Source organism: Phasianus colchicus, chromosome 4, assembly GCF_987193195.1.
Source record: "Phasianus colchicus chromosome 4, bPhaCol1.hap1.1, whole genome shotgun sequence".
Lineage (NCBI taxonomy): Eukaryota > Metazoa > Chordata > Aves > Galliformes > Phasianidae > Phasianus > Phasianus colchicus.
Genome location: NC_143439.1, coordinates 13,601,873 through 13,746,051, shown reverse-complemented (window position 1 = coordinate 13,746,051; position 144,179 = coordinate 13,601,873). Strand labels below are relative to the sequence as shown.

Here is a 144,179-nt window from a genome sequence, read left to right as displayed (position 1 = left end):
GAAATCAACTAGGCAGCTAAAGTCAGTAAATTGCTGAAGCAGTTGATAAATGCAGGTAGTTATTTAGGCATCTTATTACAGATCCATCTCTAAGCAATGCAAAGAGCCTTCAGTCATCAATTACTTTCTCACAGGAAATAGATCTATGAATGCGTAAGACTATATTGCACTTTCAATCACAGTGACACAGAAGGAGGATTTTGTGTCTGGGTATCCCTGTACCCAGGATGGCCTCCATCAGACAAGTACTTGTCCCTAGTGAATGGTCAGGGCTATGCAGATGAGTTACATCTTGGGAGTGCAGTCAGGAGTGCAGCTAGGTAAACGTGGGCTTGGTGGTGGTGCTATGCCCTGCTCATTGTGTGAAATAATAATTGAGAAACCTCTGCCATGTGAGAGTGAGACCTGGGAGCATTTTTTTTTCTCGCTAGAGATGTATAAATATATATAACTAGACATAAATCCAAATGTAAGGTCTTGTATCTGGGTCAAGGCAACACCCACTACTAATAGAAGCTAGGGGTTGAAAGGATTGAGTGCAGCCCTAACTGAAAAGGACCTAGGGATACTGGTGGATGGGAAGTTGCATGTGAGCCAGCCATGTGCCCTTGCAGCCAACTGGGCTGCATCCAAAACAACATGGCCAGCAGGTCAAGGAAGGTGATCCTGACCCTCTGTTCTGTGCTGGTGGGGGCCTCACTTGGAGTACTGCATCCAAATGTGGTGTCCTCAGAGTAGGAGAGACTTGGATCTGTTGGAACATGTCCAGAGGAGGCCCAGAGAAATGATCCAAGGGCAGGAACACCCCTCCTACAAGGACTGGTTGAGAGAGCTGGGGCTGTTCAGCCTGGAGAAGAGAAGGCTCCAGGGAGACCTGAGAGCAGCCTTTCACTATGTAAAGGGAGGCTGTAAGAAAGAAGGGGACAGACTCTTCTATCACAACAGACCCTGTTAAAAACAAAGAGAAATGCTTTCAAGCTTAAAGTGGAAAATTTAGGTTAGATATAAGGAAAAGAACTTTTACATTGAGGCTGGTGAGGCACTGGAACAGGTTGCCCAGTGATGTGGTGGATGCTCCATCCCTGGAGACTTTCAAGGACAGGCTGGATCAGGGCCTGGGCAACCTGATCTAGCTGTACTGTCCCTGCTCATTGCAGAGAAGTTGGACTAGATGGCCTTTAAAGGTCCTTTCCAACTCTAAGGATTCTGTGATTCTATGTTCTATGATATTAAGTCTTTAGCTTTAAACAAAGGGACTTTTATGGCAAGGTGTGGAGTTCCAGTGGGAAAACTCATACTGGTTATGTTATGTTATTATGGAACTCATTACTATCATGCTGGTCTAAAATAGTTTTTCTAGATATCTTTTTCCAGTCCTTTGTTATTAATCAAAGTATTTTCAAGAGACAGAAAATAGAAGTTATTTTAATCACGAATTGGATCTGGATATGCTCTTCTGGTTTGCAGAAGATTACATTTAGAATAGCTTTTGTCTGCTTGTTCATTATCTCTGTGTTGTTCATGAGTGAATATTCATGGATAATTTCTTTTCAAATATTTACTGGGTTGTCTGTTTTCATATGTTAAGTCTTCATATGAAATAAGCAAGATAATTTTGAGAAAACATTTTAATTAGAGCCTTACAGGCTATAAATATTTCAGTATTTAATAAAATAGTACTGCAAGATGTAAATGATTAAATGGAAAATATTCTAAATATTTTAAATGGCATAACATGAGATTATGCATGTTTCATACCTCCAAATGGGAAAAAAATCTTGTTATATTTCATTACATTTCTTTTGTTTCTTAATGACTGAAACTTTTTTTTTTTAATTCTTTACTGTGATGCTGTACAAAACAGTCTTTTGAAAGCTGAGTATAAGGGTTAAGCTTTTGGGAAAGGAAGTAAGTTGTTTTACACTTTTATCTTCAGCTTATGGTTTCATGATCTACTGAATGATGCAGTGTTTTTTATTATCTGAAAAGATCATAAAGAAATTCATACATAATAAACAAGCTGATAAAGAGAAACATCAGGATCAAGTAATATGACTTGGTAGTGTTTTGAATATACTTGAAGTCCTGTTGTACCTCACCTTACCAAAAAGTTGAAGAATGACTAAAAAAAAAAAAGTTGTTTAAAATCCTGAATGCTTTCTATTAATGTGTCTAATGAAAATGGCAAATGAAAAGAAAAAATATGGTTAATACAAAGCAGTTGAAAAGCGTATGTTTTCCTTCAGTACTGTCAGAAGGTTTGTGTTTCAAGAACTATACTATTTTCACAGTTTATTTACATCTGCACTCAATTTTTTTGGGGTGCTTTTCTTTCTGAACCACGAAGCTCAATATGTATTACCATGCTGTGAGAATTTCTTCAAAACGGAGTATTTGCATTTTGGCAGTCTGGGAGGAGAGTCACATGTTTACAATAAGTACAAAGCTGTTTGCTATTCTTTTTCATCGCTGAAAACATGGCAGACTGCATAAATAGTTTTGATATTTTTTTCCATGCAAGTCTTGTGTGGAACCAAACTGCAGACCCTGCTTTGAAGCAAAGACAATGATGAGAGAGCATAGATTTCCAGTTAAAAATCAGAAGATGAAGCAAATGGCTACAGAAATAAAGGTTGATAATAGAAATGTTGATTATGCAAAGTAAGAAAAAAAATTGACTAGGTTTCTTATCATTACTCATATTCTTAAGAATTTGGTTTTAATTTTTTGCTGCTGAAACTGAGATCCATCAATTACTTTCTATTCTTTTGTTGAGTTTTTCTGCTTTTTTAAAATATTTAAGAAATTCAATGGACCACTAGCTTGCAATATAAACAAGCAAATAAAAAAAAATCCTGAAATGAAAAACTCAAACCAAACTCTGTTTGTTTTCCCTGGTGAGCATTCTAAGGTAATGTGAGACTATTTCCCCATGGAATAGAAATATACGTGCTGCAGTTATATTTTGATAATACAGCTGCACAGCTGATGTTCAGGTGTTATTTGCTGCCTTTATTCTCATCTTGTATGCAAGATGACAGAAGAACTAAATAATATAGATTTTTTGACACCATGTGTGATTTCTCAAGTGGTATTTTGACATTACCTTCTATAAATATAAGTAGCAGTTAATTTAGGAATGGCTTTACTACTAGGAATTGTGAAATAAATAACTTCATTCACTAGCTGAGAACTAGGAAAACCAAGTAAAATGGGAACTGATTTCTAGTTTTAAGACCAAAACAAGTTTTTGCTTAACTCAAAGGTAACTCATACAGTTAACATCTAGTAAATATTGCAGAGGTAGTAGGTTTAAAGTTAGTGTGAGTATAGAAGGAGATGGAGTATATATTTTTTTATTTGTTCCTTAGTAGACATTGCCAGAATAGTTGAAGACGAAAGAATAGACATCTCTGTCCTTCACTGCATTTTTATCTGGGGGAAAAAGGGGAAGTAGTTATTACAAAGAACAGCTGCTAAATCCCAGCACTTCATCTCAGGGCAGCTCAGACTACTTAGAAGTAAACAGTATTATACAGAGAAAGTAAGACCATCGTAGTGATATTACATCATAAGACAGATGGCAGTGCTTACCTGCACCTGACTTGGACAGATGAGCAATATTTCTTTTGAAATTTTGTGTTCCTTTAGATAAAGATGTCTGAAAGTTTGGTTATGAATAACTTTTGTTGTTGTTGTTACTGTAAAACAAACTTTAGCATTACCAGTGAGCTCATCAGAACTGCGTGCTTACATCAGCTGAATACAATTTATTTTTTTAAATCTTCAGAATCCCTGGCTGATAGCTCTTTTTCATGATTTTTAACTACCAAACACATTGTGGTACTCACGCAAATCATTACAGTGCTATAGTTCTATGCTGTTTGGATACTATACTGACATATGTTTTTACTGAATTATAAGGTATGAATTGATAATTCTTTTAACAATAAAACAACTTCATTAAGATTAATGCTGTCCGGCAGAAGGAGGAGGAATGTAGAATTTATCAGAAAGACTTTGCCATGATGTTAGGATAGGTAAGTGAGCAAATAAGATACGAAGGGGAGTATAGAATTGAAGTGATAATGAGTCATAAACTTGCAATAGAACAGATGCCCTGCAATAATATAAGAAGAGATGAGTATTTAATTTTTTTTAAGGCTTCAGCTAAAAATAGCATCTGTAAAATGTATGTTGTGATATAGTAGCAGCAGCTGTTATTACACAGTTTCCGTTTTACTGTTTTGGCAAAGTATTTTGCAGTAGTTAGGGTGTGACAGCTGGCATGTGCTTTGCTCTGAAAGTGGTCCCATTAACTTCACTTGGATTCAAGGTATGCTGTCTGTGAGTTCAAAGAGAGTACCTGTTTCTGTATGAATATTAGAAACTGATTTCAGTCTCATAAGTCAGCTACCACTGGTAGGTCTGAGATCCTGCAGGTCCTTCATGGTGATTGCTTTTCCATGGAGCAAGTAGAGTGAGTGTTAACTGCAAATGAACCACATCCAACATATCTTCAGTTTAGAAAAGAAAAGCGCTCAATTTTTCCTTTTTAAGAATAGCTTCTGTCACTTCATATTATTCTTATAAAAATTTAGAAGTGGAGCCTTTTGTCCCTTGATTAGAAACTTAAGTCCTTTGCTTGTGGGAATAGAATATATCAAAATGCTAGCTAAGGGCTTGATCTGCCTCACTAGCGATGTTGAACATACTTCTTTTTAAGTCATTATCCAGATCACTGGAAGCTGTAAAAAGTCAGTTACAGTCAGCTGTACAAAGGTGGTTTACTTTCCTTGAGAAACCTGATAATGAATAATTCTGCTCTTGATTTTGAAAGACAGGATGAGTTTCATTAAGCCACTTCCTTTTAAGCTCTGTAACATCATTAGGAGAAGTGGTGGCTTTGGATTTCTAGATCATAAGCTTTCATTAAATGACAAGATAGTCAAGTAGGGTTGTAAATTGGTAGTACAAGCTAACACACTGAGGTGCAGAAAAGTGAGGTGGCTGAAGGATAATTTCCTGGTTTAAATATTTGACAGACCAATGAGAAGTGAACTGGATCTAGTCTTCAGCTGGTGATTTCAATGCAGAGATGATTAAAGAGGTTAAGGTTGGAGGCAGTCCGGACTGTAGTGACTGTGCCCTAGTGGAGTTTGTGACCTTAAGGAATATGGGCCTAGATAGGAGCAGAGTCAGGACCTTGAACTTCAGGAGAGTAAACTTGAAGCTATTTAAGAAATTATTGGGTGAAATCCCCTGGGAAAGCATCCTCGGGGACATAGGAACAAAAAATGCTGGCAGTTCTTTAAGGATACTGTTCTGAAAACACAAGAACTCTGTCTGCCAGCAGAGGAGGCAGGAAACTGATGCATGACTGAGAAAAATGGGGGAAATGAAGGAAAAGTACAGACAGTGGAAGGAGAGATGCGTTGTCTGGGAGGAATACGGGTATGCCACCTGGACATGCAGATGAATAAGGGAAGCCAAGGCACAGGTAAAACTCAGTTCAGTGAGGGATGTGGAAAAATAACAATGGATTCAATAGTTACTTTGGTCAGAATAGAGGGACAAAGAGGAGTGTACCCTCTCAAATGAAAATGGAGAGATGTCTTCAACAGACATGGAGAAAGCTGAGATTCTCAAACAGACATGGAGAAAGCTGAGATTCTCAAACAGATCTTCATGTTGGTCTTCAGTGGCAGTCAGACTTCCCATGCCTCTTGGGTCTGTGAATTTCCAGGTGGGAGTTAAGAGAGCAAAATTTTTCTTGCTGTAAGAACAGAGCAAGTATGCAGCCTCCTCGTGAGGCTGAATGTGTACAAATCTGTGGGGCTGGACAAGATACATCCCAGCGTCCTGAAGGAGCTTGCTGATGTAGTTGTCAAGTCACTCTACATCACGTTTGAAAATTTGTGGCTATCAGATGAAGTCCACAGTGAGTACAGAAAGGGAAACATCACTCCCATTTTTAAGAAAGGGAGAAAGGAAGATCTAGGGGACTACAGGTCAATAAACCTCATGTCTGTGATTCTATGGATGTCTGAGAGATCCATCCTTGAGCAGGCTCCAACTGTAGTATTAGTAACAGGAGTTTTAGACTAAAATTAGGAAACATGCTGTAACAAGCCTATGGTGAGCATAATATTAGCTAAGAGTCCTTGGGAAATTAAGAAATGAAGTGACCGAGCAAATGGTAGCGTAGCATGACTTTTCACAAAGTGAGGTGTGATTTCAAAGAAATAAAATATGTTAGCTGCAATACAGTGTTTTGTTATGATGTTCTGCAATAGGATAAGGTTCCTGTTGAAATCTTATAGAACGTACACTGGAAAGCCATTGTATTTAATCTGGGAAAAAAAGGGTAAATAGTAACATGATGGTTAAGTACACAGCTGTTCAGTCAGCTTCATATTTGACTTTCTAAAGAATGCTCTTAGGATGTGACTGAAAGGCATGCAGAACTACAGTATTCATAAATGCAAAGTAATGCACTTAAGGACAAGATAAAACAGCTGCATCAACATATATGCAATGTTGGGCTCTAATTTAGTTCTCAGCATTTAGGAAAGAGATTCTCAGCACTTAGGAAAGAAAGTGTGGAATTACATTTAAGTCCCAGAATAGGCCCAAAGTTGGGAAGACCGGAGGTATGGCAGAGGAGATCCTTAAAAGAACAATGAAACAAACTGACTCTACAAATTAGAAGTAAAATTACAGAAGAGGTGAAATGTGATGGAGGTTTATTAAAATCACGGGAGTATAGAAGAGGTGAATAGGGAGTGATTGCTCTCTTTTTCTGACAATCCAATTCTAAGTGCTCAATGATATTATTCAGGCAACGTTCTAACATAGAAAATAATACCCTTCTTTCCACTTTGAAGGAAGAAGTTATGAATTTGAACTTACTGTTTCCAGGGTATAGGATCAGAAGAATGAGGGAAAAAAATGTGGACATTCAGTGTCTGTTGGTGACAGAAACAGTGACTTTCAGATGCATTGCCTGGAAGGTTCTCTCTCTTGATATTACTGTGAATCCTTCTTCTTATGCTCTTTCTTTAAACTCCTATGAATTAAAAACCTATGAATAGCCATTGTTGAATGTCATATAACAGGGTCACTGCACCTTTGCTCTTACATATGAGGCTTCTCTATTCATGTTTTTTAAGTCTGTTGAAAAAACTTTGGGCTTCCTGAAGATGGAATGCAATAATGAGCAATTTCCTATCTAATCAGGAGAGCTTTCAGAGTTGCTGATGGAAAGATGTTGCTCAGTTCCACTTGTTAAAGGAAAGGATGCTTCAGTGTTAGGTCTAGGCACCAGCAGGAAAAAAGATTGCAAAACCAAGTGCTCTGTCATCTAAATGGCAGGTCAGTGCCTAATGTCGGTTGTGGCTTTATCCCTTTATGCTAAATAAAATCTTCCTTTAATCCTCCAGTGCTAACCCTGTCTCAGTAGATACTGACAGAAAGGTCTCCCTAGGCTATTACTTTTTCTCTTGTCCTCGAGGATAATTCAGAATACATGAACAGTAACCATTTTGCCTTCAAGGGCTGAGAGGGTTGAGTTCATTTTCATTTAGATTTGTTACTTTTTCTTGTTTGTAGGTTATACTGTTTAAGCCCCCAGTGCTCTCCCCAAACTGTGTAATTCCTGATTGCTGGAGCAATCAAATAGTTTTCACATAGAGCTATAATATGTGGAGAGTAGGCAGGTGTAAGGCAAGCATAGGGACAGCATATATACATATTTTTCTTCCATATTGGAGCATTTTCAATGCAAGTATTTCAGCCATGTTTAACCCTCTTGTACGGGAATTCAAATTCTGTAGGCCTATGTGTTACTTCTCTAATGCAACTGGAGACTCTTGAGTGTGTGTCAGCCTTCATTAACAGGGTCCTGAGGGACTTGGAATATTTTATCTTGGATCATGGCAATTGTTCTTATTCCTTTTCTTAATTACCTTCCGCATTTGTTGTCAAATGGCTTGCTGGTGAACCAACATAAGAAACTCTTAAAACATCCAGTTCTTCCCATTTGCCAGAAACCAATTTCAATGTCTTACTCTGATGTCATTCCACCCAGCTGTACTTATGAGAAATAGCTTTTCTGTAGCCTTCCTTGCAGCTCTTTCTGAACACCTATAACAATCTTATGCATTCATCTGATGACTGTATTATTAAGAGTAGGGAACTGTTGGACTAATCAAAAATGACTTTTAAATTGCATTCTCAGCTAAACCACTAGAAAACTGTAGTTACATCAGGTATATCAAGAATATTCCTATAGCCTGTTTTTTCACAGAGCAAATGAAAATGCACTTTTGGGTTCTAAAATTTATTAAGTCTCTTAACATAGGAGTTGAAGTTTAACCATTTTATTACTTTCTATAGACAATTTTCTCTCTGTATGCACTTCACTTATGTTTAAATATTCCTTATTGCTTTTTTTTATGTATCTTTTTAAAGTTTATATTAAGTAGGCTTGATTCAGTTAAATTAAAAAAATTTACACAATTTAACATTCTGCTGAACCTCATGGTTTACTGTTGTAACATTTACAAAGCCTATTTTCCTGACCTTATACACTAACTCAGACTTTTGTCTAGAGGCCTATAGAATAAATGTTAAGCACAGGTTTATGCTAATATGCACATTAGTTTGCAAGCTAAATGTTAAGGCAATTCTTCAAAAGGAAAAAGTAGAATCAAAGGAAGCATCATCACAATAGAAAAACTGAACAAACATATATAGTGTAATACATAAATATTATTCTGTCTAATTCTACTGAAGGGGTGTAACCCCTAATATACTGATAGTCTTTACTGTTCTCTAGCATCAGTTGAAATGATACTCTGTAATATGTTTTTTTATTTTTATTTTTTTAGACTTCTGATAGTCATAATAGCCATTTTTCTTTATACTTTAGTAATTGGAGAGTATTTTCTAATAAATAGAAAGCATTGGAAAAGTTCTGTGAGTGATTAATCATACCTACTGATGGAAAAGAAAATAGTGGAAGAAAATGGAAAGAATGGAAAAGAACAAAGAAATTGTGAAAATATATTTTTTTTTCTGAGTAAAAAAGTAACATTTTTTCTGAGTAACATTTACTTTTGTGTATTTTTGAGGCATGTGTCAAGTATGTTCTGTAAAATGCAAACAAAACTCTACCCTTCATGCTTATTTTATATTTCTTACATGCAAATATCTTATAAAGGCTCATTGATCAGAAATTTCAGATGCATGCCTTTTATTCATATCAGAAATGATTACATGAATGGAATTTGAAGAAGCATCCTCAGGGTAAGCCTGGAGACTACCTGGTGGTCTCTGGCCCCAGGGAGAGATCTGTCCTCGTAAGCAGTGTGGGAAATATCTGCCCAAGGGTGCATCCCAAAGTGTGCTGTGTTTGAAGTTGGCTCTTCTGGGGCAGTCTGTCTTGTGGAGTATAGAGAACAGGGAAGTGAGGGAATATATCCCACGTGTCCATGATAAAGACAGTATCACACTGTTCTGTGATTTGTATCCTGATGTGCCTGGTATGCAGGGACAGCGCTTTAATGGATGGCTGAACTTCAGTTAGGTGTGTGTTGTTGTTTTTCTTTATTTAGCAATGAGGAAAGGAACCATCAGTATTACATATTACACATATGTTCCTTGGCAAAGGTTAGGCCTAAACCTACAAAATGAATCATACAGGAGATATTTTGTGTTGCTTGCAGCAAGTGTGAAGCTGACTGTCTACAGCAGGTAAAGAGGTAGGATTAAATACAGATTGTGCACATCATCCTTCCTCCCCCTCAAGCTATTCTTGTTTGTGTGGTCATAGCCCATAAATAAGTAATGAAATGCTGTCTTAAGATAGTATTTAATAGAATATGATTACATTACAAGGTAAGAGCTTAAAAAAAAAAAAAAGTTACTGACGTATGACTGAAAGCACAAAGGAGGTGTTAGATTCTGCATTTTAAGACAAGTCAACCTATTTTTACTGTTAGAAATCTCCAGATGAAGTGAAATGATTTGAGAAATGTCTTGTTTAGTAAATTATGAGTTATACCTATCTCCAGAATTCTAATGTCTTCAACAGAAAACATACAAAAACTCTTAAGTACTCTTTATAAGCTGAAGGTATAAATTCAGTTTTTTCTTGTTATTCCACATATGCTTAGCAGCCATGATGATACACAAATGTATTGCTAAACAAACACAAAAGTTATGAAGAATTCATTAATATCACTGCTTAGGCAGTTAAGTTAAACAAAAGTCATAGGCATTTGCTTTTTAAAATTGTTTACTTGATAGTTATTATCAGCTGAAAATTGGTTCTGCATTGCATTGTTATAGGTTGTTTTTTGTTGCCTATGGAGTTACCTGTTACAATAAGATTCTGAAGTGTACTCAAACAAATTAACAGTTCATGAGAAAAGTATTTGATCTGTAAATATGTATACAGATTTTAATTTTCTACCAAGATCTTGGAGGTAGTGAGCTTATTATAGCTGTAATGTAGGAGCTGAACACGATTTGTATGTGCTCTATGTATGAGGATTGTACCAAGAGAAGAATATGAAAACATTTTATCTGTGCAGAAGTGAGCATCTGCCCTTTCATGCAAGCAAATGTGATTTGTCACGCTATATATGAAGCAGGTCATATAATGCTAAATCAAGTCTTACTACTCAATAATCAATGATCAAAAGTGAAATAGGTAATAAGAAGTTGAATCGCAGTAATGAGTTGTCAGCATCTCAAAGATTTTAAATTTGCGCAGTATTTATTTGTCTAATGCTGTATCTCTGGATATCTTACTGTTTCATACGAGTGTATTGTTTTACTTCTTTAACTTCATCCTGTGATACCTTCATACAGTTGGCTTTTATCCCAAGATGTTTTGACTTGTTGCACACGGTCTATGGAAGCCCATTCAGAACAATGAAGCAGGTTTAAGAAAGGCTTATTCATCTGGAATTTGCTTCCTTTTTGATAGAGCTTGTTGAAAGCAGGGAGGGGAGCGCTTCTGTGTCAGTGCTATGTAGCAGTAAGCTGATAAAAATAATATGGCAGCAGAAATAAAAAATACATGGGTGCCCATAACATCAGGTTTATGTTTTTCTGTGTGGCAAAGTAAGTTTCACTTGCACTACAATTCTAAAGTAAGAATGGAAATACTTCTTTATTTCTCCTATGCTAAAATGAGATTTAGTTTTTGGTATGTTTCCATTTTTCAATTACACTAATAAAATTTCAACAATAACTTTTTTACTGGCTAAATTTTCAATTATTAATAATAGTATGACTTAAGATTATTCAATTTTGTATGTTATTTTTAGAAGCTGTTGTCAATCCAACAATTAATACATATTTTATCACAACGAGACTCAACTGTGTCTTATCTTGAAACCACGTCATTAGGGAGCATTTTTGTGAGGTCATGCTTCGTTTCTTGAGGCTCTGTTTATACAGTAGCTTGCTTTCAGGTTCTGTATTCTTCCTCCTGGAACATATGACCTCTGTTTTCTACAGTATGTGCGTATTTTTAGAATCTTTCCCATCCGCTCATCTTACAAACCTTCCTTATTCCAGTCTTACTAGGCATTTTAAGACACTGCATGCATTTGAGTCTCTCATGCTGGCTGGTGATGTTTCCCTTTCCTTGAAACTTTCAGCAGATGGTTTTGTTTTTGTTTTATTTTTCTCCTCAGTATTCTGTTCTTCCAAACAGCTTCAGATGTTGTGCTCCTTGTTCCCTAGTGCTAGGAGAGGGGAAGGCAGTGAGTGAATCCTATTCCAGTAAAGCAGAATGTAGGTGTCTGCTTTCTAGAAGGTACTCCTCCTGTGCAAATACTGTCATTAGCTTTTTTTCGTCGTGCTTCAGATTCCCCTGTGAAGATACTGGTTGCCAATTTACATTGGCGTTCGTAAGCAAAAAGTAATGGAGGGCAAATCACAATCCTGCACCTGCTTACACTGGGAATTCTTTTCACTGAGTGACATAGCCAACTGTTTCCTTACTTGAGTAATTTTGAAATATACGAAACATCAAATGGGAAAGCTGAGATGTATATAATATCTACATTAGTCTCTTTGTAAAGAACATTACAAAAGGAGATGATTGTGAAGGCATTCTGCATTAGATTCTTTCTGCTGTTTCTGTGTCTTAAATGTTCTCATCTATTTCATGGCCAAAGCCAGCAGTAATAAAGCTAACTGTGTAAACCCAGTGAAATTAGAAATATGATGTACCATTGCTTGACCAGGCCAGTGAAATGTCCAAGTCTATTTGCTGATAGTCTCAAATGCATCTCTGTACAAACAACATAAATTTTCTTCATTTCAGCTTTGTTTTAAAATTACAGACAGAATAACTTGCTAGCTTAATGGCTTCATCCTGAAGGAAAATGATGCTTTGTCATGCAATAACTGGTAAATTAAAAATACATTAAAAACAGTTGATATAACATTGAGATGCAATATTTCTGAGGTTTCTGTAGAAGTTCCCTTTCCTGAGCTGTATAACCCATAGTGGTGCGACCTCTGCATTTTCCACTATTCTCATGATGTAAGATTGTGACAGCTTTATATTATGTAATGCATTAGAATCCGCATGGGACAAATGAAAAATGACTTGAAAAGAATTTTCTTTCAGAGATTGTTTGTTGGCAATTTGAAACTTAGTGTCTAAGTAGGGCTTTTAAATGTTGCTTTTTAAGTCTTAATATCAATTAAGGAGGAAGAAGTCCGATGTTTTAGAGGTTTTAATAAAAATCAATGACAAATATAAACTGACTATAGAGAAAGTGTTTAGGACTTTCGAGTTCAGCATCTCTAGAACTTGTTCTTTCTCATCTGTCCGGTATGACTATATGTATTGTAATCATGTAGTAATCCTTCATGAGAACCACTTGTTTTCTTGACTTCTGTGGGAAAGTTGAGCATTTTGTGCCACAAGACTTCATCAGCTTGATAATTTAAAGGTGTTAAAAACCAAAATGCTATTTCAAAATTGACTCAACATACCAAGTAGCATTGCAATTCGATTTTTAGAAAACTCCTTAATCTTAAACTAGTCTTTTTCCTCTGGAAAGTGTCCAGTGTTTCCACAGCTGTTTAGGATTTATTAATCTGAAAGATGAAACTAAGTAAACTTGCAGCCTAGTTTTTCCCAAGCTGTTTCAGTTAGCAAATATGATTTATTAAAATCTTGTTGATTCTGAAAGTGGAAATAATTTGCTTTCAAATATATGCATTCATATTCAATAGAAAATTTATACTTTAATTTTATGCACTTCTGGAAAATGCTGGGAGATCACAATCTGAAATAGGGCTTTAAAACTGTACTCTTCTTGACCTAAATGTGATAATTATATTTATTTGGGGGGAAAAAAAAAAGTTTTAATATTTATAAGCAGAGAGATATTGTAGACAAGAACAGCAGGGCATTTTTTAAGGATTTTGGTGACCAGTTCCAAATTCTGCCTCATAGTAAGATCAATATATGCATAATTATAATGAATCTTTCCTTTAAAAAATAAAAAAAGACTGTTTAGACTCTCTGAAAATAACCTTTAAATAACAAATGTGTTTTTTTTTTTCCTGTAAGACAGAAGGATGTTAAAGGAAAACCATCCTTTTGGATCTGTAAATTTTGTACAACGTGCTACCAGGCGTACTGGTCAATGTATTCATTCTCAAACAATTTATTGGGAAAGATTGATTTGTACTATATCCAAATTTAAGGAATGCCATGCCTTAAGCACTGTGTTAGGATGTCTTCTGTCATAAGCTCTGTGGTAATTCTGGAGAGAGAACAGAATGAGTTTCTTCTGACTGAAACATTAAGAAGTACAAATATAAGTTGTGTTACTGTTGAGTTGTTGCTTCTCAGATAAAAATCAGTGGTTTCTTTTCCCCTCTAAAACAGCATTAATTTTCTTTCCTCTAAAGGATTTAGGGAAAATACCTCACAAAGGAAATACCCATATTTTACATTATTGAAAAAAGTCATTTCTTTAGCAATGGGTAACAGTATTTCTGAATTTACAGAGTTCCGTGTGGAGTTACGAGAGAAAATGTAGAAAATCATAGTGTGTATGATGAGGAAAATTTTCATGTGAAAGTAAGAAAGTGAGCTTTCTTTATGAGAACGGTTTCAGAAATGATGAAAAGAAACAGTGGGTTTTCTAGAAGCCTCTAGGTAAAACTCTCAGTGCTTATTACACGCAGGTTATTTATTACATCCACTCTAACTGGATTTTGTTAAGTATGGTGAAACAAGCTGAATTTGAGGGAGAGATTAAAGAAGTGAAATACACCCAGCTTCTTGTCGTCTTTATGTGTGGTGAGTACTACAGAGGGAACTGCAACAGACCTATGTCATAGTTAATGAAATGGAATATAGTGATAAGACTAATGCTTAAAAAAAAAAAAAAGAGTGATTGTCTAGTTTCTTTTATTTTAAAAGCGATAGCTCCAGGTGAGGAAAACAAATTCATCAGAGTGTTCAAGCTGAGGGTGGCAAGGGAAGAAAGTTTTGGGGATGCTCTTCAGGTGAGTGGCCGGTAGCAGCAGCAGCATGTAACTTGGCTCTGTGCCTGTCTTCTCAGCCACCTACTGCTTATTGAGTCTTGTATTTCAAATTGCAGAGAAATCCTGCTGTGTTGTTATTCACAATTTTCCTATTCTGAGTATTGTGCATATTGATATAAGCTTCCTTTCATTGCTTCTTTGATCACATGAGGGGATTAATTGGCACGTATTTTTTGCATTTGATCTGAAGTTGGTTGTCCAGTCAAATTTGAAGATACCAAATCTTGCTGGCTGAACAGTGCTTTAGATTGTTTCCTAACAGTAATGGTTGCTTTGTGTGTATTTTGCTTGAAAAACTGTTTGCAAATAATTAATAACAAATGTATCTTGAGCTCTGGAAAATGAGTAATGTTTTCTACTAATAGTAGTGGCAGATAAAGGAGTTCTATGTGAACAGGATATTACCTAAAGTAGATCCTTGCTGTTTTCACAGGTGGTGACTATATTGCTGAAAATTCTGAGGAAATAATTCATGCATAAATTTAAGCATATGTCAGGGAGGGTAGTTGGTTTGTCAGTTACTTGTGTGTCTGTCCTCTGTTGTTAAGGACAATGCAGGACTTATGCTTATGATGGGGAGCTGTTTTGCAATGGAAAAATTCAATTTTCTTGGTATCTCTCTGCTTGATAGATACATTAGGTGATTCATAACAGATTATATGACAAGCATAGCTACGGGCTCAACTTCAAAAATAAATTACAACTCATTAATCAATATTCATTTTTTATATAAAAGCATTATTGTTTTGGGGCACCTAAAGGCCATTAATACTCAAGAGTCAACATATATTATTAAAACTGTTGAGTATCACAGTCATTCATTTGTTTCACTTTAAATGCTGACAAAAAAAAAAAATCTGCTGGAATAACTGAATCAGAATTTTGTGTGCCTGTTTTCAACAACAGAACACCCTAATAATAAAGTGCAAGGCTATGTAATAGAAACGAATGAAGTGTAAAATAAAATAATAGAAAAACATGACAAGCTAAATGCTTTCTGCAATGCAGCGTTCTTGGAAGGGAGTCCATTACAAAAAAGAAAGAAGTTACATCCACATTTCTCCATGTATCTCAAATAAGAGATATTTCTGACTTGTCATTTACTTGTTTGAAGAATATTTTTTTGTTTATGTGCTTTAGAATATCTCTGTCCAAAGTTCAAGGTTTAATAGCCACAGTAACTGACATGGAATAGATCTTAACCAAATAGTCAGTAGATCAGGACTAAGTATTTCTTGTTTCATCTATTCATATATTAGCTGTATAATTTGCAGTGTGTTTACACAGCTCCAATGTAGAGGCATAAAGTCCCACTGAAATTGCAGCTTGCCTGCCTGTTTGAAATACTCCAGAAGTGCAGCACTGTGCCACATTCAGTGAAAAGCCTAAGACTGTAGAGGTGAGACCACAAAAACACAGCAGGCTAAGAAATAATGAAGGAACAGCCATGTAAGTTGGAAAATAATTACAACCTTAGTTTTACTTAAATGGTTTTGGGGTCACTATTCTTTCTTTATTTCCAGTTAAATTCTGCTCAGCCTGTACAATTAGGCAGCATTTAGGGAAATTAGATGGTTTTACCAAGCAAACATCACGTACACTTTGATGCCTTTCCCACCTCGGTTGTACTGCCCCTCCCAGGGAGGGCAGTGAGATGTCCGTGTCTGGCAAAAAACATTATATTCCCAAACTTTTCAGTCCCAGAGCATTGCAGAACACACCTGATATTCTTGGGGACTTTCATTTTCTTGGCAGTACAGCACGTCTCCCTGTTACAGACAGATCAGAAAAGTGTGAAAGCCATAGACTTGCAATCTGGAGGATGCAGGGATGATAGGGAGATTTTAGAAGTTTCCCATACTTAGCACTTAAGATGCTCTAAGAATGGACTATGCTTCATATTAATTCTGATAAAAAGTGGTTTTCTTTGCCATTCACACCAATTTTCTCATCCTTGTACCCCGTCAGTTTGCCTTTCCTGTAGTGACAGCCTGTTGGATCTGCAGCACTGTGCCTGAGCCTGAGGTGGTGGGGATTCCTTTCTGATAGCCACAGGTTTTTGTCTTATGAGCCTGAGATTCGATTACCCATGTCATTGGCTTAGCTTGCATAGCTGCAAATGCTATTAAAGGTAATAAAATTTATCCAACCCTGGCATTGCTGTGCTGTGGGCAAAGGATATTGTTCTCAGCAATCCCCATTTACTTCTACCCATTTAACTCTGTTGAAGCTAGGCTAATGGCTTCCTATGACATTTTTGAAAGGACAGCCATTAGATCAAATGAACAGATATCCACCTAGCAAAATGTAACTTTCAAATATTTATGAAGAAATGAAATTACCAAGTTTGTCATCAGTGACATTGGTAAACAAGGCTGTTCAGGGTTTAGATGCAGAATCAGGTCTTTCCCTGTTTCTTTTTCCAGGCTAATAACTCTCTGCTGTGGGCTGGAAGGCAGACTGTCCTGATGCTGTGATTGGATAGGAAGAGTTATAAGGCTTTAAGTAGGTAGAAAAAACTAAAATGAAATTCCTAACGAGTAGACAAGATAGGCAAGAAAATGAGGCATTACACTGCTTTGATTATAAGAAGTGCTATGGGAAAAGAGGGCTTTAAAGTTTGTTTTACAGACCATTTCAATCAGTGCTGGATTGGAAGTAGTGGTTCTGCAGGGGCAAGGTACAGTGTCAAAGCCATAACCCCATCATTTCATGGGCTGGCACCATTGCCTGGTTTTGCTTACTCTGTTTGAATAAGAATTCTTTTCAGTAATTTTGTTCAAAGGGACAAAGTGTTCAAGATGTTGTGTTTCAAGGAACCAAATCAAGCCAGTTTAAGTGATGCTTCTCCTTTTCCTCCATAGCTGAACAAAGTAAACACGATCTGTTAAATCACGATACTTTGTGTGATGCAGAATGTTCTTACTGTTTATTCTGTGCTCTCTGCAAAACCTATCATACTGTGTGTGCTTTTCAAATACTAAATAATTCTTGTATATTATAGAATAGTGTTTTAGATCAACAAAGATTTGCTGTTGTATATTAGTACAGCTAAATGAAATATTTGAGAATAAACAAGCAGCATAAATGGCAATCTCTCTGAACTTAAAAATCTAATTTGAACTATATTAAGCAGCCAGGATTATGGTTTGATTTGAGATCTCATCCTGCAAACATTTATTCGTTAGACTTCAACAATAACAAAAAACCTTCCAGTCATTACTTAATCCTTAACTAACATTGGCAATCCTACTAGGATCAGCTTGTATTCGTAGCAACCAGAGTTAATACTGCAGTGAAAGTTTTCAGAAATTACATTTTCAGTCTTAGTGGAGTAAGGGAAAAAAAATAACTTCTGCTATATGCCTTTGCAGTTCTGAAAATAGTAAGAGTATGTGAATACAGTGCCATAAAACATGGCTATTAACACTGTAACTTCAGAGTGTATGTGATAATGTGATTAGAAGGTCAAAGAGATCTCATTTTGTAAATACTTATGTGAATCATCTGTTCATGAATTCTTCTGCACTTGAGCAGAAATGGTCATTTCATTAAGCATTACTCTCAGGAATTAGAAGAATCGGCCCTTCAGTGCTGTGTAATGAGTTCCTGCTCATTACATAATGCCACTCCAATAAATTTTTTTAATCTGTTTTTTCCTGATGATCTGGTTAGTTCCCAAAGCAACTGAACTGGAAATCAGTCCCATTCCAAAATGTGATGCAAATATAGTTCAATTAGAAGGTACAATAGTATTAGTCTTGGTTGTAGTATTGAGTTGAACATTGTATGCTGAAAAGCAGCTGATTCATGATCCATGGGAATTGATACCGCCCCACCAGCTGCTTTAATGTGCAGCTTTACTGGCAATAAAATATAAATCTTTTCTCTACTAGGCAACTCAGTTTTATATGTATCTTTCTAACAACTGGAGAGTTTTCCTGTTGAGGATCAATTTTTTTATCCATTTCTAATTTTCAAAACTCAGTGTTTTGTGTTGAGCCCTCTCTACACACAAGTGCCAAAAAAAGCATATTATCTCCTGCTGTTTTCAGTGTATGACTGACTTTTTCAGTAACTTTGGTCAGCTTTGAGGGCAGTGAGAGTTAGGACAGTGTGAAGAGATATATATATATATATGTGTGTGTGTATATATATATATATATATATATATATATATATATATATGTGTGTGTGTATATATATATGAATATATATATACACACACATATATATATATTTTGCTTCAAGTCTTGGGATTAAGAAAAAATATTAATTTCTTTTTCACTGTCCAGAACATAGTTCTATTTGTGAAGTCCTAGTGAAAGGTATCAAAATTCATACGTTATTTCAGTTGTATAAAGCAAAAATAAAGATTTTGTAGGCTTTCTGTTGTGGTAAACTTTGAATCTGGATTTTTCTTTTTTGTTTGTGGATTCAGTGCAACAGAGTGTCATTTCAAGTCTGTTGTTAAGAAATCATCGGATTTAGATTATAGATTTGTGGAACAAGTAACTGTTTCTTAAGAAAAGCAACTGACAAACTTTCTCCCCTCATCCTGTTCCCACTGCTTTTAACATGACTTATTATATTGATCAACTTTGAATGTCTAAAGGTCTAAATTCAGTGTTGCGTGTGTGGTATTTAATCATTTGCTACGCATCTATGACTAAATCTTTTAGGTTTTAATTACTACAGTGAAATTGCATTTAAATTCAGCATGTAATGCTGGCTTCGCTTCTAAACTTTTATCAAGAGGTATTCAACAGTGGCATTGCAACTTCTGAAAGTTTATGGATGTCTGACTAAAGCCACGTATCTATCCAAAGAGAATTAGAGTTTTGTGTATACAAGCATATAGCGAGCTTTTATAGATGTATTGCTGTCTACTAACTTGGTCTTTATCTGCTGGGTTCCTGCTCCTGAATACTGGAATATGAGGTACAGTCATAGAGATTTGAGTTGTCCGTGCAACAATTACTGAATGCATATAGCCATGAAGGTAGATAAAGACAAAACTTTTTTCTACCTTTCAGCCAGTTTGATTCTGTTCCCTAATGATTTCCCCATTCTTAGTAGAATTTAAAATACACAAGAAAGAATTGAGAGGGATTATATCATTGGCTAAGGTGAATTTGTAATGTGTAGATATAAAATATAGTTGGGGGCGGAGATAGGAGCTTATCCAGTTTGGGTTTGTGCTGATTTTCCTTGAGTGATCACCTGTAGTCACTATTGGGGAGCTGCAGTGACCTCATACTTCCTTAGATAAATGAAGACCAGAAGAGCTTACAATGTGACTCAAAACTGAGGAAAAAGAAAATATCTATTCTAGATGACTTGTTTGTCATCACTTAATCATAACTTTGTTACTAACATGGCCATCAAAACTTCTAATGATGAAATGTCTCTCTCCTGTAAATGAAATAGTGTTTTACAGTTTCTAATAGTCAGTGGTCATCTGCCTGAGTTAAGCCTTTTTGCTGCAGTGATAATGAACATCTCACCATGTTTAGTACCATTTTGTATTTCACTGATCAGCTGATGAATTGAAAGTATTGCATGCTTCCAGCATCATTTTTTCCATGGAATCAGAGAACGTAATTAGTTATAGCTCTTTGTACTAAATATCTGTCAATATCACATGCCAGCATCATCCGAGCTGTAAAATGTCACTAATTTTGGTTTTTATTTCCATTATGTATGAACAGTGCTATTGTTTTCACATAAATCTAAGAGACAGTATGTATGTATACCAACTCTAAGCTTGGAAAGTCGCTGAAGTGTATTGAAAGGCTAACACAGGAAGCTTTCAGTGGCAAGTAACAGCAGCATAATGTGAGGGGGAGGGGAACAGGTTGGGTGGAGAAACAGCTTGAGAGCAGCTCTGAGAAGGATGTGAGAGTGTTGGTTGATGAAAGATTCAACATAAGCCAACAGTGTGCACTTGCAGCCCAGAAGGCCAGCTGTATCTTGGATTGCATCAAGCAGGTGACTCTGTCCCTCTACCTTGCTCCTGTGAGACCCCACCTGGAATACTGCATCCAGTTCTGGGACCCTCAACACAAGAAGGACACCAAGCTATTGGAGTGGGTCCAGAGAAGGGCCATGAAGATGGTCAGAGGGCTGGAACACCTCCCCTGTGAGGACTGGTGAACAGAAGGCTCTGGGAAGACCTTGTAGCAGCCTTCCATTACCAGAAGGGGGCCCACAGGAAAACTGGGGAGGGACTTTTTATGAGGGCATGTAGCAACAGGCCAAGGAGAGATGGCTTTAAACTGAAAGAAGATAGATTTAGTCTAGATATTAGGAAGAAGGTCTCTTTTTTACTGTGAGGATGGTGAGACACTGGAGCTTGTTGTCCAGAGAGGTTGTGGATGCCCTAACTGTGAAGGCATTTAAGGCCAGGGTGAACGGGTCTTTGAGCATCCTGGTCTAGAGGGAGGTGTCCCTGCTTATGGCAGGGAGTTGTAACTTCATAAACTTAACAGACCTTATTATATCTTGTTAATCTTGTTCTAGCAGATGATCTTAGAGGTCCCTTCCAATCTAAACCATTCTGTGATTCTCTGGTAGCTTTTTATTTTTTTTTTTTCTTCTGAAATCACTGGAAGTTATGTGCTGGGTTTTTGTTTGTTTGTTTTGTTTTGCTTTAATTTCCACAAAGTGTTGGAACATACTGGTTTGAGGTATCCAAGAAAAGGAAACCTCTCTTGTTGATACTGAGTCTGTATTCCCTGTCTAGTACTGACCTAGTCACCAAAGGGAGGACCTGCGCAGAGTGTGGAGGCTTTCTGTCTGCTGTACCTTTCTGGCTTAGCACTTTAGATCCAGCAGAAAGCTTGGAGTAGAAGTAAAATAAAGCAAAACAGTCAGAAGTCCAGCTATAGTAGAAACTGCTGGATAACTATGAAGTGTGGTTATTTTGTGTTGTTTTGTGTTGGTTTTTTTTTTTCTCCTTATTCTACTGTAATTAATATAACCCAGAAAATGCATGAAAAGCGTTTAATAAAATCAAAGACATTTGGGATTTCTTAAATGTTACCAGGATTTTGGAAGAAATGAAGAGTAAGTGTATACTCTGCCAAAAATGAGAAATAAGAATGTAGTGTTAGTCTATTGGAAATGGATGTGTTCGATAAGCAATTTTATTTATTTTTTTTTAAGTCTCCATACTTGTAATTTTTTAATGATTATTGAATCATTAGTCTAATTTATCCCAAGGGTCTTACAGTAGAAAATTGAAGATAAAATACCCATTTCCCACAACTTTAATGGTTCAGTAAGTAGTACTTTACTTGCAAAAACTTATGTATATGCTTGTCCTAAATGTACTCCTTATGAATAGCTTCATTATCAGAATTAATGGTATTCTAATATAAAAGATTTCATGCAGGGGAAAAGTTAAAAAAAAAAAAAAAAAAAAAAGTGATCAGACATTTTGTGGCTTTTTACTTAAATTAAGTATTTTTTTTAGAAGGAAGTTCAATTTCCTTTATGCTCTGTGTTTAAGGTCTGATGATTGGTTAACTGTGTTGGCACTTGAGTGCTCATCATTCACTGTGAGTTATCAATCTTGAAATGAACGAGACATTTCACATCTCAAAGTTACTTCAGGATCTTTGTGAATGTAGGCAAACGCTTCTGCACCAAACTGTAGGTGCTTTCATAGTTACTGTTCCTATTTGCATAGAAATGGAAACAGCGCACTCAGAGTTAAGCAGCTTGTTCACATATATGTGATGAGTCAGTAGAGCAGTGAACTTTGTTTCAAATTATATTTTCAAACTCTTATTCTGCAGGTTTTTAACATTCTTGTTTTTGATGGACTGAAGAAATTAACAGTTAAACTGGCAAAATGTGTTATTTTTATAACTAGAATGTAACTAGTAAATTTGAAGAATGCTTGAGGTTACATGTCTGAACTATAATTAAATCTGATGTGCCAATCAACATGATTTTTACCATATGCTGTGGTTGCACTTTGACAGCAAGCTATTGTATAGTACCACAGATGCATACGCTTTTGTTATTACATCAAAAAGTGTTGTGAAGCCAAATATTTAGTTCTAAATGTACCTATGGAAGATACAGATTTTACATAGGTAATAGTCTGATAAAGTTTATAATTACAAAGCCATGTTTGTGGAATTTTCCAGTGACCAGCAAAAATAAACCAGAACATCAAGTACAGCGGATAAAGATCAGTGTTTAGAAAAGTAAATGTGAGGGAAAAAAGGAAAAATAAAAAGAGAAAAAAAAAAATACCCCAAAGCCCACAGTTATTGTAATTAAATTTATTTTATAGTTGTTTACACAGTGCTAGGAGGGGAACAGACGAAGGAAAGTAAAGAAAGTGCACCTTCTGAAGAGACATCTTTTCTATCAAGTGTCCTTTATCACGTCTGCTGCACTCTTACCTACGTTTGCCCTACAGAGAGCTCAGTACTAAAAATTGGATATGATGTGATTTTGTGCCTTTCTAATAGTAATACTGGAAGGTTGTGTCTTTGCATTTAAGACTTTCCCTCAAAACTAGAATGGTGCTGGGATATAAGGAAAGGGAAAAAAGGCACAAGTGAAAAAAAATGTTCACTAGCTCTCAATCACCTCTAGTCGTTCTTTTCTAGTCATTCTTGGTTTTCTTTTAAGAACAAGAACTTGTGAATAAAAGATCAGATGCTTTATCTGTTGAGATCAATAACAGACTGTCCACTTTTGCAGTGAACACTGAATCTTGTCCAAGATTTCCACAGTTGAGAATGGCATAAATGTATAGCAACTGTTGTGGCTAACTTTTACAGACTGTGAGAAAGGTGGAAAATCTTAGTGAAAGCATTGCTCTTTGTGGTGAGAAATGAATGAATTATAGGAAAGCAGTCCAGAAAAGAAGATGAGGTTTCTTGGGAATTAGTTACTATTTATCTCAGAGATGAAGAAAACGATAGTTAAATCTGGTTGGTCAATAGGAGTGTAGAACAGCCTCAAGTTTATGTATAAGAATCGTGTGTCTTACAAGTCAGCTTGCTTGTTGTACTGTTGCTGCTAACGAAACATGGGGGAATATTTGGTAACAGGAACATGCCACAATTTCTATACTTTATGGCTGCAGAAAAGGGGATAGTGTTTCATACTGAGTCTTCATCCTGGATCTGCACTAATGTAAAGTGCTGCAAGGAGGTACATAGCAGTTCTGAGGTAGGGAAACATCTACTCTGATTTAAAGCAAAAGGATATGTCTGTATGCATAGTCTCACACCAAATATTGACATTCATTTTACTCAGTATTTATTTTTCACTCTTATAGATATTGGCCTACAGTTTAGCCATAGTCAATATTCACCTTTTGAATCAAGAATTTTTTGGTAATCAGAAAACAAGCTGATAATCCTTCTAGAAATACTAGCGAGGACTGAGTATCAAAATAGCATGGCACTGGTACTTGCCCAAACTGTGATTTCACTTCACAGTTCTAATGGTATAGGACCACACTAAATTATATTTGTCATGTATACCACATTGGAATTTTTTTAATAATGTCTCTATGCTAACATTAAACATCTGTCTCTAATGAATCTGTGAATATTGTTAGCAGGATATTTTTGTGAACAAGAGTGGTATGCAGCGTGGTTTCAAAAAGGTTTTTGTTCTGGTTTTGTTGAACCCTTTGCCTAAGAAGAATTCAGAATGAAAATATATGGTTACTTTTCATAAATGCAAAAACACAACAATTACATACCCAATTATTTAGTAAAGATTAGGCTTTAAAAAAATCTTTTGTCTTATAGTTTGTCAAAGAAGCTGTAAGATGAAATATGATCAAGAGCATTCATAATTTGAAACTGACTGAACGCTGAGTACTTTGATTTATAATTGATGCTTCAGATACATTATAAGTGTGAAAACTTCAGATAACTATGGTAGTTTACACACAGACATAAAGAACTGCGCACTAAAAGCTCAGTTTTAAGGGACCTGATCCTGTCAAAGCATCTGCATGCAAGAAATATTACTTCTAAATATTGAGTTCTATTTCACCCTATCACTGAAATACTGAGGATAACACAGTTTCTTAGAAGAGTCTTTTTTTTTTTTTTTTTTGAGGAAAGCTTGTTGTGTTTCATAATTAAGCAATAGATGCCATCCTTTAGAGATAGATCTGTGAGAAAGGAGATCCTATTTTGTCACTCAGTGCACTCCCATGAACTTAGTGACACTAACTGTTCCACTGGTGTATGACAGAAAAAAAAAGAGGATGAGTATAGTGAGATTTCTGGTGTTTGTGCTGACATTTCACATATTCCTACTTTGAGAGTGTGTATATCCTTGAATGGAAGAAAGTGGACAATCTCTTGAGAGAGAGGTGGACTGGTGAGAACAAACATTCCAAAGAGAACTGAATACTTGATGAAGGGAGATGAGACTACTGGTGGACTGGTAAAGAGTCAACTGGGAAGCAGTGTCTTCCAGCAGAGAGGTATTAGAGAGATCTAAGTTAGCTACACATAAAAATGCAAAAGGTGCATGAGAACAGCATATGTTTTGGAAAGAGAACTGTGTGTGCAACTGTGGCAGTTCCAGAGGGTGAGGTGCTGCTCCTTGCTGAAAACTTCAAACTCAGTGCTGGGTCCTGATTTAAACTAGGCGTGGCGTGGCATTCTGCAGTGTCTGTTTTTGAAGATTTTTCTCATAACTTACATTCAAAAGACAGCAAATCTTCAAAAATTAAGCTTTTAATTTCTAGTTTAGTTTAAAACTCAGCCTTTTGCAATATTAGTGAAAATGAAAAGCAGATTTCTAATAAAGGAGCTAATTACTGTTAAAATTCTAGTGTCAGCATAACGCTTCATCCTCACAGACAGGAATGAAATAGTAGTTCAGATATTTGTTCAATGTTTCCAATGAGAAGTTGGCAAAAATTCAATAATATTCATTAAGTACATAAATGGAAATATTAAAAATAAAGATTTTCCCTTGTGATTTATTATACAGTGTGCTTGAAAAGCAAAATTGAAGAAAGAAGTCATTATCTGTTAAAAAAAAAAAAAAAAGTGCTACAAAAAATGTTAATTAAATTGTGTAGTTCTAAGTAAGCCAGTGAACAAGAAAAAGGCTTCCCTGCTTAGAATTGGAAGCCATATTTGTTCTGACTGGCTGGGTAAAGACGTGAAAAGATTATCTTTAAATAAAGCAAACAGAGCAATATAGTTAGGTACTTTCCCTTTTGGATTACACTGAATCTAAAAAGTAAAGCAAATGCACAAGAGGCTCTTTAGAAAGTGAACTTAGAAGCACTGTCATAGTTAAGAAGTTAAAACAAACAACAGAGACAGGTGTTTTCAAACGTGTCTAAAATGTAGCTTATAGAGCACTTACAAAAGAGGCTAAGTGGTGCATGTGGGACCAGAGAGATCGAAGTTATCTTCATCCACTGGTGTTGCTTTTATAAAGAAGCCGGTAGGGACCATGTTCAGAAGGATTGCGTCCTGCCCTCCTCCCTGCTTTGGAAGAGTCCAGTTTATGAGTTATCAAGAGATCAGTACGGGATCACATTCCCAAGTGCTACAGATGCATGAGATTTCTGCACTCTGCTCATCCATGGCTGAGCGTAAAGTAAGAGTTCTTTGTTATTAGTGCTTGAATAAGAGTTTACCTATTTTATTTTGTTTTATATAATACTAGATTTTGAGGGCTGTATTTCTTCTGTTTCTCAAATACCTCGAGCATTAACTTGTGTTTTTGGGCATGTGGGCATTTAATATCTAAATGAAAATAAAATTCATTTATATAGCTCACAAGTTAGATACCTTCTTCAAAAGAACCTTCTCATTGATGTAGCAAGAGTCTATGCCCCCCTCCTCCCTCAATTGCTTAATTCAATGCAGATTCTGAGTAGCACAAATCTTCACTTTAGATGGGGGGAGGAGAAGACGACCCTCTTTATTTTGTATTCCAAAATAACTGTTTACTTTTTAACTTACACTAAAAGGACTCTTTAGAAGGGTTTTCTTCTGCTTCTGGACACCTGATTAACATTAAGAACAGTTTACCAAAGAGTTTTGCCTAGGAATATAAAACTTACTGTGAGAACTTAGTCAAATATTATACAAGTCTTCTTTGAATAGTCCAGCTGCACAGATTAATGTTCCTCAGTAGGATTATGACAGTTGTCTCTAAGAAGATATACAGCTTTCCTTTTAAAACACCATAAGGTTTTGTAGCACTTTTTAATAATAAAAATTCCTCTTTGTAAAAGGTACTGCTTCACACAACTTTAACCTTCAGATCAGCAGTGTTTATTGGCAGTGCTGTGGTTTTAATAAAAAACAGTATGAGAGGATTTTGTTCTAAAGCATATTCTAAGAGTAAAATTTTATAGGGGTATTCTGCACAGACTCTTTTCTCTGAAACTTAACATTTGTAGAAGTGATTTGAATTTCTGAAATGAGCTTATTGATCCATTCACAAGGATTTCTTATCTCCTTTTAATGTGAGGGATATGTTTGATAAATCTAATATGAAATAACTTCCAACTTCAGGAAACTAGCGGAGTTATTTTTTTTCCTGCAGCAAACTGAGGGACCTTGTAACATTGTTCTTGGTCATTTTTTGTCTACAAATTAGACAAAGTTAGCTTTTAATACTTGTATACACAACTGATACCAACCCTGTCCTTTGCATTTCAAAAAACCAAGTCCTTGGACAAAGCCAGAAATTGACAACAATATGTAAAGGCAACCTATTCTCTGTGGTACTGATCACTTTTAAAGGGTCAGATTTGGGAATTATTTTGTTTGGCAGAACAACTTCAGGATTTGGTTTTTAATTTTTCTTGCAAAATTAGAAAAATGTCTGCTCCGTAAGCAACTTAAGAGTTATTTGAATTTTGTGGGCAGAAACTTCTAATTAACTAGCACATGCATTTCATATATCTTTCTGAGTGTGCTATCTCCTCTCTTTCCATAACATACCCACACTGAGGAATGTTTATTATAAATAATTTACAGACAAGGATGAGGAGGAGAAGAGAGATGTTTCTTTTGTAAGCATTCTGCATGCATTGTAAAGGTGATGCTTGTGAGGAACATTCTGGTTAAAACTGAGAGATAGAAGGTTGTAGGGACTGAACTCAACTTCTTTTTACAAATGCAAGACACAGCTGATGAAGTGTCACAAATTATTCATAAAATGAAATACAAATATAATGTTATTTAAAAACAGCTGTGAAGACCTTTGGAAATTGTCTATGGCATCTTAAATTCTACTTTGTTTTTGTTTCTATAGATCAGGATAATAAAATTATGTTTTCAGCTATAACTAGAAAATTATATATAAAAAAGTCTACGGTTGTTTTGTCTAGATAGTCAAAAAGAAAACAAAGATCCAAGCTAAATTTTATTTAAAATGAGTTCACCTTTCATTCTTTTGTTTATGTAGTTCAGTTTGATTGTATTGATGTACTATTTAAATTCTTCTTGCTACCTTAAAAGGACATCATTCTGTCATTTGTGATTATTCATAATTTCCTCAAATATTTTCAAATTTTTTGAGAGAGACTGCAAATGTTTCTTCCTTTACTTCCCTGGGAATCAAAGGTATTTTCAGAAATTGTCAAGATAAAACCTAAATGTCAGCTTCTCCAAGGCAGTTGAGTATCGAGTTCAGTGGGAGTTAAGTGACATATAGAAGACAGAAACACCTTTTGAGGTATGGGCTTAAGTACCTTTTCATATCTGAAGGAAAAAAAAGAGATAAAGGCTGTATATTTTTTGTGTTCCATAAACAGATGCTCTTTCAGTATGGTTGTTACAATTCTACGGAGCCTACTAGAATTTTGTCTGCAGTTGTAGCACAAAAATATAAAAATGTTACCACTACAGATAATGGCAATGAAAAAGCCTGGGAATCATTGGCACCATGTTCCAGATGCCCTCTGCTGGGATGCTGTGTTCTCTGATTGCTTTGGTGGGTCGGGTTGAATGAGGTTAGAGGTTGAAGAAACTTGTCCTTCCTGCCCTCCTGTGTTAGCTGTACTATAGCAGATCTTCTGTGGATGTGTGTTACAAGCACAATGAGGAAGGCTTTGTTTGCTAAACAAATAGCATAGTCATTTGTCTTGCCCCCTTTCCTGGCTCCTTTGTGGAGACCTTGTATCATCAAATACTTTGGCTCTTACCAGAACCAGAAGACCATAGATCCTTCACTTTGTAACAAAACCTCTTCTTGCTTGTCTCACTCCTTGGTAGTGATGGGATGCAACACAGCAGCGTCTCCTGAGGATGCTACAAAGCACGTTCTCCTAAGTTAACATATTAGGGTCTACTGTGACATAGTTCTGACCTGTTTATGCTCAAAGGCCTTAGAGTTGCTGCACAACAAAGAAGAAATAACTTTGTAACACTGTTGTTGGCTGTCCTGCAGATACCAGTAATACAGTATTTGCCTTTGACATTATTTTTCTAAGTGGATAAAGTGACAACAAACGTCTTCAAAGTAGTTTACTTTTACTTTGCTCTTCCCTGAATTTTAGGTAGGTGCCAGGAGCGGATGTGGCAATCTACCTCTTGGGATTAATATATTATATCACATCTGTCTCCCTAATGCAGAGGAATCTCTGGTAATGTCAAGTGCCTGACACTTCAAAGGAAGTTAGAAATCACCAGTAGAGATATTTATAGAGCCCTTCTGTAGAGAAATGTCTGAGTGTCTCCAGATCAGTTGCTGCCTCAGAACATCTATGTTATTATCCATTCCAATGCTTAATTCTTATTTCTGGTCACACAAAGTGTGCAGAAAAGCACTGGGTCTAGAAAAATTGATTAAAAAAAAAAAGTATAAGGTAGTGAGAGAGATGAGTAGGAAAGAGAAGAATGGGCATCACATGGGGCAGGAACAAGACATGCTGCCCAGAAAACCAACACATTGAGTCCTGAAGTGTGGTCATGTAATAAATAAAATGCCTATGTGTGCAGGCTTGACCGAGGCATCTGGGAGCTCTCGGTGTGCTCCTTGTCAAATGTCTCCAGATGATCTCAGGGCCTTGTGCTGCCCAGATGGCTACCAGGCAGGGTTAAGTGAAGAGCGAGAGAAATAAACACAACTAAATGTTTCAGTTTTTTGCTCTATGCTGAGGAAGTCTGCTGTGGGAGCAAGTAGACCTTTGGAGAGGCCTGGCGAGTGCTGCCTTGTCAAGCCTCCCCCAGAGAAGCAGGTAGAGGATGTTCCACAGCTTCCTGCAGGAGGTCAGCTATCTCAGGACCAAGGCTGCTGCCAGGCACTAAATTAACAGAGAAGGATAAATGTGCTTGCATAGCAGTAGATGAGGAGGGTTACTGGTGTTTTTTTTCTCCTGTAGTGGTGCAGAAGAGCCTTTGCAACTCTAAGTAGTCTGTTATTTGATGCAATGCCAGCGGCTGGGAGTTAAATCCTTGTGCATATCTCTGTCCAGATGTTCCCTGGATTTACATGTTAAAAATGTAGAAGGTATAGTATAGCTTTGTACTTCATTGCTGATATGGGTTTAGGAGAATGTCAAAATGTATTCTGGGATTTCAGCGTTTGGTAGGTATATGATGCTGAGAATGTCATGTCTTGAAAAACTGAGAGTAATTCTAGATTTACATTTGTATCACTTTAATTTTGCCTTGCAGTGCTTTTGTATTTTCTCTTTGAAGATCTATGTGTGCCTATGCTACTGTTAAATATCCTTCTATTGGTTTTCTTTTGGAATGACTGTAGAAGCTGGTACAGTGCTAGTTGTAGTGGTTGTACCCTGATTTTTTTTTTTAACTGCTTCACTGTCTATAATTTAATCTTGCTATAAAGGTTATTTGTCACCCACTTTTGACTTCCAGACACTTCTCAAGCCAAAGCATAGGTGTTTGTTTTACTCTGTTCTCCATTTTAAGTTGAGCAGTTTCATTTCAGATGAAGATCAAGTAGATGTTTTTTGTTAAATCACTGCAGTATTACTCACTTTAGGGTAATCCTGAATACACAAATAGAAATAAGACAGGACTAAGCAACAACTTGAAAGGCAACATGGGGTTTTGTTTGTTTGTTTTAATCTGAACAAAGCAATGAAATAGAATTGTTTATGGTGGTGGCACAATTCAACAGTTTGGTAATCAAGCTTTTGTGAAGGAACTATAAATTCTCTCATGTCCCAAATTAGAGCCAACAAAAATGTGAACACAGCTGTATTGCAAATATTTTTCCTGTATGATCTGTGTTTTGCTGAATTACTGCTTGTAAGGTCAGTATGCAAAAATCCTTATGCAGGAATCATTTGTTTTAATCTGCCTTTATTGTTAACATTGGCCAAAGTTTCTTAATTCATTTGGGTATCAGAAAGTATCCTGAATAAGATTCTTCTCTTCTTGTGTCTAAAAGAAACAAATTCTAAGGTTTTCTTGTTTAACAACTGTGCAAGCACTTGCATCAAGATTAAACACTTTGTTTTGTCCCCAGGCAGTTGTATATTTATTACTCTTGAGGCAGTGGTATTTGAAATAAATAGAATTGAAGGATCCTGAGAAATGGTTTCTGAAACACATATATTGAATTATTCTCTCCTGTGTGAACAGAAAGTGCTTCTGATGCTTCTCCCCGTGCCCTTGCAAAGGAAAATAGCTGATACAAAAATACCACATGATAGGGGTAGTGAATAGAAAAGCATTTTTACCAATAGTCACCGAGGATTTTAGCTGCTTGTTCTCCTGAAAGTAATTAAGTTGTCTTTATGGAATGCATTACTACTCATTAAAGATAATATAGTTAATGAAAGAAAACAGGACAAAAGGGAAATATTTCTTCTTCATAAAAAAGGTATGCTATGAAAAAATAATCCTTGGCTTGCAAATAGTCTTAGAAACTTCTCTGCAGTCAGCTATATTTTGGCTGGTAACAGGACTCACTCTTTATCACTGTCTAAAAAAACAGATGTTTGCTAAGAGAAAAAGCTCTTTTGTGTTGCAAGGGAAACAATCTCCATGTAGTGTGTGTGTGTACAGATCTTCATAAAATATGGATTAGCAGCACTAGTATTCAGCTAAGTAAATATTCATAAAATAAAGGTGGAATTGATATGCATTTCCCAATAGAGAGTAATAAGTATATTTTGATTTCTTAGTATGAAATCAAACTAAGGAGAGAAAAAGCACTTTATTTTGTCTGGGCATTTTTATTTCTTATTCTTCCTATGTTGATCCCGCTGGCAAAGATTGTCTTTACTGACATTTTGAATACACAGTATTGTTCGTGTTGAATGTTCAAGAATCTGGAGTTCTGCTTAAATCATGAAATAAGAAAGAATCCAACGTGTCTTTCTTTATTTGCGTTCTCATTTATGTCTTTGGGGTACATTAAAGTTGCATGTTTGAGAGTGTCTTTATAACCATGAGAGGTAGATATGTGGGGTTTTTTTTGGTTTGTTTCCTCAGAAGCGCAGGAGCTGAGTCCTTATTAGCAAGTTTCACTAAGAAGCACTGGAAGACTCAGTAAATAAGTTATGACCTGAATTGTGTATTTATCCTTGCCTTTGTGACATGGGCTAGTAATTAATTTCACGTTGTTACTATCACTCAATGTATAATGATGTTTCCCACATTAGAGGATATTCACTATTAACTTCTGATTTATGCTGGATTTAATGAAATAAGATACATATGTTGCAGAGTCCTGGACTACATATTTATAGGTATGTTTGATAGCTTTCTTTGCAGTATGCCTCATCATTTAGAGCAGTAAAATGGGAATTGGTTTTGAATAAACTGAAAATTAAGTAGATGTTCTAAAATATTAGCTGAGAGATCCCAAGAATGGTTCTATTTCAAACAGCTGGAAACAGGAAAAAGTTACGTTCTGATATCCAAACAGGCAAATAGTTAATAAAAATCAAATCCCTGAATTAGAACAGAAGTAGATTTTTTTTTGTTCTTATTCTTATTTAATGTCTAATCAAAGAGTTGCCTTATGCTTCTGGGGTCCAGAAACAGAATGTTTAATGTCTTAAATCAAAGAATAGTTGTTCCAGAATTAATATTTGATATAATAACTTGAAATGTATCTTAGTCTTTATCTGCATTATTTTGATATTGCTTCTTTCTTTCTGTTGGAGCTGTTTTTTTCCCCTTCCTTTTGTTTAACCCCTTAGCTTGGGTCAGTCATGTCTGGTAGTTCTTTCTGAGATGGAAGGACAGACTTAATCAGGCATGTATGGAGTAGGCAGCATACATCTTCATCTCTCTCTTCTGTGTTGATGTTTCATTCTTTGAGCAGAGTTGCCACATTTGGAACTGTCAGGAAATACAATATCCCTGTTCTACTTATTTTGTGGACTTCTACCTGATTTGTTAATGCATGGGATGCTTAAATTCAGTAGTGTCATTTTCAATGTGTTCATTGCTAATCAAGAAAATAAAAATAGAACCATCTTCAAAATTGGCTTGCCGCTGGGGTGAACCAGGAAATAAATGTCATGTATTTAAGAAGAGATTTTTTTACCTCACAGCTGCTAGAGGAAGGGAGAAGATGACCATACTAGTTAGGAAAATATGTCCAAATTACATCATGCAACAGCTATCAACTGGATGTCACTGATCATTTCCACATTCTGAATAAGTTAAAGCCATCATAAAGTGTGGCAGCAATCTCCATTAATACAGCTTGTTGATATCTGCTTGTTGAAGTCTATTATTTAAAATCGTTCCTTTGGCTTTGTCAATGTTTACACGGACTAGCATCATTAATGTTGACTTAGGGTTATCTCTATGCTCCATAACTAGAATATAGAACATTTCTATCGATTTCTTAGCCACACTCCTCTACTTTACTATCACTAAATGAATTTTGATTCATAAAAGAAAATCCCTGGGAGTCAAATGTCAGCTATTATCCAATATATTGCTCTCTCCTGCTACTAAAATAGTCTGCATCTCATCTTGAAAATATAATGTATATAAGTCTTCTCTGAAAGAATTTCAATAAAATATTGATGTGAAGTACTTTTCTTATTTTGCATGATAAGATGTTTTGAAGACATAGATGAAGGCACAAAACAAAGCCTGGAGCCAGCCTGTATCATGTTTTATTTTTTGTATGCTTTGTCACTGAGAAATAATAGCCACAAAATGCTTTCTTTTTTCCTCTTGTTTAATAAGAAAATAGTCTGTGGTATTGTCTTGAGTATTCTGTCTTTGTTGATTTTGTTCTGGGAGTTATGATCAAGCCAAACAAAGCCTAATAGCAAATGAAACCAGTACTTGGACACATTCCTTTGAATATCATACTAGTTACTTCCAATTATATTCACATACCACATTTTAAATGGATGTGTTTCTACACGGTTTTTATCTCATAGATTTGTGGATAGTACCACATGTAGTTACAAAAATTTGTTTTGCTTAATGGCAAGTTTGTGATTGTGATTTTCCTTTCGGTGAATCCTCCCTATCTATGACCAGATTAGTAAAGGTACCTTGTAAGAAGGTGGTTGATGGAACCTAGAAACTTTGGACGCTGTAGGAATGAGAAAAATAGTGTTTCTCAGGGACAGACACTTGTGAACAGATGCCTTGGAATTGATGCATTTCTGGATCATGCCAAATTGCTTACAAAGTGCTGTAAAACCAGGACAATCAGAATTCTCTAGGGAAATGTAAGCTAGTACATCTGTACAATTGCACTAGAAGTGCATGCTCATTTTAGCGTCCCTCAGTGCGGTTACACCAAGTGAGGCTTGCCAACAGAAAAGAGAGGCTTCAGAGATATTAACCAGAGACCAGCAGTGACAAAAAATTTCTACCGAAGTCCTGGCATGTTCAGTTTTTTGTTTGTTTCAGCACATGCGGGAAAAACAAACAAACAAAAAAAGCCAACAAGCTTCAAGAGTGAATCACAGATTTGAGAGTTTTTGTTAAAGAGCTGATAGCTCTGTAGTTATAAGTGGGATGTAAGGATGAAATTCTCAAATGAGCATTTACTGCGGAAAGTGTTCTGTTTTTAATTTATTTTATTTTTTTTAAACAATGTATCCACAAGTGGCTGCAACTTTCTGAAACACGAGAATGATAGAGAAATCATGTTTAAATTCCTTTGCAGAAAGTAAAGGCAAAATGTACAGTTTTTATGGAAAGAAATGAAAAAAATGGTGATAACTAGCATTACAGTGAATATCAAGTGAATGTATAATAACAGAAAATTAGGAAACAATTGGACAAAGTGGCTAGACATTATTAATTCATGTACTATTCATCGTACCAATGCTTATCAGATAAAATAAGTGTGGCATTAGTTACGTTTTAATCATCCAGAGTGAGAGAACAACTAATTATTTTCAAATGGAGATGGGAAGAATCTAGGCTTATAAGAAATCATTGAACGTCTAATTCAAAATGCAATATTTTTGTAGGTAAATATGTTAATGCCTGTGTTAGAAGAACAATGGAAATGAAATAGTAATTGCCTGTATTTAAATTATCACAGAAAACAATAGACAGTCTGTTGTCATGAGATCTTACCTAAACTGCAAGGTGGGCAGGCTATTTAGCACGGACCAATTCCTTATCCATCCAGGTTAAGGATTTGGTCAAACTGAGCTTTATGTTTTTTTCAGCCAACCTGATTAGAACTTTTCCATACCCAGGCAAATATACTGGGAAATGAGAGCACAAAGTGATCTTCCTCATAGACCTTGAGTGGCCGAAGTGAAGAAATCTGGGAAGGACTCACAAACTCCAAAGTTGAAGTTGGTGGGGGTGCCCCTGTTGTGGATAAAAATGAAGAATAAAGGGAGGAGGACTGGCTCTCTCTCCTGCCACAATTATCCTCTGCCTCTGAAAGCTTCTGAAGGCTTCCAGTCACTTCTAGAGAAAAAAAGTTTTGCATTTCTCCTTGGAAAGCCACATTTGATCTTGCACAGGCTTATACCTGAGAGAAAACTTGAAGTTCTGGCTACTCTTTTTTTTTTATGAGAAAGGTTTCCTTGATTGGGTTAAGGTTTAGATAAGGAACTCAAGGAATATAGAGTCTGGTGGAGCTATGGAAGCCAACATAAGCATACTTCACAATCTGGCTTCCCAACAGCAAACTTTTGTAAGCAACAGCTGTCCTGTTTTTGTTCTTTGTTCCCTCTTCCAATTTAAGAGTCTCCTAAATGCCTCTGACTGATGCAATGTATTTCCAGTTGCTTCTGTGTCACTGAGGTGCAGTTTTGTGAGCTTTTCTTCTTGATCTGGTGCCCTCATAGGTGGCATTTTTGCAGCCGTACTTTAAAATGGCTTGCATCTTTCTTCTGTATTTTGTCATACCTTGTACATTAGGAGACCTCTGGTCAGTTGTAATAATACAGTGAAAACAGAGAAAGACATTTGAAAGATTGGAGTCAGTACATTACCACTTAAGTCACTTCAGATTTAATTTCAGTTTAGATGAACAGTTTGGGGGAAATTTGTAAGAATGCGAGTTCAGGTGAGTGTGTAAACAAATGATATCGTGGCTCTGGGCTTTGCACGTTCTTTGGGTTAGTCTGTGTCATTGTAGGAGAATATAAAGATCAACTTGTAAAATGTGGTAACAGAATTATATTGGATTTGCTTTGGTATATTGCTTTCCTGTAACCTCTGGGTTTGGTTTATTTGTTATCCCATCACAAGAGTGACCTGTATTTCTTATGAGTGCATCAGTTAGTTTTAATTCACAGAAGGAGCATCATGCTCTTGCTTTAGTAATGGAGTCCAAATGGACGCTCTTTATTCTATTATCTTCCTTAGTTTTATGTAGTATTGATGAAATTGAAAATCAGTGACCTGACAAAAACAAAATAATATGGCATGAAAATTGCTACTATGATTTCATACTGTGTTAATGCAAGGATGTCATTCTCACTTCAGAATAATAACAGTGTTTTGCTTCTAAACTTATGGCACCTCTCCCTCCACCTCCTTTCGTTCTTTGGAAGAGAGAGAATGCTACAGGGAAATTCTCTATAATTGCCTCTCTTGACAGTTTGTAATGGAATAGCCACTATTAACTGTTAATTTTTTGGAGTATCTGTATTAAAAGGAAATGAAGAAATTCAGCGTGGATAGGATACGTACTACACTACTGTGGTTAAAAAAAAAAAAAATAATCATCATAACATGGTTAAATGCAGAATTATGAATTTTCTTTTAATAATTTTTTCTTGGAAGCCAGGGCCATGCTGCCCAGAAACATTCTGAATCTGCCACAGGCACTGATGGCCCTGGAGTATCCAGAGATGGGATTCGCTCTCATCCTCCATCTACTGCTGCACCTAGAAAAGAATCACAAAACTTAAGCTGATTCCTCTTGTCCCACAAATGTCAGAAAAGATGTAAAGAAGGAAGCTAAATTCTGATTATGGTGCTCCCTGAGATTGCAGTGGTGTGATTTACATTCAGGCAACTTATTAATTACAGAGCCTTCCTTAATGACCTTTCCTAGATCACTGTTAATGGTAGAACCTACCAGATTTGTAGTAAAGACACATGCTTTTATTTCAAAGATAACAAAGTAATTGATTATTTTTTTTCCATATTGAAAGAATGTCTAGATCCCAGATGTATGCAAACTCTTGCCTTATGAAGACTGTTCAAGTAAGGAGGGAGGGAGTGCTGAGGTCCAGGTTTGAGGCTGGCATTAGCAACAGCTCTGTGTTCCTCTCCCCAGCTCTTTTTTCCCTTGTGGCTTATAGGAGAGGTGAGCTTGGCTGGTACATGCCCATCTCTACAATTTCTGGTGTAGGAGATGGAAAGGGATGGGAAGGGATGGGAAGATGTGCCCTCTCCTTCCTGCTCTGCCTGACTTGCTCACCTCAAGATCACTCATTAAAAGTCAGTTTTTTAAAAAAGCAATAAATGCTTCCTTAGATTTAAGGAAGTGAGCTGAAGGGCTGCTGATGTGAAATTCTCCCACTGTATGTGCTTGCTTTATGGTTAAATAGTTCATTCGTATTACCTTAATTCAGACTTTCTTCTCGCGTACAGGGGTTATCTTTAACCTCGTGTATCTCTGTTATTTTAGTTAGGAAATAATTCATGATTCTGTGGAACTGGGAGAAAATACGTGTAAGCATGAGGTTTAATGTTTTGTATTCAACTTGAGGGTTTCAGTCACCATACTAAAGGACAACTTCAGCAATACTATCAGATTTTTAAACAGGGATTTAAAGCTCCCTTTCTGGTTAAGGTGGCAAATGTGCTGCAGGATTACCCAGCCAAGTACTGTTCTCTATGTTTTCAGAGGCTCCAAAGTGAGAGTGTTTCAGATGGAATGTGATACCTTTCTAGACAGGTGGGAGCACTGGCTTGAGTTCCCCTCATAAGAAATGATTCAAGCAGCCTAGAGGAGTGCTCTTACTGTGCTCAGTAGTTGTTTCGCATGGGGAAAATAGCAGTACCTCATCCTGTGGCTTGAGATAACTTGAGAAACAAGCACAGCCTCTCATTTTGAAAGAGGTGACATGGAGTTTCTGGGTGTTTCTTATTAGCTAGATTTAATGCTGTCTTGCCAAGCAGAGCAGCTCCATTCAACAGCTTGGCTGTCATGCTGTCATGTCCTCTTTTCAAAAGAAAATGATTTTGAAAATGTTGAACTTTTGACATGAATGTTGACAATTGTACTAGGACAGTTATAAAATATGTGACTAGTGGAAAAAGTATGGCTCCTCCCAAAGAAAATTTCTATTTGCTGAATGGATGCTTCATTTTAATTTGTTTGTTACCAACTATTTGAAACTCAATACTAGCTTCCAGCTGTCTCTCAGAGTTCAGGGAGGCATCTGTCCTTTGTGTTCTTCTGAAATGAGTTGTCTACTTTTAGTTTGTTTCTTAAACTGCTCTTGCTTGTTGCCACTTTTTTTCTTTTTTTCTTTTTCCTGATTCTAAGCAGTTAGAACACCCTTGTTTTGTCTTCATTCCCTCACCCCCAAGCCTTTCCTTCTTTGCAGCTGCTTGTGGGTTTTGCTGTGGGCTGCCTATGACAAGTTCCCTGCTGGTTTTACTTGATCACTTTGGAGAAATTTGGAGGTCCAGTATCAGCTGCAGTAGGAATTGATATCAGCCACATCAACTGCTTGGAGTCTGGGTGCTCCATTCGTTCAGCCCAGCCAATTAGCCCATGCTTTTCATGGGATTCTCTGAGATGAGCTGGTACTAGCCAGACTTTGGGTAAACTGGATTACTTGTAGGACTGTGGATTTCATCATTTTTTTTGTTTTGTGGTTCTTGAATTTTTACATACACATTAAAGAGTATTATTAAGGTCTGGTAATTGAGTTTTTTGTATTTTCTATTATAACACAGAAGATTTTGCAACACAGGAGGTTGCGATAACTTAATGAAAGCATTCTAACAATTGCAGGAATTTCATGAATGATCCTGGTTGCAGTGTTTGTTTTTTTTTTTCCCAAATGTAATGTTTTGTTTTTGCAAACATCAGTATTTTTCACTGTAGATAGAATATCTTCTGTGCATATGCTTTGCTCATAATTACTTCCAATGAAACAGATTTTTACTACAGATAGAAGCATGAGGTGAAAAAAAGAAATAGAGAGTTTAAAAGTTTTTTTTAAGAGTTCAAATTTACCACAGAAATGAACCACAAAATATGCATAAGATGAGGATTAACAAAGACAGATAAAAGTCAAAAGATATGTTTTAATTATTCTACTTGCTAATATATTCAGTCACTATAGTTTTATTACAAGGGTGAGTAGGTAACAAGAACTATCCCTGCATTATAAGACAGTAAAACAATGATATTGAACTAACCAGTGTGAATGTAGTATGAAGACAGTATGAACAAAAAGGAAAGACAAGTATGGTGGTTCCAGGTATTATACTAGTATCTCTGGACTTGATTTTCTGTTGTTTTATTTTTCTTTCTGTTTATTTGAAAATATGTCTTTTTCAGGGATGTGGAGTCTTGAGTTTTTTAATATTTTCATGGAATTTGTAGGAGAGAATTCTTCAGTCATAATGAGAAGAAGAGAGAGACCATAGAGAGAGGCATGGTGAAGGTGGGGGGAGATGGAAAAAGGGTGCATGGGGAACACGAGGGATTGGAGTTGTGGGATGGTTGCCAAATGAAAAAATGGCAGAACTTCAAGAGCAGAATGGTTGCACGTTTACACCAGTGCTTTTGTTCTGTGGAATCTCTTTGTGTAGTTCCTCAAATGTTTTTGTTAACTAAATACAGCTTTGGGATGCTGGGAGGGAAACATCCTACAGGTCACATTCTTGGCAAGAAAATACAGGGTCTGGAGGTGGGAAGTAAAGGATTTTCCAGTGGTTTCCATTTTTTTTCTTTTTCTGTCAATGTATATTTGAGCAGAAATGAACCAGAGTATGGACTCTTGAACTTCTCTCTACATATCATCTAAATAGCAAGACATATCTGTACCTCTTCGGTTTCTGAAAAACAAACCCTAAGGCTAGGTACGGGTTTCAGACTCTGTGAATAGATCATCTTACTGATGATTCCTGATAATCTTACTTCTTCATGATTTCCAGTTCTTGATAATTTTCCTCCACAATAGAGATGCAAAAATAACTTTTCTACTGTCAAATTAACTTCTCACAAAATTCTCACACAAAAATAAGTGAGGAGCACTGAAGTACTCAGAATGTTCAGCTGGTTCCAAAGAGAAGAATTGGTTGTGCTTCAATTTGTTCTACTTCTTTATAATTTATCTTTCTGTTTGAAAAGTAGAATAGGTTGCATTTAATGTTAAGCACTGGAATAGGCTCCCCAGGGAGGTGGTTGAGTCACCATCCCTGAATGTATTTAAAATCCATTTGGATGTGGTTCTCAGAGACATGATTTAGCAGAAGGTTGTTAGTTAAGATAGTATGGTTAGGTCGTGATTGGACTCAATGATCTTTAATGTCTTTTCCAACCTCAGTGATTCTATGATTCTAATGAACTCTACTGTGAATGGTCCAAATTTCAGATTTGGAGTACAAATTCACATAAAAACGTGTATTTAAATGAGCTTAATTCATTTTTGAAACAGTACATCTTATAGTGTTTTGTTATTTGTCACTGGATCCCCTGAAATAGTCTGCAGCTCTTCTTGAAAGACATAGCAGTTGAACTGGAATATCTTGGTTTAATGCAGAAACTCTTAGAATTTAGGGAAATTGTATAGATTCGATATTAGGGTAGATGAACACCACTGTACTTTCTTGTCTTTTAATTATTGAAACTCTACAATGCAAAGACTTCTCAAGTCAGTCGTAACAATTAAATGAGGCCACTGGGTCACTAAATCAAGTGTTCCAGGAGAGAGCAGAGGCTGCCTCGAGCCTTGCTGGGGATTACTCAGCTGCAGAGAGGTGGAACACTTGTAGGTTTTATCATGCATGCACTATGTTGCTTGAAGGATGATATAGAGCGGTGTCTTTCACCCCTGGTGTTCCAAAAACCTTCCAGACATCCTTGTTCCATCAAAATCTGTGGCATATTGGTCCTATTTACCAGAGTATATGGTAATACTGTTCTTCCCCATGGTGTAAGTGTGAGCAGGGGCTTTGCCTTGCTGATGTTACTTCTCTTGCTTTCTTTTATTAAAAATGATGTATTCAGAGAAGTTTAATCCAGAAGCAGTCCATGTGCTCCCTAGATATGGGAATTACAGTTTTGGCCAGTTACTGATATGGGGTTTAAAGAGCAAGTAGAAATTTTTTTCTACTTTTGATCAGGGAGTATGTAGTAGTAATTCTTTGTAGGTTCAGACTGGTCACAGTAAATGGTGAGGAAGTAAATCTGCTATAGGGATTAATGTTTTGCTTTTGGTTGCAGAAAATAACCACATTTCCACCACTTTGTTACATTACCTCTTAATTGTTGTCTGATTATGAATTAAGAAGTTAGATGAAATTATAAAAAGCAACATATAATAGATAGCAGTATGAATTAGCATAGTGCAAAGTGCTTAACTCAGCAGGTGTTTGTTAATGTATACATCTGCTTTGTTGTTACTGGAATAAATGTGTAGTGATACAGTGCTTTGTGAAGCACATATTAATACTTACTTTTATGAAAATAAAAATACAAGATATTTTGCTCTGATTTATTTCATTTTAGGAATTAGAGAAATTAAGCTTCCTTCTCTTTTAATTATATCTTGCAGAGAAACTGTAATCTCTTAATCACTGTAAAGCTTCTCTTTTTTTCATTTACCCATTGGCACTCTCTGCCATGGAATCTACATAGCCTACTATAGGAGCTGGACTCTGTGGCTAAAAAAGAAAGGCCAAATTTTTCCTGCATATGTGCTGCTTGATTTGACTTGAGGGCAGGATATCTGCACTTGGGCTGCACAATAAATTGATTTGTCAGTTCAGTGACCGACTAAAAAATAAATGAAAATGTTCCAGTTGACAAGAAACAGATCTCTTCCCTCCTTCCTCTTTTTTTTTTTTTTTTTTTTTTCCCAGCTAATCAAAGCTACATGCTTTGTTCGACCAAAGCTGCATTTACAGACATTTCAGATAAAAGCAAAGGCTAAATTTGCGAGGCTAGAGCTGCAATCACAGAACAGGTGCTGCAGCGTTCTTCTGTGTGTTGGATCAGGACCAGCACCAATCTTTAGCAGTTTTAAGATGTGCTTCCCCCCCCCCCCCTAACTTGGAAGAAAATGTCCTAACTGTGGAACTATATGCTATTGCAGAATGTCATACTTCTCTGGTGGAACAGCTCTGCTATGTATATAATGCTTAAGCATCTATTTTGGTCAGCAATACAAAAAGTAACTCTGTAGCCTGCTGCTTAGAACACTCTCTGGGGATGCCCAGGTTCCTGCATTAATGAATGTTTAAGTACCTAACAGAAAAAAGAAAAAAAAAAAAAAAGAGACTGAGTGGGCTCCAGCCCACAACACTTTATTATTTGGTGTGTAAGGTATTTTCCTAAATGCTCATTTTAATTCAGAGGGAGATTAGTTTTGAGTCTAAGCCTCTTACAACCCACTGTAATTGCTGGGTTGTAAGGGGAGAAAGCTTCTTTTCATGTGAAATATTCTGAAACTAAGAACTGCGGACATATTATAGGAAATAAAGAAATAGCAACTTTGAAATCAGTAAATAATCACTAGCATGGTTTAGACTTTATTTCTATTTCACTATTTGATTGAAGTTATGAATTCAGTGGGACTGCTCCAAGATTGTTTTTTCAATGAGCTATTTACCTTCGAAACACTTAATCCAAACCTAGCAGAGAGGTTTTACCCTTTATTCCAGAATATAATATTCAAAGACATATCTAGAGTCAAGCAGGAAAGTTCTCACCAGGCTGAAGTGAGAGCATCTCTTTCTGAGGGTGAAGATGTAGGCATCGTTCCTGTCATATTTCACCTTCTGTCTGTGCATCCTACAGTGGGGAGCATGCTGCAGTTAGGATCCTTGCATAAGGAACATCAAAACCTGGCAAAAAAAGAAAAGGGTCAGAGCCAGAACAAGTGGATGGTTGACATTTCAGATAGAAATCTGCTCAAGCATTAAGGCAACTGAGAGGAAATGGTCTGAGCTCAGGAAAATATCACGTTGTATGACCCAGCCATCCCTGTTAGGAATGAAGCATGCTTGGTTTTGGTGTTGAGAGAACTGTCATACTTTGTTTATTCTATATCTCTCAGTCTCAGATTTTTTTTGTGATCTGTGGCATGCCATGTGAAGCATTTTAAGAGAGAGTCTAATAGTATCTGTTAATCAGGCTATGCATGCAAATAAGATTGCTGTATGACCAGAAATGTAAGTTTTGTGAAGGCTTGTCTTGATTTTCTTTTTCTTGGGTTTAGCAAAATAAGTATACTTTCCAGTCCAGGGAATAACTGTACTTGAAATCTGTGTTGAAAGCTATTTTGGTCACAAAAATGACATTATTCTACATTATTGTAAGTTTAGTTCAGCACAATTTTTAATTTGTAGAATTCTTTTTGGCACTTTTGTGCTCAAAGGCAGTTTTCGCTTCTAGATATGGTTAGTTGACACGTTTCTTAAATAGTCTAGATAAAATTATGGAAATTATCTCCAGAAAACATTCCTGAAACTAAACTTGGCAACTAAAGATAATGGTATGTCTGATCATACAAAAAACTTCTGTATTTTATCCTTTCCTTTTGTGAGATAAGTCAGCTCAGTATTTTAGCCATCAAGTAGTCTGATGTAGTGTGATGACATCAAGGGAGAAACTGCTATGATTTCAGTAAGCATTGGGTCAGGTATGAGGTGGGTATTTATCATGCTGGATGTTAGGATTGCCTAAAAATTGAGGGAGAGGTTCTCGAACAGAAAGGCTGGCACTTCATTAGCTGAAGAAGGGATTCAAGGTAAAATTTCTTTCATTTGATTCTTTGTTAAAGGGCGCTGGGATGTTTTTATCACCTTCCTGTGTTTTCACTTTGAGTGCAGTATTCAGTGCAACCTATGCTTTGGAGAATAAATGCTGAGAAGTGCTTAATCTCAATGCTAGAAATGTCATCATTTTGAAATTAAAACATTAAATTCTTAAAACTAAAATCAGATTAAATTTTAAGTAGCTTCTTAACAGTGCTTCTTAATATAGCCTTTTCTTGTGATGTGGGCAGTTTTCCATCCTGTAATGTCCTTTTAAAATCTGTGGTCAAGTTCTAGGGCAATTTTCTGCCTTTTCACATGGGTGGCCTCACATGTGAACCCACAAGACACTTGCTTTTACTATAGAAATGTCATAATAACAATTCCACATAGTTCTTTGGTTATATTCTTTACAAAGTTTTGAGAGCAAAGTATGTCCTCGAAAGGCATGGGTGTAAAGAAAAGTGTAACTGAACATTTAGCTCCTTGTGGCAGCACTGGTCACGCAGTGACCAGTGTTGTCTGGTGTTGAGCAGTGCAATGGTTTTGAGGACTATATATATATGGTATATATAGTATGTAGTGTAACTATATATATAGTGTATATAGTGTATATATAGTATATAGTGTAATTATGTATAGTTACAGGGCTATAAGACAGTTTAAGAGTTTAAGGACTTCTGAGTCAGATTGCCTAAATGGTCCTCAGCCCCTTTTCCTCCCACATAAAAGGCTCAGGGGTAAAGAAGCTTAGCAATTTATAGCAGAACAACACTTTTGTGACTGAAACCAGTACAGAACTTAGTGGGTTAAATTTTTGTAACTGTCTGAGCAGGAAAGTAGAAGAAAGTTTGTTTACTAGTAGATATTATTAAAGCATACTGTCTATTCCAGTCATGCAAAATATCAGTGATTTCATAATAACCCTATAAGTAAGGTTATCTAAAAATGGCCTGAAGTGATCAAATGCACATTACTCCTTCCAATTTTGTCTATAATTTTCAAGAAATGTACTTTATTTTGCTCAATATATCTTGTTCCATACATGGTAGGTCTTTTTTTGGTCTGCGTGTGTGTAGCTATTTGCAAATGCTCAGTAGGCAAGGTAAGACTTCTAAAGGTTTAACCTCAGTTTAAAGCAGATCCTGAGACATGCTGTGGTGTTAGTACAGAATAATACAGGGAAGGATATTCCAGAAAAGATAGTGTAATATGTCCAAGGAAGGCTTTGCTGTTGAGCGTGTTTATCCCATAGAGCACAGGTCAATAGGAATGACAGGTGAGATTTAATCATGTAGGTGAAGCAGGGGAGGATGGAACGCTCATGAGCAGCTTGGTCTGAGCCAAGAGCCGGACGACAGCAACAAAAAGGCCAGGAAGCCTGGCTTGGAGCTGGCTTGCAGCAAGGCCTCAGTTTTCAGGCTGACAGAAGCCAGGCAGTGAGCCAGAGATCTCTTTTGGGCTGCAGGACCCAGGAGTGAGGCAGGGTAGCATAGGGTAAGATTGAGGTCAGTTGTGCATATAGTCAGTGGACAACATGATCAGCCCTTTTGTGGACCAAACACAGCATAGACGTATTCCACAATAAAGATTTGTGCCAAAATTAGGCACTTGCCTATAGTACTCACCAGCTTTAATAAAAAAAAAAATAAAAATGAAAGAGAAAGAAAGAAAGAAAACATACTTTCTGTATAATGTTGAAGTGCTGTATCAAAGTCTATAAATTAGGCACAACTTTAAATTCACATGCAATTTCAGTTATAGCCATCTGTCTCTACTTGGGAAGAATGATATGAGATCAACAGCTAAACGTTTTACAACCATAAAGATTCAGTGGTGTTTTATAAGCTATATGCATGTGTGATTTGTAAGAAGCTTATTTACATGTAAAATTTCCCATTTGAACATTCATTCCTTTTGTCATGCAAGCACTAAGGTTTTTTGTTGTTGTTGTTTTAAACTCAAGGCTTTGAAGTGGAATGAATACACTTATTTCAGCCTAATGTTATTGCTTTTTTTCTTCATTTTTTTTCATTTTAATGATCTAGTATTTCTTACATCATGAAGAAAAATATCTGTATACCTTCAACTTTCTAATGCCTAGACAGTAAAGGAAACTGCTGGCACAGATTTTCTTCTGGACAGGTGTATGGAAGATTTCTAAGCCATTTGACAAAGATTTAAAAATATATATATATAACCTTAGTAGAATTTTTTGGGGGGGAAGACTCAAGGTAGAAGATTTAAAACATCTTTGAGCTGTCTATAGTAATTTATTTGAGAGTGGCTTTTACTTTCTTGCACAAAATACTGTCCACAGAGCCCGTTATTGCTTAGCTGTGAATGTCTTGGTGTGACCTTGGTGATGATTATGTCCAAGATGTGACATACGTCAATTTTCAAATTATTTAAGCGAAGCTGATGACTTCATTGGAAAGTCTGTTGCTACGCAAAATCATGTGGAAATGCATTCTACATTCATACTTAATGTATGTTATCATGTATTCACCTTTCTGGAGCCTGAAGTTTTTTTTAATTCCTCAAAATGGAAAGATGAACAAAGACTTAAGCCTTTCCAGCAATAAATTGAACAAGAGAAATATTCCATGGGCTGGTTCCAGTTCACTCTGTCTCTTGCTTGACGGTGTATTTGATCATATGTCATGGGAGAGGATGCTTTTATGCTATAGACCACACTACAAATTAAGTCCCTGGAAGATTTTTCTTGGTATATGCTAGGTTCTGGAAAAATCACTGAAAAAGACAGAGTTGCACATTAAACCTCTGTAAATAAGCATGCTCTTCTTTTCTACTCTAGATTAATAGAAGTTGAATATGATTTGTACTTGCAGGTTGGTGTTCTTCACTGGCAATTGCTTTGCAAAATGTAAGGCATTGCTCTCTCTGCTGCTATCCCTCCTATTTTCACAGAACATTCAAAGAATTAACTGTCATCACATGCTTATGAAGAAGATGATAGAAAGAAACAGAATGTAAATGAAATAGAAGGATTTCAACTAATCTTAGATGGCTACATTTTAAATGGCTGGATGTCACTCATTCTTGAAATTTCCCTAGGCTGAAGGGAATTGTTCTGTGAAATCCCTTTTTTTCTCTCTGCCACCTGATGCAGATTCACATGACAATGTGGTAGTCATCCAAAGTTAGTGAGATTAGTCTTGCCCAAAGTTAAATTGAGCAAGTGCTCTTTTTGCAGAGGTTAACAGGATTGGTGCCTTTACTACTACCTGGAGCAGTGTAGCAGTAGAACCCTGTGAAGAACCAGTGGGCATGGAAAAAAAAAACACGAAGGAAAATGTGAAGACATTAATAGGGGTGAAGTTCACACTGAGTAATACATAAAAGTTGCATAAAAGCCTGTGTTTCAATAAGAAGATGATTAGCTTTCTTAAATAGAACCTGGCAAAGTTATAATGATGCTTGATCAGAAGAATCACAGTGTCAGATGAGAGTTCATTATTCAATGAGCACTCTGTTCAATTTAGCCAGTAGGCATTGTATGTCTCAAGGAAATAGCCAAAAATCTGATCATCACTGAGGCGGCATTAACAAATAAGCAAGGAAGTGTGAGGAAGCATGCCAAGCCAAAACATGACTTTAATGAATGGTTACCTGGGTTTTTACATTTTAGTGTTCATAAGTGGAAGAAATAGCTTATCTGTTTCTTAGGGAAAAAAAGGATGCAAATTGAGAAACTATTCTATAATAATCTGTAATAAAAAATAAGATAGGGTTTATCACATGAATGAGCATCTTACCAGTAGAGCTTCTAAACTATAATTAAATAGCTTAATTGCTTAATTTAAAAAAAAAAAAAACCAACAGAGACTTAAAAATTTGTACAGTGCCTTAAGCACAAAACAGACAAAATACATAATTCTAAGAGTGGACTGAGATGGATGACAGCTGCTTTCATTTTGTGCTTCATTTTAATTTCATGTCTCTGTAAGTTAAATGTAGATGGGCAACATATTTTTGAATGGAAATGACCACAAAAGGATGTGAGAGCTTCCATGCCTTTGAGGCAGCCAAATTCTGGGGTTTCATTTATCTGGGAATTAGAATTTTGTTGCATGTATCTGCTTCAAATAAGTGTGAGTTGACATGAAAGAAAGTTGTGCCTTATGCTTTGTTCTGGGTCAACTTGTTGGGCTTTACTGTTGCTAGTGCACTGAGCAGTGCCACTGCATATTCACTAACCCCAAGGGTAGGGTCTTGTACCTTGGTCATGGCAACCCCTGCTATCAATATAAGCTGGCCTTGCTAGAAAGAACTTGGGAGGTACTGGTTGATGGTAAGCTGTACATGAACTAGCAAAGTCCCCTCACTGCTCAGAAAGCCAACTGTGCTGCATCAAAAGAAGCGTGGCCAGCAGGTCGAGGGTGGTCTACTCTGCGCTGGTGAGACCTCACCTGGAGTAACACATCCAGATGTGGAATCCCCAGTACAGGAGAGACAGAGACCTGCTGGAGTGGGTCTAGAGGAGGGCCACAAGATCTGAAGGATGGAACACCTCCCCTTTGAGGACAGGCTGAAAGAGCTGGGGTCGTTCAGCCTGTAGAAGAGAAGGTTTCAAGGTGACCTTGTAGCAGCCCTTCAGTATCTAAATGGGGGCTATGAGAAAGAAGACAAGAGACTCGTTAACAGTATCTGTTGTGATAGGACAAAGAGAAATGGTTTCAAACTATAATAGGGGAGATTTAGATTAGATATAAATCTTTGTTTTATTGTGAGGGTAGTGAAGCCCTGGAACAGGCTGCCTAGAGATGTGGTAGATGCCCCATTCCTGGAGACAATCAAGGTCAGGCTGGATGGGGCTCCAGTTAACCTAATCAAGCTGTAGGTGCCCCTATTCATTGCAGGGGAGTTGAACTAGATGGTCTTTAAAGGTCCCTTCCAGCTCAAACTGTGGCCTTGATTGAATGTGCTACTATTATGAAATGGCAGAAAATGTTTTTACTCATGTCAGTGTTTCTTAATCACAGTTGTTTTTTTTGTTTTTTAATTATCAATTGTGGTAATTAATGACAAGTCTAAAGATGATGTTTAATAATAAGGGGAGTATTTACTAAGTTTGTGACTGCTGGAAATGGTGATAATCCATGAAAAGGATCACTCTGACCTTGCTTTGTCTCCACTGTACCCCAGGCATCATCTGCTGGTGGCTGCTGGAGGTAGGAGTTAGCCATATTGGTCCATCCAGAATGACAGCTTATTTCTGTGCCCCATATCATACACGTGGAGATCATGAAGGGAATGGGCAATGCTGTGGCAGCATTCTATTCTCTTCCTTTATCACGGCTTGTCAGCAGCCCTGGGATGGTATTAGTACTGAGGAAGCAACGGAAGCGTTGCAGAAGCACTGGAGGGGAAGTTATATCTCTGGAGCATTTGTTTGCCTCATTATGTTAATTCCTCCATTATCTCTAGGGTAGGGCATCATCTTGAGCCAGGTGAATTTAGATAAGTCCTACATTCAGCTCTTAATTTGTTTGTTCTTAGTTCCTCAGTCTGTAAAATTGAGATGATGTTGATAGAAATAATAATGGCAAGCACACCATCTGTGAGATTCGCGGCTTGTGTTGCAATGAAGGCCATTAAATGAGATAGAAGATTTCTCCATAGCACAGGTTTCTGAATACTGTGCCACAATATGTAATCAGGTAATCAGTCTTACAGCCTAACATTTTTTGAACTCAGACATGCAAAGTGTCGAACTGCAGATTCATACTTGGAAACAAAGTGAGGGCAGCTTAATGATGCTACTGACAAGGAGACTTCGTTATTCATGCATACATCATTGTAAATTAAGTTTGGCACCTCTGTGGTTCTGGCCACCAGTTTTTATTTAGGAACATACGAAATGTCTGAAGGCAGTAACCACAATGCCTCCATTTCCTTGGTTATTGAGTAAAAATAATATTCATTTTTCAGAATGTTGAAATTGTTCAACTTGCTTTGAGATTTGTAGAACAAAGGCACCATGGAAGCACAGAGTATTTCTGTGTTCGTGTGGTTTCAGAGTAAATAGTCTGTAAATGGTGTACAGATAGTTAAAAGAATAATGGAGTTCATATGCAATTTCTGTAGACAACTGCCATTATCCCATGAGGCAAAAGTATTTCCAAATTATTAAACTAACTACAGATATTAAAACAAATATCAGTCTTCATTCCCTTTGTTGCCTTTTTTCATCCTTTGAAGGCTTTTTTTTTTTTAATGGACACCTATAAAAACTTCTAATTTGAATAATTTAGAACTTTGTATTTAATTTTATTATATTTCTTTTCATGTTTCTGCAGTGTTGTCTTTGGGCTTTTAATTGATTTTTTTGTTGTTGTTGTCAAACACTTTGAAACTTCAGAAATGAACTGCATGAAAAGAATACCTAATGACATAGTTGTAGGAAAAAAAACAACCAGCAATATTTTATTAAAGAGACTCTTTCACAGAACTAAATTCTGTGATTTTTAGTATTTTCTGAGCAATTACAATAGAATTAGTACCAGGTTCTTATGAAAGTAATGTATCTGTATCTATAGAGCAGGCATGGAAAATGCTGCAAATACATGCCTTTGATCTAAATGACAGAAATAAATTTGCTAGGGACACGGTAGCATTAAGCATATTTAAACTGACCCATATTGCTTGAAGTGCAGGTAGAGTGTTCCCCCTTTTGATCAGGCCGTTTGATTTAAAGTATAAATGAATTTAAGTTATGTGCATAATATATATAATATAATTTGGCAAGTTAACTCTTACAGATGTAGGTTAATATTTTATTTGCATATATCCCCCAGTTTTTTTCCTGCTCTTCGGTTGAATTTATCACAAGCCTGCAGGCATGCCTTGCTGCTCAGAGTGGGCAGGAACAATTAAGATTTCAGTCAGAACTCCAGTGAACACTTTCACTCTGGCTGCATTTGCTAAGCTTTGTGGTAGCTGCGTTGATAAGGCAGAGAGAAGTTCAAGTGTGAGAAATCTGAAGTGAAGATGCAAATCTCACGCTTAGCTGGTATTTTGTTATCTAAGAGTACACTGATCCTGAGTGGCATCACAGTAGTTTTGGGTTAGAGAGTGTTTCTGTTTCTTCTTTTGTGAAAGTATATGAATGCCTTTGACAGAATTACTACTTCTTTATCATTACTGAGAACTCAAACAAATTTGTTAATGTTGTGATTAGAATTACCATTTCATAAGGTTTTAAATGTATTTTTAGAAAATGTTCATTAAAATTCAGAGCTTTTCCAAAAAAAAAAAAATAGATTTGCATCTCACATTGTCAGACACTCTTTTGTCACTGTTCACAGATTTGGAGAGTTAAGATGAGGGTTCTAGTTTGAAACAGTCATAAATGCCCTCAATCATTATCATTAAATAAATAAAATGTGTGCGCATATATATGCATATAAAAGCAAACTTGCATTTATTTTCTCTGTACATATCATCTAGGGGCTTTAGGATTCTAAAGTAAATGACATTTAAAGATAATGGAAATATGCATTCAGGTGTTTTAGTTATTTCTCAAGCTAGTGTAATTAGTTTTTGAGCAGGAGCTGCTGTGTTTAATGCAATGTTTGCTCCTCCTTATGAAAGTGAATGAGTCAGCCATCCAGATTTATGCAGAGCTATAATATTATAAACTTCTTGAAGAAATCACTGTAAGCATAAAGAGAAGCATGTTACACTTTTATAAGAAATATATTATTGTGTATTAGGTTACTTGCACATAACATCCACGATATGTTTGTTCTAACTTCAGGCTTTACCTACAGAATAAGGCTCTATTTCTTAAGATGTTCCCCACATGTACTTTTTCAGCTGAAACATGAATTTCAAATGTAGCAAACTTGTATATTCTGTCACTGGTGCACTAGAATGCAGGCGTACAGTCTCATTTCATGCATTTTGAAGAGGCAGACTAATTCTGAACAGTACAGACTGAAACCTGATGTGTTTGGAGGTTCCTCCCTCACTTCAAATGTTCATGGATCTCTTCTGAGCTTCTCCTTTGCTTGGGATGCACAGCATGTCACACTCTCCCTCTAACACAGCAAGGTCCTTGAGCTTCCCACTTCACTGTTAGGTCATAGAATCATAGAATTTGTTGTGCTGTAAGGGACACTTAAAGGCCATCTAGTCCAACTCCCCTGCAATGAACCAGGACACCTAGAGCTAGATAAGGCTGCTCAGAGCCTGGTCCAGCCTGACCTTGAATGTCTTCAGGGATAGGGCTTCCACCACCTTTCTGGGCAACCTGTTCCAGTGCCTTTCCACCCTTGCTTGTAAGGTCACAGTATTTGCTCCTAGGTTCGAGCGCCAACCTGCATTGAGAAGTTTACCTTTTCAGACTTTTTAGGAAGCCTGCAGAGACTGGGATTCTCCTCCAGAAAGCAGAGCCAGACCAACCTTAGGCTTAAACTGAAGTGACTGAGTGGAACTGTGCTCAGAAAATTGTTCTTCCAGCAATTCTAGTGCCCGGCAGACTGTTGCTTTTCTCCAGCTTTTACGATCCTCTTGCTTATGTGCATGTGGTATTGTGTTTATGTGCAGCGTTAAGTTCTGAAAGCTGCCATATTACATTTTGCACAAACACCCGAGGCTAGGAGGCAGTGAAATGTTAGCCTTTAAAAGGGTCAGAGTATAGCCTGTATGGGAACGATAATAAGGACACTTGCTAGCCTAACAAACCTATGGCATTGCATCTACAGGGATGACTTTGCAGCTGTGTCAACATAAGTTTGTTGTGAGAATATTTGGAATGATTTTTGGTTAGTGATATGCAGTCCCCAGGGAAATAAAGAACTAATAATAGAGATACAAAACTTGAACAAAGCGCTCCCTATATTGCCGAGAGAGTTACCAGAGTGATGAAGAGACTCTTCTATGAGACTTGATTTGTAATTATGGATCATAAGATACTGTCTGTCCTCAATTCTTGAATAAATAATTCATGAGTAGAGCTTAAGTAAGTTTTTAACCAATAAAAACTGCACTGAGATTGGAATTTAGGGGATTATCAGCACAATGAATTTGATGAATAGTTATCGCTTTTCAGCCTTTTCTTTTATAATGGGAGAAGCAGGAAGTAGTTCATATAACCTAGAAGGAAAAGTAGTGGTATTTCCACCTAAGAGCTTTTATGGAAAGGCACAGTTAGATACAAAGATTAATGTGAGCGAAACTTAAGTGCGGTTTAATTTAATAGACATAGTAATCTGAAACCAAATAATGGTTAAACTGAAATAACTTGCTTAAAGTTGCTGTTCTGTTTAAACCAAACATTCTTTCTGTTCTCTGCTCGTGGAGATGTGCACAATAAAAGCAAGACAAGAAAGCAGAGCTCCTAAGCACGCAAGGTCTTTGAAAGTTTGAGGCAAAATTTATGGTGCTTTTTTATTAAGAGGTATATGGTTAATGCTTTTCCAGTCTGAAAGAATGTTCATTCTGGTTTTATCGGTTTTTACTCCACGGTGATATTGACCTTAGTTCTTGCTCTGAGTTTGTACATGACATGCATGCAACAGAGAGAGAAAATTCTAACCATAAATGTGCTTAGTCCTTGTTTGCTTTTTTTTTTTTTTAAGCAAAAGTGATACAAAGTGTATGGCTTGTTTGAAAAAGTTTTGGTTGTGAGATTAATTACAAAATATCAGCTGCAGAGTTAATGATAATTTCCTTAATGACCAGCAAAGCGTTTACATTTGTCTAGGAAGGGAAATGCAAATAGAGAAGCAAATGAACCTTTCAAAAGGTTTGGAAAAAGCTTTCAAAAAGTTTGTTGAAAGTCATGAACATAAGTGATTTGGGTTTTCTTTTCTTAATATTTTCTGAGAAGCATTGAATGTAGAAAAAGGTTCATTTCGTATGCTAAAATACTGCAAATATTAATCAGACTGATTCAAAATGAAGTCATTAAAATTGGGCATTATAATCTCTATTAAATCAATAAGGCACTTTCCTAACAGAACTTGAAAATGCAAATCACATTCAAAGATGTTTTTGTAAGAAGTAAAATCAAACAACAACAAAAAAGGGGAAAATCGGAGGCAGAGTCTGAGGGTCTGGCTGTATTTAAGATTGAATATACCCTAACAGCCTTTGGAAGTCTTCTGAAAAAGCTTTAGATGTCAAATCAGAAACACCTGAAGGCCTCCTATTATCAAAATGTAACCTCTGTAGTCTGTGAACTTGGCAGAAGCAAGATGACTGGTCTCCGATGACATGGGGCTGATGGATTTTGCTGGCAGCCAGTGACTGGTGAGACGTGACTCGATAATGAGCTGTTTTATAAGCTCCTTTGCCTATTTAAGGGCCTAAAATGGATTTTGGATCATAGGCAGAGATTCAGGGCCAGGCATCCAAAGATGGATTCCCTGCTATTTTTAAGAACTCTTCAGACTGTGACTGTGGACTGTATTTATGCACTTTTTTGCTTAAGTGGTAAAAACTTATCTTTAGTGAACAAGGGGATAGTTATTCTCCAACTTTTAATATGACCTTGGAAAATGTAAGTTACAATGAAAACCTGATTGAACCACCCTAGAGACGATAGGCGTTCATTAAAAAATAATCATTCTTTGTAGTGCCTTGCCATGAGGAACCTTAGTGATGGACAATGGAACCATTCCGCTTAGTGGAACAAACCCCCACCTTGTCACAAAGACCATTTAAATTCTCAATGTGAGGCTACAGGCTGATACAGAAGATGAGAGAGAAGGTAAAATGCAATATGAATTCTTTTTTTTTTGGTTCTATTTCATGGTCTTTAACCAGTAACAGACAGATCTTCAAGAGTATTCTGCACATTTTGAAGTACATGAGCGTGATAAAAAATCTGGTTATGGATTTCAAAGGCTAGCTCAGCTTGTTGGATGCATTGTATTGACTTGAGATCAAGTAAAAAATCAAGCTCGTATATTAAATGAGCAAATATTTCATTCTGACTAATCAGTATTGTTTTACAAACATTAAAAAAACTTGCTAAAGCCTTGTCATTCATTATTATCATTAAAAATATTGGTATTATTTCTTTGGAATAATTACAAAATAGCAATTATTCATAAGATAAATGGGTAGGATTAAAAATAAGCACATACGAAGCTATTCATCAATTAAATAAATCAGCCTATTCCAAAAAGCTCCATGAAAAGATACCTTAGAGATTTTGTTAATGTCAAGGCACTAATTATAACAGGAACATTCATTGTTTGGACACAGTGGGAAGGAAATCTTAGAAGTATTGTCCAAATAAGACCGAAGGCTTATTTTCTTTTTAAAATACCAGGAAAACAGTGTGCACATCAAGACAGAGTGATTTTTTTATTCTTATTTTTTAATTTTCATATATCTGTGTGATAAGTCAGATTATGCTGTGTAAAAGCATAAAAACATGGGATGAAATGCCAACCCTCCTGAAAGAAATAACCCCCGGGTCTTTAAGTCCTGCATTTTGTGGCTCTGTTTGGGCTATTTCTTATGTAAAGATTTAGGACCATGAGCCCTGTGCAACCTTAGGGCAGAATGCCCCTGTTCCCAAGGCTTTGTCTGTTGGTTTCCATCTTCTACCTGTTTCTTGGAGCCTGCCTTGGTGCACCGCCAATAAACTCCCACAGACCAAGCACCTTCTGAGCAATCTCTAATAGAGTTATATATTCATATAGAAAGGAAAACCTGCTTGCTTAGCTGAGCAAACGTAAGGCTAAGCTGGGAAGTCAAAGAGAGATTACTTTTCTTTGTCAGGTTATCCTCATTATCATTTCAGGGTTAGTAAATTATAAATATCTACCCATTAGTAGTGAAAAAAAAATAGTACCTTAAGTGTGGCTTCTTTTCCTTCTGTTTGCTTGCTATTATTTTATTATTTTTACTTCTGGAGACTCTGTGTTTTCAAAGGGAAAATGTGTTCCCTGTTCATGTAACTTTACAGAGCAGAATCTCTATTGCTACATCTCTGCTGCAGCACACTGTGTTTGAAGAGCTTTGTCTGCACTCTGCAGCATGTAGAACCTCCAGGAGTACTTAAGCCCTGAACCCGTTGCTTCCCCTCTCCACTGCCCAGCTCAGTTTTTGTGGGAAGAAAAGGTGGTTGCTTGGCTGAGCAGGCCTGATGAGCAAGGATGTGAGAAGAGCTGCCAAGCTTCACCTCCCTGTGGAGGGAGCTTCACTTCCCCCACTTCAGCAAAGTGTCTTCTGTGAAATTCATGTCTGAACAGGGATGCAAATAGAGAAGCTGGCCTGCTGGTTTGTGCAAGCTTTGTTTGACCAAAAAACAAAAGGGATTGAGAGAAAAATAGCTTTTTGCTGCCTCGGCCCTAATGCAGACCAGAGTCCAGACCCGTCCCTAGCTTGGGATGGAAGCAGGGCTTGTGAGGTCTGCTCCAGCGTGTGTTAGGCTGCACCTAATTTGCAGGGAGACACAGGTTGTCCATGGTCTTGGGTGTTTGCCTCATTTGGCTCAGCCTCATTCTTTTTGGTGAGGCTGAGAGGCATTATGAAGAAAGAGATATTTTGAGGTCTGAGGTGATCTGGAGCAGAGCCAACGCATTTGGCCTTTGCAGTGAGAAAATCCTTTGGTTCACAATGGTAAAGTAGGAAATTTTTTTGCATCTTAAGCTTGATGATATTGGCTTAAAGTGCGTAGCTGGTAGTAGGCTGTTGTTGTTTTCCCTAAATATGATACCCATTTTTATGTTACAGATTTTTATAAAGAAATACATTTATTTTTATTTAAAGAACTGTATGTAGCTTAGTTGATATGTGATAATTCAATTAACTGGAAAGGCATCAAGTGAAAAATTGTCTTATATGAAGAAAAGAGATGAAATAATACGGGAAGGAGAGCCTGATTCTTTGATTCTGGAGTTACAAAATTTATCCTAAGAATATCTCTTTCAGAATAGATAAAAGCAGGCTTAAGGCTGGATGCATTTCAGGTCAAGGGGCAAATCAATCATATGGCCTCATGGACAGGCCATATTTATCCACATGTATTTCATAAGACACCTAAATTCACAGCTATGTAATCAAGAACTTTGAGTACTGAAAAAAAATAGTAAAGCTTCTGTATCTTGTATTTGCTTACTTTACATATTCGGTTTTTCTTGTGACAAGAACAGATAACTACACAAAATGTCTTGCTAGCAGAACACAAGCATACTGCTGTATGATGGGCTCATAGTCAGCAGTCTTCACTGCGTATACATTTTTGAATCTGAATGTGTACAGTTCAAAAAACAGGTTTATTAGGAATCATCAATCCCAGTTTATGCAGAGAACAGACAGTTCCTTTATGATGGAGCCTGCTTGCTCGTCTGTTACACAGCTGGGTATAGCTGAAAAACAAGTAGGAGACAAATTAGGAAGTTTGATTCTTGAAGTAACTGGAAATATCCAAGCAGAAATATGCTCCAAATCACAGACTATTAACAAGAAAATAGGAGGTACAAAGTGCATTCATCTGAGAAGTGCAGTTCTTAAAGACAGCTCCTGTGTCTTTTGAAAGAAGCACTGCTCCAGAGATCACTGCTGCTGCTTATGTTGATGGTTTATGGGAAGAAAGAAGGACAATTTCAGATCCTCCTGTCAGCTATTTGTCACTACGTCCAGCTTCATCCATTTGCCTCACTCCTAAAATAAACCCCCAAATCTTCAACTGCTAAACCAATAACAAAGCACCTTGTACCCACAGAAGTTAAGCAACTGATGTTTGCTTCATTACATCTTAGTGTCCACTTAGATCCTAACGTTATGCTGTAGCCTGTACAACTTTTAGTTAATCTCTGGCTGTGAGCTGTTCTGTTGACCTCCTTGGAGCTAACTCAAGTAAGCTGTTGGGCTACTGCCCAACAAAAAGATGTGTGCGCTAGGAGTGCTTATTTCTACTGTGTATAAAGGAGTATTGTATAGTTAGCTTTTACATAGATTTATAACTAAATGGTGGTAGTTAAATGGTGGTATATGAAAAACTCTTGATTCAGGACAATATTTAATTTTTGTAAGGCAATTTTTCCTGTTTCTCTTTGTCCATTACAAATGGTAAATTGAGTGACTCCTGGGAAATTATTTCTCATTTCTGCAGAATTAGTAATATTGATAACTTTGAAAGATCATCAGCAGTCTGGTGATAATGCTGTGTTTTCTGTCAAACAAAACAATATGCACATCACAAGGCCAGAGAGAAGGCAAATCTTTAGAACAATGTAGACTTTTTTCTTTAAATACATAATATCTTCAGTTCCTCATTTCACTGTTGTGTTTAAAAAAAAAAAAAAAAAAAAAAGTAACAGTGACACATACCCATCATATTCTTCTAATGGCATAAATTCTTAAATTTCTTCAGAAAACTCAGATATACTTCTAGGGATGACATTAAAAGTAACTGTAAGAAAACTAAGGGCATTGACCCGTGAGTTATCCCTAACTAACCTCCTGAATAATCCCTTAATAAACAGTAGCTCTGTACTATAATGCCATATAACAAAGTCAAAACAGAGAAGTTGGTTTTTTTTTTTTTTCCCACTTAGCCAATTTAGATGTGTTGTGTATAATGTTTTGTTGGTGTTTTATTGCAACAATTTGACTGGAACAGGAAAAATAGCAAAACCCAGATACTTCTGATCATGGTGCTCGTATAATCTTAATAGGGTCATAACATCATCTTCAATCAAATGACAACTTCTTTCAACTTTTTTTCTTAATATACACTTGAAATAGCTTCCAGAACCAGCAGGTTGTCAGCTGAGCTCAGTCAAAGGGTTAAGTATATGAAATCAAACAGATTTCACTGATGTTTTATGGAATTATGATTCTTCATATCTGATTGAACATGTATGGAATTGCCTTAAACTCACCGTAATGTTATTAATGTGGTTGATAATGAATGAATAAACAGACTAACAGGGGAAGCAGCCATTTCCTTAGAAAACTGTGGTTTTCTGTCTACAAAATCACAGAATCACAGGATGGTCAGGTTTGGAAGGGACCTCAAGGATTGTGAATCTCCAACCCCCCTGCCACATGCAGGGCTACCAGCCTCCCCATTTAATACTAGACCAGGCTGCCCAGGGCCACATCCAGTCTGGCCCTAGATTCTAGACAGTTGATAAATGATTTATGCAGCTATTCCTAATTATTTCACAACCCTATCTATAGACTTAGGAAATTAATCAATTCTATAACTTCACTTATTTATATAATCTAAGTAGATGGTTCTTTTCCCTATTAACAAATGATACAGCATTGGAATGATGTATAGTTTTGTCTGTTTCTATGCCTTCATCTGCCTCTCCATAAGCAGGGCAGTCTGTGCCTATGGAGGACCTTAAAGGAGGAATTATTTGAATGTTTTCATTCCTGAAACAAGCATAAGGCTGAAATGAGCTACTGGGAATCACTGGTAAATTCCATTAATTTTATTAGAGAAGCACTCTACCTAGGTCAGCTGCTCTTGTTGAGACAGATTTGTTGTTGACAAAATTCTATCTCATTTTGTCAAGTCCATATTTTTCCATTTGCAATCTTTTTGTTAATATATTGCTTACTGCTCTTATAGCAGCAGCCTACACACTCATGTGAATTATGTGGCTTTTCTCTGTCTTTCATAATGGAACAGATATAACGTTCTGCATATTTTCAGTTAATAATCCACACATTCTCCTGTAAAATAAAAATGTCACCAAAAACCATGAACAAAACACTAGCTATACAAAGCCCCTCCAAATGTCTGAAAACAGAGCATCTAATAACTGAACATAAAGAACAGAAAATTGATTTTCTGTAATCCACTGGCTGGGATATCAATAGAAAGCAGAAACTTACTTTCTGAATTAATTATCTAATTTTCTTTTCCTTATCCCTGCCCCATTTCATTATAGCTGATTCAGTACTGTTTATGTGTATGTGCTTGACCATGAAGTAGATCATTGCCTAGAGAACATCTACATTAAGACTTAGCAAAACCACTCTTCCAGTAAACATACTGTTTGGCCATTTAGCATATTAACACTGAGTAAGTGAATATCCAGGACAGAATTTAGGGAAGTCTTGAATCAAAAAACCACTTATGTGTTTTCTCAGAAATATCATTGCCTACTTTGACACTGAGTACCAGCCTTCAAGCTGGTTTTAAATTAACAAGACACGTTTATTCCTATTTGAAGCTTTTTTGGTACTCTTGCCTAGCAAAATTTAAGAACTGACAACTGGCCAGTTGTTTCATGATTTGATTGAATGCTAGGAAGAAGCTAATTAAAATCTGATTCCCATAAAGAAAAGGAGGGAGGATAACACCTGCTTGGTAAATGGCATGAAATGACTCTACAGTAAAGATGCATTTAGTCTGTGAACATATGAACACTGATGTGCTTTCTTCATGTGAATTGATGATAATACTTTTGAGACTTTTTTTGGGAACCTGTCTTTGTTGATCAGTTCATCAAAGAGTTAAAAGATCAACATTGTGAAAGAGTTTTGCTTCACATCAATCATTTGCTTCACAATTTGAAGATGCCTGTTCCCTTTTAATCAGAGCATGGAATTTATTTTGTTTTCTTGGAGAGGGCAATTTGTGGATTCATTACTAATTGAAGTAGACTAATTATAAATGATTAGCATTTGAAAAGGCTTTTAATTGCTATATAAGACTGGTTCAGTGTGCCTTTCCCTGCACTTCATATGAGTGTAACTTAAAATACATGATTCAATATAGATTTTAGCATAAAATAGGATTAAGTATACTTGTAAGTCTCTATCAGTCAGTACTGCTGGTCTCTAATCCTAAACAAAATGATGCAAAATATGCAGAATTGCAAAAGACAGAAATCAGGTAATTCAATTTAAACAAACTTGCTTTTTACGTGAGAAATTCGTTCAATTTTTCCATGTACCGTTTTACTGCAAATACTGTTACATGAAGAATAGTGAAGAAAAAAAAAAATATCATAAACTTTTAGTTCGAAATGGACAGCAGTGGGAGGTAAAATCAATCTAGTAAATGCAGCTGAAAGGAATCATAGGAATTGACACTGAAGAGAATAGAAGGGACTCTGTAACTGCTTGCCATGTCAGTAGCTGTATGATTACAGGCATCAGTTTAGAATAAAATCGTTAATATGTGTTAATTTACATGACCAAATTTGTAGAACAGAAATAGAATTGTTAGCTCCTCCTTCTTCTTCTCACTGTTTATCTATAATCTTATTTCATATTTTAGAGAATTCTTTATTTTTCACCATTTTGAGCATGTGAGTACGAATGTAAGCTCTGCTTAGAAATGACCTTCCTTGCAAGCCCAGGTCAAGGAGAAGAGCAAAAAGGAGAAACAAAGTAACTTCTAGCTAGATGGCCAGTAAAGTAGTTACATTTCAGTTTCTAGGTAGGAGTGCCCTTAGATAATTCAACAGTGGGAGAGAGGTCCTGATTTCCACTGGGATAGAGCTAACTTTCTTCTCAGTATCTGGTACGGTGCTGTGTTTTGAATTTGGAATGAGAACAATGTTGAAAAACATAGATGTTTCTGTTGCTTCAGAGCAGTGTGGCACAAACCCAATGATGTTCAGCTCCTCACACTGCTTTGCTAGTGAGTAGGCTGAGGATACACAAGAAGCTGGGAGGGGACAGAACCAGGACAGTTCACTTAAACTGGCCAAAACGATATCCCATACCATGTGGTGTCATGCAGAATGATAAGTCTGAGAGGAGTTGACTGGAGTAGCTGCTGCTACCTGGGGACTAGCTGGGCATCTAACAGCTGGAGGTGAGAAATGGCACTGTGCATCATTTTTTCTTTTTCTTTTATTTCCTTTTGTTTTTCTTATTAAACTGCTTTTATCCCAACCCATGTGTTTTTACACTTTCACCTGTTTTGATTCTCTTCCCCCATCCCACTGCAGGGGAGTAAGTGGTACTTAGCTGCTGATTAGGCTAAACCAGAACTGAAGGGGACAAAGTATTGTGGACTTCCCACCAGGAACTGCAATAAAATATGGAGGATTTGGGGGAGAGGAGGGAGACCATCAGTTAAAAAAACAAAACAAAACAAAAAAACAGCAGACTATCATGTACAGAGTTAGAGATACCAAGAAGAGACATACTTTCAAAAGGAACTTAGTTTTGTTGAAGGGAGTTGACAGTTCAAGGCAGGATATAGAGTGCTGTTTCTGAGCGTAAAGAGATTAAAGAGATAGGAGAAATGGAAGTTAAAGAGGCAAAAGGGGGAAGCAAACATGTTTGTACTGTGACGTGAAAGGATGTGAAAGTAAGGCAAAGATTAAAAGAAGGAATAAGAACAGACGCTAGTGAAATCTGATGTTATTGTTCCAGATTCATGATAGGGAAAAGGAAAGTAAGTAGCAGGGAGGAAAGACAAAAGTTTGCAATTAAAACAAATGGAGAAGACTGAAGTAAGTTATAAAAAGAAGTCATGGATCTTTCTTGAATCAGTAGATGATGATCTTTCTGTCTCCTGAGAATGATGCAAGTAGTCAGATACAGGTAATGAAAGACAAAGAGAATCATGGCTTCCCCTTGGCTCATCCATACTGCCCTGATCCACACTGCCTTGTTTTCTAGCTAAGGTATCAGAAAGTATGTTGGAGGTTTAATTCCTTACAGTGAATTTCAAACGGATCTGAACCTACACATTTTGTAGGTAAGGCTGTTCTATAAGATTAGCGTCCACTAAACCAGCTGAGACGACTTTTTGAAGAGAATTATTGGTGGATTGAACATGCCTTGAACCTGTGTTTGAATGTGCCCTGGAATCACACAATGGAATAAAAACCTAGAAATCTTAGCACTATCCTGCCCACTTTCTGTATTCTGCTGGGGCTTAAAAAGGCAAGACTGGGAGAAGTTAGTGTAAAAACTAAGTCTTAAGACAAAATCAGATATGGAGTTTGCAAAACTTTTGTGTTTGGGGATATGTTCAGTGTAGAAGTTATTTGGATCACACAGTTCAGCATCTGAAGTCATTGTCTAGTTCAACAAACTTCTAAGTTTGAGTCCTCTTATAGATAGGCTTAAATCTTTTCATTCCCTGCAAAATAGATCTGTTGTTATTTGTTATTGCGTTGTCTTAATAATTTTTAGTGACTAAAGGGATGTTCTGAACAAGGAGATAGCTGAAGATGCCCTTCCTTTTCTGTCTTCGTTGTAGAATGGTATCTGGTATTGCATGATGTGAGTTGACAGTGCTTACTACATAATATAGGAGTAATTTTAAATATATTGTTTACCAATATTGCTTTATTTTACATATGTACACTGTACGTCAAGGAACACAAGTATAGAGAAATGAGATATAAACACTTCCTTTTAAATATAGCATGGGATATATATGAAAAGTACCATGGCAAAGAGCTGCAAGCAGAGTGCATAGCTTACTTTCTGTGTATTCTAACAAACACATTAAACAGAATATAGCTACTAGAGATTTGAATATTCTTGCTATTATGCAAAATTAAATAGTTACACAATTTCTTTATGTGAGATGAGTCTTTCATACACACGTATTTACAGTATATTTTTTCTAGTATCTCTTACCTTTTTTTCAAATTTAGACCTTAACCAATATGAAAAAAAAAAAACAAAACCCACCCACTTTAATTTCCTCTCCATTAATTTCTCTGTTTCCTAACCCATATCAGAAGCAAGGTATATATGTATTTGCAGATTTCTCTTTTTACTCCTCTGCTTTTGTCTGCTGTTAGTCCTTTGATTTGAAACTGTAAGGCACTTAATCTTTTGCCAGTATACTTATAAACAGATTCAGCTTGTCCTTTTGCCGATGCTTCAGCTTGTAGCCAATGTCCTCTCTTTTCTTGTAGTTTAGAAGACCTCAGATAATTCTTTCCCTGTTCTCTCACAAATATATGAAATTCTAAGTAGTCATCTAACTCTCATCACATTCATGAGGCAATTCTATCACCGTCTAACTGCAGACTTGGCAAAATGTTGTCCATCTGCCTTTGAAATGATATCAGAAAGGACTGAATTTCAAAGATGCTGGTGCAGGCAATCTAATCTACAGTATGGCTGCTTGAACTTTTACAGAATAGGTTGTTCTTTTGCATATCCCAGCATGGAATGCTTAACCTGTTATTCAGCTTGGTTAAAATCTCCTTTGAATTCACCGCTAGTTCACATTTTATTTCATTGCGTCATCAGGATTTGTAGAATTTGGCCTAAAACTTTTGCAGGAAATAATACAGTTCTGTAATAGATCTTTAGAAAGGACCAATCTGATGTCAGTATGTGTTCAAATGGTGCCTGAGTGCAATCTTAACAGCTGTTGGAGTAAAAGTATTGAATGCTTTTCCTCGGGTTACAAATTCCCACTTAAAACTCTCAGTGATAGGTTATCTAACAATAGTTGTGCCTTAATCCCTTAGGTTGAGTAAGATAGCACTTACAGAAGCTTTAAGCAGCTGCCTCCTCAGATTCTTCAGGCTGAATCCAGTTGGATCACCTGTAATCCATTTTGTTTTACCTCTTTATTTTCAGACTTTCAGTGTGCAAACTGTGAGTATGCACAAAAGGATTTATGTGAGCAGCTGCAGTTATGGAGATGTCTAGTAAGCAGCAGTGCATGAGTTGCAGTGGCTCTGTCTGATGTGGGATGTTTTTTGAAAAATGTAATTTACCCTATCTCTTCAGTATTTAAAAGTAGGACAAGGAAAAATTCTATGTCCTGTCTCAGCAGTCCCTGTCTCTGGCAATGTGGTAGACCAAATTTCCAGCATTAACTTGCAAGAGCACTAAATCCTTGGGAGACGTTAAATACTAAAAAAAAAAAAAATTAAAAAAAAAAAAATACTAAGGTGCTGTCTCTCGTTTTGAACAGGCTCATACATCCTTTACACTCTATGCTTGAAGTCTGACATAAGTGAGGAAGAGAAGCCATGTACTTGAAGTAAAGGCATTTTTATTTATGCCAAAAATAAATGGTTGAAAGCTAGTGTGTGGCTAGTGTGGATTATGCTTCCCTGGCTGGATATGGTGTCATTTCAAAAAGTAAAACTTATGAGATATTTCAGTGGTCCTATAATATTTATTTTGAAAGCACAAATGTTATCTCTTCAAATGAATGAAGTGAATTTGAGAACTGTCATAAAGCAAGTAAGTGGCAATAGACCAAAACCACTTCTGACTATGAACCTAAGCCACAAACAACCCCACACAATTTTCAGTTATAGAATCATAGAGTACACTTGTAGAATCATTAAGGTTGGAAAAGACCCTGAAGATCATCTAGTCCAGCCATCCTCCTACCACCAGTGTTTCTTGCTAAAGCATGTTGCTTAGTACCAACCCTATCTAAATGTTTCTTGAACACCTCCAGGGATGGTGACTCAGCAACCTCCCTGAGCAGCCTATTCCAGTTCCTGACTGCTCTTTTGGAGAAGATTTTTTTCCTAATATCCAGCTTAAGCCTTCCCTGGTGCAACTTGAGGCCATTCCCTCTTGTTTTATTACTAGTCACCCAGGAGAAGAGGCCAACCACTCACCTCGCCACAAGCACCTTGCAGATTGTTGTAGAGGGTAATAAAAATACCATTTTGAATGGATAGTGTCTGAATGCCTATGGACTTATTCTCTTTATGGATGTTTATTGTGCTCATTTTGCTAGCAAATTAACCAAGAAGAGTATCACTGAGATAGGAATCAATACAGCAGTGTACCTAGTGTAAACAAACTTGTGTATATTTGGAAGACAGCAGTGAAGATCTTATCTGTTCACTCTTATTCAAACAATAACAGACCCCAAATACATAACTGACTAGGAAGCTGATCTAAAACGTCCTATAGACCAGGCCAGTTTAGAGATAATCCAAGAACACACAGTAACAAACATAGCTTTTCCTTTCTCCCAGCTGTATGTCACTCTGTACGTATGCTGCTAAGCTGAACTCAGGAATGCTGTTGTCTGCAATTGTAGTGATGGATTTATGGTCAGTGTCTGAAACTGTATTTTTTGAGACCTAAAACCTACATTTCAGTAAGTAGTGGTAAAGCCGTTGAGTGTTTATGAGCACCCTCTGATTTTTCAGCTATTTTGAAACCTTATTCCTCAATTTCTTTTCTATGCATTTGGATAGTATTTATAAGTCTGCATTTTAAAGGATTTAAAATTGTTTGGTCTGAGTGTTTGAATTTTGCCCTTTATCTGATACGTTGCCAAATAGCTTTTCAAAATTCTTACTAGTATATCATCAGACTCATGCTTCTTTTGTCTCTTTTTCCATCATCTTCAGGAAAGAGCTTTTCTAAGAACGCTACAGCATAACAGAATAACAAAGGCCCACTTTACAGATCTATTCAGTGTGCTTCATAGGGTAAATAATGTCTTTTGGCATGACAGAACCATTTTTCTGAGATTTCATTTAGATATTTAGCACCTTTAAAATAAATATTAAAAAAAAAATAAAAATCTATCGTAGATTTATGTTTTTAACAAAGTAAAAAATAAAAAAATAAAAATCTTTATGATTAGGAGAGTAGCCCTAAGGTTATTTTCACCTGTCTGTTAAAATCCATCTTTGCCAGGAATACCAAGAGCTCAAAAATGGATTTGAAGTATATCTTCACTCTTGACTTTCTCTGCGGTAGCTCATTTCCCTTTTCTGTGCTTCTTTGTAATGGCCTTCTTCCAAGCTGTGAGACTGAGGAGTCAGTACAAGCTCAACACTGATTTCAGCAGGGAACTGCGGAGACATTTGCCCTTTATTGTAGATGCAGAACATAAATTGAATCCAGTGAGAACAGCATCCTAAAATTACCCCAGGAGTAATTTTTCTAGACCAGACATTTAGATGATGAGCATTGTTCCCTTTCACTAAGCTTTTTTAATATCATAGAAAGTCAAGTATGTTCCTACTGTAAATACTGTATATCTCTTTTTTAAACATGATTTTTTACAGAAGCCCTTTTGGGTGACAATACAAATGCAAAATACTTAGGATCCAAATTAATTCAGAAGTAGAAAATCCTATTTGGAACTTTGTGCAATAAATAACTGCTGACTATGGATTTTGATGGAATATAATTTATCAGATAAAATTATGGGTCATGAAACATTTAAGACATCTACTTCCAGTACTGAGTTTTATTGTAAAAACAGTTAATTGATTAATTAATTACAGGCCATCGTTTATCATCCTAATGCAAGTTTTATTTTTTCTCTTCTAAAGTCAGAATTATGTCTCTTGGGAGTCTATCCAGAGAACTTTTTATTCAATTTTATTTTATTAGTTTGGAAAGAAAGTAGGCAGACCCCAGAGCTGCACAGCAAGAGTAACCGATTGCTTCCCTTGCTATACAAAAGCAAAAATCACAGACAACACTTTGATCTGCAAAGAGAGAGATAATAAGCCTAAGCTATAATCCTTAGCGTATTGTTGTATTTCTCAAATTGTACATAGGGATTGTGTTCAGAAGTAGTTGATAAGACATTTCGCAAGAGCCCAGTCAATACTGTCAGAATATTTTAGCAAGAATCAGAAGTTCCTCTCAGAATCCCTCCATTAAGAATGAAGTAACTTGCAAACACCACATACCCATTAATACTCTTCCAGAACCTAGTGGTTAGATTTGTACATTTTTGTTTTCCTGGAAATAGTCTGTTAAGGCTAGATCCAGAAATGGGTTGCAATATCATCATGTTTACAGCTGCAGCATGGTTCCAGTTCAATAGTATATGCATTTCCAAGGGAGGCACGCTGGCCTTTGTCCAAAAAGTATTTGAGCAGCATGATATTAAACATAGTAGTGGCTATGCTCAAAATAAGTCATTATGCCTAAGATCTCCTTTTATTTTCCTTATATAATATACAGGAAGAGTTAGGTGCCTGAGAATTGTATCCAAATGCAATTGCACACAGTTAATACGAAATGCGAAAGACATGAATATACTTAAGCAACTTCAGAAGCTGTTTCATCCTGTTACTAGACTCTCTCCTTTTATGCACGTGTCTACTTAACCTCAGTTTGTCATACAAAGCATAGCCAGAGATGTGGGATTGGAGGAAGTTTAAATCCATATCCGCTGTGTCTCTGCTGTATTTGTCCTAAGGGTTTTCTATGATTCTATTGCCTCTGTCACTCCTTTTGAATTTGTTCATTTTGCTCTGAGTAATTAAATATTCAAGGAGCCAAAAAGAAGGGGAAGGGAAAAAAAAGGAAGAAGAAAAATAGAAGTATCTGGTATGGGAATTTATCTAGAATGGATGCAGCCTTAGTTTATTCAGTCTGTTACTTGAATTTAGTATCAAACAGTTATTAGACTGGGTTTCTGTAGGCACCTTTAAATATCTTTTGGTGATATACCTTTCAGTTAAAGATTCATCTTATCATCAAAGCTTCCTGTGATACCTAGAGATGCTTTATCTAGCAGATGGTATAGGCAACCTTTCTTGATAAGTTTTCAATTCCTTTCAATGAAACATTTGGTTTGATATACTTCTAATTATGAATACTTGTTTCTCTGCTGACACTGTTATACTGTATATTTTACAGATCAGTTCTTTGACCCTGTAATGCATTTCAGTTCTTTATTTCATATGAATTTAAGTTTTCCATTTGACTCACCAAAAACAAACAAGTGCTAAGTATTTATTAAATATTAATGCTTCTCTGGAAATGATTGTTAATGACAGTCTGGTCTGTGTTGAAGTAATGTATTATTCTCCAAAATTATCTGCAAAGGCAATTAAAATGAAGAATAGAAATTCTCTTGTTTGTGTAAGTTGAATTTTGCCACCTTTTGAGATGGCCATCATTGTGGAAATGCTTTCGTTCCCAATGCATATGGCAAATTACATTATTAGAATCACAGCAGAGAATGTGCTTAGTGCAGAATAAAGTAGTAGTTATCCACGGAACAAATAATATTCTCATCTTATTGTTTTTTGTTCACTGTAACTATGATGCAAGGGAAGCATTTGCTGCTGAGAGAGCATCTCCACACCTCTTCAGCTTTTAATCTCAGAGTATGGTTTATATGTAGCTTTTTTGCCGTGTTCTTAGTGTCTTACTGGAATCAAATAAGAAACTGAGTATACAGAGACGGGATTGCACTAGACAATACCTGTTTTCTTATGTTTCCACTTCTTCACGCTCCCAGAAGAGCAAAATAATAGGGTATGTTTAGGTCAGAAAGCTTACAAATGTCAAGAGACACTGCCTACATGGATTTTACCTACTAGGGTCATTATTGTAGCACTTTCTCAAGCAATGGACATTTTTTCTTCAAAAAGGTCTTTTTTTGAGGGAGGAGGGGGGGTGGGTGGTATGTGCTAAGATTTTAAAAATGCCAGACTACATTTAGCTGTTCTCAAAAATGTTTAATAATACAGTCTGAGTCAGAGATTCATAGCATCATTAGATTACTTGAGTATATATTTTGTCAGCAGTCTTTATTTCTCCCTCAATAGGTGTTGCTGTAGGATATGTTTTAGACTTGAGAATCAAGCATGAGTTTATTGAGACTGAACTAAACTTCACTGTGGGAGTATAGGATTGCTATGTTATGAAGTTTATACAATCATGTTTGAGGGAAGATAGCTTAGTTATCTGTAAATACTTAGATCTATTGCGATACTTGATCCCTTTCATTTTCCATAAGGAAGTCAGTGTCGTTAATTTGGTCAAAAAACTTCTAAAATGAATTTCAGTGAAACCCTTTCTTCACATTCTAAATTATATTTGTAGGCCAAATATTGAAAAGCTCTGTTATTATGTTGGCATACATTGTTGCTAATAACAGCTTCCAAAGGAGAGCTGGGCATTTAATACAACTCTGAGGTTTTTTAAATAGAAATTGGAGTTGCATGGAAATGCTAAATATATCCTAAATAAGTAATTGGAATTTGCATATCATAGAGAAGTGTCTGCCATAGAGAGGTTGATTATAATGAGATTTATTACACAGGGAAAACATTTTTATATGCTGATTCAATTAGCTTTGAAAACTTGCAGTAGTGTGCCAGTGTTGCTTATTGCTGTTATTTGCTTCCCAGGCAGCAAATTCATTGAATGTGTTCAAGATAAGTCATAAGTCTGGAATGAAAGCAATGTCTTTGCAGAGAAAAAGTGGATACAGCCTGGTGCTTAATTTTCTTGCAGTAAAGGTTGTGTCATCAAGTCTTCTAGTTTCAGCTCTTTTAGGGCTTGTTCCATCACTTTTACAAAGTTTTGCCGTTGAATTAAGTTAAACTGGACTAAAAATTATTTTAGTATCCCATAGAGTTTTAGGAGATTAATAAAATATTTTCAAATAGCATATTATTGCAGCTGGAGTTACTAATTAATGCCAGATCCAGTGCCCTTTGAAATCAATGTGATATTTTAAGGCTCTGAACTTCAGACCACATTCTCAAAGGCAAGGAAGTATGTAAATGTAGCCGATTCCCTGTCCAAGATGAATACATGTTTCAGATCATGTCTGTATGAAATATTTAGGCCCTAGTTGAAAGCGCTGTTTTAATGTTCAGCACATGAGTCGTCAGTCACACTATTTAGGCTTACAATTAGTTGTGAAGCTGAATCTGCTGCTGAGAACTTAGTAATCAAAGAAATTCTAAAAGTAGCACTTATGGCTTTTCTTTTGGTTAAGTAATATTTTCAACTAAAATGTCTTTTCTAATTCTCAAATTCTGAACTCGTGGTTTGCTAGGTCATTGAAAATGCTCTTCTTCAAAATTACTCAGAATAATAAAACTCATTATATAAAGAGGCCTATTATCATAAATGAATAAGGCACAACCTTGCAAGCAAGTGAAGAAGATTGTATGAAGAGTAGATCTCAGTCACATACTGTAACTCCTTCAAATATGGGGAATTTTCATGAAAATTATAGTGCTTCAAAAATTCTCTTAATCTTTGCTAAAATGACATGGCTTATGTCATAAATCACTTTTTTCTAACTACCTAAGGTTATCTGCTTTAAATGGTAATGAGCTTTATGTTTGAAACTTTACAGGATTGCTGGTAGGTAATTCTCGAAGAACATATTAAAAGAGAATTTGGGACTCTAAGCGTTACAAAGCAGAATCAGTTATTTAAATTAACAAGTGAGCTGCTAGTCAGATGAACAATTAATGTAGTGAAAGAAATATCATAGGCAAACTTCATTAATGTGTTGCAGTGGAAACAGCCAATTATACAATTTCTCTATCATTAAAACTCTGAATTCTTCCTTTTCTCTTAACCTGTAAAATCATATTAAGTTGTATAGGATCAAGGAAGAGGGAAAGAATGTAAAACCATTATTCTATTGGCTGAAACTGCATGGATAAAAATAATAGATACGGTTATTTTTTCTATTTAAGATCCCTTTGGAAAAACACATATGAGGGCTGCTATGAAAGTAGTGCCTCTTATTGTATTGTGTTGTCCCTCAATCTCAGAGGCGGATGTTGGTGGTGTGGCAGTAGAGATTCAATATTCCCACCAGTATTCCGTTACATTTTGTTGCCATTTAGAAGATGGCAACAGAGGGGCAGTCTGACAAAATAGTGTCTGACATGGAAGTGTGTATGAAGCAAAGGCGTGTCACTGAATTCTTCCATGAGAAAAACAAATTGCAGTCTATGATGATACCCACTGTTTTATTACCATTTCAGCTTTTTGCTTCTCCATTGCTTTTAACGGAATGATGTTGCCAGACTGCAGAAAGGGGGAAAAATAATACATGTTCAAATCTCTCTGCTTTTTTCCTTTGAGAACTTCTTATATATATAGCTTTTGTGGAAAGAATTCAGCTTTTCTCTATAGTAGGGATTTTTTCTCTTTGCATGTTCTCTTGTTTAAAATCATATTGTATCTCTGTGAACTATCGATACATTTAGTATTTTGGAACATTCAGGAAGTTTGCCTTAAGTTCCCTTAAATTGACAAGGGTCCCCCAGGGGTCTGTTTTGGGCCCAGTACTCTTTAACACAATGATCAATGACGAACGTGATGGGATTCGGTGCACCCTCAGCGTGTTTGCTGGTGACCTCAAGCTGAGCAGTGTAGCTGATAAACCAGAAGGAAGGGATGCCATCCAGAAGGGCCTTGATAAACTTGAAAGGTGGACCCATGTGAATCTAACGAGGTTCAATACAGCAAAGTGCAAGGTTTTGCACTGGGGTCAAAGTAATCCCAGATATGCATACAAACTGTGTAAAGAATGCTTTGAGAATAACCCTTTGGAAAAGGACATAGAGGTTCCAGTTGATGAAAAACTTAACACAAGCCAGCAGTGTGCACTTGCAGCCCAGAAGACCAGTGTTATTGTGGGCTGCATCAGAAGAGCAGCCCACAGAAGGCCAGCAGGAATAGGGAGGTGATTGTCCCTCTCTGCTCTCATGAGGCCCCAACTGGACTAGTGTTTCCAAGTCTATGGCCTCCAACACAGGAAATATGTGAAGCTTTCGGAGAGACTCCAGAGGAGGGCCATGAAGGAGGTCTAAGGGCTGGAGCACCTCTCCTATGAAGAAGGGTTGAGGGAACTGGGATTGTTCAGCTTGGAGAAGAGAAGGCTGTAGGGAGACCTCATTGTGGCCTTCCAATATTTAAACGCAGTTTATAAACATGAGGGAAATAGTCTTTTTACATGAGCAGGTAGTGACTGGACAAGGGGGAATGATTTTAAACTAAAGGAAGGGAGATTTAAATTAGATTTCATGGGGAAGTTTTTTAATAAGTGAGTGGTGAGGTGCTGGAAGATGTTGCCTGGAGATGTTGTGGATGCCCCGACCCTGGAGATGTTTAAGGCCAGTTTGAATGGGGCCCTGGGTGATCTGATCTACAACTTAATCTAGTGGTCAGCAGCTCTGCCTGTTGCACAGGGGTTGGAACTTGATGATCCTTGAGGTCCCTTCCAACCCAAGCCATTCTATGAATATGTTTTTCATACATTGCAAACCACTCCAGAAGGAGAGCAATTCATTTAGCATAACCAGTATTACTGACTCAGATCCATCAACCATTAACTCAGTTTCGCTAATGTAACAAGAGGTCCCTTCCAACTTGGAACATTGTTCTTTTCTGAAATATTTCATATGAGAAATTTCTGTTCTGTGTAATTTGCTGCCATAGAAGCTTAACCTGCCCTCTACCCCTTCAAACAAATGTCATCTAACAAAATAACAGGATAAAACTGTTACTAGTTACAGCCACGTCATCTTCTTAGATTATAAACTTACTGCAGAGCTTGATAACATTCACCTATGTAGGACATAGCAAAATTGTATTTGTGCAGTAATTATTACCTTAAAGACATGGTGTATTTTCTTAGCTTGAGCATGCTTGCGTAGATTTTTTTTTTTCCTACAAATAGAACCTGTTGGCTTTTGCTGGAGGTGACAACAGACGCTTTATGTCCTATTACGAAAGATGCTGCAGGTCATTTAGATTCAGTCAGACAACAGAAGGTTGTATAATAGAGCACATCAGTTTGCAGAGAATTGCTAATTCTTCATCAACAGATTATGGTAGGTTAGTTATGTTCACCTTCTCACTGAAATCCCAAGGTTCTGCTTAGTCTCTTGTGGCATTAAAGATCCTTGTGATCTATTACCAGATTATCCTTGAGAGAGCACTATACATTTTGCTCCTGGAAATAAGCTATCTACTCCCTAGCATTCACCATTACAAGCAGTCATTTATTATGATGGAACTTTGTCATTCAATTATGCTTTTATATAGAGTGCATGGCCAAAAATCTCAATCACGAATGTCTAAAGTTGGTTAAAGAAGTTGTTGCTGTTCTAAACTCCAGATGTTGATCCTGTGCTGACGTGCCTGAGCATGAGTTCCTGTAGTGGTGGAGAGTCCATCAAGGGAGCAGCTTCTGTAGGCATCTGATCCCATTGCTTTGTCATTTTTCAGGTTATGAATATTCTCCTATGGCATTTAAAATATCTTTCCTTCTTTTGTAGGTTATTTTTCTCAGCATGCAGTGAACTGATAAAAGTGAACAAGTATTTAGCTAAGGCTTTAATTACGTTAGCCTACTTATTATGTTCAACATCTTGCTTCATGCCTCATTTCAACTTCTTTTGATCCACATTTTCATGAGAAAAACTGATTATAGGTGTTACAGGTAGAGAACTGATGAACAGTGAGAGACTTGTGGCATAGTTGAAAACCTGTCAAATCCATAACCTAGTTGTTTTGTGGGTATATGTTTTGTTGTGCTGTGTAGAAAGGGAGTTAAATAACTGATCATTACTTTCCTCAAATAGGTCACCTTTCTTTGAGAGTTAACTACTGCTGGTAGTCATACTTTACAATTGCTTCATGACTGAGACAGGAATTCAGCTGAAAGGACTTCCTTGTATTTCTATATGCAGTAAGTGGTACTTGTTGGAGATAGATCCGTGTGTTGACCTAGCACAATATCAGCAAAGCCAGCTGAGCTTATGTAACCAAGCTGGGCTTGGCTTGTGTTGAACCTTACAAAATCCACTAGTCAGGAAATATTTTGTCCCATTCCTTTCTTAACCCACAGGCTAAGCAGAGGAATACTTAAGCAATGGGAGAAGGGTATAAAGAAGGTAACTGCATTTGCTTTGCTCATTCACAAGGGCTCAGAATGTAGGAACAAGAGCTTCTGTGATGGAAAGTCTTTGAGAATGTAGAGACCTAGAGAGATCTAGCAAAACCTTAAAAAGGCATTCTTCTGGAAGGAACTTGGATTTTAGTCTTCTTTTGAACCATCTGGTACTGGGTATTCTATCTTATGCTACTTCCCTCTTCAATCCCTGCAGAACTTGTTTTATGCATTACCCTTTTCTACTGATGCTGCCATGGGGTCAGTGGTTAGCCCACATTCATTGAACACAGCAAAACAGAGACACATTTTCTCAAGCATGCAGTGGAAGTGGTACGCATTCAGGATTTTTTTTTCTTTCTATTTCAGCAACTTGGATTGTGTTTTGTTTGTATTTATACTCAAAATGATATATATACAGACAAAGTGTTGATCTTTCTGTGTAACTGCTTGGTCAACAGTGTTATTAAGTCTTTTCTCTGAACATAGTACTATAGACATGACCTGATTTTATATAATTGTTCCTGTTTTATAAAATACAAGTTATTTGTTCTATTTGTCATTGTCTCTTGCTAAACTCCCCTCATTCTAATTGCATGTCATCCCTCTATTTTTGTACTGAGAAAATGTACTCCATTAACTGTCTGAATCATTCAACACTTATTAGTTTTCAGTGTTTCTATGGTGCTGATGCAGTAGCTGTTTCTTTAGTGACTACTTCTTTTGAGTTCTAGAATGCTACTGTATGCTAGTATGGGAACAGATTAATTATTCAAGTGTACAATTGTTGACTATTATTTCCAGAGAAGAATTTAAAAGCATGTGAATTATAACTCACAAATAGTGAAGCTTTCAAATTTCTATCACTGCTGTCTTGGGAACAGGGCTCTGCAGTTCCTCTCCAGGTATCTTGTTTGAATCTGGCAGTAAAAGACTGTCATTAGAGAGCAGCAAGGAAGGTGTGACAGCACTTTGGGCAAGCTACCAAGCGCAGGCGAAGGTCAGCCAGTGAATGAAAGCAGAGAGCAAGAATTAAATGAAAGGAGGAAAATGCCAGTGTTATGCTGACGTTTTCATTAAGAAAATCACTGAATACATGGAACAAGCCTGACATTTACTTCTACGGTGGTCAAAATCGCTACGCTGTGTGTACTGCATGTTTTCCTGTTCAGTCAGCATATTGTACAGCTGGGGTAAAGGGGACTGTAATTGTTTCACAGTAGCAGTGATACAAAATTGTTCATTGACTCAGCTCTTTTCTCCATTATATGAACAACATCACAACTGACCATGTAAGGCAATTTTTTCATTATGCCTCTTTCCACCTCTACACATACCATGACTATATTTATGCTTTTAAAATTATTTCTCTAGTTTTTCTCTTTTATATACAAGTCATCCACCACTCCTTTATTTTTCTCTTGAACAGGTATGTTCACTGAAATACTGTCATTGGGCATCTTCCATCGAAAAGTGTGCTTTTTAGTTATATAGTTAGAAAATTTTGCTGTAATGTTCTTTAATGATTAAAGAGTCATTCATCAGGTCAGAGAATGAGTGGTGAATCCATTGCAGGCCATGGTGTGGTGCATTTCTGCATTCCGCAGTTTTAATGTGCATAGAGATGAGTTGAATTTCCATTGGACTCATGCAAATTGCATCACTTTGGTGATATAAAAAGGTCATAAGGGTAAAACAGCCTTTGGAAATGCTCCCTGCTTTAGAGGTGTTCTGGGGTTACAAGTAGGCCCAGAATGGTCAATCATCTGGCTATTCTGTACAGGTATATGGCTCATAACAGACACTAGCAGCCAGAATATGAATTAGAGTAGCTTTAAACTTTCTCTAATTGATGCTAGGAGTTCAACAGGTTCCCAGGCAACTTGAAAATACAGGGAATATAACAGTGGTTCAGAATGCGTGGTGGCAAATTGCAGTCACTTGGAACTCAGACACAGAATTCACACTGAGCTTGAGGGTGGCATAGTGGGAGGCCAGATTCAATGCTGGGTGTTTAATCCTTCTGGAAGTTTCTTGTAGCACTGAGCCAACAACCCTGGGGATATGACACATGGCCTGCTTATTTCAATTTCATATTTTGTAAATGTAATTCCTTCTGCTGTTTCTTCATCTACAACAGAACATCCAATTTGCACAAAGAATGGTATTAAAATTAGCATGCATCCAAAGCATATGGGTAGAAATCAGCATAATGTTGCCTTTCCACAGACCAAGAAGAGAGAGAAAAGGGACTTCCATGGAAATATACAGGCTAGGCTGGATGGGGCTTTGAGCAACCTGGTCTACTGGAAGTTTTTTCTTCCCATGACTGGAGGTTGGAATTAGAGAGTCTTTAAGTTCCCTTCCCACCCAACCCATTCTATGATTCTATGATTCAGTGTAAAGGCAAAAAAAATTGGAAGTGTTGGAGATTTTTATCATTCGGTATCTAAGCTCTGTCGGTAGCCCTTGCAGTGCTTCCCTGGTCATTCACAGTCATACATGGTAGTTCTGTGGGAGTACACCAGCAAACTCCTTTTAAAATAAAACCTGGATGTGCTTCTGTGGGTAGCTCACTACAGGGACAGCTTGTTTTCACATGTAAGAAAGACCTTGGGATCTTTGTTTACACAATCCTCCCACACTCTCTCAGCAAACTTTGCACCCTGAAATACCTTAGTCTGTCTCAAGCTGTACTCAAGGCACATAATACAGGCTGTTGGTATCTTGTTCAAAAATACTTTTCTGGAAGGTTGCGATAAGGTCATTATTTTGTGTATTTTGAACAGGAAAAACAAACCCTTCTCTTTAGGGGTGGCTACTGAAGCAGCAAATGGAGCCAGAAGGATTAAGGTCAAGCACAGCATACTGTGGACCGCAGTACACTTTGAACATTAAGACTGCACTGATGGAGCTGAACCCCAAGGAAATGTAGGTGTAATCTTGCCCTTCCAGGTGGTGTAAAGTCAGTGAATGTTTTTTTATAGTGTAGGTATAGCTTTATCTTCCTGTAAGTGTTACCAAACAAGGCTAGGGTCATCAAAAAGGTCTGCCCTGGGGCTGAAAATATATTGAGGAGATTCTGAGATCTAGCCATAAAAACAATTGTTGTTTTGATGGAGCACTTTCCTTTCACACATATGTTTAATTTACCTTCGAGAAAATTTAATGAGATATACAAAAGGACATGACATTGTTTTTTAAGAATGATAAAATGTCATAAAAGTATGAGATAAGTTCCATATTTTGGACTAAGTACTTCAGCTAAAGTTGAAGACCATACTGATAATTTACTGAATTGGATATTTCTGATAAAAAGATCACAACACCATATAATGTGTGTGTCATTATATTTCTCGTAATGTAGGATGGACTTAAGAGGTGCAATTGATAGGATGTTTAATAATATTCAATTCTGTGTCCTACCATATAGCTCGAGGAAGGATTTCTAACTTCCTTCACTCCATAGATAATGGGTTATATCCCATGGACTCGGAAAGGCAGTAGCATCATCAGTCAGACCTATTGTCATTGTAATGGAAAGGAGATTCATCAGGGAAAAAAATCTCAGCTGGTGACTGGCAGATTATTTCTTTTTTACTCCTCAACAATACAACAGTAATGGATTGATAAGAATCAAATATCTATCTCCTAAGAATTTGCAAATACATTTATTGTGTTCACAGATGTGATAACCCAAAGCTAAATGTTTTACTGAGGTAGAAGATATATTCCAGGATTTATTTCTAGCAGTCCTACTTCTCCAGAAATTCTTTTTTTAGAGACTGTCTTTTGTTTCTACTGCTCCGTAGTTAAAAAGTCATTTCATTTGCTTTCCTATTTTCAGCAGTTTCTGTGACAGTGTCACATAGTTGTTTCTGTTAAATGATCGTAATTGTTAGCTTGAGCTTGCTAGGTGTTTAAGAAATGTAAAAACTGGCAAAATTAACAATCTTGTGAAAAATTGAACAATGCATGTATTCTTATTTCTGTACACTTTGAAAAAATGTGCTGTAACTATCAATTTTCAGTTAAAATGAATAAAGTGGGGGGGATAAAATGAATTAAATAACCATAATATAACCAAGTAGGAATGAATGCAATACATCTACGTTTGTAAAGCTAGATGCCTGCTACAGTATTAGTATTTTGCACTTACTGTGTTTTTGTTAAAAATGTGGCTTCGTTTCTAGTAATTCGAATACATGAGCTACATGAGGTATATATGTACACATTTTTATTGTACATATATGTATATATTTATGTTTTTTTTTTCCAACATGAAACATTCCATCTTTAGGAAGTCAAAATGTTTTTAAAGTATTGAAATAATCATTCTAGCTGATTTGGAAAAGTTGGCTGATAGTGGCAAGGTTTGATGGTTAAAGCCATATTATAAATGCGTAAGAGAAGAGCATGGCGGGTAGCGTAAGGATGTAGAAGAATTCTCAGTGTGACAAAATGCCTACTGTAGGTGGTAAGAGTGCTTTGAAGAAATTCCAGTTGTTGCTGGGAGAGGCCAAAGTTGCATCTTGAAAAGATATTAATAATAAATATCATTCCTTTGGTGAGTTTTTTATCATGGACTGTTTACAAGGGTTTGTTTAGCCAAGATCATGCTTGCAATATGTGATGAAAAATGTTAAATGCAAAAGCTTTATGGCACCAAGCTTATTTTATTTCAGAAATGATTTTCTTTTATAAGATCATCAAAACCTTCCAAATGGGAAATAATCACCCAACAGTAATTACAACAAAAAGCCAAAATAACTCAGTGTTAAAATGCTGTTTTTGCTGGTAGTTCTTGTCCCTAAACAGATAATACAGTTAAGGTGATGCTTGAAACCAAGTTACTGTCCAGATTGTACAGCATGCTGTCTGATTTCTCTGAGCTTTTTAAAGAGATGTATCTCTCTGGTATAGATCCCCGTGGTCTACTTACAGAGAAATTTCATTACCATGCTGTGTGGTCCTCATGGTGCTGAAAGTAAAATATTGGATTGACAGGCACTCGTTGTGGAGGAGGGCTTATTGATGATGGAAAGACTGATTCAATCTCTAATCCTGAAGAACGACCTGCCACCTGGAGTGATAGTATACAGATGGGTGCAATCTAAACTCTCTTTCCGCCTCAAGTTGCATTTGGCTGTAGATTAACAATGTGATTCCATATAATGAAGATGGTTGTTTGGTGCAGTGGCAATTTTCCATTGCTGACATGCAATGTCAACAGTTCTGACAAAGCTATAAGGACAATGTTTAAATGTGCTACATCTGGCTGGGACTGCTGCCAGGTTATTAACAACCCCATTAAAATTACCTGCAGAGAACTGCTTTGGTAGAAGGGAATGTAGAGTGCTATTTCCCATGCAACCACCTACCCAGACATAATAGCAGTCCGGTAGCACACGCTCGTAATCATAACAGTGTTGTGATAGTGGAAGCAGCTTTCTTACAGTTTTATTTTGATGAGGGAATAATTTATAGCTTTAATTGTATTGAATCCAATTCTTATGGTCTCACTCAGGCAAATACTCCATTGAAGTCAATGACAATTTTACCTTAGGGTGGAGTTATCAGCAGTAGATGATTTTATTAATGATACTTCTAATAAAAATACTCTAAAGACATATGTATATATCTGAATATTTTTTGAAGTTATATGCAGATGTCCTTTTAATTATCCTTTTTTCTTTCCTTGTGAATAACTGTGTAACACTCTCAGTGAAGCATACATAACATGAAAAGGTTTTAAGGCATTTTTCTGAGTAAAAGGGCCATGCTGCCTCAGAGGACACTGCAGAAGGCACAACACATTTTCTGATGAAACTCCACCATTCCTTTGGAATGCAGAGGGAGCACTTGCCAGTATAATGATAAATGAGCATGTGATCCCAGCTGTCTATAAGCAGTCCTTAGCTGAAGCTTAAACATTCCTTCTAAGTTCAGTGCTTGAATGCTGGAGAAGATTCTTGCACCATCTCTTCCCAATCCCTACAGCATTTGCATAATTTACTTCAGAGTTCAGTCTCTTCGCAAGTGTTTGAATGATCTCTACATGCAGAATAATCCTAGAGAATAATCTGTCAGCTGCCTCCCTGCTAGTGATCCATACAGCTTATGAGTACCACAGTTTATGATGAGGGTACCTAAGCATGCGTATGAGTGAGCTGTTGTCCTGGCATTATGACTGTCCTGGGAACACTGCAGAAATGCTGACTGCTCTGGTCATGGCTTCGGATGCTTCCTGTCCCCTCTGGCAACAAGTGTGATCTTCAGAATGACTTCAGGGATAGTTCATAATGTATAGTAAGAAAAGGAGCCTAAATGTGGGTGTATTTGCTTGTTATGGCTATGTGGTTAATGGAGCCCATAAAAAGCTAGGGGCATTTCACATCTGATTATAGTTCTATTCTCTGGGATGCTGTAGCAAGTAAGTTCGTTTCTTTGCAGCCTGAAGAAAAGTGCAAGTCTTTGAGTGTTTTTGTGTCAGAGTGCAAAGGCTTTAGTCCGTGTCCTTCATGCTTCAGCTTCCTGAACAAATGGAAGAATTAAAAAAACTGGGGCAATTGAAGGGTTCTTGACATTTATTACACATGGAACTTTCCACATGTGGCAGAAGTAGATGACTAAGTTTAGATCGAGCAGTATGACTTAATGTCTGTTGTGCCATATGTTTATCCTGCTGCTTCCATATGAGGGAAGAGGGATGTGGAGTAGCCTGACCTCATTCTGGTCCTGGCTGTGCCTGTAACTCCTTGGGGCTATTGCAGCCACACAGAGAATTCTCATTCTGCTGCCCCACAAAACAGGCATATAAAAAGCACCTATAAGTCTGCCATAGATATTCTGTAACATTTACTGCCTCTTTGAAAAATATAATTATTTTTAAATATTTTCACTACTGTGATATGAGTCACAGCAATATACATAAGTTATGTATATATTTTGCAGTCCATAAGAATATGAGTCATACATAAACGGAGTAACAGACATTAATAGATTCGTGCAAAGACAAAGGGTAAATTTTATTTATGTAAATTTACATAAATTTCACTTTTCCCTTAAGCTTGTCTATAGCATATAAAGGATGTTCTGTGCTTTAGAAGTTAATGATTTATACCACTGAGGAAATTCTTTACTTAGTGGGGTGAGGCACTGGCATAGGCTGCCCAGAGAAGCTGTGGATGCCTCTTCTCTGGAAGTGTTTAAGACCAGATTGGCTGGGGACTTGGACAGGCTGATGTAGAGGGTGGCAGCCCTGCCCACAGCAGGGTGCTGGAACTAAATGATCATAGGGACTCTTCCATTCCAAACCATTCTGTGATTGCGAGTGTATCCACAAGTCACTTAACACAATGGATTCTGGACATTTCTGTACCTTCACTGTAATTTCATTGCGTTCATTGCTTCATGCTTTCACCCACCTTACTGTCTGTTGGTGGAGCAGAAGTTAGCAACACAGGCATGCTGTCTGAACCGTGAAGTTTAGAAGGGGGAAAGTAAATCTCACAGCTAACCTATCTCAATTTGTCATTTGTTTTATTCATTTACTGAGATAGGTGTCAGTCCTTCAATCCAGCTTGAGAGAAAAAATAACAAAAGAACAAAGTAGTCAAAAATCTTTATGTCCCACCAAAAGGAAGAAGGTCTGGTGACTGAAGATCTAATGGTGATCTTCACACAGAGTATTGATGTGGAGTCACCATGCAGTTGAAATGAAGCACTAGTTTCATAGTATATTACGGAAAGACCTGTTTTAAGATGGCTTCATGGACTTGCATCTATTTATACTGTCAATTCAGTCTAGTACTGTAAATATCTTTTACTTAGACTGTGTTAGAACTAGAAAATCACATTATTTAAATTAAAAAACTAAATAAAAATGTTATGCTGCTATTTTGCTCTAACTAGCCACCGATTTTCTCATTTGAAATGAAAATAGTCCACTGCAGCCAATTCTATTTTCAGATTCTAGTATTTGGATTATTATTTTTTTTATATATATATATCTCTTAAAACTGGAAGAACTTTAATTTAGAACAGAGAAGGAGAAATCATCCATATGCATCTCAAGTGTGTTTTGGTTATCTGTATTTTTTATTAAAAACATTTGTATAGGAATTAATATTTGAGACAAACCTAATAATTTTTCTAGGCACAGATATATAAGATTATTCTAAGTTCTTTTTTTTTTTTCTTCCATAGAATTTGAGATTGTCTTCAGTATTCACCCAAAATCATATGGTCAAATTAAGTTGCCTAGGAGTACTGTACTTGGCAGATACCATAGTACTTGTGTTTAGATACTCTTCATCATAGCTGCTTCATAATGGATATATAAGAGAAATGGTCTAAGATTCTGGAGTAGTCATTTCAGTGACAGTAGGAAGAAAAATCCCTAATGAATTTTTAGATAGGTTTTGATGTGCCTACCTCAGTTCCAGTATATAGCATCCATTTATCTTACTCCTTTCAAAACTTTTCCAGATAACCCATATCTGTCTTCTGCATATCTAGTCTTTGAAATTTAGGCATCAGACTTGCATATTGTGGTTTATGTTCACTGGACTTTTCTTTTTAACACTGTTATGAAAGAGCAAAGCAAGAAGTAAAACTAAACAGATGGCAGGCGAGCAATGAAAGCAAGTTAGGAAGGAATTTATTTGCATCTAAAAGGTACATATATAGGAACAACAATTTTCATGAACTGCTTCTTCCCCCAGTGTGGCCTCAGCCCTGCTGTGATTCATGTTTCCTGGGATTCCTCCTCCTCTTCTTTTGTTTGTCTAACATTAAGTCCACAGCTGAGCAATTCTCTATCCTTAAGGCCTGTATTTGTAATGAGAGATATGAGCACTAAATCCCATGCCACTAAAATTCCATTACTGCCTTCTGTATTTCAAGTCACATTACCAAAATAGAGTATAGATTCAGCATCTGGAGTTTTTTCCCCTTATGTTTACCATAATATGATTCTATGTTAATAGACTTCAGACTTCCCAGGGTCAAGCTTGGAGTCATGACCCATTGCTCAGAGCAGCAGCTAAGAACCATAAGAGCTCAATTCACTTGGACTGCTGTCTAGATATTTTCTTGGTGTTAATACATTACCATGCGTCAAACGCATTTTTGTATAGGACTTCAGTGTCCTGGCTATCTTGAGAGTAATTTTCACAATATTTCAATACATAACAAAACTATATTGCTTACTGAATACAATTATCTACAATGGATATAACAATTTCAGGACAGCTGAATATAACTTCTACTTTTCAGCACTTTACTGTTCTATATAGGGACAAAAATTTTACACCGATTTCTTTTGACTCTTTCGACTCCTCTTCCATGCTTCCTTGGTCTCTGCTGAGAGCCTTCCTGCCTGAGGTCTTAACTGAGTCTTACCTCTCATACCTGTGTGTGCTCTTTTAGCAGTATGCACTATGCTGGTTTAGATCTACCTCTTATTCTCAGGTGTGAAGGTTCACTCTTTGGTGACATCTCCTCTTACATGTCTATCAACAGGGTTCATCATCTTTCCTGTCATTCAGGCTTACAATTTCCTTGTTGGTTTTGACACCTCTCTTTCCAGAACAAGCTGTTGCTCCATCATGTTCCGTTTTTATTTCTGATTCCATCTTCTCTTTCCTATTTCTGTGACTGGAATGGTTGCTCAGGTTTTCATCTTCTACCTCAAGCACTGAAAGTCTAATCCCAGCTTAAATTTTGTGTTTGTTTGAAAGTATCCAGGAAACCCCTCTCTCCTTGGCACTGACTCATATTCCTGCAGTGTCAGGAGTTTTTTTCTCCCACGGCTTTCACAGTTAACTTCCATGGAAGTTGTAGTATGGAACTGGGAACTGGCAGCAGAGGGCAGAGTCAAAGGCACTCTGTTTGCTAAATCTGTCATGTAGATCCTTCAAGGACATACAGGTTGAGTGCTCTTCATTAGTAGTGAGAGTTAGCATACATTATTGCCAATCGCAGGGGAAATGAGATCGCTTACAGGATCACTTGATCAGCTTCTATGCAAAATGTGATTACTTTAAGTGTTTTAAGATTGTGACCACCTTGTGGACAGAAGTAGTACATTTCACATACGAGATTAAACATTAGCTGCTGCCATGATCTTGATTTCTGATACGTTTTGTGGAGAGTCTCAGTTCTTGCAGTGTGCTTGTGTAGTGCTGCCATCAGTGGTCTGGGACAACATGGTTAGTCCACCATTATGGCCTGAAACAGCAAATGTGTATGATTCCCCTGAGTTATTTCTGCTACTGTTAATTGTATTCTACAACTATACACAGCAGTTACTGTTCCAGCTAGTAATTCTCCACTTCTTACACTAATAGTCAGCACACACCTATTTTCAAAGGAACTGCCTCTTTATAATGAGATTTTACAGTAGCTCCATAGTTGTGCTTCTCAAGTGTCACAGAACCCAGTGTAACATTTCCTGCTATGGTACAGTCCAGAACTCAGAAATATATTTTGCTTATTGAACTTCTGTTTATTGCTTTGAAACTATTTCAGAAAATTGCCATGGACTGTAAAGTCTTGCCCAAAAAGTTACTACTCTAGTTCTATAAGGTACCTTCCAAAATGCACTTCTTGTTGGTTTCAGGATACATTAAATTACTGTTCATCCTTAGTTGAGTGATTTAAAAGGTTGAAAACTACAAGATTAAGGATGTTGTGTTTTTTTCCCATGTCTCTCCTTTATTGCTTTTTTTGTTGTTGTTGTTCTCTCCCCTCTTCTTAAAGTCTTAATGTAATCCTCACCCTGTTCTACAGGGAACTAAACACAAACAGTTCCCTTGACAATAGTTAGGAGTCCATAAAGAGCTAACACAAAATTAAAGAAGCAGCAGGGAAATTTCTATTAAAATATATTGCATAAGCTATGGATGCACACAGCATAATTACGCATGTGTCACTCCCTTGACACAACTTCAGTAAAGTTGAGATATTTTTTTATCAATAACTAAAAGTTAACTGCAGGTAAGACCTCTTGATCCTTTTATGTCCTATTTTTGTTATACTCTTTGTGTGCATGAGCATTTTGCTCTTCCCTGTCATTCATTTCTACAGAGGGTCACCTCTCTGTTGCTGTTTTAGAGATGGTGATACAACGATAAAGACTAACAGCAATGTTCACAGCAGGGAGTCACTTGCAAATGAAGGTGGGTTTTTTTTTCAAGGAAAGGTGCTTGTGTGACCCCAGTTAGGTGTGTGCTGGTTGCTCTGAGGACCAGGTTCCAGCACTGGAGGTGTTCCTGACATTTGGGAACTGAGTCTGAATAGTGAAAGAATGAAATTGTGTATACTGGGGAACAATTGTTCACATTTAAGCACTTATTTACACATGGTATATAATACTGCTGCATTACAAAAGAACACATAATACACTTTAAATGTTTATACCTATATTTTGCATATATGGTTTTTTCCTGGGCATTTCAAATAAAGAATCATCTTAAACATGAAGTATTGTCAGCTAGGGTCTAGCAAGTAGGAAATCTGCTTTCTGGATCTTTTAGTCAGGATTTAGTTTATTTCTCTTCTTATATATACTCAGATTCATAACTATAAAACATGAATAATCTTAAACTCTATAGAATAATTTTAATGCTGGTATAAAATATGTGTTATATAATAAATATACGCACGTTTGTGATTGCAAGATAAAATAACATTTTTGACAATTTCTAGAGATGGAAGAAACCTGTTTTACATGATGCATATCACAGTTTTTGATTCAGTGTATCACACTATTATGTGCATCCATATAAAGGTGTATAAGAAAACAAAGAGAAGCAGAAACTGTTAATGGTGCAATGATTTTAGTTTCCATTTTTCTTTAGTTTCACATCATGTGAGAGAAAATGTGTGGCTATATTGGACTATTTTTCAACAGAAGCATGATAAATGTACTTCTAGCCTAGTCTTGTTTGTGTCCAGAAACTAGTGGAAAACGGGATGGAACCGCATGGACATGATATGGTGTAATTCTGTATTCCTGGAGTGCCTTGAATCATTTGGACATGATTTCTGTGGGTTTTTTTTTTGTTTTTTTTTTTTTCTGCTTCAAATGAGAATGAAAAATTCCTTCCTGTAGTTAAAGTACTTTGGATGAGCAGGTGTTTCAGTCAGCTGAAGCTGATTTAACTTCCTGGAATTTCAACTGTTGAGGCACAGGGGGGAATGTTTAAAAAGTGCTGGCAACAGTAAGCATAAAGGTCATTATTTCAGATTATTGATCTTTGTGGAAATGTTTGGTTCATTTGCTATGGTTACATTTTCTGCTATCAGTCAGGCTTGAGGAGATCATTTTGTGCCTAGAAAGTTCTCTTCTAAAACTCTTGTTTGCTAGCTCCATGGAAGAATAGTTCAGAAGCAGAAAATAGACCATGTCAGATGAAAGTTGGTGTCTTGGCATCATTCCATTAACTTAAATGGAGTGATACCGATTTACACAAGCTAAGTGTCTGCCCTTAAGTCTATTGTTTAGAAGTCATCCAGTATTTTCATATCTTTCAAGGGGAAGTTCAGGCGGTCTTTAAAACCTGTTACACTTTATTAACTGAAGTGTAAAGCTGCAAGGCAGTAACCAAAGCACTTTTTAAAAATTGCACTCTTAAGAAAAATGAAATGCTACAAAATAGCTTTATAGCTAAAAATTGTTTGTGTTGATGATTTTGAAAGTTCAGATGCTGTGAACTTAACTGTTTGCATTCAGACAGTCGTAGAGATTCTGCTTTTAACAATGAACATTTCTTTCTGTGCTGGAGCGCATTTTATTCTTGATGCTACTTGTGATCAGGCAGCTCAGCATTTATCATTGCTGTTGTACAAAACCTTTTGTTCTATTTCTGGATCAGCTAGAATCTGAGTGTTTTAACTAGCATCACTGAGGAGCTTCACAAGAGGAAAAAGAATAGCTGGAGTACAGAACGGAACATGAGACATATCTCTTATCACTCATATTAATATTTCTTTGGTGTTTTTAATTCATAAAAATCTTTTTGAAGCATAAAGAGAAAACCTGGGAATTTATTGGCTATTCTAGAAAATTATCTACAATGGGAAATGTGTACAGACAGATCTTCTGTGTCTGAACAGCTTCCTAGATGCATTTTGAAAAGGGATTTACGTGTTTATGTTTAAAAGTTAATAGCTTTTGTGAAATTAATAACCTTATTTCTGTTTCTAAATGAAAGATTCAATTTAATTAGTTTTATAATTGGTATTGCTTAAGCTTTTCTTACTAACGTATTTTTGCCAAAGAGAAGTATAATTTTAGTTGTCCATCAGAAAAACAAAACAATAACAACAACAAAAACACGAAAGAGCAAATATTTTATGAAAGCTTTGATTTCTGTCTAAACATTTAACAGAATGCATATTCATCTCTTCAGTTCATGCTGATATGAAATGATATCTACTTCACTACTACTATCTATGATATCTCGTGGTATCCCATTTTCAATTGCTACGTTCTCTATGAAGAGGGCTCCTTGAATACATGAGATGGCTGATCATGTTCAGGTGCCTGAAGTGCAGAACAGTCTAAGTCAGTCCTGCTTCAGCGTCTTAAGATCCCCTGTGACAGCTAGAATTCAAAAAGAAATGAAACTCTGATGCTTCTGTGTGCTTTCTCCCTTCAGAGGGAAAGAAACTTTGTTCAGATAGAATTAAAAAGCAGAGTAATTATTCTAGAATAAAACATTTTTTTATCATTGGAATAGAGTATCCACATGGGGGAGTTATATCAGCATAGCTACGGCACTGTAATTATTCTCTTAAAGTGAGGCCAATCAAATTCTTCTTGTAGCTAAACCCCAATATGACCTGTTACCACAAGTGGGAAGAAAGGGAATCAAGCAGGTTCATTGGGCTCTTCACCACCTCCCACATAACACCTTCAAATAAAAACTGTAATTCTGGTTTGGATAAGAACATCAGTGAAATGAAGTGAAACACAGAAGCTTTTTTTTTTTTTTTTTTTGCTTTTTTTTTTGGTACGTTATTGAAAGGTTCTGCTAACAAAATGAGCCAGACAAAAGACAGCATATGATGATATGGCAGAGAGCAATGCTCCATAGAGATATCTAGGCAGCTCCAAACACCTGCACTAGTATAATCATTAGCTTATCTTATTAATACATTGAAATGTGTTTTTAAAGAAAGTACTTTGCAGCTTAATATCTAGAATATTTGATTTTCAAAATAAAAAGGACAGGGATGAGAGTTTAGAATAATAAATGAGATTTAAAAAATTTATAGTTTATTTACTTTATTAACAAAATTTGAATGACATCAAGACTTGAAATTTGCTCATAGAGAGTTGAAGTACAGTGTTCTCTCAAAGGTCTGAGTTATAATTCTTGGTCACAATCCCTCTTAAAATTCAGTTCTAAAAATTTAAAACTTCCTTCTAATTGCATCTTATTACAGTGACCCCCATGCCATATGTTCTCTAAGGTTTTATCATACTGCCTCACTGAAGTTTAATTTTGTTGAAATCTAGTGAATGTACAAATGGCTCCTACTTGTAAACTCGGACTCTTTGATTCAGTCTGTTTTTCCTTGTGATACAATACTTAGTAAAAATATACAAATAGAGTAAAACAGCTGTGCTCCATAAAACATATCAACTATTTGATTAAGAAAATAGGCACTCTCAAGGAGAAAGCTTATTAAAATTGTGTTGTTGATTGGTTTAAGAAAGGAAGTTTTGGTATGAAAATTAAAGTGGTTGAAATATAAGGATTTCATTTAGAAGTTCCTGAAGTATAGTTTGTAAAGCCTGTTTTAAAACTAGCAGCTTTCTTGAATTATTTCAATGAGAATGACTTCAAGTTCTTAAGGGAAGCAGCCCTTCTTTTATTCTTCTCTCATAAACATCTATCAGGATGGGGATGCTCTGAGACAGGAAAATGATTAAAACAACACTAATTAGTTTGATAAGGGAAGAGATTTAAATGTGGAAAACTTCTAAGAGATTCATAAATATTGTAAAAATAGTAATAGAAAAAAAGAATGAAAAAGTCCACATCTGCAGACTAAAGAACATACCTCAAAGTAATGATGAGCATCATATTCACAGTAGGGATGCCAAGTTACTATAGGTTTTGGGTAAGAGGTATGCAAGACAAAATTCAGTGGAACAAGCTCTCTTTTATCTCCAAATCTTATCAGTCTCAGAACTGCTTTGCTGGCCTTCAGCAGTATCCTACCTTCAGAATGCACTTCAACTCCAAAGCCAAGAATGTCAGTGTAGCACTGATACTGATGGGTGACAGAGTAGAGGCTACTGAGAGGTCTTGCCTGCAGCAAGTATTGCTAGGCAGGTAATTCCAGTGACAGCAGCTGGTTTAGAGTAACTGAAGGACAAAGGTTCAATTTTTTCACTGATTCATTGTGAGATTTGCATAGGTAGCAAAATCTGTTTGTCTTTTTTCTCTAGCAAGAAAGTCTTTGTGCTTAGACATCTACATGAAAAGCTAGATTAGAAGTATATTATGTAACCCGTAAACTAGGAAGCATCAGCTTTAAGATTATCTATGCAAGCTTCATTCTTACCATTTTACAGAACACAGCCTTTCATTCACTCTACATTCATTCCTCCTCTCACAGGGACACTTAATCACAGAGTGCACCAAGGCTGAAGACACAAAAGGATGGACTTAAGTCCTCACATTCATTGCAAGTCTACTTCTCTAAGCTTTTCTTCCTGTCATAAATCTCTTTGAAGAGATTGGTTATGTCCACTAAGTATCATGTTAATATTACATCAGTTTTCAGAGTTGTTTCTTTCTTTTTGAGGGTAGCATATCTGAAAGAATTACAATATTTTTGAATGTAAGAAATTGTTATTTTTGTGAAGATAACCAAGATAACTGCAAAATAACCTCAGTTTTTACAGTCTGAGGAATTTAACAGGACTATTTACTAATAGAACATCTCATTGAACTTTCTAGGATTGAAAACAAAACAAGAAGACATTTTGTGTACCATTTTAGATATGAATATAATTGGTGATGCTACATCAGTGAATTATTTTAAGTAACTGTGAAAAAATTAATAGAAGAATTCATGGTTTAGGGTTTCTTTAGAGGTTTTTTTAGCTTTTATATTCTCTGGTGGCCACTAAATTCATGGTGACTGTGCAGACCTCTCAAATCAGCCATTGCAAGTTATCACCTAAAGACTCAACAAGAAGAACATATTTTTGAAAGAGATATAAGGCAGCAACTATACTTGACTGCTTTCCCAGTGGAAAAAAGAAGTGGCTTGGATACAGCTTTTTCAAATGTATGTAAATTAGTTTTATACAAACATAAACTTTACTGTGAAGTAAATGCTAGCTACTAACAAATAAATAAATCTAGAACAAATAAATTCTCCAGAAAAAGACTGGGGGGGGGGGGGGGGGGAAGAGTAGCAGTTATGTTAGGAGATGTTAAATTAAAAGCCTACGCTTTTATAAATCACTTTTGATCACAATTTGATGGCTCATTCTGTATATCAGAAGTAATTCATGAAAAGATTTCCTTTTTTAGCATCACAAAAATATGTTTTACAAACCTTTACATAAGAGTTTAAATGCAAAATAAAGGCATGGGGAACAAATAGAATTAGATTTATTTAGCCTTAAAGAGTCATTTCATCATCAAAAAATGATCATCTGGAAGTTTAATTCCTGCACATGCTTGTCCCTGTTTTGGAGAGACAAGTTTCAGAACTATTTCTAGATAGCAATCCACTCATTTTCTTTGCTGTGGATGGGCATGGTTACTTCTGAAATGCAACCACTGACATGCATTTGCATTTTGCATCTGATCAACAGATTTGAATGTAATTATGTATTTTGCAGGTGAGATGTTAATGCGGGTTATATGGCACATCAGCTGTGTGCTGCTACTTGAAATGGTCCGCTGGAAAATCTTGAGACAAACAACATTCAATTAGGCGCACAGCCATGAGCAGCTGTGTTAAGTACCACTGGCATCGCCTCAGACACACAATTCTCAGTGTGAGCTTACTGCTAGCCACTTTGAAAATGTGTTTATGTTGGTGACAAAAACTTTCCATCATCAATTCTTCTTAAATGTCTGTGCCTCTTAGCTGAAAAATTACAGCTGTTTGCAAGGGGAAGAAATGCTCAGTCCTATTAATTTTTGTTGGATGAAAAAGATATTTTTTTCCTTCAGGCTAAAGGTTTAACCTTTATGAGTTTCATGAGTAACAAAGGGCATCTAGATTTTTATTACATGGTGTAGAGCTGTGCATTTGTTCAAAATAATCAGCACTGGGCAATCTGCTGCATATTGATCCAAAACAAACATCACTACTCATGTAAGCTGTGTCCTTCTCAAGTTTATATTTGGCATAGGAAAACAAACTTGTTTAATTATCAGTTTTCAAATGCTTACCATATATGTCAGTACAGTCTGCTATAATGGTTAGGATTCATGATGATGATATTTTTTGAGCAAATATATCAAAATTCTGCAAGATTTTCTTCCGCTCAAAAATCTCACATATTTTAGAAGCTACCTCACTGAGTACAGTGAGCTCTTTGCTCAAGTACACTGATTTGCTCATCAGTCAAAAGAAGAAAGACTAAGCAACACTCTTACAATTGCATATTTGCAGCTATATAAAAGCCGTACAAATTTTCTAATTTCTTTGAATGATGAACACTGCTATTTGATACATTCTGACTTGTTGTGAAGGGTGTTGCTTGCTAACCCTTGCAGAACTGGTGCCTGGAGTGAGGCTCTAAGGTGTTTTGGAAAGAAGCTCTTACCAAGGAGCTTAGCAAGCTCTTTGAAAGGAGGAGAACAGAAGATAAGGAAGAGTATTTAGATTTAATTTTGAAGATCCCTTTATAGTATAGGAACAGAAATGGTCTTGCAGCATTCTTAGACTTATTACTTTATTCAAGGTGGGAAAACCTTCAACTAGGGTGTAGTTAAACAGACACTGTGGAAGTAGGATGGATGAGGGAACAGTGGTTTGAAGTTAGAGAAAAGCTCATGAAGTCGTTAGTATTGTTTGACAATAGGAATACTGGTATGTTGAATGAACTGTTAAGAAAAAGAGCTCGCAAGTTGAAGGTCAGTTTGATCATAAACAGGAATTACGGTTTAGAGTAGAAAGTAATTTTTTTTTTTTTTTTTTTTTTTTTTCCAATACATGTCTGATTCTCTCAGCTTCTCTTAAGACTTAAGAAGGATCATGACTGCAGTTGATACGGAGCTGCAGCAAGTGCCAGGAGTAATATCCTCCTTGGGAAGTGCCTTGAATAGGTGATGCTTAGAAGTTGATAAATGGGCAATGAAAAGCAGCAATTATGAGAAAGCAATGGAGGAAGCTGAGGCATATGAGGAACACTGCCTTTGCAGCATTATCTTTGTATACCAATAGTCTGTAGTGAAATAATTTTTAGGGAGGCCTTCCTCCTTTGTGTGCAGGTAGCCTTTCTCTGAAGGATGAGAATATCTCTTATTATTTGACAGATGTGAAAAATAGAGTGTTACAGTACATAAGAGTATAGTCTTCTCAAGTCATATCTAATTTTTAAAAATGTGAATTAATCTTAGTCGTGGAGACAGAATTTGTACTTCTAGGATACTGAATAGGCATTTTGAAGGAAACTGATCCTGCTGATGAGTTCATAAACCCAGCTAGAAAGTAGTTGGTATGATGGAAGGATTACTCGCTTTTTGACATTTCAGATATATCTCATGCAGAGTTAATGTGCTATTATGTGTTTATATTGATAGAAATAGACAGAAATGTGACTGGTTGAATGAGGGCTTTTTTGGTTCCCTCTGGAAATAAAAGCAGCCATCATACATAAGGGTACAACTTATAAATTGTTTTCATCGTTAGGCGTGTAACACTGGGCTAAGTGCAATAGAGAATGCAGAACTAAGAATAGTCTCATAGTCATATTCTTTTCTAGTGTGATTTAAAAAATGAATAGAACTATTCTTTTTTACACATAATTTCTAAAAAATGTATCAATATGAAACAAACGATTTAAACAAAAGGCAAACAAAATGTAAGTATACTTCTCTTGTAATTCATATTTTAACCCTAGCACTGTTGCATTTGAATTGAAGAATAAATAAGAAAATCAGTTCTATAGTAAGGAATCTGGATTTTTCTCATATTGATTTACATAATAGAAGCTTGTTCCGTACAGAAGCTCAGTACTTTGGTTGTTCTTCCTAGTTAGAGACATACACTGCCTTTCTTCAGGCAAACTGTCACGGAAGAAAACTTTACTTCATAATTTCATGCATCTTCTTCTAAAGAAAATGAATGAATTAGATGAGGGCTAATCTACTGTAGTTCTGAATACTTTTTCATAGTGCCTTTGTAGACATTTCTGAGTGAAAGCAGTGTTTTCTGTAAAATCTTTGCTAATGTGATTTTTGCTAATTATTGGTGAATGTTTTTGAAAGAGAAAGGACTGATTTTTCCTGTAGGTTTATTAATTTGTTTTTCACAATACAAATCTCATTTTGCTATCATCTGGTGTTTCAATTTTGCCTTGCATTAGTTTTTTTGGTTTTTTTTACTGGCTTTGCAGTATTTCAAGTGTAGATTTATCTGTATATTTCAGTGGTGTTCTGATCAGATCAATGATCCGAATGACTTAAACTAAAGTTAAAGGTAAGTTTAAGGAGTTATCCTTGGAAATTTACTTTCTCTGAATTTCCATCCTATGATGCTAGGTAAAGCGCTTTCTTCTTCTTTCTTTTTCTTTCTTGTTTTTTTTTTTTTTTTTTTTTTTTTAACAAATGAAAACTTATTTTGATCCTTCTGAAACATGTTTACGTTCCTGCTCCTCCTCTCCCTCCTCCTTTCTTTTTCTCTTATTGTCAGTAATGTAAAAAAACTATTATAGGTAATCTAATTCAGATGACATTTTGGGAAATGCACAAAAGAACAGCAGAAAGCATACAATGTAAAGTCAATTGTGTGATTGGAGATGTTCAGCCTGCATGCTAAAATGTGTCTTCTGCCACTTTCAGACTCTGAAGAGAGTTAGTAGCATATATTCTGCATAGGGGTCTACCTTTTTGCTTCTTTTAAGATCTGGGGTTTTGTTTGGTTTAGATTTGGGTTTCTTGATTGATTGGTTGTTTTTTGATCAGTTGTTTTGAAGTTTCTTTTTTACTTTGATATCTTTTCATTTGCTTCTCCTGTTTCAAAGGGTGTGATCACATGGAAGGATAAGCCTCAAAGAGAAGTAAAAGCCAGTGTAAAAAACTTCTTCAAGTTCTGTTAAAAATTAGCCTTCCCTTCACAACAGCTATATGAAGGATTCTATCTGATCTAATGGCTAAAGGTGCTTAAGCAACACTTAATGTTGCACAGATGGAGGTTTTTCATGGTAATGGGGTGAGGACTTGACCTTGCATAAATCACTGAGAGACTGATTTTACCATTTTGCACATAAGGCTATAGTAAAGGTAGTTAAAAGACTGGAGAAAATTGTTACAAAAAAAAAAAAAAAGATTGGATCAAATACCTTTCAGTGAATGACTTAAACAAGTCAATGTGTTTTCAAGTATCAAAACTGAGGGATGACGTAGTTTCAGTATATAAATAAATGCTTTGATGCTTAGACAATATTGAGTACTAAATACTCTTTAACAAGAGTTGGAAAAGCAATAATAAATAAGAGGCTACAAGATTAAACCAGACAACCTGCAATTAGAATTTGTCAGATGTCTTTAATGGAACGGGATATTCTTTATGACAAGGTGGTGGATTCTCTTTTATCTCAGGATGTTTTAAAACTTAAACAAGATTATGTTTGCTTTAGGTCTTTAAAAGAAGGGGTTGGTAATGGATTTGGCACAGAGTTTACTGGCTAAAATTAATGACCTACACTGGGGTCAGGTCACACTATTTCTTTGTGGTCGCTTTGCCTTAAAACTTCATGAACTTTAAACTCAGTCTGTCTCTCCAGACAGCTACTCACTGTAGCCTGGTAGTGTTTTCCATTGTTACTCATGTTTTTGTATTATTAATGGCAATATTTATTTTGCAAGGATGTATTAAGAACTAAGGTACTATAGCCTTCGTATTTCACTGCACTTGCATACTCTTATGTTTTCTGCTTTGACTGGTTTGAAAGCAAGGTCCTCGGGAATACTTTTCTCTCTTTTTTTCATACTGACTAGTAGAAAGTAGGTGTTTAAGAAATCTCACTCTACCCAAGACAGTGTTAATGCAAACCCAGATTTGCTAACCCAGGAGATTTGGATAAAGCTATCGGAAAAAATGGGCTTGATTCTTTTCTGAAGTGAGCCTGACATGTTATGAGACTTGCTAATCTCTACAGGACAGTATAGAGAAAAGCGAGGAAATGATTTTTGTTGGGTTTGGCTTTCAGAAACTTTGAAAAAAAAACCCACAGGACCACCTACATTTACAGTTCTGTAGCTGTCCCAGACTGAAAAGACACTTTGCCCTTTCCATTGTGAAGGGAAAAAAAAAGTCATTTACAACTATGTGGGTGATGGAGTACTGTAAGGCCTATTAAAAGACAGTTGTCATGTTCAAGACAATGAGTGGAAATGCTGTGAGTGTACCACAAAGTTTTCCTCAGAAAAGGGGAAAAGGAGAATAGGAAGGTTTGCAGATGGCAGAGCTTTGGTGGGAAGTTCTCAGTCTGCCTGCTCAAATGAGATCTTTTGAAAAGATTCAGAATTCTTTGAAAATAATGTAATAGAAAATCTTCTGAAATTAGTAAAATTGCTATTAGGCATCAGGTACACGTTTGAATTCTTGAATTGGATGGGAAAATATTGCTTTCCCAGGAAAAAAGAGACCTGTATGTCAGTAGAGATGAGAAGCAGAAAGACAGTGCAGTTTAGAGTAGATAAGGGAAAAGTTTTCTTTTATCTCCCACTCTCTCTGTGGCTCTGTGTTGTTCTCTCATATGTTATGTGTCCGCTAACCTGAGGACATCTATCAGACTGTTTCAATGGGAAAAGTATGACTTTTAACTGTGTGATCTTGGTGGGAATGTGTTTGCAAGAGATACTTTTGGCAAAACATTTACTTTCTCTAAGCTATATGGCAGTTACTGGATATCCTCACTTCATACAGAAAAAAAAACTTTACAATACTGCTATCAGAAATTATTACCAGAAACACATGCCATGTATCAGAAGAAGCATAATGAAATGGCTTCTCTGCTACAATCATATACAAATTTAAAAACATTAAGCTGTAGTAAAAAGTCTTGTTTTTGCTGCTTTTCTTAATATGATGCAGAGTATCTTCTAAAAATATTCATGGAAAATGTGCTATGTCCTTTCTTTTGCTCTAATCCTCTGTATTACCTGTACAAAGAACAAGGATTTGTGCCTCCCCCACCTTTTCTTTTTCTGCTTATCTGTGCTGCAGTCCCACTGTCATTGTTTGATTCTGCTTAAATCCCTCTGTACCTAAAGGTACAGCCTTATCAATTGAAAAGCTAATGCTATATAAGAAGTGAAAAGAACACAGAAAGGTTTCCTAGCAACTACTGTGAATCCTTCTAAAGTAAGTCAGTTAAAACCATGTAGTACGTGCAATGAGTGTAAATTAGGGAACTAAGCTGATCCACAGATTTACAGATGCCCACTATAAAGTATAATAAAACCTGTAATAGAAGGTGAATTGCTCAAGAAGAAAATCACATCACAGTCTTGACAGCTTTATCATTATTTAAATGATCCAGCTTAAATTCTTCTATGTAGTTAGTAAGACTGAGTGTCAGAGCTCCAGTGACGGTATACAAAGCACAGTTAATGGCACTGGTTAATGTCACTGCTGTGATTATGTCTTTTACTGCTCTTTCTAAAAACCGAACAGAAAACATAAACAAACAGAACCGACTCCAAGGGACACTTGGGAGGGAGCCATCACAGAGCACAGATACACAAACCCACCTCTGTGAAGCAGGGTCCTTTTTGTTTTGCTCTGCTTTTGCACGGCACAAATTAAATCGGACATTTTTAGGTTAGTAAAATCTGTTCATGAAAGAGTAGGAAGGCTACCAGTTTTCTGTCTCCCCACATACCTTTTGTTCACTCTCCTGCACGTCAGGATTTCAGCAGAGGTTTCTTCTCCCCTCAACACTTCTATATCGTAGGTGTTACTTAAAGAACTCCTTGAACAGGTATTATGTAGGAAATGAAGATAAAACTCCCACATTTTTTGAAGGAGCATGCTCACTTAATGCTCAGCTTTTTCATGAAATTTGAAAAGTTTTCACTTCCCCCTAAAAGTAAGTTGTGACTCATGGAATTAAATTCTTTGTTGCACACTGAAGTTAACTGATTGGCTGCTTTTCAGTTCAGGTTTTCATTTGAGTTAAATCTTCTTTGTTTTACGCTTATTCAGAGATGGCTAATAATACGTGTAAGAGAAAGTTGAGACCTGAAAAATCAAACTTTAAGATATTTAAAATTGCACATCACAAATGAAACGCCTTCCTTACTTCTGACTGATCTGCAGCACTTAATTAGTTCTTCAAAATCTTTAGAAGTGGTAAATGGAGGGATGTAATCAAGTATGTTTGCCAGCAAGAGTGTGAATAAAGAGAGAAAGGAAGATTCTTCTTTGTTGTCTTATAAACAAATACACCCTGTAGTAAATAGGTAAGACAGGGTAGGGTTAAAATGCCACTTGTAATCCTGTCCTGAGGAAAAAAAAAACAACAAACAAATATGCCTGAAGAATATAATGTATTGAGGAATGCCATTTGGGACCAAGATTTTGAGCTTGTGGGTTTTTGTTTCAAGTCACTGTTGAAATGAGACTCATGAAAACAAGGCAACAGATCACAGTCCCTCTACAGAAGTGATGCATGCATATTTACATGTCTTTTTATAATAGGTTTAGCCTTTGGTTTCTTTAGTTTTTCAGATTCTAATACAAAAGCCTGTAAAGATCTGAAACATTGGCACACTCAGGTACTTTCCCTAATGTTTATCCCTCCCTGGTTTTGGTCTAAAATCACGTTGGAGCTGTCAGCAGGCTGACCTTTCTCACATTTTTGTGTTGTTTTTGCTTATTCTGACTCCTCCCAGAAAGTGCAAAGGTACAAACATGTTTGCAAACAACAAAATCCAGGGAAGAGGAGCACTCTGAAACAACATGCAGGTTTGGAGCTGTGCTGGAGCTGACTGCGGTCTTGCAGGCCTGAGGGCTTGGCCCTCTCACCCTTTTTGCAGTTAAAACGTGTGAAAAAAAAACTGAGGTACTATCATATGCTTTTTCCCCTTCCAACTTCACCCAGCAACAACTTTTACAAATGCAGTGGAAGTATTCAGTCACTCAGAGGTTTATACCTTCCAAGTGCACAGTGAGTTCACCCATGTATTATTGCTTTCTTCAATATTAGTTGCTTGGGTGTTTTTTCTGACAATTGTACATCAGCTTGCCTTATGTTGTGGGGTATCAATTTTGTACATTGTGAGAATAAACTCCTGAAACTCTTCTGTAAAATGCTGAAGCAAAGGCATGCAGCCAGCATGAATTTATGTAGCGATGCATGCTTGTTGCATGCGGTGACCTGGCTATCCAGTCATCATTTATAGCTTTAGGAAGCCTCGTGAAGTCATCATCTTTATCTCTGCTGGGTTACACTTGCCACAGGATGATAGTTAACAGCATGCAAAACCAGGCATGGGCGATGTTGGAGGTTTCTCCTTCTCCAGGTAAAGCAGCACAACAGGTGCTTCTTAGATGCAGTCACCTGCTTTTATTTTCCTGGCATGGGGAGTAGCCTTGCTAAATACCATCTTCCTGCTAAGATCCATCACTACAGTGCTGGAGAGGAGGCTTTCCAATCATACATAGAATTTAATTTTTACCCTCTGAGTAATTAAATTGCCACTCTGAAGGTCTGTGCTAAGCATAGGGGGATAATTTAGTCACACAAATTAATAAAGCTTCCAGATGGTAAATTCAAGAGCCTGTTTTCTGATGGCACAATTAATTATTCTATTTTTTTTTCTTTTTTCCATTTGAACCATCATTATCTACTACAGTGACCTAAACCTGAGCTTCCTGAGCATTGTCTGGGTGCTTACTCCTTGTGTTTCTTGGTTGAATTCTGCAGCTGAAGAAAAGTTCATGCAGAAATCACGTTGAAAATATCTTTCTGTTAAAAAAAAAAGTTTTGACCAGAGCGTCTCGGATGAACAAAGCTGACAGTGCTCCGGGGCATCACTTCAGTAGCTTTCTGTTTTTCTCCAATCCTTGAATGTGAGTGAGAATGTGAAACACTTGCCCAAATCACAGAATTATTGCCCAGCAAAAACAATAAGTGACTTTCATAAGTTATAGACTGCAAATACCTGTTTTCTACCCGATACATAAATTACTAGTATGCCATGATTTTTTATGCGTTTGTGTGCACTATCAGAACCTGACTTTCTGATGGCTTTACTGATAGCCAGATACCAGCAACAACATTGTAAGTCATAAGAAAAAAATGAACTTAAATTTTATCTTTACCTGCTGACTGAAAACGGGCTGAAATAACTTCCGCTATAGGTATTTTCTGCTACTAATTTCTCTGTGTGCCTGATTCTGTGTTCTTATAGTGTGTGATTTACAAGAATTCGTCTTAATCAAGAATTGTAATATCCGTAAATTTCATGGGACTTCTCTTTCAGTTTACTGAAAATTTATATATGGGCAGCTAATTTGGATGCGTGTATGAGTACATACATAATATTTAGATCTCACTAAGTTTACCAGGTCATTTACTTAGCTCTAGCAGGTGCTCTTTTTTAGGATAGCACTCATCTGAACTTTCATGCTATTTCTTTCCTACAGTAATTCCTTAAAATTTTGGGGGGGTCCTCAATAGTTTCTTAGAAACATATCTCATTGTCAGGTTCTGAAGCTTATTTTCATAAAGATTTTGCATGGCTAGGAAGCTTGGAACTAAGACAAAACATTTTATTGCCATCTAACTATTCACAGGTATGAGAAAGTATAGAACATACCAAATCACGAAATGGAAACCTATATGTGTAATGAAACTACTCATCCGGATTTGATACTGTGTGCTGTGTGTTTATGGGGATAAATTCTGACATGTTGCTTAAAATTCGCTTAATCTCCCTTCTTATATCAGCCTGGAGCATAGCGTTCAGAAACTATTCTGTGTTCAGGGAGAAAAAAATTGGAGAAAGGCTTGCTTGCTTTCTCTGCAGAGTCCTCTCCAGTCAGCATTGTGAAACAGAAGCTACAGCACAGCAATTGGTTTCAGTTAACTCATGATCATGCATGAAGCAATTCCCTATACATAAAATTTATAATCTGTTTAATCCTTTCTTCTTAATGCCCCTGTTCTTCAATTACTGCCTTTTCACACACATTTCTCTAATCTTATTTCATCTTCGTTCAGCCTGTGCATTGTAGGCTCTATCCAATTTACACTGAAGCTGATGGAAGCACTTCCGCTGTTTTTACTGTAGAGTAAGTAGGCAAGCCCTGGTTTGTTTTATTTTGGAGGAAAAGAAAAAGCTAGTGTGGTCTCAGTGTGACAACCATTTTTCAGAGTGTTCTTGTACTTGCTTGTTTCCTGAAAAATGAGGTGTTCTTACTACTGTCAAGGGTGCACAATGGCATGATTAAGGAAGTGAGAAGTTGATTGTCTTCTGTTTTATACATCTGATTGCACCACACTTCTCAGCAAGGGGTTTCTATTATCATTGCTAATGGTAATTAAAGAAAAAAAGACCACATTTTACTTTAATACTCTCCTTTTTCCTTTGTTCAAATAGAAAAAAAATCCACTTGAAATATGAATACATGTAACAGAAAGAGGGAAACAATAAATTCTGCAGTATTATTTTACAAAACACTTTTATTGTTCTACTGCACAGTTAAAACTAACAAAAGAGAAGTAGTACGATGCTCCTTATAGGTAAAATCCTATCTGCACAAGGCTGTGCATCACTGAAGTGCTACTTAAACCCTGAAATAAGTGGGCCTCAAGGAGTTTATAGACAATCATTCAAGGATGGATTTCACCCTACGAAATATCAATTCATTCTAAATCAGTGGTCTGAGAGGCACAGTAATGTTTGAGTAATGTTGATTTATAAATTATGTGTACACAGGGGATGTATAAATATAAATGAATATATCTGTATATATACAAACATGAAATATCAACAGTAAGATGTACTTGCATTTAATTAAGTTTTACTGAAAGAAAAGCCTCATGTCAAAAGGGATGTTAATAGTTGCTTTTTCCTCTTTGTTTTGTTTTGTTTTGTTTTGTGGACAGTTTTGCAAATCATGCACTGAAGATAAGTTCGTATTTTGGAAACAAATTTCTCTCTCTTTCCTTCAGGGAAACATAACAAAACAAAACAAAACCACCACAACTGTCTGCTATCTTATGGCAGTTAAAATTTCTAGTGTGACATTGTTTATAGATTAAATAGAATGTCAGCTTTGAAGGATACTCAGAAAGATATGACAGGGGCTCGTTAACACTGTCTAAATTAATGCATTAACACTTTGATGTTACCATCCATAAATTTAAAAGGACAACGCAAAACAAAAAATCAACAAACCAGTATAAGATATCATATCAAAGATTGATAAATCAGAATTTCTAGTTCATTAGTTCTGGTAGAAAATTACCACGTCTGTTCAGGCTGAGATATGTCATCCCATGTACTTTGTACTGTACATTACATTTCTTCATCTTTTGATTGTGTAATTTCTACATAAATTGCCATGGACGTAAAGAGTGGATGTGTAAATGTTCATTTCTAAAGTTTGAGAAAGAAAACAATTTTCTGGGTATGCTGTAGGTCATTGTAGTCAGCAGCTGTTAAAACATACAAAGATAGTTGAGAATATAAAAATTCTCATTGATTTAACAGCTATGCACCAACTTTGTTCTCAGACCCATTGTTGAGACTTGTCTGTTAGGAATATATCTGTGCATAGATGTATGCCTCTCTCCTCATGTGCACAAGTCATATTAGCAAATTGCTAATTGCTTCCTATTTCCAAGTAAATTAGTGTGAACATGCAGATTTCTGCCATACTCATCATTCTCTACGTTTAGGTTACTGTTCTGTCCAGCTAAGAAACTTCTTGGCACTCTTAGCAACTTTCTCAGATGGTATCAGTCTTCCCCTACAGAGTGTATTTTTCTCTGTTTCTTGTTTAATTTTACTATTTTTATTAAGCTGATGAAAAACTCCTTAACATCTCTACAGTTTGGGTTCTCTCTGTGCTGCAGGAACTTTACCTTGGTTACAAAAAAATGATACTTCCAAACTGTCTTCTGTTCTGATTACTTGCAAACGTATAGACTGTGCAGCTCAGAAAAAAATACTACCTTCTGTATACTCCGGCAAAATTTATTAGGAAGATGCCCATGCAATTACTTCTTCCACTTGAATTGAATGATCACCAGATCCAAAGGAATAGGGTATATTCAGTGTGCCAGTTCCTTTGAAATCAGCCTTAGAACAAGGCTAAATAGAAGTAATGATACAATAAAAATTAATGGAAAATGCTCATTTGAATCCAGAAACTGTTTCTCTTTATAAAGGACAAGTATTGCAAATTTTTTAGAAAAAAAAGCAGGCAAAATGGAAAGGAAGATGGGGATTATATCCTCCTATTACTTACAATAAAACATATTCCCAATTGCTTGAATTGACAGGTTATTTTCACTGTGATGCAGGTATCAGGGAACATTGTTTGGTTGCAGTAATGGAAAAAACCTAGATTTAGGCCCTATGTTTTCTCTTAGAGACCAGACTTAGCTTTTAGGATTTATTCAGATTTAATTCTTCAAATGGTTCTTTATTTTTAAATTGATGAGAAAAGGCCCCTGCCCTTCTTGCTACCAGACTGCTGTTCCCGCCAGCCAAAATCCCTCAGAATGAACCTGCTTCTTCATCGCTTGGCTAACATTTGCATTGATAAGCAGGATAACATGTAAATCCCAGTGAAATTTTCACAACAACATAAATCTTAATTCTATTTGAATGTGTAACTTTCTAATCCTACTTTATACAATCCCATCACCAGGACTAATGAATCTGGAGGGAATTGACCTGAATCCTGCTTCTGAGAGATGTTGTGACAGAATTGCTGATCTGTATCTTTGCTTCTTTTACCAAACAAATTTAAGACTAAAACCAGTTTCAAAGTTCCTTCAATTTTTTTCTCATTCTTGCACTGGAATTAATACTTAAAAGAGTAAAATATTCAAGTTTTTTCTTCTGTTTTTGTTTGTTTGCTTGGTCGTTTTCTTGTTCTCACTTTAACTTGAATTAAGCATTTCACTTGGAAGTTCTCTGGTGGGGGAAAGGTGCACTGTTAGGTGCTTACAGGAGTTAGGGAATTAGATATATATATATTTTGTTTGCTTGTCAAAAATGAATCTGATAGTTGAAATTCCAATCATTATACATTCAGGTAAAAATAAATAAAAAATATCCCATCCTATTATTCCCAGTTTAAAGTTTTGGACTAGTCCTTTGTACCATAAGCCTGATGCAAATGAATTACTTTTTAGAACCAGAATATATGACTTGCACTGAAGCCAAAATTTCTTTTTAGATGAGCACACTGCTGGGATGGCACTGAGAAAAATTTAATCAGTGCTGAGTCAAAACTAAACCGGAAGTTGAGATGTCTCATATTCATCTTTGGTCAGGGTTGTTAACTTGTGAGTATTTCTTCATTGGCACTCTTGGCATAGATCTTCCCTCTTAATTTGAAGGAAGTGTTCTACAGCACACTTTATAAAATTAATGCTAAGGAATAATCTTTAATTAATGGCACATTTTTTTTCTTTAAAATTAGAAACACTTTTCAAACAATAACTCAGTGTCATAATTGTAAAAAAGAATGTTATATGGATATTGTCATCTTCAACAGAAATAATGGCCTGATCCAAAGCCATTAAAATCGATGAGCCCGGAATTATATTATTCATATTTTAGACTGATTTTCTTGAGAACTTTTCTGAATATATGACCTTGTTGTTCCTTTATGTGACCCTGTGTACCTGCAACTGGCATTTTTTGTTTGCAATGGTTAAAGCATTAGTCTCCATCAAAGTGTAGCAGGACACAAAAAAGCTTACTGGAAAGTTTCCAACATCTGTTGTAATCTACGTAATGTATTTTTCAGTGGCAACAAAAGGCATGATCTATTTCCACCTCCAACCTTTTGAAATCCATATTTAGTTCATTGATCAATCACTGAGAACATTTGGTTTTTTGGGACAGTGATTACCTTTATCACAGGACATCATTAGCCAGAACCAAACCTTTATTTTGAATATGATGGATAGTTTGTTATTTAAGTTGAGGGAATATGGAAAATTGCTTGCAGTAGATATTTCTTCCAAAACTCATGCATTTGTGTCCCATTTTTAGCCTATTTTTTCCTCTTGTCAACTATAATTGCAAAAGAAACATTATTTTCATAAATCTGTTCAAATACTTTCTATGTTGACATGTTCAGAAACAAATTTTCAGCATTTCCACATACTTTTTGCTCTGCTCGCTCATCTACAGACAGATACCATGTGTTATGAATGACCAGTTGCTACCAAGCTGTACAGTTTGAATAGTGAATTTTAAGTATCCTAAGAAATGATTGAGAGAAATGATAATGAATATACTCAGGAAATCATTATCTTCTTGCCAGGATTCTAAAAGCTTAAAATTAGGATCAAGTAAATTAGGGTAAAATTTGTAGGGTGAAATATCCATTTTGTATTCTTTGTTCAGCTGCATTATTTTCTTTTTTCTAATCAGGAAAATAGAGGAGAAAAAGCTCTCTCATTGAGTTCATGCAAGCTAAGACATTACTGATTATGTTATTTGCAGTGATATCAATTTTAAAGGATACGACATGAGCACAGTATATATTGGTAGCATTAACTAAGAGTTTCATAGGTTTGGAGGTATCGGAAGTACTCTTTGTTGCTGCATGCACTCAGAAGTGCTGATGGTTTTCAGTTGTGATTGAGAAGGATGGATCTTGCTCTTTACTGCATAACACAAGGAAGGTGTTTAAACTCAGAGGCTGTTAACATAACAAAATGTGAAACTTACCTTTTAATATTAGAGGGAGAGGTATCTGCATTGAATAGTATAATTATATAAAGTATTGTATTTGAAAAGTACAAAAAAGGCTGGGAATCAAAACCTGCAATTACCCCAGAGCACCTTATGCAGGCTGCAGGATGGGTGCAGTGCCTCCATTGCCTTGCCATCTACCCAGTCTCCATGCTCACCCCCATGTGCCTGCACCACATCTTGAGGCACAGCTGGAATTCTTTGGCATCTTAAATTGCAAAAAAAAAAAAAAAGAGCTTAAAATTTCTCCAGCATTGCTCTCTGGGTATATGTGAGTATCCAGGTGGCTTGGAGGTGCAAAGTGTTTGGGCTCACCTGAAATACAGCACAGGTGCATCCTTGCAGACTCTCTGGAATGGCTGATCTCATCTGATAAGCAAAGCAAAAACTCTCAAATGGTATTAGACCCAGGAACGTGATAAAGTCAGGGCAGGCTAATTAAATGAGCAACGGCCCACAGTGTCTCAGCTCATTTGGGATTTTGCACTCACTGTGACAGACATCAAGAAGAATCTCTTCGTTTATGCTGCAGCTACAGCTTAGGATCACACGAAATCCCTTCTGCCTAAACTGATCAGGTTCATAGTCAGTCTCCTGCCACCGATGCTCAAATCTCCTCTCCTATTGCACTATCTATCACAGGGTACCAATGAACCACGCTGACCTGCAAAGATAATGGAGCAGGGGGGGGCACCTATAGGTTAACATGTCAACTGCGCCGGGTAACAGATGGTTGTAATGATCTGCTCCCTGATGTGATGGTACAGGCAGTAAGGTGACAACACTGTAGAGGTGAGCCACAGACAAGAATCATAGCTAAGCCTTGGGGCAGGAAGGAAAGAGAGAAAATAAACAAAAAATACTGGTTACATGTATAGGAAAAAAAAAAAACAAACAAAACCAGACCAGGGGAAAGACGAGACAAAAAAAAAAAAATTAAGATTCTAAAGGCAAAGAGCTACATAAAAGCAGTTGTTAAATTTTGCAGCTTAGGGCAGTACTATAGCTCTTTATTAGGCAATTATTTTCTGTCATTTTGGAGACTTCACCTCTTCTGACAACATAAAACTTCTACCTGAATTCTTTACAACTGTGTTCCTTCCACCCCTATAATAGCAGTGCTCACCTGCTCTGTAATTCTTCTTTTCTCATGTCAAGTGCTAGGCTTTTTATATTATCACAGCTACCTGTCAATACCTGCACAGCAAAACTGATAATAAAACTAACATTTTTATATAGTGACATGTTTTACTTCAATGTTACGTGGGCTAGATTTTGATAACTTTATATATAATGAACAGTATCTTCCTCTGAGTGGTTTCCCTTACGGGATAAAGTGCTATCAATATCTGTCCCTTAAGTTTTAAATTAGAGGATCACACTTTATCAGTCAGTGAAATACCACAACCTTTGGGATGAGATGTGACAACAGTTTAACAGTACATAACACTGCTACTGCTATTTAAGACAGAAAATGAGAAACACCACAGCCATTGGAAAAACAGGGGAAATTGAACCAGGTAGTCAGTATTAACAGTATTGAGCACTGCCAAGACAACAAAGCTAGAACCTGCATCCTTACAAAAAGTGGCTTGAGAATGAACAATGGAATGTTGCCAGAAACATAGTATTTTTGTATTTTGCTGGAAAGGACAATACTTATACAAGTACTGTACCAGCTAGTATAGTATACAGGATGGCTGTGTAGGATAAATTAATAAGACTGAGTATGTCTCTGTAGTGCTTTTCCCGTTGTACTGCCTACATCCTGTCCAACTGCAAGCTGGTTTTTGGCAGCTGGTCAGTACTGGAGCTGGGATCTTAGTTTATGTAGCCAAGAGTGACAGTATTATCTGTATCTCCACATCAGGATTTTTAGTCAGTGCTTTGGTGGTTTCCTGCTCTTTAAATGCTGCTTTCCTTGGTACTCAGGTGGCTATGCAAGATTGTCATCCTGCCCTTGGTAAGGAGGTGAATATGTGAGCATCAGTATATGTCTGGATCACATTGCTCTGCTGTCTCCAGATACATCAGCAGCTACAGCTGGTGTTACAGCCCTGTCTGTGGCTACATGTGCCAGTTAAGCCATGAGACTGCATCTTTTGGCTAGGGGCAATTGATTAGATGAAGCTTCAGGTACTGAAACAGTCTGCTGTTCCCCTTTCCTTTCTTTGGGAACATCACCTTTCTTTTGTCCTTCCTGAGGTTTTTTCCTTTTGTTCCCCTTTGAAATTTCACAGTAATTTAATTTTCCTTGCCTTCTGTTCCTGTTTAGAGCATCCTTCTGCAAAGAAGTGACAGATAAATTATTCTTATATCTATACATATTTATTTTTATATATTCTCCTTGATTTTTTTTCTCTTTTTTCTTTACTCTAAAGCTTTATGTGGAATATGGTTTCATATGATTAGTTGTTAGACTAAAAAATAGCTTTGAAATAAATAAAGTGGAGTCACAACTATACACATCTTTTTACTTGAGAGTGAAAGTCTTTGGTTGCCATAAGTGACTTGCAAGTTTTATCTTTCTGTGATTAATCAGAACTATTATACAAGATTGCTAAGGAAAAACAAACAGACTAATTCTCCCACTGTTTCTAGTAGATTCCCTATTGTCAAATTTGTATTGCAAAACTGGGTTTTTGGTTGTGACTGGGAAATATATTCTTTGGCATAATTAACCACTGATAATTAGCCTGGGCTGCATCAAATGAAGTGCGGCCATCAGGTCGAGGGAGGTGATCCTGACCCCCTACTCTGTATTGGTGAGAAGTCACCTGAGTAGTGCATCCAGATGCAGAGTCTTCAGTACAGGAGAAACATGGACCTATTGGAGTGCGTCCAGAGGAAGACCACAGAAATGAATCCAAGGGAATGAACACATTACTTACGAGGCCAGGCTGAGAGAACTGGGGCTGTTCAGCCTGGCGAAAGAAGGCTCTGAGGAGACTTGTAGTGGCCTTTCAGTTTCTAAAAGGGGGCTATAAGAAACAATAGGACAGACTTTTTAGCATGGTCAGTGGTGATAGTGGAAGGGGAAGTGGTTTCAAACTAAAAAGGGGAGATTTAGATTGTATATAAAAAAAAGTTTTTTATGATAAGGGTTGTGAAGCACTGGAACAGGTTGCCCAGAGAGGTGGTGGATGCACTGTCCCTGGAGACATTCAAGGTCAGACTGGACTACCTCTGAGCATTGAGCAATATGATCTAGTTGTAGATGTCCCTGTTCATTTCAGAGGAGTTGGACTAGATGACCTTTAAAGGTTCTTTCTAACTCAAATGATTCTATGATTCTATTGTTCTATGATTCTGTGCTGTCTGCTAAGCTGTATACCAAGTGGTGTGTGCTGGCTGAAGGGTGACACTAGACAGAGTGAGAACGAGGAAATATTGAAAGTTAAGTGTGTAGACAGAGTCAAAAAGACTGTGAAACCAGATGAGAAATAGGTTTGTGGTGGAGTAAGGTTTGAACAGTGAGGCGTAAAACTGGTAAAGCAGAGCTGCAAGATGGATTAGGAAAGATCAAAGGTGTCAGAGCCAAGAGAGGAAAGAAAAAGGAAGGAGAAAATAGTAAAGAAACTGAGACAGAATGATGAGGTTGAAGAAGAGTAGGAAAAGTGGGGGAGAAAAAAACAAGCAGAAAAGGAAGTGAGAGATGAAGGCAAAGTTGAAAAAGAAAATCCTGAAACCTCTCAACTGTTTATGGGCTGGTTCAGCCTGATTTTGTGACTAATGGGGCAGGGAGACCCACAGACCCATGCCCTGGAAAAGAAGGTAGAAAAAGGGAGGTCTCATGATCTGCAAACAGTTCTTGTCTTTGCCTCTGAGCAGAAAACAGTAACAGAACAGCTAAAAATCCTTTGGGAGTTTTAGTTCTTCTCTTCTGGGACAGGTACCAAGAACTATCCATGATCCATGGAACTGGAGCATTAACTCTTTAACTCCCAGTGCACTACATGCTGTTATGATGCGGAGTATACCTATAACAAAAATTCACAAAACCATGGCGTCCCAGACTGGAACCATACAGGTTTGTCAGCTGGTTGTTAAAAGGTTTTTTGGCTTACCTCAGGTTTCTGCCAGCTCAGGGCACTGACCTGGGAAGGAAATAAATAAGGCAATAAATTATATGGAATGCAAATAAGTACAGCAAAAGGAAAGACAACAAAAATTTAAACAAACAAACTTGCATAAAATAAAGATGAGCATCCTGAAACTACTTTGTCCAACAGGACAGTGGAAATGCAGATTTTTAATAGACTGGCACTTAACTGATACATTTTAGAATGCTTCTGTGGCTAGGCTCCTTGTGGTAATTAATTCCTGCATACTCCCCTGGTTGTAGTAAACCATCTTAAATTGGAGTTCTGTTAACTTTAGCTGGCAGATCTTGGCTAGTAGCTATAAAGTATGATTAGAAGTCCTTAATTAGACTCCCTAAGATATTGTGCCTGGATATTCATTGATTATACTGCGGTTTGAAGCATCCAGTTTTAGAGTTTCCCTATACAGGAGACAAAATGTAGTGACTACTGCAGAAATGGTACGTGCAGAAATAATATCAAATATTTAAATCCAGGGAAACTTTCAGATGGAGAAAAACACCACTGTCAATTTTTCTTCTCTAGGAGATGGTATGTTAACGTCAGTATGAAAAAGGTTTAAAGAGAGATAAAGGCGTTGCTCTTTGTTGCAGAAGTGTTTTGTTTGCAATTCATTTTACCCATTGTCTTTTGTTATACCTTATCTGTAATTTAGATTTGTTGTCAGTTTCCTTGTAGGGAATATTATATTGGCAATGGATTTTTTTTTTTTCTGTCTCCTTTCTCTTATCCACATTTCCAGCTTGATGAATGCCATTTCCAGATGTACATTTAAACTTATCTAATATTCAGAACTTACTTTTCAAGAACATAAATAAAAAACAAAGGCAACAGTATGAATTTGACTTAATAGATAGATGTGAAACTTCACTCAAAAGTTTTCTCATAGATTGTGTTTTCTAGCGAGTTACTATCTCACATATGTATTGCTTAAAACCTGAAAGGTAGTGCCATTTACCAAGTGCGTTAATTTAGTAACAATGATTAGTTCAAATACCTGACATAGTGTAAGACTGTCCTGATCAAGGCATATGCTTAATTTAAATACATGACTGTTGAAGATAGCTGGGCTGAACACTAAAATGTTTTTAAGGTTAGAGATGGAAATATATTTTAGTGCTGAACACATTCTTTAGTATATGTACTAAGACCCTAGTATTACTGGCCATATCCTTTTACTTCTTCACACTCTAATACATTTTTTTTTGCCAATGTAAATCTGACATGCTCTTAATCAGGAACTTTGTTCTGAATCCCCACCAATGAAATTCATTAAATTCTACTGATTACATTCAGAATTATGGTTGTTTATAGATACAGTCACATGCTGCAGAAGATGGATGAATGGGTAATATGTGTAATGGAAGGCTGCAGGATAGAAAATAACTGGTAGGTATCAGAGAAGATGTCCATTTAGTTTGCAGGTTTGCTTCCTCTTTCTTTGGTAGCTTGGCATTCTTTGCACCGTGTGCAGAGTTAAACAACAGCACTACCAAGTAATATATACATACCCATACCTGCTTCACCAGATTAATTAATTCATTTGTTTTACATTTGCACCATGATTATTATGCTGAAAATCTTAATATTCAGTGATGATTGTAGAAAGCCACTTCCAGCAACCTGTATTGACAGAATCACACTTGGCTGAGGGGAATGCATGCTTCTGGTGTCACCAAGAATCTCTGTGTACCTGTGCCCCTAAGCAGCCCATGTGCAGGTGATGAGCCCTACTGAGGTCTTAAAAGAAACACCATATCGCTTCAGTCATAGCTGACTCTCAGTGTCAAGTTCTGCCTAACTGAGCTACCCAGAGCATCAGCCTGAGTAACTAAAATAAGCTGTCAATGTGGGAAGTACAGTTTTGTATTACAGCAATTTATTTAGTTCTAGAGGAGGAAGAATACTGAAACAAGCCAACTTGATTTATGCATTGGTTATTAAGTTCAGCACACATCAAATACTTAGTCCTGAAAAGTGCTGAGAAGCCACAACTTGCATTGAACATACATTTGCTTCCAGCCTACAGAAAATGAGAGGAGGCTAATTCCGAGAGCTGAGGAAGTTGGCACTCGGCTTAAGTGGGTAGGGATTGGCTTGGCGACTAAATATCATCATCTTCCCAAATTGTTTCTGATCCAGTTCTCATAATGACAGCTAAGCTTCCAAATCAAGTCAGAGTCAGCAGTGCAAACAAGTTGACACTCTTCCTCTTTGCAGTGTTTTTCTGCCCTTCTCTGCCGCCCTCCGATGCTCTTGTTTTTGCTCCCCTCCCTCCTCATGCTGTCTCCCTCACCCCAACTGCCTGCCAACACAGAGGATGCTAGGCCCTGGGCGGGCCACAAAGCGACTGCTCTGCAGCCTGAGGCACAGGAGAAGGAGGGAGGGAGTGTGGCTTCACAGCCTCTCGGCACACCAGCCGAGCCCTGCTGCTCTGTGCAGATGTGTCATCAGGCACTTAAGCACCTCCTGTGTTTCAGAGCTCAATTTTAATCTCAGAACAGCTGGGGAAGCAGCCTTTGGACATGTGCAGCCCTTAGCGCTGTTATGTACTTCCAGTGGCAGCAGGAGGTGCTTGGGGATTAATTCTGTACCCAACCTGCTGCTCCTGGCTTCAGCCAGAGGAACAGCGCTCTCCTGGCCTGTTCTGTGGGGTCTTCCCTGCCAAGCCTTCCTCCCCAGCTGGTTTTTCTCTTCTTGTCTCTCTCTCCCTTTTTCAAACTTGAACATGGTAAGAAGAGCAAAGAGGAATTCCCATCGCACAAATAGCAAGGGGAAAACAAAGCAATCTAACACTCAAAATGGAATGTTTATCTCTTTTAAGTACTTTAATGTTTTTTGAGACTTGTTTTAGAATTCTTGAAATTGGCAGTTGCTAAAGTGAAACACTGAGCCGTTCTATCAAGTCTTAGGAAATTTATGGACCATTTTATCAAACATTTAATCTCCTATTCTGACTGCTTTGTACCAACCAAATGTTGTTTCATAGAAAGCCCACAGTAATATTTAGGGGAAACCTCTGTCATTCATGCAGACTTATTTAGTGATGATGATGGCTGTGGTGGCGATGAACCTGATGTATTGACTAGGTGGTCAACCCTCTAATGGGGCTAAATAGGGACTGAGGCCTTAAAAATCCCCTTCTCCCAATTATGTCTTTTATAAAAGTGAAAATTATTCTATTTTTATGGAAATTGTCATTGGGAACTCATACTCATTCAAAAATATAGCCAATCATAATAAAATACTGCTTAACTCATGTTTTCTTTAAGGATTGCTCGCCTTACTTTTCCTGTGACAACCAGAATATCATGTATCACCATTTATATGTTGTTGTTTTTTTTTTTTTCTAACCCATCTAACAGAGCTTTAACTCGCAAGGCCAGTTGCGTGGATTTTGAATTCTACCTAAAGCAACCTGCTTGAAAGTTGTATTTCCTAACTGGGGAAAAATAATCCTTTCCTTGCATATCTTTCTGAGTAACTTATATTAGGATCTGGTCTAATCTCTTGCTTAAAAAACAACACCAAAAACAAAAAACAAACAAAAAACAACAACAAAAAAGGCAAAAGAAACCATTCCAAAAACAAAAACAAAGGAAATAAGAGTTTTAAAGGAATAAGACAAGTGGAGGTGATAGTATCTAATTTTATGCTTCTTATTGAAAATGTTCCTCTGGACTGAAGGGCAGGAGGGATAAATAGTACTCATGAAGTAACCTTAGCTTAGCAAGCAGTACTAGTACAAATACTTTTAGCTGTAATTATGAATTTTGCTGGTACATCACTGAATTAGCCAAGTGACAAAATTAGCTGGTTGTTTGGCTAAAGACCAGAAAAAATTAATCTGAACCACTGATATTACTATCTTGAGGCAGTGCAAGGCTTTTAATAAACCACAGAATCAGAAAGGGTAAAACCGGAAAATGTAGCTTGCCACAAGCAACATTTTGTAGGTGTTTATCACTTACAAACCATTTAGCAGATAGGTAAAAGAAACACAAGCCACTAAAAAAGTAAACAAACCTGATAATGCTTTCACTGAAATAAACCAACATGAATTTTATAGACTCCAAAAGGAAGAGTCTCTCTTGTAAGAAGCAAGCACAAAACTATAAATCTTTATAGATCAGTGACTTTAGGAAGGAGGAGGAGAGGTCACTCTTTTGTAAGACAGTATTAAGTTTTCATCTCAATAGAAATGCTCATTTGTATACAGCCTTCTGAATGTGTTAAAGCAGATAATTCCGTGCATCAAATACATATATATTTGAAAGTAGTCTTAGGCTGATGTGAGTACAAAAAATTTCATTAAAAAGTAGCCATAAATTTAAGTTCTACCGTAGAGTATGATTGATGTCTTTCACTGGTAGAACAGTTTTGTCATGCATAATACCCTTAGAGCTTTAATTGTCAAAAGAAAAGACTAGAAACCTACTTAGTTTCCTCAAGGAGGTTTTCAAAGTTTGCACTTTGAAAAAAAAATAGGCATGCCATTGGTAGCTTTCAGTATGGTAACACTGCAATAAACTAGTGAACTGAGAAAATCAAATAATACAAAACTTCAGTTAAATTAAAATTACTTGCATTTAGGAATTGAGGGAGAATTAGAATTAATTGTAAAATGCTTTGGGTAGGCTGTCAGTAAGAAGGGGGGGATGAAATGGCAGAAAATAAAACAGCAGGATCTGGTGTGAAAGAAGATAGAAATAGTGATAATTAACAATAAATGTTAATTTTATTTTTGTCCAGATATAAAACTAGGAAATTGACTTCTCTTGCAAGGCTGCCTCACTTCTTGGTAAATACTACCACTATGACCAGTAGAAGTAATGACTTCTGTAGGATGCAGAGAAACAGGGCAAGAGCTGGATTAAAGTCAAACTTGGAATTTCAGGACAGTAGGAAACATAATAAATAAGTGATGACTGTTTCAACAAAATGAATGTTTCTGGCTAAAATAATAAAAATTTACATCAGTAGAGAGAATTTAAATCAGTAGAGAGAAGAAGATATTTATTTTTTCCACTCTGCTAACATTGAGGACTGCTGGGTATAATTTTGAATTGCCTTAGAGCTGCTTATTGTAATCAAGTTCCCCCTTTTCACACATTCAAGAGCACTTCTGGCACCACCGGTGGACAGGAGTAGGTGGCAAAAGCTGCCAGTCTGACTTCTGGCTGATAGGTCTCAGCTGGTTCCTCATGTCGGCGCTGAAAGTTGGCAGAAGAATAAGGTTGCCACCTGGCTAGTTTAAAAAAAAAAAAAAAAAAAAAAAAAAAAAAAAAAAAAAAAAAAAGCTTGCTCCATCCACTTCATTTGCATGCCCAAATTATAAGCAACCAAACACAAAATTTTAATGGCTTACAAACCCAGAAAAGAAACAAATCACTATAGAAATGCTTGGTAATTTCTATTATACTTAGTATTTGCATCATTAGGATGCCTTAGAAATAATGTAAAATTGATCTGTTCCATCAAAGACTTAGAATGTAGGGTATGCACAATTTTAAAAATAAAATTTTGTCATAAGAGTCAGGTTGGAGAATTATGCTGAGCAGAATTAAAGCTTTGATTGCTTTTAGAATTTCCATACAGTTTAAAAGTAGACAAAATGTTCTTAATCCTACTTTAAATTAGAGAAAATATGTGTTTGCTTGATAAGTGAAATAAGAGTTTTTGTTTACCATTATTAGGGTGTTTTTATTTTTTATTTTTAATAAATAAAAAAAACATTAATTCAAATGGCTGAGAGGATTTCAAGTTCAGGATTAAAGAGGCTTAAAAAAGAAGAATATTGAACAGCAAAATATGGACCCCAAACCTGAGATAATAAAGAAGCACTGGATGAAAACTTTGACATTCTTCCCACTTCAAGAGTTAACAGTAATTGCTGCAATTAGCCTGCAGTAGAACTGTGTTTATAAAAAGCCTTTAAACCTTTCTAGGTGTTCTAATAGAAATTTAAAAACATTTCTAAAGAACTAGAAATGCTTTTAGATAGTAATCTGTTTTGGTTATTCTTTTTTTGGTGAAAGTTAGACATGGTTCTTTGTGGAAGTTGCCATTTTAGTAGAAGGTAGTTATTGTTCTTAGAGAACAATAGAAAACAGTGCCATGGGGGATGTGGTGGGGTCAGCTTTCCATGACCTAAAGAGATATGCTACTGGAAGATGCTCGTCTATCTGTTTTTTCTTTAATCTTCAGTTTCAAAAATTCAAAAATGTCCCTGGAAAAAACATCCCCTGGAGTTTATTCCATTGTCTTAGATTTATTCTACTGGTGATAGGCAGACAGTTGAACTGGATGATCTTGTAGGTCCTTTCCAACTTTGGTGATTCTACGACTCCGTGATTTACAGGGGGATGTTTTTTTAGTGTCTTGCTAAGAAATAGCTCTGCAGTTCATGCTAATATACATGATGCTTTCAGACAGCAGATCTCTCCTGCATAATAAATGAGCACAACATTGCATCATCACCCACTCTGAAATCTCCTTTTAAGCAGCTGCAGATTGTTATTCTACAGAGGAAGCAAATAGAATTATTATTATTATTTTTTTTTTTTCTGTTTGTTTCTGATTGCTTTTCAGGCTTCAATATTTTGTTTGTTTTGATCAAGAATCCTTTATGAGTCTACTCTGTTATATAAAAGGAAAATGAAAATGCTAAAACAGCTTTTCACCTGTAAAATATGCAATAGTAGGGTTCTTAAGCTGAAGTTAGATTTTACTTTGAAATTTAAAGTAATAAACACAATTGTAGAAGTATTATTAATTCTTAATTATTAGTTAGAGGCATTAATATACAATTAAAATAGTTTTCATCAAGATAGGGTAATTTGTTTTGCCAGCAAGGAAGGTGAGTAATACTTTAGGAAGACAGAATTTACACTTTTTAAAAATTCTGATAACCTAGTACAAGATGAAGTATTTCAATATCATTAGTTAAAATATTTAAAAGAAAAAAGCAAGGTTAAGAACAATACGAGATAACTGTATGAATACAATACGAGATAACTGTATGAAACTTCTGGAGACTGTTAGCAAGTATAGCTGCTAGACATCAGTAATAATTGCCAGTTCCTTGACCTCTCTAAGGTTAATAAAAAATAGCCAATAGTAGCCACTGTTATCTTCAGTGTTTGATAGGTGAGCTTTAGCTTCTAAAAAATACTATTAATAAGCAAATACAGATAAACATCATGGTGCAACCAGTGAAACCTATATGGGACTGGCTATTTTGACTTTCTCTTTAAAGATAGATGACCTATCTGTAAAGAGATCTTATGAAGAAATTCTTAACCTGGTCTTAACCATAAAACAAAAGCACTTTGTGCTTTCTTGGGTTAATGAAAGTTTAGTGGGAAACAAAACTGACATATGGAAATCTGCAGACTGCCATCTCGATATTAGAAAAATGAGTCTCCTTTTTGGAATGAGTCATTTGACTCACACTGTAGAAGTTATATGTTCTGTTGTCTTCCAGGAGAATGTTCCCCTCGTGTTTTCTGACTTGATTCATGATTCACACATGATCATTTGATGATCCTAAAAGAACAATGACCTTCTTCTTGAAAACATGCAGCCAGTACTGGAAGTGCTCAGAGGCAGCATGAGGAGAATACCAACTAGGTTTGAAACATAAATAGGAAATGCAGTACGGCTTGGTTTTGTAACACAGAAGTCAAGAGGCAGCTTTGTCACTGCCTTGCATAATTGAGCCCTAAGTGAACTCGGCAACAAAAGGGAGAGAATGAAAATAATTAAAAAAAAAAGAAATAGTGCATAATTTCATTAAATAGTTCTGCCCTGGTTTTTCAGGCATGACTCTCCCATCCTCAGTGATTGCTCCTTGTAGTCAATTTGTTTTCAAATAATTTATTTTGGATAAATAAAATAATGTTTCAGGTTTTCTCCTGTGGAGAAACACAGCAACTTTTTAAACTGAAATTTTCCTTACTAATAATGAACCACATTATTTGTAAGCAAGAAGGGAGGAAATAACCATTTGTTGGAAGATAAAGTCTTTTTAGCAAAATATACATCCTCAGAAATGGGCTAGTTTGTATAGACTGTAATAATAATGAAAATAAATGTCACTGAATTTCTAAGTCTTAAAATAGACGGTGAACACTAAGTTTAAACTGTTACGAAAACTGACCTCAGGTTTTTGGAGTTTCCCAGGATTTTCCTCAGTCTCTATTCGGTGAAATGGAGTCTTGTCTGGAGTGAGTTGTGTTGATGAGCACATTCCTGTTGTGCAATTGTAGTATACCAAATCAGTTAAGAAAAGTCAAACCAGAGCAAAATTAGCAAAATATTAAACATTGCTTTTCATGCCCATCAGAGGCTGGGATATGGCATACACATTTTGAACACACAGTTGAACATACCTTGTGTTGTGCATCCTGGGGGAAAAAAAAAAAAAAGAAAAAAGAAAAAAACCCAAACATACCAACACACCTTAGTGTTTCTTAATTTATCCTGGCAAGATAAACTGGCTTGGAGCAGTCCTTAGTTCAGGGGATGAACAGCGGTGGCACTGTTCATCAGTCCTGTATACACTGTCTGCTGGAAAGAGGGTTAGCAGTACAGTGGTTTATGCAGCTTGGGAAAAAGAAAGCTTTTGTGTGAAAGAGCACCTTCTTCTGAAAATGACAGTTAATTTCTTATGGTACAGTATTGAGAACATGCAAAGATTTTGGAGGGTTTTTACTGTGTTGTTTAGATAGTTATACACTGAGAACCTCCAAGGCTTTCACTTGGGCTCAAAAATAATGCAGTATCTTCCCTTCTACTATAGATAAATTTAGTGGTCTCATAGATGTTAGTAGAAGTAATGCAATATCTGCACAAATAAACACAAAAATCATCCCATAGCGATTTTTAAAATAGCAAAGAACTATGTTCTGACTCTGTTCAATACCTGCTTCCTCTTGCCCTGTTGTTTTCAACTGCTGTTAATATAAATTATTTGAACATTAGTATATAATTAACCTTTCATCTTTTATCCTTTGATTTAAATATTGCCCAACTCCATTAGAACTATTGTATGAAAGCCAGAAAATGGTTTACTAGTGAATAAAAATACATGCCTTTGTTGCAGTGTAAATTGAAATATCACGTTATCTATTCACTTGATAGTTATTCTTGTAATCGCACTTTTAGTGTAAAGCACACTGAAGTTATCAGATACTGTGCTGAGTTCTGGTAGAACATGAGGTGTATCTGAATTAAGGTCAGAAATCATGACAATTTAAGAAAATGGTTCTGACAGCTTATAAAAAACTTCTGATACAGGTCCAGCTCCATCTTATTTTAATCGGCAGTGACATGCTCACCTCTACTGATCCTTCTGCTGGCCCCTCTGCTTCTCAGAGTGGAAATGCCTGGCAAATCCCAGCATGTTCATGGAGTGTGCTCCTTCCAGGCATGACTGAAGGGTTTCTGTCTTGATTCTAAGATGTGTCTCTTAATTCCTTCAGAAAGTGTTTATACTGTATCATTTCTCTAAAGAAACACTGTCAAGATGAAAAATGAAAGGCTTGGCAGTAAGAAAAAAAATTAAGACTGTGAGAATCTGGTTTAGTTTTATCTTGTATCTTCAAAAATTGATGAATAACAGCTGCAGGTATGGTATTTGCCTAATACTGCAAAATGTTGACTTGTTTGAATGATAAAACACACCCGAAATTCCTACACTGTAAGAGAATATATTTTCCCCTTACTTTAATTAATCATAAGTCTTACTTTGTTGAGCCAACATCTCATCATTCAATCTCCACTCTTTCTACTGTTGTGATTTCTTCCTGATACATATGTTTAGCTCATACTCATATGTCAGTGCTCCCAACAGTGGTTAAAAGGAGTCAGGCATCTCATCTTTCAACCAGACATCAGGAAACAAAGACTGGGGAAACAAAACTTGTTTTAAAGCAACTTGTTTACCATCAGATTGAAATGTTGATGACTTTCTAGGAGGTTTTTGGTTTTCTTTCATATTTAGTCCTAAAAAAAGATTGCTTCAAAAGTAATGCTTTTATTTTATTACGTTGGCCCACAGTGTCAGAGGCAGATATTGGTGGTATGTACAGCTTGAACCTTCCCACCAGTATTCCATTACATGTTGTTGCCATGTGACAGATGGCATCAGAGGGGCAGTCTGACAAAGCAGTGTCTGGAGGCGCGTATGAAGCAAAGGTATTTCAGCGAATTCCTCCATGTGGAAAAAAATGCACCCACTGACATTCATCGACACTTGCTGAATGCTTACAGAGACCAAATGGTGCATGTAAACACAGTGAGGTGGTGCGTAGTATGTTTCTGCACTGGCAAAAGCAACAGTGGGTCACCTCTGCTGGTGTGGATTTTTATGAGTGCTGCATGCAGGCTTTTGTTCATCCCTTTTGAAAGCGCCTAACTAATGGTAGTGACTATTGAAAATTAGTGTTCTGTAGTTGAGAATGTGCTCTATCAAGTAGTATTATTGTTCTCTTTGTATCTGTTGAATCTGTTGTTGTTACCATGAAAATAAATAAGTGGCATTACTTTTGGAACAACCTACATATTCATAAAATTATGAACATGGGAGACAAGGAAGAAAAAATAAAATGTCTTACGTGTTGATGTTATGACATAGTAGCTATCAAAATACTTAGCCTTTGTAGGCATAATTACAGCTGGGCAACCATTTTAGCTGTAGTAATTCTTATGGACAGACTGGAAAGCAAAATGGCAGGAAAAAAGAAAAGGGACAGCATTAGTTACAATAATGTTTTATTTTTTCCAAAAGAATTTCAGTTTTTCTTTAGACATCTTGACAAAGTTTCAAAATTTCAGAGCTGGTACGTGAAATTGTGTTGAGTAAATTAAACTATTTTTTTTTGTTGTTGTTCTCAGCAATCAGGAAAAGACGATATTTCAGTTTCTGTTTGTTACTAATGAAGCAGGAAATACTTGTTAAAACTCCCAATTTTCTTTGTTCCTTCTTTTTTTTTTTTCTTTTTTTTTTTTCTTCGATACAACTGAAAGAAAGAAATGTAAAATGTTAGAAATACAAGTGACAGCCCTACCTGTGACATAAGGGCAGATTTCGCAAAAGGAATTGCATATAATGTGACAAAAATACAACCCAAGCGGAATTTTGACATTAAATTATAATAATAAAGAAAAAAGATATGAAAGATTCTACTCACAGTAATCTTCATACAATTCGAGATTCACTTGTGGTTGAACACATATGCAGGTATCTAAAAGGTCGTGGACATGCAACAGTTAAGTAACTGCATTCTGCTTTCCAAAACATTCCCAAGAAGTGCATTTCCAAAACCCCTGTGAAGATATTCTTGAAACAGAATTTCATCATCTCATACATAAATATTTGTGCTGCGAAGACTGTCACATAAATAAAGCTTGGAACACAATGAAACAATAAAGAAGAGGTATGTTATTTTTATAGATAAGAAATATTTCCAGAAAGTTGAAAATTAAAAATACGTTTTTTTTTCAGAGTATAGAAATGTAGACTGATTATTTCACTGTGGAGAATATTGCTTCCTAAATTGATACATTTTACCAGGGCTGATGTGAAAGTAATGTCTTCAATTTTATTATGCTGGCCCAAAATGTCAGAGGCAGATGTTGGTGGTGTGGCAGTATAGTTTGAGCCTTACTGCCAATGTCCCATTACATGTTGCCATGTGACAGATGGCAGCAGAGGGGCAGTCTGACAAAATGGTGTCTGACACGGAAGTGCAAGTAAAGCAAAGAGGTATCAGTGAATACCTCCATGTGGAAAAAACTGAACCCATTGACATTTATCCATGCTTGTTGAACGTTTCTGGAGACCAAACAGTGGTTTTGGGCATGGTGTGATGGTGAGTGGTGCATATCAGCAGCAACAACAGTGATAGTGGGTCACCTCCTCTTGTGCAGATTATTACAAGCCCAGCATGCAGGCTCTTGTTCATTGCTTGTGAAAGTGCATAGTTAATGGTGGTGTTGAGTGTGTTGAAAACTACTGTTTAGTAGTTGAGAATATGCTCTACCGAGAATGCTCATTGCTTCTGTTGTATGTCAATGGAAATAAATAAGAGGCATTACTTTCAGAACAGTCTACATCCATTTCTGCAGTAGGACAGATTTTTGTTCTGCAGTCTCTGTTTAGAGCTAGTGTCCCAAACTTGTCCTGATATAACTCAACACAGATCATTGAACACAACGTAGTCTGTACTGATTTTATAAACCATCAGCCTGCATTGAAAAGTTATTTCTATTTTCTCTTTTTGAGATGAAATTGCACTGATATGTGTCCCAAACGGTTTGACAGTATCATTTTTGAAACTATTTACATTCTTGACAGTGCATAATAAAATTTTTATTTTTTTCTTTTGTGACTTTTTTATTGCTCACTTTTGAAACATCATGCTTTTATTATCTTTCAGTCCTGTTATCAATCGTGAGCAATAAGATGACTGTAATGACCGGTTTTAATAAGGCTATTACAGGTTCCTGTGTTGAATTGACGTACATAAGTGTAGTAAAATGGTTTATGAGGGGTAAACAGCTGAGTGATATCACATTCATATCCTTGGAGATGAAGTAATTGTATATGAGAAATAAATAATTGAACAAGACATAGTTGGGTGGCTTCAGTTTCTAAACTAAGTAACAGCTATGAGTCTGTTGGACACAGCAGGGCTGTATAGTACAGATTCAGGCACTTTTATGTTTTGATAGCGTACGCATACTTCATAAGGACATGTGCTTTCACAGGAATTTACACAGGCATTGATACGGAGACAGTTTTTACCAGTAGGAGATGAAGGAGGTGGTGCCTGGCACAGTCTTATTTCTCCTCAGAGAGGCACGCCAGGTGTGCTTTGAAGCCTGGCATGGAGGTTGGCTGTGCTATGGTGGCTATGTACGTTCTTCCACTTAGTACTACATGCCCAGACCTGTTTATGTGCAAATGTGCCTCAGATGCAACTGATCAAATACCACCGAGGCAGCATTTAAGGACCTGCATTTACCTTTGGATTCTGTTTGTATTAACAGTTGGCAGCGTAAGCACTTGTTGGCTGTTTTCTCTCTTGCTTGCTCTCTCGCTAGCATCCTCGCTACTCAGCTATTTGGACAGTGATATCTTCCTGAGGGATGCATTTGTTTCCAAAACCAGACCACGCATGACTAAAATAACCCGTTATTCCCCATTAGAACACTCAGTATTTGCTCTTGGGTTTTTACGGAAATCAGAAATTCAGAAATCAATATTTTTGTGATAAATTTAAATACATCAAACTGCCTCCCTAAATGACTGCTCATTTAATTTCAAGTAGATATTTTCTTTCTTTCCAAATTGTGTCAAAATTAATGGGTAAATTTAGAACTTGATTTTAATTTTGCACTATAATTTGTTAGGAAATTAATTATATGAATCCTATTTGCAAAAATCTGCTGTTCATCACATAGAACTTAGCTTTGAACAATGTACTGAGCAGAAGGAAGCTCCCTTAGCCTTGCACTCCAGCCAACCAGAAATTATAAAATCATATTAATAAATCACAAGTAGTGTAATATAGGCAGAGTAGTATGATAATATAGTCAGACAGCTTTTAGTTGTCTCACAGCAACTTACATAAGCCATGAAATATATTTAATACTGCTTTTTTCACCTCTTCTGAGAGTCCATATTTGCATTTCATTCTTTAATAAAATAACTTTATTTTCACTCATGTAGAAGAAAGTGAGCGTGCTTGAATCATGGAAAAAATGCTAATTAAGATAAGATATTTTAAAAATGAACACCAAGACCCATGAAACTACGAATAATAAACCCCTATAATCTAACAGGAATGACTCTTCTGCTCTTTTACAATGCTTTCACTAGATTTCTATAGCCAAGAAACTTGCTGTGTGGAGAAGTCACTTCCCAAAATATAAAGGTATCTACTCTATCTTACTAAGGCAAGCAGAAATCAATCTGAGTGTTTTTTATAACATCTTAACATATGGTAGCTGATGCATTATAAATCCATGGTGCTAGAATAATGAGCAGTAATTTAGTATATTTAGTATTTAGTATATTTCAGTATATTTAGTATTCAATGAGTATAGTTAGTCACGAGGTTTCTTTGGGGTAAAACAATGACTGAACAATACTTTGAAATATGACACCTCTGTTGCTCACATCTTCCTCTGCTCATCTGGACATGGTTGTTGTGGCCTCTTGAGAACCATGCTATATGCAGAAACTGCTGAAATTTAGCTCAGACCAAAAGGAATAACAAAATATTGTATACGTCAGTAGAGTTCCTGCACAAAACCCTCTTTTTAATTTTCAGTATTTATTTTTCCATTTTGTTTTTTACCTATCTGTATTTGTATCTTATAGTATTCTTCATGAAAATGAAAACAAAAATTATCGTGAACCTTCCAATGATAGAAAAATAGATGATAATAATCATACACTGTTCACATCCTTCTTACAAACTGCCATCAGAGATGTCTGTGCATTATGCACTTATTCTATGAAATTACAGTTCTGTACGTATTGCAGTAATAAAACATAGGGGAATCTGCCCTGTATGTTTTAGTTTATTTTTTATGTTGGCATGTATTAGAATATAAAAAAAAAAAAAAAAAGATTTCTTGACTGAAATAAGCCAAACTCTTTGACTACTTTATTGACATTTATGCTTGACAAAGTTCAGGCCTGGGAGCTCTTGCACAGCAAGTTAAAAGGCCAACACCAGCCTCTGACCCAAAAGGAAGCATTTCAATTCAGGCTCAATCAATTGAAAATGCAGGGCAAAATAGGCCTTTAAATGACACAGGCTTCATTACAAGATACACAAATACTTTCCATCAAGCTGAGCTAATTCAGGTTTGCATTTCAGCTGTGTAGGTAGAATAATTATAATTTATTTATGACCTATTAAGCAGATTGTTCCATAGTATAAGAAATCTTAATTTGGACCACTGTTTTTAGATAGGAATCTCGCACTTTTCTTTCATTTCCTGTCATCAAAGGTGCAAAAGAGAAGGCTTTCAGTTTTGTTTTTCTTTGGTTTGTTTTGCTTTTTTTGCCTTGTTGTCTATTGAATGTCAAGAGGCCATACACTCCCATTGTAAAAAAAAAAAAAAAAAAAAAAAAAAAAAGTCAGCTTTTTGAAGTCTTCAGTAAAATTTCTGAATTATAATAAAGGGTTTATTTTTTGAAATGCATAGTTCCCTGATGAAATTCTGATTCCTGAGGGACCTATAATGCCAAACCACCCATAAGGACTGCTATAATACAAGCAAATTTATTGAGGGGGAACTGAGCATAGGGGGAACAGCATTAAATAATGCTTGGGAGGTTAATGTGTGCTCCAGGGCCTCATGAAGAGACAATACTACAAGTAGAAAGTCTTCCTAACTCAATTCCATCCACCCTTCTGGCCCTGCTGCTTCCCTTAAATAGGGCATGCAGTGGCCCTAGACTTTTTGGGTTGCAATGGCATACAGATCACGATCCAAATTAGTTAGCATGGCTACAAATAACATTATAGAGAGGTGGTCATAGGATAAGGAAAATAAGATTTAGAAACATTGGCTTAGAAAAGTATATTAATAAAATGAGGACAATAGTCCAAATGCTGTGCAAAATGGTCCAATGCCAGCATCTTGCATTGATGCATGGTTACTTGGACTCGTTTAATCAACAAAATTATTCCCAGAACAATCACCCTTGGGCAGGAAGAGACAGCAGATTATAGTAAATATGCTGTGAATTACATTAGCTTTTTTTGTTTGTTTGTTTGTTTGTTTGTTTCCCAGTGAAATCATCAATTTAATTTCTTCTATTTCATCTTGACACTGTAATGAATGGCCAGGATTGTGTGTTAACATGGTAGACTTGTCAGCTTTCCATGGGCTGTTTTGTACTTTGTACATACGAGCCTTAGCCACTGCTGAAGATCTGGACAGCAGAGTGCTGTACTGTAACGTGCACATGGACCAGAATTTCCACTTACCTTCTATTAGGTTTGGCCTTAAAGCATCACTTTCACGCTATGAAAATTCAATGTGATGTGATTGAGGCTAGTCAGTTTCTTAGTTGCATGGTTATGCTTGCTTGATTCCTATTCTTTTATTTTATTCAAACATTTTTATCTTAGATTCATAGCACAAATAGATATACAAATCATTTTTGCTTGTGTCCCATGACTTTGCTTTTGCTACTTCACAATCATAAAAATACCTTTCAGAGGGGCATTAAATGAGGTAAATACACATTCATGATCTCCCCACACAGTCATGTTCTTTATCTCTTTCTGTGAGAGAGAAACAGGGCTTGGAATGCGATAGATCTCAGTGCCCCAGCAGCCCTTGTGGAAGCCTCTGTTCTTTCAGATAAATTAGTAAAAGCGATAGGGTGGATCCATCTTATTATGGGAAAGTGTATTATGGCAGATTAATACAGTTAGTCTGAATAACACCATAAAGCTGGGAGATGTGCTTCCCAGGTTCAGGCTAATGGACTGTGAGCCCCAGAGAGAAGTGCAGGACACTTCTTTAGAGGGAAAACTGAAAGAAATGAAGGCTTCCGTTAAGACTGACAGGCTTCCTTATATGAGGGCTGAAGTCTTCTGCAGCTGAAAGTATTTATTTTTTTCAAGGGAAGCTTACTTTCTTTCTAACCTCAGCTTTTTTGACAATTAGGAACTGAAAGCTACTTTTTACTTATTTAAGATGCAAACAAAGAGATAGTGGGTCAAAGCTCACTCCTGTCATAGTATTCTATTTCTTCACTATAGATTTTATTTCTGCATAGATTTGATATTATCTAAACTGATTTGTTTTAACACTGTCATATCATTTTCTAAATGAGTCCTGAGTCCTTCCAGAAGGATATTGACTGTTGACTGTTTTCCTCTAAGGCTTTCAGGTGTGTTTTCAGCAGTGCCTCTAGGGCTTTTTGTTTCTTCTTATAACTCAAAAGAAATCTTGCATGTGCATTCTTTCATTCTTTCTCTTTACATTCATCAAAAATGAACAAAGGACAGCGTGGACAGTGAGTTACAGTCATACATAAATCATATGTCTGTTTCAAGTTATTATTGTGAAAACTACTTTGTCGAGGCCTCTTTTGTATATCAGTACTATGAAAGTCACTGGGGGTACTACAAAGAAGGAGCAACCCTTTGTTGTTGTGACTGTTTGATTATCGTGGCTATGCATGGGAGATTGTGTTCTGATGGCATATATCTCCGGATACTGGGTCACATAAACACGTTCTACCAGATCCCTGTGCAAACATTCATCCCTCTGTAGGATCTGGAAGGTCTCCTTGTAACGGCTAACAACTTCCACTAGCTTCCTGGGGCTCCAGAAATGCTAGTCAGCAGCTCTAGTCTGCAGCACATTTATTACTCTCTGACGTGCTGAAGACAGCCTGTTACAAATAGAACTGCCTAGTGAAAAATGCTGTTCCAGTGTTTTATAATAAAGTGCACCAATTAGATGCATTCATTAGGACAAACTGCTTGTCTTTTCTTATATTAGATCTTTTAAAAGGCACAATGCATTTCATAGCTCGTTCTGCTCTGTATTATTATTAATTGAACAGAGCACATTACAAAGTTTTAATCCAATAACTGTAAATACATAATGAATAATATTTCCTTGGAGGCTGCCGGAGTTGCAGCAATTTCCTCTACAGCTCTGCATACTCAGAGTAAGATGTATGATCATAAACTTGCTCTTCCCTTACCATAGGTTCCCCACAGGTACATCAGGGACACCTTTTCGACAAGGAATGCTGCACGTGCAGTATAAGACAAAAGTATTATTTGTTAAAAAGCAAATCAGGAGCCAAAGCTAAAATGCAGCCTTTCATTTTTTTTCTTGTTGAAAAGGGTCCCATGCACCAGTTCTTCATGTTGTCTTGCAGATCCCTGGATGCCGAAAGGGAAACAATGTTTTAATTTTAGCAGCAGGAGGATTCCTATCTGCAGCATATTATTTATAAAGGGCAAATGGCAAACACTAAATGAAGACAAAAGGAAACATTCTGTTCCTCTCTGGGGGAGAGCAACATTATTGTACAAGGTTGTGATTGAGCATACTAAGATGAATTGAGCTGCTGTTTCTACTGACAAGCACATTATTTTTTGGATTCCTATGTATGCATGAAAGAGCTTGCACTCCCCAATTAAGTTTAATGAAACGAATATGATCTACATCAGAAGGACCCTAATTCTAAACTGCAGGTGATTGTGTAAAAGGTATCTATAGGGCACATGGAAGAGATTCCTGTTTCTATAGTGCATAGTATTTCCCTGTAGGATAAGTACTCGTAGGAACTTGTGCTTGGACATTACTCAAGGTGCTTAGCAGAACTAATCAGCTTGAAGAGAAGAAATATATTAATACAGTATTTGACCACTAATGTAGTCCTCTAACTTTGATTTCTGAACTATTTTCTGGCCATTCAGCATGAAGGTCCCTTTACATATCCATGTATCTGTATTTGTTAACCTACTGAAAGTTACTGGAAAATGAATTATTTTCAGAAATTCAAATTTAATGAATGAGATCTGGTTTTCATAGGATGTAGGCCTAGACATCCAAATACTTGGTGTCATAGTATTCTTTTACCAAGACCTGATCCTGTGACATTTCAAAACAATAAGAGAATTTTGAGAGGAGTTCTGTGTCTGTTTCCTTTTTCCTTGAAAATATTTCGCAGCTTTGAAGATTCTAGAAGAGTCGGATTGTAGTGAAATGAAGCATTAAGATATATATGAAGTGGTTAAGAATAAGAAAAAGGAAAAATATTAAAATGTAGTAGCTACTGAGAAGCTGAAAGCCTTGGAACTGTTTTTCAAAACTAACAACAAATCTTACATTTGCTATTCATTGGCTTTCATATCACTAATGCATTACGTTGCTAAGCACTGCTAGGACTCTGTAGATATCTAGGATTATTATGGTTTCATTCTTCATTTTCTATCACTTCATCATCTTTCTATTAACTATATGCTGATGAATCTGCAGAAACACAGTGCTATAACACATACCTTGAAGCAGGGACAGTAAAGTAAGTGCTGTACTTTTTCTAAATAAAGTACTTCTTGAAAGTTTTGAAAACAAAAATTACAGGGATGTGTGCTTTTATCTGGCACAGTAAGATCAAATATTTATTCCCTTAGATTAAAATGGTTTCAGTCTTTACCTAAGCCAAGAAGGAGAATTCATAAATTTTATGACTCTGAAGGTTTCATTGCTGAGGGCATATTCCATAAAATTGTTTCTCTTGGTATAACTAAGTGTGGTTTAGACCAAAATGTATCATTGAAAAGAAGTGGCTGAAGATTAAATTTAGACATCTAAATACTAATAGTCTGATGCAATAACAAGCCTCTGTATTATGTCACATCAGCAGATATTTTAAAAAATAAATAAAAAGGAAGCACCTGAGATTATAGAAATAAGTTCTGCTCTTCAGAGCCAACCCACAGATTTTCTTGTAGTGAGAAGGAGAAATGAAACTTGGAAACTTAATAATTCAAGCTGGAATATAAAAATATCAACATTGAGCATCTGAACCAATGAATGAAATGAAATGCTTGAATAAAATCTCTCAAATATGGAAAAAAAGTTCTTAAGCCTGACTGCCATAGTTCAGGTAAAAATTCATTCATGTCTTTCTAAGATATGTCCTCCTTTCTCCAGAGTCATCTTTCCTCAGCATTACATGTTGATGAAACTGTTCCAAGGGTTGTTTTTGTTTGTTTGTTTGTGTTTGTTCTTTTTTTTTTTTTTTGTTAATACACAGTAAAAATATTTAAAATGCAAAAATTATCTTACATTGAACATCAAATCTGTTCTAATTAAGACACAATATGATTCAAGGCTCATATAATGTTCTGCCATGCCTTGGTTGTTTTAAAAATATTTAAATATTCTATTTAAGTTTTTCATGGTATTTAAAGTAGGTTGTAACACACAGAAAGTTTCCAACAGGAAGATCCAAAATTATGAAAAGAACTTCTCAGTTGGTGATTTCTTTAACAGCAACAAAAAATATGACTTATAAGTGACTCCTCATCTTACACTAAACAACTCCTTAGTATCTCCTTCCTTCCTTCCTTCCTTCCTTCCTTCCTTCCTTCCTTCCTTCCTTCCTTCCTTCCTTCCTTCCTTCCTTCCTTCCTTCCTTCCTTCCTTCCTTCCTTCCTTCCTTCCTTCCTTCCTTCCTTCCTTCCTTCCTTCCTTTCCTTCCTTCCTTCCTTCCATCCATCCATCCATCCATCCATCCATCCAATTCCATGGGCTATTGATGGAATATGATTCTTGGTCATTGAAAGTAGTGTCTAATGACTTTATCTTTTTACCTACAAAATCGAAAGAAATTTTTTTAAAAATCTGAAACATTTCATGGATGGTTTAAAGTTTATTAAAGAAGAGATTCTTAAAATCCAGATTGCACTTATTTCACAATTATTTGTGTGTAAGTTTCAAATTGAGTGTAACACACTTTTCTCCATCTGACTGTTCAGTGCATTGAACACTTAACTCTCTTCAGCAATTTTGAAAATCTTAATTTGTAGCAATTATGGTAAGAGCCACTACTTGACAGAAAGAAATAAGAGTTAGTTAAGTTAAAGAAATGTACCTAAAGTCCTTTTAGAATAATGAGTACACCCAAATAAAAAGGGAGCTCTTGCCAGAATTCTTCAAACCCCTTTTTCAATTTGCATATTAAATTGTACATCTACCAATTCTGTTAATTCAGCAAAATAAGAACTTCTTCTAAAAGTAATTGCATTATTAGTCTATCTTGGCAGTAATGATCCTAAGATGAAGGTAGCAAGTAATCATAATTCTAGCAGTGTCTTTTTTTTTGTAATAATTACTTATAAAATTCTGTTGTACCTTTTCTACTCTGAGAACTTTCCTCTCATCTTTTGCACTGTGCCATATTGAAGCCAAAAGGCAGATTTCTCAGAATTCTTTTTGTTAATACTTGTTCAGCATGTCTGAAGCCAATATTTTCACACATTTTCAGTTGCAAATTACTTTAATGGGCATTATTTTCATTTTCTTTAAACTTTTCCACTAGTTCTTCTGCTTTATGCAATATGAAAATTAAAATAATACTCTTCTCTATAAAAGCTTTAACTAATTAAGACAAGAGGAACATTGGGGAAGAAATAATAAAACTATGACCTAAGAAACAAGAAAAAAGCAGCTACCTCTCCCTAGCTGTAGCTCTCACAGAAATAACAGTTTTTCAGAATCTGATAAACATGAGTAGCATAGTAGTTTCCAACTAACTTTCCAGAAGTTTTTTCTTGGTCTTCATTCTAGGTTTCTTTTCACATTGGTCAAGTAATGGATACTAATTTTTGTTAATATTATAATATTCCCTGTTATCTCCTTACCACCTATGAAAGAAAAATTATGTTAGGTTTTATACTGACCACCTCTATCAATAAAAATAAGTTAGATTATCGTGGGTATGAATTTAGGTGAAAATTTTTGTAGCCAGTCCTAGGAAAATGAAGCCTATTATAATCTTTCAACAGATTTTCGGCTGTTGCTTATTGTATATGTTGACCAGAGGCTAGTAAAAGCAGTTCTTGGTCATAGATCTTATATGTTTAAACTGAAATAAAATGTCCCCTGTACACTTTCTTTTTTTATCAGCTAAAAAAATGCTGAACTTGTGTAAATATAGAAAAAAAAAAAACCAAAACAAACAAACAAACAAAAAAGAAAATAGAAGGAAAAATGTTCAAGCTGCTCCAGTGGATACAATGAGGCAGTAAAAAGGAATTCCTTTTCATCCCGTTAGTTTGATTTCTTACCATACATTGTTGAATTTTAAGAGTAATTCCCTGGTCTACAAAGAAAAGATGTGCCACTATAATTTAGAATGCCAACTCATTTTTTATTTTAAAACAAATTAGAACCACAAGAAAGGTAGAGAGATCAATGTCAACACTGTATTATTATTTGTATTTTCCGTACCTGTCATTAGGATCATTTATTTACTCTGGGTCATGCAAGCATAAAACAGTAATTGCTTTCTTTTGTTTAGATACGTCATTCAATTTACAACTACAGAAATTAGAGAATTTAACAGAGATTTTTAAAAAGGAAATTATATAGTTTACAATTTTTCTCTTTTTAATTCTAGAAATGTCATACTACTAGCTTCAGGTTTTTACCTAACATGCCTTCATTTAGTACCTGTCAGTACATACGACACACTGATTGAAATGCTGCTTTGTCCTGTACTGTCTTCTTTCACCTTTTGAATTTTTACAAATACTGAATTCACAGAAAAATTCTGATTTAATGTTTTTAATGGTGTTGGAGATGGAAATGTTTTCCATGCACATGCACAAGCTATCTAGTATCAAACAGAGTAATATTTTTATGTTTTATAATTAAGTTTTATGTTTTTTATTATTATTGTTCTTGTCTTATTTTTTCCTAAACAAACAGTATATACTCTGCTTTCACTACCCTAGGGAATATTAACTTAAAGGGTTGCACTGAAATCTGAGGGAAGCAGGAGAGTGGGCAGAAGAGCTATTGAAAGGGAAATAGAAGATGACTTGTGAAAAACAAAACCAGTATTAAAGGTAACTGTTCTTCAATGAGCAGTGTTGTGGAGGCAGCACTGGTCATCTCGGTAGTCTAAAATAAGCAAAATTTTTAAGCAGTACTGAACATTACTGAGAGTACTTATATAGTCTTGACTAGCTACAAGAATCATTTAATAGAATCAGTCTTTTTTTTTTTTTTTTTTTTTTTTTGTTCCACAGCACCCATAAGCTAAATGTTTGCAAATGGCATCTTGGGACTGCCAGAAACAGATTCACATTGACCTCAATATGTCACCAGAAAGGCTTTCTGGCAATTCTTTTGTTTCCCATATGGCATCGTATTGTATTGGAAGCACAAGTGTTCACTTCTTTAGTCAAGCAAACCACTCATTTTTATTGTTACAAAGGATTTATTCATGTCACAATTATTTACAAAGAAAGTAGTATTTATTCTACATCAAATAGTCCAATGAAACAAACTTCTAGTTTCATGAGCTATAGTTAGATTGGAAAGCCGAATTAGACAAGATCAAACTAATCCTGTCATGTAAAATAGATGTTAATTGCATTTATTCGGCTGAGTCATTAAGGTATTGGAGAATCCTCCAGTCAGAATTTGTGGATTAGCATGGCTGACTCCCAAAGATATAGCAGTTATATGAAAACTACATGTATATATGGATGTGCGTTTATATATGTTTTGGAGTGTGCTTTTGGTTCCTGTAGTTATGATCACTGATATGACTGATGGTTCAAAAAAGTATGCCAGAAAAATGAGAAGGGAGGAGTAGTGGAAAAAGATCAGTTAAGAGCAAATTGTGAACATCATTAATAAAACTAAAATTCTGAAGTCTTTCATTAGAGGAATTCAACTTCTGTTTGTACTATTTTGAAATATCAACATCTCACTGACATTTTAAATTTTTCTAAATTTGTGGTTTTGTTTACAATCATTCTTAAGGAAAAAAAAAAAAAAGGTAAAATGATTGAAATTTTATGATATAATTATATGAATATTACATATTCATATTTCACCCAGATAGTACTACTAAAAAAAGAAAATATTCACTAGTTTACTTCAAACTATTTTTACATACTAGATATTCTTAGATTGACCACTGCAGTTTTCCCTATATTGCTTTTATACTGATGCAAGAGTAAAGAAGTTGCTCACTGATGTAAATTGGAGAACTTTCATGAAGTGAAGCTCTATCTGAGTTAAATTTTCAGACAAAATTTTACAGTAAAGTTTTCAGAAATAGTACACAGTATGCTGTTAGGAGAAGCCAGTATCGATACTGTGTTTGAACAGAATTTAGAATTGTAAATTCATATTATTCTTTTTTCATTTTCACAGTCAGGTTAGTTGATGAAGTCTAAAAATTAGTTAAAATTTGGAAAGGAACCTCTCATGTTTGAGAGTGCTATGGTAATACCAAAGATGATCAAAACAAAGTTTTGGCATGTCAATAATGAACAGTTAAATCACAAAAGTATCACAAGTTATTAAATATTTCTAATTAAATGACAACTGGTGAACACCAGATAATTTGAGGGGAATACAAACAGTATTTTTACAAGTATTGTTCGAGTTTGTCAGCTGTGTGAAACCCCTCTAACTGTTGACTCTAGATTTCTTTGTTGCAATATTTATAAACCTCCTCTCATGTGTCTTTTAAGAAAATATGAATTAGCCAAATAATGAAGCTAAAATTGTAATCTGTTTGATAGTTGCTTGAATAGAAAATCAAAAACTTGCTGTTTTCCAGCAGTCTTCTGGAGACTGCCTTCTTTTACCAAAAGGTACTCATTTTATTACTTGTAAAGATAAAGACTAATTAAACGCTACACAGCCTTTCAGTAATTCAAAAGCTCTACTAATGAGGAGTCCTATTCTGTTACAGAAGTTACAACACAGGCAGGTCTGAGGAATGAGCTCAGCCCCTAGGAAGAGCTGCAAATGCACAAACACCATTCTGGCTGCTGCCATCTCCTTTTGCTCTTGCGCTCATATGCTGAGGTGTTCTGGTGCATCTTGTGTAAGAAATGCACAGCTCCTCTGGGCAACCTCCAGTGCCTTGCCACCCTCTGAGTAAAGAATTTCCTCCTAATATCTAATCGACATCTTCCCTCTTTTACTTTAAAACCATTGTCCCATCACTGTCTTCCCATGTAGAAAGTGAGTCTCCCTCTTTTTTTATAGTTCTCTTTAGGTACTGAAAGACTGGAATGAGGTCTCCCCTGAGCCTTCTCTTCTAGAGGCTGAAGAAGCCCAGCTCCCTTATTTTTTTTTACAGAAAGATGTGATTACAAGCAGATACAATTGTGTGCACACCACATTGCACAAATGTGCATTAGGTTGTATATATGTCTACATGTGTGTATATCATAGAATCATAAAATCATAGAATCACCAAATTGGAAATGACCTCTAACGATCATCCAGTCCAGCCATCCACCTATTACCAATATTCCCAACTAAACCATGTCCCTCAGTACATCTAAACATTTCTTGAACATCTGCAGGCACAGTGACTGTACCATCTCCTTGGACAGCCTGTTCCAGCACCTGAGAACTCTCTCAGAGAAGATGTATTTCATAACGTCCATCCTGAATCTCCCCTGGTGCAACTTGAGGCCATTCCTTTAGTCCTATTATGTGTTATGTGGAAGAAGAGGCTGACCACATTTCACCACAACCTCCCTTCAGGTAGTTGTAAAAAAGCAATAAGGTCACCCTGGGTCACCCCTGAGCCTCATCTTCTCCAGACTGAACAATCCCAGCTCCCTCAGCCATTCCTTATAAGGCTTGTGCTCCAGCTTTGCTGCCCTTCTCTGAATATGTTCCAGGGCCTCAATGTCTTTCTTGCAGTGAGGGGTTTACAGAGGGATGATTACTTCCCTGGTCCAACAGGCAACACTATTTCTGCTACAAGCCAGGATGCCATTGGCCTTCTTGTCCACCATGGCACACTGCAGGCTCATGTTCAGCTGAGCACTGACCAATATCCCCAAGTACTTTTCTACTACACAGTCTTCCAGCTCCTCTGTCCCAAACCTGTAGTGTTGCCCTGTAGGGTTGTGTGAGAATCCTTCTTTTTTTTTTTTTTTTTTTTTTTTGGCTCAAGCTTGCTTTCTGAGGTATTTCTTGTGATAAGGGAGATGGGTGTAGTAGTGTGACAATCAACATCACTGTGTGGACAATTTTAGCTGTTTGCCTTTGGAAGATAGTGCTCAGAACTGTTTACTGGCGGAAGATCTAGCCTGTGACCCAATAACTCCAGTTTGCTTTGGGAAACTGGGGGATGATGCCATTGTGTCCTGTGAAAGCAAGATACAAGTTGGTGCCTCCCTGCTCCCTCTTATCTGCTGGCAAGGTCAGGAAGATAGGAACAAAGGAGTTTCCACTGAGATCGCAATGCCAGAAGCTGCCACTCCAAGGAGAGATGACTCAACCACTTTGGATTTGAGTTGTCACTCCAAAGACAGCTGACTCGACCACTTTGGAACCATTGAAAAAGGACTGTCATCGCCATGGTCACTGTCGTCATCAACAGAACAACAATGCCTGACGACCCACCACTACTGAAGATCAATGGATGAACTACGAACCACGCTAGACCCATGGTGGTGACTATCTCCCTCTTGCTTCCTATAAAGACTCCTTGCTTCTTCTTTCCTATCTTTTCTATCGTCCTCCTTCCCTTCCCCATTACCCTAATTCATAATAGCATCCGCCCTCCCCTTCCCCATTTCCCTAATTAAGATTTGTAATAAACCGGCTGGATCAACATTTGAACCGTTGTTTCTTAATCTCATGCTGGGCATACAGATGTTAAAAGAACCTCCTCTCCCTCCTATAAATTGGACTGAGACATGTTGTTGTGGCCGAAGTGCAGGACCTGGACTTGCTCTTGTTGAACTTCATCCCCTTGGACTCAGCCCAGCTATTCAACCTCTCCAGATCCTTCTGTAGGGCCTTCCTATCCCCAGGCAGATCAGCACTTCCTGCTATCTTGGTTTCATCTTAAAACTTACTGAGTTTGCACTCATTGCTGTCATCCAGGTCATCAATAAAGATATTGAACAAGACAGACCCCAATACCGAACCCTTGGGAACACCACATGTGACTGATCACCTGGATGTGACTGTTCACCACCACTCTCTGGGCCTGGTCCTCCAGCCAGTTCATTATCCACCAAAGACTGTATCGGTCCAAGCCATGGGCTGCCAGCTTCTCCAGGAGAATACTGTGGGAGACAGTGTCGAAGGCTGTGCTGAAGTCTAGGTAGACTACATCAACAGTCTTTCCCTCCTCCATCAGGTGGGTCACTAGATCATAGAAGGAGATCAGGTTGGTGAAACAGCATCTGCCTTTCATGAACCCACTGGCTTCATGAACATCCCCTGGTTGTCCTGCACTTGCTGTGTGATCTCTCTCAAGACAATCTACTCCATAACCTTACCTGGTACCAAGGTCAGGTTGACAGGCCTGTAGTTCTCCAAATCCTCTTTATGGCCCTTTTTGTAGACAGGAGTCACGTTGGCAAGCCTCCAATCCTCTGCAACCTCTCCAGTTGGCCAAGAATGCTGATAGATGATGGAAAGTGGCTTGGTTACCCTCAGGAAGATCCTATCTGGTAACTTAGACTTGCGGCAGTCCAGGTGGAATAGTAGGTCTCTAACTGCTTCCAACTGAATTGTGGGTTGTTTATTTTGCTCCCCATCTGAGACTTCCAGGTCAGTTGGTAGAGTACCCCGAGAATAATTGGATATGTGTATATGTGTGCATGCAGTACGCGTTGAGACCTGCATATTCTATATGCCATCCATGATGATGTCCATGGATAAGTGAGCCCAGTTACAAACTTCTGGTCACCCAGCTGTCTGGTTGCTGGTTGCTATTTCTGACCGCCCCAAATCATAGCAATATAGTAAGGAAAGATTATGTTTTTAATTTTACAATTTCGACACCAAGTGAGCTCAAGGTTATTCAAGCTCAGTGCTGGGCTTCTTTAAATGAAAGCAAAAGAAGGGTTAATACTTCATCGTAAGGGTCTGGATTGATATTTGAGCATGAAAAGCAAGACTCAATTAAAAGTGAACCTTTTCAAATTATATTTTCTGTGAGCTTGTGCCAACTTGATTACAGAAACTGCTTTTGTACTGATCTGGTTTGTAAAATGCCTTCTTATTTTAAATCTAATACACGTGCTTAAATTAAGTGACATGCATATATTGTATATACTGGTTTTCTTTCAGTAATGGTGATTCTGTCATTCTTTCTGTTCTGGAAAAATATTTTAAGGAAGAAAAAAATGACCTTTATTTAAGAACACTTTAAAAGACTTGAACACCAAAAAGGTATACAATATGGAATTTGATTGTTGGTTATGGTGTTGACTTTGTATCAAAAAGTAAGACTACTAAAGAATCTTATTGTTAGGACCTACAATAGACTGAACATTGCTGTAGAGTAGCCTGAAAATGAGTCTGCTATAGCCTGTTAATTAGAATCATAGTCATCATAAACACACTGTTATTCCCTTATGTGAAAGATGATTAATTCTCTGACTTACTGATAACCCACTGATAAAGTAGACAGTCCTCATGATGTTCATCACCACCGATATGGATTATGTTCAGAGGAAGACTGATAACTGAGCAGCTTGCTGTCATCTGGATGTGATAGGGGGTCATTTAAAAATGCCATGCCTGTGCATGTATATGTTCACTACAGAAAGATATGACCTTGTTGCACAATCTTGTCAGGAAATAAAAAGGCTCAGGCTGTCACTCACATGAAAAAAAACAAAGACTTTATCAAAAGGAAATCATAGTAACTTCAGTCTTGCTTTTAAGCCATTCTAGAGGAAGAAAATGAATATTTTTGTTATGAACTACAGGCAGACCATAAATTTATAAACCTTTATTTCTTCTCAGTAACCAATACATCAGTAACATGTAATTAAGTTGGGCTTGGTTATCTTACAACTTTCCTTGAGTTTAAAGAAAGTTAGCAGTATTTCAGCTTCTGAAAACTGTGGGTCCTGAAAATGTTAAAGAGCTAGCAGGAATTGGTGGGAGGTTTTTTTTAGAAAGTTTATCTTATGTCTTATATATATATATATATATATCTTATTTATCATTTGCTTGAATGGTGAATTGGTTTTCCTGAAAACACTTTTACAACACTGTACCTGTGATAAGAGATGATAATAGTCTTCTAGTAATCATTGTATAATATTATAGAAAGAGGAGCATACATTTGTAGAGGTCTTGTATTTCTTTTTTCTCCATACTGCTGCATAGAATGTACTAGCAAATGGGTGCAAAAATAGCTTTCCTTGAACTCTGTTTGCTAAATGCAAATATGGCAGAAAACCTTTTATCTGAATAGTTAAGTTCATATTTATGTGAACATGTTAGCTCCAATTTCCTTCTTCAGTATTTCTTTGCAGAAATAAAGTGGATTCTCTCAACAAGCTGAGATATAAATCTTGAATTGACTGAGACCACTGGAAACTGGTTGGAGTAATGGATTGAATGTCATCTGTGCATGCAAAGTTGACAGAATCTGTCAGTCTTTAGGAAAGCTTTGATTTGTGTCTGTTCATATACCTGTGTGTCTAGTGTGACTGTACTATGAGATTCCTTAGTTTAAATTAGAGCACATTCGGATCATTAATCCAGTCCCTCATTCTTAAAGTGCCTACCAGATTTCAACTGAGGGAATAGTCATATATTACTTTTGTAAAGAGCTAGATAAGTTTGAATATCTTAGGAACCAGTGCTCTTATATGAGCAATGTTTACTTCCAGAAAATAGTCATCTGAGAGCATCTTCATGCACTGCCATGCTTGGGCACCTGCATTTTTTCTTACACTTTTTTTTTACTTAATTTGGTTGCACATGAGATGGTTCTGACTTCTCTTTTTGCCAGCTGAGTTTTGTGGGTTACAGTTTCAAGCTTGGGTGTGGTAACAGCACTGATAGCCTTACCTGGTAAATGCACATCTTGCCTCCTTGTGTGATGAAACTCCTCCTCCCTCTTTAATCCCAGCTGTGCTAGCTGACCTGGGCCATCAAGCTTTCCTTATCCATAATTTTCTGATGACTGTTCACTATTTGAGCTCAACTATTATTTATTGTTATGCTGAAATGATGAATAGTTCCAGGCAGACAAGAAGCAGGTGGATATTTGTTACTGCTTTCATAGTTAGCATTCAGGGACAGAGAACTGCAGACTTCACTGGAGCTTCTGCAAAGGCTTTTTGAAAACTGGTGAGGGCTCACTCCATCCAAAGGAATACACATGCAGGGAAAAATTCTCCTTCCCCAAACACAAATCTATAACTTATAGAATGCAAGTAGATAGATTTTATTTTGTTTATCTTTTCCTCCAGTTTTATTTTACTGTAAAATGTTTCTGTAATTGGATTCCTCATATCCTCTGGTCTGTCACTCTCAAGTGAATTACTTAATTCATTGCAGCTTTTACTGTTGAATTTCTGGCACAAAGGAAATGGCCAATATATTGTCTTTTCTGTATTATGTTATTTAGCTTTATGAATGAGTTGAAATGTATAACAATCATCTTTGGTACCCTGTAACAGATGAGAAGTTCTGGGGGAAAGAAAACAGTAAGCTTTCTTTGTTGATTGCTATCAATTAGTAATGTATTGGTTCCTTAAAAAATAATCTTCACATGCACTTGTGCTATCAAATGATAGGCTTGCAGATGTGTAATTTTTGTATTTATAGTTCCAGAGCGTGTAAGTTTTTCATTATCACAGAGTTTAATACCTGAACATATGTGAAGGAAGCTTGCAGATTCTCTAGGAAAATCCTGAGTGCTCTACTTTGTCTCAGACCAGCAACGTGTACTGCTCCTCAGCTGCTGGATAGTTTATCACAGATGGTAGACTGCAAACCCACACAAAACTCTACAAACATTTACCATTTATTTCTGTGCAAAATTAGTGGGGCTTTTTGTTGTTGTCGTTTTGTTTCTTTGTTTTTTAGATGAGATTGATCTGAACCAACAGGACAAAATTTGCCATTCAGTGAAATCTGGGCATTTTTTTCTTCAGCTTCAGAGTTCATGTGTGAAGATTGGGCAGGCAGAAAAAAAAAGCTCTTCTGGAATTAGTCAATTTCAGAAAAGTGTCTTGTCTAAACTGTCTTGCAGAAAAGTGCCAAGACCTTGCTTTCCCAGAAGAATGAGCTGGGACACAGTCTCTCTTCAGCCCTCACACTCATGTGTCCTCTCCATAGGAATGGCATCAGAACATGTTATATATCCCTCCAAATATTTAAGACATATACAAAAAATAAGCTACAAAGTTGTGGTATACATTTTTCAAAATGTGCTCATAGTTATTTTTACATGTAAATTTTCAGTTTGAAGGTACATTTAAAAATTAATTACAAATCCTAAAGAGTCTTTCACTTCAGGTTAGTGGTCTACATTTCTTGTACCCAGTGTTGTGCCTCACTTCTTGTTTTTGTATTTTATTTAGTCCAGAAAATGCATTACTGGTTACTTTCTAACCAGTAGAACCAGTGATTTTACTGCTCATTCTCTAATATGCTAAAGATAATGGCAAAATTCTTCATGGATTTGCTTAACACAGCAACCTTTTCAGTCTATATAGAAACAATGAGATCTAATAAGAAAAATATATTTTTGTACATATTTTTAACCATCCAAAGTAGAGAAATTTTGGAAAAAAATAATAAGCATGTGAATTAGGGCAAGTGTTTGAAATGAGTCATAACTTGAATTTCACTAGTACTATGTTGTATGTAAGATCTAAAAATTTAAAGCTAAGGTTTAAAACAGTAAATTACAGGAGTAAGTAAACAGTACAAAGCATCTAGAGGATATCAAATGTCTAAAAAGTGCACCTCGATAAATTAGATAAATGACTGCTCTCTAGCTTAGTTTGTTGGTATTCTCAAAGAAGATAATCATTATGTAATTATTTTCTTGAGATAGACAGCAACACCAACTATTTTTTAATGAATCCTATGACATGCTAATTTCCCATCTGTACCAAGTAATATAGACTCTGAACTTTGAATAGCAAAATTGCAAATACAAAATATCTGTTGAGTCCTTCTGAAGGTTAGATATAGATAAAAATGTTCATGTTGTTTCCATGGGAGGGAGTACTGCCTCTCAAACATATCTCTAGGCATCAGTTATCAATACTTTCATGTTGACGCAGATCAACAACAAAAACTTTCTTGGTATGGAAATCCAAGCCCAGATGCTTACAGGATTTGTAATATTTATCCATAGCAACTTCAGCAGGTGCAAACAGATGGCTGAAATTTCTGTTAGACCATAAAATTGTGGACAACTACTGTCCTGCTATGCCTAACCAGAATCAATTAAGTATGAAGCAGGATATCAGTCTATGAATCACAACTCCTTTATGTCCTGTGAACTGCATAAACTGCATAGCTTTTTTTTTTTTTTTTTTTTTTTTTTTTAATGCTTCTTTTCATGGAAGCCCTGGGGATAGCAAGAAAAGTAGCAAAAGATTGAGATAAGTTCATATTTGAAGCAGTTTGAAGTTAAGTTGGAAAGCAAGCATCACAGTTAATAGCTCTGTGAATAAAGCCCATTTCAGAGGCTATTGCCATACCCTGCTTGGAGTCATGTTCCTTCTTGTGGGTTCACCAGAGCTCCTTTGTAAAATACACTGGTTTGATTGCTTGTCCTGCCTTCATGTGGCTAAAGCAAAACCCAAAGAAGAAAGATAACTTCTCTTGATTTTTTTTTTTTTTCTGGGCATCATACTTTAATGTAAGTTCTAAGGATATTTGTATCAGGACAGTTAATGTATGCAGAAGTTTGCAGCAAAAGTAACTTCAAGAGGTATTTAAGAGCATTTTAGCTAGCCTTGGGAATTCAGTCTCTAGTATTTAGAGACTGAAACTGCTGTAAACAGAGGCAACTGAATGGAAAAAGGGAAGAGGGAAGAAAAAAAACTTTGAATGTGAAATGCAGTATGTGAAATGCTGAACAGAGAGGAAAAGATAACTAAGAATCCAGAAAGGGAAAGAAAAAAAAATCCAAAACAGTTTTTCTTCCTAATTCTGCTTTGTATAGTGAAATGAAAAAGGAAAGGATGCTGCAAATATAATAATGGAAATTTCATTTCACATCATTCTCCTGTTTAATGTTTTCTGTTTTCTTTGAGTCAGTCACAGTCTTTTGCTAAGTACTGCCACAAAGCTGAATAAATGGCAAAGGGAAGTAAGCGACATTTGTGTATAGGCTGAGTGTAATGACATTATCTCAAAAGAATAAGTTAGTGTGACAGTGTTTTAAATACGAGCTGGCAACTGCTATTGAGCTTGCACTGCCTGCTTTTAACCTTTAATTTGTGAGAATGCTGTGAATAAAGATCGACTTTATTTGCTTAATATTTATTTTTCAGTACCTTAAATTTGGAGCTGTCATCATTAATATTCTGAAAAGTTGTCCTGTTTCCCAGTGCTGTCTGCAGGTTTCTGTTTCCCAGTGATTCACTCTTCCAGTGCTTCAGTAAACTGATGGGCCAGTGGAGGCCTATTCTTCTGTAACTGAAGTGAAAGGATTTCCTAGCCTAAAAGACTCTGAGTAAAATGAATATTCACACATTCTTGTGGAGTATTCCTATACCTTTCAGAATCCTTGTGCTTCCTCAGGCTCTGGTGTCTTATTCACAGCTAACTGTTCTTTAACTAATTATTAGGTAACTTTCCAAAATATAAGCTATGGAAAGAGCAAATTGAATCCAGACAAAATGGTCAGATCCAGAAGAGTTATTCAGATATTCAGTACAAACACAGATGTTCAAATCTATATTTTCAAACCTTACTGAAGAGCAAAGAAATTCCAGACCTTAATATTTCTTGCTATCTACCTTTTTTTTTTTTTTTTTTTTCCCTTCTTGAAGTGATTTCAGTGCCTAAAGATCTGTGGGACTTTGGAAGTGTATGTATGGTGTAGAAAACACAGGCTCAGTAAATGAATGAATCTTTGCATTTTAGAAGTGCATCTCTGCCTGATAAGATGTAATAGTTCAGAGCTCCTTTAGGAGTGCCTTTAATAATTCTGCTTTAGCTTCCATGCATACCTTGTCATTCACTAGAGTGGGGTCCAAAAGTCTGTTTTGCCATCCAACCACTTACTCAGATAAGTATTTCATTTTCAGGTTAATGACTAAATTTCATTTTTTTTTTCCTTATTCGACTAAGAAATGTTTTAAAATTATATATTCAAGAAAAAAAAATATTTAAAATAAGAGAAAAAAGGATATAGTCAAATAACTTTTTTTGTTTTGAGCCAAAAGGAATAATCATTTATGCACACAATTAAGAATTCTTTGATTTCCCCTGACTGCCTTACAAAGCAAATAAAATGGGGCAAATGCAAGTGAGTCTGTACAAGCAAACTACTTCAAATCAATATTCAGAGAGAAAATCATGTTATATGGTGTATGTGAATTGATGTCAGTTAAAACTAGGAATCTTTACATAATATCAAGTAAAAACACCACATATGGTTTCAGCAATATAGCTTCTATACTGTTAGAAAAAAATTCCAACTTTTTCCTGTCATCTTTTTTTAGGAGAAGTAGGCTGTTGAAATTATATTTGTCAAAGCTTAAATCCTATGTTGGAAGTACAAAATGAAAACATGGATTGCAAGAAATGCATATAGAGACTGATAGTCTGCCTCTCTTGGATACTTTTAACTACACATTTGATTTACTTTTCAAAATTGGAAAGA

The 144,179-nt window shown here is 36.4% G+C and overlaps 2 long non-coding RNA genes across 2 annotated transcripts; one reads left to right on the top strand and one right to left on the bottom strand.

Annotated features, from left to right (window-relative positions):
• Positions 1 to 36,735: 36,735 nt before the first annotated feature.
• LOC116226089 (uncharacterized) lies at positions 36,736 to 52,031 on the bottom strand. The gene is made up of 3 exons (XR_004166233.2): positions 51,922 to 52,031; positions 42,906 to 43,040; positions 36,736 to 36,889 (listed from the first exon to the last, which is right to left on the bottom strand). It is a non-coding gene; the product is annotated as an uncharacterized LOC116226089 (long non-coding RNA).
• A 92-nt stretch (positions 52,032 to 52,123) lies between these two features.
• LOC149918067 (uncharacterized) lies at positions 52,124 to 132,473 on the top strand. Its single transcript, XR_016465828.1, has 3 exons — positions 52,124 to 52,258; positions 54,560 to 54,693; positions 132,310 to 132,473. It is a non-coding gene; the product is annotated as an uncharacterized LOC149918067 (long non-coding RNA).
• Positions 132,474 to 144,179: the final 11,706 nt, after the last annotated feature.